At 38.6% G+C, this 121,896-nt stretch overlaps 2 protein-coding genes and 1 non-coding gene across 13 annotated transcripts; all 3 read right to left on the minus strand.

Annotated features, from left to right (window-relative positions):
- Nucleotides 1-4,204: 4,204 nt before the first annotated feature.
- Nucleotides 4,205-79,674, minus strand: LOC133248154 (killer cell lectin-like receptor subfamily F member 1). 5 transcript variants are annotated; one of them, XM_061417943.1, is made up of 10 exons: nt 79,584-79,674; nt 41,093-42,393; nt 35,224-35,431; nt 32,431-32,522; nt 30,158-30,256; nt 24,491-24,619; nt 17,681-17,835; nt 16,828-16,940; nt 13,657-13,806; nt 4,206-11,178 (listed from the first exon to the last, which is right to left on the minus strand). In XM_061417943.1, exons 3-9 carry the CDS (start codon nt 35,238-35,240, stop codon nt 13,668-13,670), a joined length of 744 nt encoding a protein of 247 aa, XP_061273927.1. In that variant the 5' UTR covers nt 35,241-35,431; nt 41,093-42,393; nt 79,584-79,674; the 3' UTR covers nt 4,206-11,178; nt 13,657-13,667. The 5 variants fall into 5 exon arrangements, 4 of the variants coding, with proteins under 4 accessions (XP_061273926.1, XP_061273927.1, XP_061273925.1 ...); XR_009736627.1 differs by lacking the exons at nt 35,224-35,431; nt 41,093-42,393; nt 79,584-79,674 and having other exon boundaries at nt 5,057-5,506; nt 11,114-11,178; nt 32,431-32,972; XM_061417941.1 differs by lacking the exons at nt 35,224-35,431; nt 41,093-42,393; nt 79,584-79,674 and having other exon boundaries at nt 4,207-11,178; nt 32,431-32,971.
- Nucleotides 79,644-120,379, minus strand: LOC133248155 (C-type lectin domain family 2 member D11-like). Of its 7 annotated transcripts, XR_009736628.1 has the most exons (8): nt 119,337-120,358; nt 112,094-112,222; nt 110,624-110,799; nt 109,959-110,065; nt 108,311-108,414; nt 82,069-82,214; nt 81,323-81,379; nt 80,405-80,508 (listed from the first exon to the last, which is right to left on the minus strand). XR_009736628.1 is itself a non-coding variant. In XM_061417946.1 (7 exons), the coding sequence occupies exons 1-6, from the start codon at nt 119,413-119,415 to the stop codon at nt 82,084-82,086; spliced, it is 726 nt and encodes a 241-aa protein (XP_061273930.1). In that variant the 5' UTR covers nt 119,416-120,358; the 3' UTR covers nt 79,644-79,743; nt 82,069-82,083. The 7 variants fall into 7 exon arrangements, 5 of the variants coding, with proteins under 5 accessions (XP_061273930.1, XP_061273931.1, XP_061273929.1 ...); XM_061417946.1 differs by lacking the exons at nt 80,405-80,508; nt 81,323-81,379 and adding an exon at nt 79,644-79,743; XM_061417947.1 differs by lacking the exon at nt 81,323-81,379.
- On the minus strand, nt 97,904-98,010 carry LOC133249033 (U6 spliceosomal RNA). The gene has a single exon (XR_009736841.1). It is a non-coding gene; the product is annotated as a U6 spliceosomal RNA (small nuclear RNA).
- Nucleotides 120,380-121,896: the final 1,517 nt, after the last annotated feature.

Raw genomic sequence — 121,896 nt, forward strand, 5'->3', positions numbered from 1 at the left:
TGTGTGGGTCTATTTCTGCTGCTGCTACTGCTATATTGGCAACTGTATTTTTTATAATAAGTCTTTAAGCCAGGTAATACTTGTGCTCAAATTTAGTTCTCTTTCAAACATGGCTATTCTAGTTCTTTTTACATTTCAATAGGAATTTTAAAAACAGCTTACCTACTTCTACTCAAAAAAAAAAAAATGCTGAGAACTTTGTGTATGATTGTGATAATGTATAGATTAGTTTTAGCATATTGACATCATAACATTACTGTGTGTTCTGAAGCATGAAGACAGTATCCTTCCATTTATTTATGTCTTCAGCTTCTTTCAGTAATGTTTTGTATCTTTATTGTACAAGTTTTATATGTCTTCTGTCACACATAAATCCATAAGCATTCAATATTTTATGCTATTGTAAATGGTAAGCTATATTTTAATTTCCTATTTATAAATCGTAGTATATAGAAATGTGGTTGGTTTGTATATATTAATCTCAAATTCTACAACAGTATAAGGTCACATAAGTACTAAAGAACTGATTAATTTTTCTATAGGAGATGTTATCTGTTCCAACCTTATTATGGAATCACAAGAACCCTCAAAAGAAAATAAAAAGAAATTTTGTATCACTAAAATGATCACAGTCGTCATCTTTCTGGTGATCCTAATACTTACACTGGCCACAATTTTAGCAGGTGGGTGGTCCATTTCCCAAATATGTTTGTATTAACTCTCCTCTAAAATGTTTCATAGTGCTTGTGCCTTTCATACTTCAGCTCAGAATTAAGGGTAATTTCAGACATCTTACATGAAATAACCCTATGGTTCCTCCTATATAACATGAGAATAACTTTGTTGTTGCTATTTTTCAGTCCCTAAGTCATGTCCGGCTCTTTGCAACCCCATGGACTGTAGCACGCCAGGCTCCTCTGTCCTTCACTATATGTCCAAGTTTGCTCAAATTCACATCCATTGAGTTGGTGACGCTATCTGATCATCTCATCCTCTGCCACGCCCTCTCCTTTTGCCTTCAGTCTGTCCCAGCATCAGAGTCTTTTTCAATGAGTCAGCTCTTCACCTCAGGTGGTCAAAGTATTGGAGCTTCAGCAACAGTCCTTCCAATTGATATTCAAGGTTGATGTCCTTTCGGATTGACTGGTTTGACTTCCTTGCAATCCAAGGGACTCTCAGGAGTCTTCTCCAGCACCACAATTTGAAACATCAGTTCTTTGGTGCTCAGTCTTTTTGATGGTCCAACTCTTACATCTGTACATGACTAATGAAAAACCATAGCTTTGACTATACAGACCTTTGTTGGCAAAGTGATGTCTCTGCTTTTTAATATGTTTTTTTATACACTTTCAATATGCATTTAAAAATATGCATCTAATATAATAGCCATACTAAATAATGTGTACTCCTGAACATTTGTTGTTGAGAGGATGAGTATCTATTAGGCTGTTATATGGAGGAGATGTCTGATGAGAGGCCTGGGTTGGACATATCAGTTTACCAATATTAGTACATATATAATAGTTAAGGTCATGAAAATGAGAGTGACTTCCTAGAAAGAAATACCACTTGAGAAGTACATCAAGCCCCAGTTTGAGTAATAACAGCATCTACTTAAGTGGCATTCATCAAGATTTTCTTTCAACCTAGCAAAATAGGAGTATAGAAATTTAGGAATGATGAACTCTAATACCATCAGACAGAAGGGCTAACCTGGTGAATTTTATTCAAATGAACAACTGTTTGAAATTAATGGATTTCCACCCCTTCAGTACTTAATATATTGTTCAATCATTTTTAGTTGAAAAATACAAATCTTCCTCTGAACACATATCATGCCTGGAAGGCTGGATTGGTTTCCTAGGAAAGTGCTTCTATTTTTCTGAAAATACAACCACCTGGGAAGCAAGCCAGAACTTCTGTGCCTCTCATGATGCAACTCTTGCTGTATTCAACACCATGAAAGAACTGGTAAGCCAATGCTTTAGAACCATAATTATATTTTCAGAGGTTATACCTGGTGTGGAGAATAAGAATGGTCCAGAAGAGACCCTCTGATAAGCAGAGAGGGGGCTCCTACTTTCATATTTACTCAAACCATAGAAAGAGCTCATATCAAGTCAGATCTCATTCATATCACAGGTCACCTCAGATGAACCCTCATGATAAGTTATCAGGCAACATTTAGGAGATGACTTTCCCTTCCTATTTAGAAATGTTACACTCTGAGGCATTTTCCCTTGGCCCCATGTAAAGCAATTTAAGTACTACTGCCCATGAGAAAGACCACAACTGTTCTTCAAAGAAGTTCAACCACATAAGTACCTAGGCTGTGTATTTTCAAGGGCTTCCCTAGTGGCTCAGTGGTAAAGAATGTGCCTGTCAATGTGGGAGACATAGGTTCAATGTCTGGTTGGAAAGATCCCCTGGAGAAGGAAATGGCAACTCATTCCACTATTCTTGCCTGGGAAATCCCGTGGATAGAGGAGCCTGGAGGGCTACAGACTATGGGGGTCACAAAGAGTTGGAAACGACTTAGTGACTAATTAACAATAAGAACAACAGCATTTTCAAAAGGAATTATAGCAATGAAACTCAGAAAAACTAAAACCATTTCCAAAATTCAGAATTGAAAAGTTATAATAAAGCTCTCGGTATGAACTGATATTAATCTGTTTTATATCAAATAAAAGTTGCCTTTTGTGGGACTATATGAAAGCAAAGATAAACAGAATCATAACAGTTTGTCAGAGATGCTGGAGAGAATTAGTACATGAGTTGTTATAGCCAAGATGATCTAGGAGCTCTGGGGCACAAAAAAGTCTAAAGTAGAAAAATTCAAAAATGTACAATACGAAATGCCTTGAAACAGAAACAGTAGAGATGTAGAATGCCAGAGGTGATAAGAGACAGAATGGTTAAGACCTTAAGGAGCATAGGGACATATTTAACATTTGCTGACAATTTGCTCTACTAGGAATAGACAGAAGAGGAATTGACCCACATTAACATTAATTTTGTAGAAAATTCTGGTAAAAATATTTAAATGAATACATTAGAATGGTGGAAAAATGCAAAGTTATAAATTCTATTCCATAGAATAATAAATTATGGAATTAAAACAGGGGGAAAATGAGAAATATCAGATGGACATGGAAACAGAACAAGAGCTTTATTATTTATTTGTTAAATTAGTAGAATAAGCATAAGAGAAAAAGAGTAGAACAAAATAATAAGTGAGGATATACAGGAGGAAAACTGGTTCTCTGAATAGACAAGATTGATTACAGAAAAGGAGAAAAGACTACTCAGCCTAAGAAATACAATTACAAACTATGGAGATGTAAAAAAATTATGGCACCCAGTTAGAAGACCTTGAAGAAAAGGATAATTGTCCAAACAGTTATTTAAAGAATTGTTTATACATAGATAATCTAAAAATTAGAATATATATATAGATAGATAGGCATATTTCTTAAGAATTCAGTGGTAATCATGAAAGAATAAAAAAATGTTTAAAAAGGTATTCAAGTTTCATCCACCTCATTAGAACTGATTCAAATGTATTCTTTTTAATGGCTGAGTAATACTCCATTGTGTATATGTACCACAGCTTTCTTATCCATTCATCTGCTGATGGACATCTAGGTTGCTTCCACGTCTTGGCTATTATAAACAGTGCTGCGATGAACATTGGGGTACACGTGTCTCTTTCCCTTCTGGTTTCCTCAGTGTGTATGCCCAGCAGTGGGGTATTATACAGAGTGAAGTAAGCCAGAAGGAAAAACATAAATACAGTATACTAACGCATATATATGGAATTTAGAAAGATGGTAACAATAACCCGGTGTACGAGACAGCAAAAGAGACACTGATGTATAGAACAGTCTTATGGACTCTGTGGGAGATGGAGAGGGTGGGAAGATGTGGGAGAATGGCAATGAAACATGTAAAATATCATGTAGGAAACGAGTTGCCAGTCCAGTTTCGATGCATGATGCTGGATGCTTGGGGCTGGTGCACTGGGACGACCCAGAGGGATGGTATGGGGAGGGAGGAGGGAGGAGGGTTCGGGATGGGGAACACATGTATACCTGTGGCGGATTCATTTTGATATTTGGCAAAACTAATACAATTATGTAAAGTTTAAAAATAAAATAAAATTGAAAAAAAAAAAAAAAAAAAAAAAAAAAAGGTATTCAAATAAAGACATAAAAAATCAATCCAACAGAATTTAGCAAAAATAAAGATGAAAAAATAAATAAAACACATTGATAAATCCAAATATAACAAAAATCATGATAAAATGTAAATATTTTTAATTTATCTCTTAAAAGACAAAAATTTTTAGATTGGCTTTAAAAAACAATGAAGTTTAATTATGTCCTACTTACAGAGACATAACTAATGCACACACACACACACACACAGGAAAGTTAGAGAAGACGTACAAAGAAAAGATATGCAAGGCAATTATTAACCAAAATCAAACCAACCCATAAAGCTAGGTTCAGTTCAGTTCAGTCACTCAGCCGTGTCCGTCTTTTTGCGACCCCATGAATCGCAGCACGCCAGGCCTCCCTGTCCATCACCATCTCCCGAAGTTCACTCAAACTCACGTCCATCAAGTCAGTGATGCCATCCAGCCATCTCATCCTCTGTCGTCCCCTTCTCCTCCTGCCCCCAATCCCTCCCAGTATCAGAGTCTTTTCCAATGAGTCAACTCTTCGCATGAGGTGGCCAAAGTAAGTACTAGAGTTTCAGCTTTAGCATCAGTCCTTCCAAAGAACACCCAGGGCTGATCTCCTTTAGAATGGACTGGTTGGATCTCCTTACAGTCCAAGCTAGGTTAGTGGTAATAAATAACAGAAAATATAATGTATCAGAATAAATACAGAGATATATAAAATCTGAATGAGCCAATAACTATTCAATACAATTTACTGCTGAACAAAATTCTCCCATCCTAAAAGCCACCAAACCTAGAAAGATTTGATCAAGTTAGATCAAGCCTTCACAGAAAAATTAATTTCTGTTTTATAAAAACTCTTATAGAAAGTAAAAAAGAGAGAGAGCTACCCAGTGCAATTTGCTACAAAAGCTCTTACAAGAGTAACATGCCTGTGAATTGAGTCATGAACCAGAGAAGGGCAAAGTCACCCTGAGATCATTTCCAAATCTGAAAGTCTGTGTGTGTGTTTTTTTTTTTTAATGTATAATGACTTAGACCAAAAAATTCAAGAGAAGGAGGCAGTTGCTATTTATTCTATAAATATTCTTTATTAAAGAATTTCCTGAAGCGATATTCTGACCATTCTCAATATTGGATTGGACTGAGGCGAAAACCAGGGCAGACTTGGAAGTGGATCGATGGAACGCTATACAACCAGGACTGGTAAGTCCTGAGTATATAACTGACACCCCTGAAACCGGTGCTTAGAGCCTTTCCCATCATGGAGAGATCTGAGTTATAATCCATACACACTGTTCTCCTGGAAGTTTCCCTCTGGTGGAGAAAAAATGAGCCCAGGAAACAAAATGGTAACACAAGTTATTATACAAATTATTTAAAGCCTATAATATTCCAAACACAATGCTTCATATAATCATTGTACCATACAACCTGTACAGAAACTGTGAGAGGTGTAATATGTATTATTCCATAATAATACAGGTGAAATAAAAATTAGTTTTCAAAGATGTTAAATAATTAGAATATTATACAACATTTAAAATATATTTGGTAATAGAGCCTTCCCTTCTTCATCATATAGATTATTGATATTTTGAGTGTATAAGGGCTTCCTTGGTAGCTCAGCTGGTAAAGAATCTGCCTTCAGTGCAGGAGACCCCAGTTTGATTAGTGGGTTGGGAAGATCCCCTGGAGAAGAGATAGGCTGTCCACTCCAGTATTCTCGGGCTTCCTTTGTGGCTCAGAAGGCAAAGAATCTGCCTACAGTGTGGGAGAGCTGGGTTTGATTCCTGGGTTGGGAAGATCCCCTGGAGAAGGGAATGGCTACCCACTCCAGTATTTTGGCCAGGAGAATTCCAAGGACTATACAGTTTATAAAGCTATGTTTTAGGACAGGCAAAACATATGAATTCACTTTGCTTTATATTCAAATAATATGATGTTGGGTTAGAATAAAATCTGAGAGAAGACAATAATTTTCTTCAGTATCCACTCATTCTGTGGCCCTTTTTTTTCCCCCCTTTTGTGTTTTGTTTCAGGTTTAAAATAATTGGGATTGGTGAATGTGCCTATTTACACAAAACTGGGGTCAGCAGTGCCAGGACCCATTTAGTTAGAAAATGGATTTGCAGCAAACCAGACATATGCACATCAAAAAGTTAAGACACCCTAGATTTAACATACTTTACATAAAATGTAATTTTTATTCCTTCAGAAAGAAATATGTTAATATAAAGGTACATGAAATTCATGCTTAGAAATGTTCATTGATATTTCACTCAAAACCTCTAAGTCAATTTTTATAAATCTGTTACATTCTTGGCATTCAAGATGTACATGCCACAGCATATTTAAAAGTTCCCAAATTGCTTTTAGAATCAAATCTGATAGGTAATACATTAAAATATGTATGAAAATTTTCGATGACATTTCAAGAGATTTAATAATATGAATTGACTAATGTCATTCAAAATTGCTTGTTTTGTTAAGTAAGAATTCTGGTATTTTTACTGTTAATTTCATTATCAGTCCTAGTTGATTTTCTTTTAGTTTTGCAATATTTGCATAACTTCATGAGATTCACTCATGAATAATGTAGTGTAGTTCAACACAAGAATAGTGCATAACATGTTGACTTACTAGTTGAGTGAATCACTTTCACACACCGAACACATAGAAGAAAAAATGAAACAGTAATAAAAAGATTTCACATTCAGACTGTCATGTGACAGAATCAAGGTGATGAGTAAACAATGTGAACTTGCAGAGTGCTATTTGTGAATGCCAAGGACCTATTGTGCGATGGACATCATGAATAGTACAACTTTGGGGGGCAGGTGGGTGAGGAAGTGATTTGAACCTTGCTGCGCTAACTGCTCTCTATTTGAGAAAATGAATTAGGTTGTATGTCAGAATGTGTAACTCTTCAGAAGATATTATCTTCATGTTTACTCAAGGTTAACAATATCTCTTTGTAAAACATTGTTTTCTTGAAATAATTGTGAAATCTGTGTTCTGCATCCTACGGGTGCTTCATGTATACTCACTGATAGAAATTTAAACAGTTGTAAAAAGAGAACACATACTGGACTCATAAGAATTTAGGAAAATAACTTAGCAGAGTCTCGTTGTTACATCTTCTGTTATCGACCATATCAATTCCATTTTTCTAAGCTCTCTTCTCACCCTCATTCTCATTTTGTTTTCCTCTCTGTTCTCTCCTCGTTCCCATTGTTTATAAATGTTTATTTGATTATTTCAATCTCAACATGAATAGGGGAAAGAACCATACAGAGTCACATAAAAGACAAAAAGAGAAAATCTCTTTCCTAATTAAAACCAACCATTGCATGGTTTCTTAGAAAACTCAGGACTTTGTTCTTAAGGTCTTAATTTTAACAGCTTGTGTTATATTATTACTTCATTGTTCTCCTGTATTGGGAGTAAATAAAATTATTTTAATTGAAAACTAGAATAGAATAAATGGGACAAGAAACTTAGCATTGCCTATAATTTGTCTAGAAAAGCAGACACTGAATAGATGAACCTTCAAACATTGAATTATCAAACAGTGTAAAAAGTACAAAATTAAATGGATATGAAGTATGCAAGGTTCACTGGTAGCACAAGATAGAAAGTGTCCGAAATTTGAGAAAGAGGTGCCTAGAGAAGATATTTTTTAATTGACAAGTTAAGAAAGTGGAGATATTCAAGGAAGAACATTTTCAGGAAAAACACTGGCAGCAGAGTGAAAAGCATATATGAGGTTAGCAAATGCTACAAAATTGAGAAGCTATAATTGTCTGGAAGCACCAGAATGAGAGGGGAAAGAATAAAATTCGGAGCTGAAAGTGGGGATCGGGGAGGGAGAAAAAGAGGGAAGGAGACCCAGGGCCAGATTCAGGGGGAATTATTTGCTATACTAACTGAAGTAGTGAAGTTTAGAACTGATGCTCTAAACTTCAAGTACCTTTAGGTTATTTCTTTAAAGATACTAGATACTTGATGGGTCAAGAAATTATTTGAAAGTCTTTCCAATTGATTGAAAGAAGAAACGATAAAAGCAGTGTCAGAAATGGTGGTAGAAGAATAGAGAAGAGTTAAGTGACTCAGAAACTCTTTCAGAGATAAACTCCCAGAAAACATCAGACAATGAGATGAAGAATAGATGTTAAAAAAAATAAATTCCATGTTTCCCTTTAGGAAGTCAATCAGAGGAACAGTGGGATTACTAACTGACACAGCAGGAAAAGGATATTTTGGAATTACTGAATTTTAGGAGTTGGCAGGAATTCCAGGGGGAAACGCTTCACAGGAAGTAGGATGTACAGTTCTAGAATTCAGGAGAGAGTCTGGGCTGGTATGTGACACGGATGCAGACAGAGGTGCACAGATCTCAGCTGTAAGCTCACATGACAAAACGAGGAAAAGTGCATGGTGGCAAAGACGACAGTTATCTGCCTAATGAAAAAATTATTTGCTTCTATATTACTTATTGCTTTTTAGGTGAAGTTTAAGGTCATTTTCGTTTGGTCAGAGAGCTGAATCTGGGCCTCTGAGAGCACCAGTGTAGCAACAGTTTAACTCCAGACACATAAATCCGTTTACATATATTTGCAGAAGCATAAAATGAGAACAATGCATATTTTCTAGGATACAGATGCTGCAATACTCACATATTAGACCTGTAAGCCTTCTAATACTGGAGTGTCCAAAATCAAATAGAAAAATACACTGTTTCAAGTTATAATTTTAAAAATTATATGGTCATTGTATCAGCCTTCTCTAACAATAGAGTAACAATGTCAAAAAATCCCTTTGTATGACTCATGGCTTTTATGGGACCTAATGCTATTTCATTACTTAGTGACATAGATTTTTTAAAAGCCTGCCCTAAGTATATGAATTAGTATTAAAATAAAGTTACTTTGTAAAAGCAAATTGAGAGTTTTGGTGTTTTTTAAATAAAATCACAAATATTCTCTCACATGTCCATTGGGGGGCGATAATAGATAAGTATGGTTAGAATTGGACATTTAATATCTCAAATTATGAGAAGACAACTTCTAAGAGTGAAAACTTTTTTATCCTTGATTATAATTTGTATTATACTTTAAGTATAATGCATATGCACGTAAATATAAAGATACACATGCATATACGTATTTATATACTAATAAGCATAAACAAAACAGGAAAGTAACATGCTAATTTTTACAATGATTGATGGGAAACCCAAAGTGTTCAACACTACTGAATATAAATGGAGAAAAATGAGAAATATAACTTCATCATTGTGTGAGAGTGAACATGTGACACTTCATTTGACTTGAGAGGAATCACTTAGGAGAAGGAAACAGCAATCCCCTCCAGTATTCTTGCCTGGATAACCACATGCAGCTTGGTGTGCTGCAGTCCATGGGGTCACAAAGAGTCAGACAGGATTTAAGTGACTCGACAGCAATAGTGGTTAATAAATCTTCAAACCTTATCATTCAATTTGTTGGAAAAAAAAGAGGGCTCACTTGGAAATGGGGATATGAACTCCATTAATATGTGATATCTATGGATGGATGTCCCAGAATAGTAATTCAATACTTATGGGTAGCTTACTATTCGGATTTTAGTTATTGATTCTCTTATCTTCTTGGAGTTGTATTTTTGGTTTGATCTAAGGCATAGATTGCAATGCAGGAGACCCTGGTTCCATTCCTTGGTCGGGAAGATCTGCTGGAGAACGGATAGGCTACCTACTCCAGGATTCTTAGGTTTCCCTTGTGGCTCAGCTGGTAAAGAATTCGCCCACAATGAGGGAGACCTGGGTTCAGTCCCTGGGTTGGGAAGATCCTCTGGAGAAGGGAAAGACTACCCACTCAAGTATTCTGGCCTGGAGATTTCCATGGACTGTATAATCCATGGGGTCGCAGAATCAGACAGCAAAGAGTTGGACGGAAAGCAAAGAAAGAGTTGGACAGAGAGCAAAGAGTCGGACGGACAGCAAAGAAAGAGTCGGACAGCAAAGAGTTGGACACGACTGAATGACTTTCACTTTCTTTCCAAGGCAATACTCAATGTGCAGACTAATTCTTTCATAATATTTAAATGTTTAAACGTTTGCATCAAAACCAGTGTTTCAAAAATCATTGAAACAAGAGATCCTCAGATCTCTTAATCTTTCTCCCCTTCCCTTCAACTGTAACGTTTATCAATTTTTTTTGACATTTCTCAAATGTTCATATTAATAAAACGGTACATATTTTTGCATTTGTTATATTAAGTAAGCATGGTTTTATGCTCTTTGCATTTAAATTTTTTGAGTTGAACATCTTATATTTCTTTCCCTACAAAGCTGTAATTATTTCTGTTTATACATATGAATTTGAAATACATTTTTAAAATTCTTTTATGATCTTTAAATTTTGCTGTTAATGGATCTAAGACCTTAAAATAGTTTTCTTGGTGAATTTAAAGTCAATCAGCAAACATTAGTAATCTCTCAGCTCCAAGCCTCAATGTAGGTTCTTGGTTAAAAGCACAAACAAGCAAGAAACCTGGAAATTTTTATTTATTAGTCTGTAAATCTAACACTGGTATTTATTTAAAAAAAAAAAAAAACAGCAGTGACTTTATTTCTCTGTATGCAGGTTTTGTTTATCAAAACTAGGGAAAACTCTACCTAACTAGTAAAAATGATGCTGGGGAACATATTGCAAATACATACTTGATAACATTAAAAAGTACTTATCTACCAGTATGAATCACACATCTTGTTCACACAATGATGAGGATTATTCACTTTACAGAGTTTACAGCACATGAAGAAATATGAATAATTAAACAATGGTTAAGAAAAAAAAAGGTTCTAAATGTTAAGATTAAAATCAGCACAGGGAACTATGAAAATATATATTAAATCCTTACAATTTAGCCTGGAGTGGACAATAGTCACAGAAGTATTTTCTTGCAAATGACATTTCACTGGTGACCTGAAAAATAAGGAAGAGTTGAACAGAAGAGTGAGAAAGGGAACAGTGTTTGTTGAGCTGAAGCAAACATATGATTAGATTAGAGGCAAAAGACAGCATGCCACATTTGAGGAACCGAAACAGGGTTAGTGTGCTTGCATCATTACCAGCATGGAGGTGGGGGAGGAATAAAGAGCGGCTGGAGGAGCTGGTAAAGGTTTAAACTGTGAAAAGCCACTGAAGGAAATTAGGTGGTGAGTAATGTAGGGGATGTGAGGTTCAAAGAATCTAAACCATGATGACAACATGGAGAATGGACTGCAGCAGACAGAAAAGCTAGAGCAATAATCTAAGATGATTGGGTGATTAATAAAGTCTGTATAGAGACAGACTCCAGAAATAATCGTGTGATAAAATTGACAGGGTTTAAATGAATTTTTGAATATTGAGAGAGAGAAGAAGGAGGAAGTCATGGTTGACTCCAAAAGTTCTGGCTTGAACTAGAGTGAGCATGTTGCTACCAATCCACTAAGCTAATCTGTTTAAGTTCATTAGTTAATGGGTCTTGAGATGTAGATGTATATAGAGATGTCCAATGGGCAATCCTCTATAATAAGGTCTGGGCTAGAAGTATGGGTTTGGGAGTAGTCAATGAATTGGGGAGATTGGGACTGACATATACACCCTTGTTTAGTAGTTCAGTTGTGTCCGACTCTTTTGTGACCCCAAGGACTGTAGCCTGCCAGGCTGCTCCATCCATGGGGTTTTAAAGGCAAGAATACTGGACTGGGTTTTCTCTAGGGGATCTTCCTGACCCAGGGATCAAACCCGCATGTGTTGAAAGCAAATTCTTTACCACAGAGCTACCAGGGAAGCCCCAACATATACACTCAAGTACATATGAAATTAGTTGTTTTATATGTATAACTGATAAGAACCTGCTGTATAGTATAAGGAACTCTACTTAATACTCTGTAATGACCTATATGTAAAAAAGACTCTTTAAAAAAAGAATGAATATATGTATATGTATAACTGTAAGTGTGGTGTTGGATAAGACTCTTAAGAGTCCCTTGGACTGCAAGATCAAACCAATTAATCCTAAAGGAAATCTGTCCTGAATATTCATTGGAAGGACTGATGCTAAAGCTGAAACTCCAATACTTTAGCCATATGATGCAAAGTACTGACTCATTGGAAAAGACCATGATGCTGGGAAACATTGAAGGCAGGAGGAGAAGGGGATGACAGAAGATGAGACAGTTGTATGGCATCACTGACTCGATGGACATGAGTTTCAGCAAGCTTTGGGAGTTGGTGATGAACAGGGTAGCCTGGCATGCCACAGTCCATGGGGTCGCAAAGAGTCCAACATGACTGAGCAACTGAACTGAACTGAACTGAACTGATAACTGATTCACTTTGCTGTACACTTGAAACTACCACAACATTGTAAATCAACTACACGTCAATAAAAATTATTTAAAAATAAAATAAATTGATAGCAATTGAAGTTATAGAGTGGATGAGTTTAGCCAATAGTTGCGTGTAATAGAGGACCCACAAGAACTCTGAGGAATATCATTATTTAAGAGATCAGACGAGAGAATAGATGTTGCAGAAAATACTGAGGAGGACTAGTTGGACAGGTAGAGAGAATTTCAAGAAAACTTTGCATCATAGGTGCTAAGGTTAAAAAATGTTTCAAAAATGAACGCCAGGTCAACAAGGAGCAACACTGCTGAGAGATAAAGTGAAAGTAAACAGTCCTGACTGTATTTAGTCAAAAGTGTGGAGAGAACATGTCAGTGCAATAGTAGGAAAAGCAGAAACTACATTTTAGAATGTGGACTGAGAAACAGAAAGAGGAAGGCAAGTATAAAAAATTTTAGGAAATTTGACTTAAAACGGATGAGGAAAACTGGGTGGAAACCAAAAGACTCATGTGGTTAATGAACAATTTTCTTGTAAAGGAAGGCATAAGAAGAGAGAGGTTAAAGAAGACATAATCAAGGAAGGGATCTCCTTGAAAAAAATTAAATGGATGCAATCCTGACCGTAGACTTGGAGATCTGATTTAGATAGAAAGAAGTGTGGCTTTTTTTTTTTTTTTTCTTTTTGGAAATGGAGAGAAAAAAGTGACAAGACACAGACGAATGTGTAGATTCAATGGTAGAAAATTCAAAAATGTAACATCCAATGGCTTATCTTTGAAAAAGTAAAAAGTTTTTCCATTAATGGTGAAGGCAAGGTGTAGGGAGAGAATTCTTGAGGACACAAAGCAATAGTTTCTGTCTGAAACAGTCAGTATCATTCATGAGAGATGACTATGAAAATGTCATTTAAGTCCTCTGGTAGAGCCAAGAACTCAAGGCTGATTGCCTAGATGGGTAGTGACCCACGTCCACACTATTGTCAGCACTATCACAATAATATTTGTTGTAGAAACAAAGTGTTTCCACAAAAATGCATACTTTTTTTAAAGAGGAAGATTTATACCTGTGATCAATTCAGAGGTCAGTGTCTGTAGATGAAGGAACAACACCTTGACAAATCCAGTAATTCTGAATGGGGCACTTTTCAGAAAAAACACCCTTTTTTGTTATTAAAGCACAAGCATCATCTTCAACCTCTCCAAGAACTTGAAATCTATGGAGGAAAAGGCAACACGCTAGTGACTCCCATGAAAGCTGGACTCTTTCCCAGACATCTGTTCTCACTCTGCTAAAAGCACAATTCTGTGTATCTTCTGTTTTCTCTCTTCTTAGGAAGAATGTACTCTCCAATCTGGAGTTTTGAGACATTGCAATATTTAGAGAGCAAATGCACATTAAAAGCAATTTATTTAATGAAGGAGTTCCTCTAAATAGTTTTCTAACCCAAACAGTCATTTGTAAATATCATTACTATGTGGAATTAAAATGAAAATTAAAATGTAAGAAACATTGGTTTCCCAATCCATTCCATCATGCAAAAACTAAAGATTTTAGGAGACCACTAGGATCTGCATGTTTGTATCACCCCAAAATTCGTATGTTAAAATCCTAACCTCAAAATGATATATTAGGAATTAGGACCTTTGAGAGATGCTTAAGTCATGAGGGTGGAACCTTCATGAATGGGATTATTTCCTTACAAAGGAGATTCTAGAGAGATCTCCAGCCCCTTCCACTATGTGAGAACATATTGAGAAGGCTCTGGCTGCAAACCAAGAAGAATCCTCTTAACAAAACAAGATCATTCTGGTACTTTTATCTTGGAATCCCACACTCCAGAACTGTGGGAAATACATTTCTGTTGCTTATAAGCTACCCAGCCTGTGGTATTTTGTTATAGGAGCCAGAATAGAATGAGCCCTTTCAAAAATCTTTTTTCACTGTTTGTAATGAGCCTCTTTGCTTCTACAAGACATCAACTCTCTTTTAAAATTTGTAAACTCACATAGACACCTCAACAAGAAAATTTCTGTGCATGTGGGTGTATAAGGATATACCCAGATTCTTTATCCTTAACATAAAAGAAGGAAACTTCCCCTAAATTCTGGTTTTCCATGATGTTCAAACCAACTTTTCCTGTCTTAAACAAATAAGCTGCAAAATATCTTAGAAATCAGAAAATACTCAACTAAGAATCAGATTAGCAAATTAATAATTCTAAGCAGGTTTGCATGTGGGTGGCCAAGCATCACATTCTATACGAAAAATATAATGGTAAAAGGAGTGGATATATGTATAACCGATTCACTTTGCTGTACATCTGAAGCTAATGCTGCTGGTGGTGCTAAGTCGCTTCAGTTGTGTCCGACTCTTTGCGACCCCATAGATGGCAGCCCACCAGGCTCCCCCATCCCTGGGATTCTCCAGGCAAGAACACTGGAGTGGGTTGCCATTTCCTTCTCCAATGCAGGAAAGTGAAAAGTGAAAGGGAAGTCGCTCAGTCGTGTCCGACTCTTTGCGACCCCATGGACTGCAGCCCACCAGGCTTCCCTGTCCCTGGGATTCTCCAGGCAAGAACACTGGAGTGGGTTGCCATTTCCTTCTCCAATGCATGAAAGTGAAAAGTAAAAGTGAAGTCGCTCAGTCGTGTCCGACTCTTTGCGACCCCATGGACTGCAGCCCACCAGGCTCCTCCATCCATGGGATTTTCCAGACAACAGTACGGGAGTGGGGTGCCATCACCTTCTCTGTCTGAAGCTAATTGGACATGTTAAATCAACTATACTCCAACAAAACTTAAAAATAAAATATTTAAAAATAAAAAAGGGTCAATGCTGATTTTCTAGAAAAAAATATGCTGGGTGATATCCATTAAAAATAATCAGAGATAAATTTTTTAAGTTAATTTAGTGTGGAGGGTGTACAGAGATTGTGGCATATGTGAGTACAGAGTATGAATTTTAACAAAAGATATTGTAAATAGTCTCTGGTTAAGAACATTCATTTGCTGAGTTACTTCCTTCTTTTGAGCAATTTTTACTTCCCCTCAGCCAGCCTGATAAGTCTGCTGTATCACTCTCAAACATCTCTATTTTCTTTCTTCATTTCCTCCATATCACATCTCTTTAAGAGATACCACAAATTTCAAATTTTCAAGAAGTTAAATCAACTTTTAATGATCCTCCAAGCCTTGATAATAAGAATAGAAGTTTTTGCCCTGGACACTCCAAACCTTCTGCCTGTGTTTTGAGGATCAGCACAGAATCCCCAAAGATTCAGTACTCTCTACACATAGAATTTAAACAGAAATGAACGAGGTACATAAAATAGATACAGATACTGTTTATTGGGATAATAGAATTTGAAGAGAGTCAAATGGCTGTCTGTTGTGTTACATGTAAATTTTTCCTTAATATTTCCCAGTTATTGGGGTGGGGGAAATTACCTTTGTGAAAGGTCCACCCTCATGATTTAAGCATCTCTCAAAGGTCCTATTTCTTAATACATCATGATGTATTAATACATTGTGGTTAGGATTTTAACACATGAATTTTGGGGTGATACAAACATGCAGATCATAGCAGTCTTCTAAGATCTTTATTTTGCATGTGAGAGAGGGGATATATGTATACATGTGACCATTTCATGCTGTACTACAGCAAAAGCTAATGCAACACTGCAAAGCAGTTATACTCCAATTTAAAAGATAAGAATTATTCTGTAAACCTCTTTTCTTAAGAAATACGTAATAAGAATTTAAATTTAGAGAATTTTGCATTGATATGATTTTCCATTTATACCTCTAGCATTATCTGTAAGCTAAAAGAAAGCCAAATATGAAAATAAATTAGTTTAGGAGTCTGTTTCTCTAAGGCAAATTTCCTGATCATTTATACACTAACAAAGATTAAAGTCTTCAATCTGTAGGAACAAGTTGGCTCCCTGCAGGTTCAGGCAGCCCCTAGTAGGGACTGGCTGTTGAACTATTAAGTTCCCCCTATAGAACTCAAATGCCAGGTGATGCAGTGTTAAATAATCTGCCTGCCAATGAAGGAGATGCAAGAGACTCTGGTTTAATCCCTGGGTTGGGGAGATCCTCTGGAGTGTAACCCACTTCAGTATTCTTGCCTGGAAAATTCCATGGACAGGGCAGCCTGACAGGTGACAGTCCATAGGGTTGCAAAGAGTTGGACATGACTGGGCACACACACGCACTCAAATGCCAAATACTCACAGTTGTAGATTTAATGGGGTGCCATCCAGCCAGGTCCATGTATTTTGTGGATAAGAAATGTTCAATCCAATCCAAAAGTAAATTCCATCTTGTATACTGCTCTGTAAGAAATCCTGTGACAGGGATCCAGAGGAAATGAATTGTTACACTATTAAAACAGCTTCTTCTGACCTTTGTTCAGACTTTAAAAGGTTTTGCTATTTATCCTCCTAATCAGGAAAATCTTAAGAAAGTTGAAGAGGTTTTCTACATACTTAAGGTAGGAAATTAATATGGAAAGGTTTCTGAAGTATTCTTGCATATATTGTGTAAAGGTATTTGCTACTTAATGGAATTCATGAGGATGATATACACAGCAACTGATGAAAGGGTGCAAAGAGAATTTGAAGCAAAAACTAGGAATTAATGTCTTCCCAAAGGAGAGATAGCTATCCTTTTGCCTACCAATGTGCAGTCTTGAAGAAGACTGATGTTTATGGGGAAAATAAATAATAACACTAAGGAGCCTCCATCTGTCCTATCCAAGATACCAGGAATATTGTCAGATATAGGTAGCGCCTTTGATGAGTACCTCTCTGGGCTTCCCTGGTGGTTCAGTCGGTAAAGAATCTGCCTGTAATGCAGGAGACCCAGGTTTGATCCCTGGGTTGGGAAGATTTCCCTGGAGAAGGAAATGGCAACCCATTCCAGTATTCTTGCCTGGGAAATCCATGGACAGATGAACCTGGTGGGCTATAGTCCATGGGGTCACAAAGAGTCAGACACCACTGAGCACACAGAAGCTCTTCTCTTAGTTTTAAAAGGGCTTTTTTGTTTTTTTGTTTTTCCTTTTTCATGGCAAATGAGCTCTTACCAATTCAGCCTTATCTTGGATCACCAAGAGATGTGATTTCATTGTTGAACAGAGTTTTTGGCTATCGATCCATGATTGATAGTTTTTGAAAAAGTTATAGCATTTCCCTTTCTTCTGCACCCAGCCATTAGGGCATAAGTTTTGGCTATGGTTTCCTAAAACATAAAAAAAGAAGAAATAGACTTGAAAACAAGGTTTGGATATCAAAATCAATTATGGCACTAATTTTGTAAACAATTTCTTTTAAAAAAATTTTTGTCTCACTTTTAAGAGATGAACGCCTCCTCCACTGATGGTCTTTAAAGAGATTGTTGTTGTTCAGTTGCTAAGTCACTTCTGACTCTTTGCAGACAAAGAGATAAATGCCAGAAATAGTCATTTTTGTTACTCAGTAGCTAAGTGGTAGCTCAGCTGATAAAGAATCCGCCTGCAATGCAGGAGACCCCAGTATGATTCGTGGGTCAGGAAAATCCCCTGGAGAAGGGATAGGCTACCCACTCCAGTATTCTTGGGCTTTCCTTGTGGCTCAGACAGTAAAGAATCTGCCTGCAATGCAGGAGACCTGGATTTGATCCATGGGTTGGGAAGATCTCCTAGAGGAGGGCACAGCAACCCACTCCAGTATTCTTGCCTGAAGAATCCCTATGGACTGAGGAGCCTGGTGGGCTACAGTCTATGGGGTCACAAAGAGTTAGACATGACTAAGCACACAAGTGGTGTCCAGCCCTTTGTAAACCCATGGACTGCAGCCCGCCAGTCTTCCCTGTCCCTACTATTAAGGGCTACAATTAAGTAATTTCCTGAGTTCTTTATTCATATGAATGTATAAAATGTTTTTCTTTATATGACATTTATGACATAAAATTATTAACTTCATGTTCCACATTTCATAAATAAAGGCGCTAAAGCTAAGGTTAAGCAAAGAATAAAGAGGGCAACTAAAATAACTTACTAAAGGTCGTATAGTTTAGAAATAGATAGGAGATAGAAAAACTTAAACAGAGAGGCTAAATGCCTAGATATCTAAAAGGCATCAGGGGAAAACCACTCTGAAAAATAAAATGTCTATTTAGTTCTTTGGCCCATTTTTTGATTGGGTCATTTATTTTTCTGGAGTTGAGCTGTAGGAGTTGCTTGTGTATTTTTGAGATTAGTTGTTTGTCAGTTGCTTCATTTGCTATTATTTTCTCCCATTCTGAAGGCTGTCTTTTCACCTTGCTGATAGTTTCCTTTGATGTGCAGAAGCTTTTAAGGTTAATTAGGTCCCATTTGTTAATTTTTGCTTTTATTTCCAATATTCTGGGCGGTGGGTCATAGAGGATCCTGCTGTGATATATGTCAGAGGGCTAACAAACACGTGAAAAGATGCTCAACATCACTCATTATCAGAGAAATGCAAATCAAGACCACTATGAGGTACCATTTCACACCAGTCAGAATGGCTGCGATCCAAAAGTCTACAAATAATAAATGTTGGAGAGGGTATGGAGAAAAGGGAACCCTCTTACACTGTTGGTGGGAATGCAAACTAGTACAGCCACTATGGAGAACACTGTGGAGATTCCTTAAAAAACTGGAAATAGAACTGCCTTATGATCCAGCAATCCCACTGCTGGGCATACACACTGAGGAAACCAGAAGGGAAAGAGACACATGTACCCCAATGTTCATCGCAGCACTGTTTATAATAGCCAGGACATGGAAGCAACCTAGATGTCCGTCAGCAGATGAATGGATAAGAAAGCTGTGGTACATATACACAATGGAGTATTACTCAGCCATTAAAAAGAATTCGTTTGAATCAGTTCTAATGAGGTGGATGAAACTGGAGCCTATTATACAGAGTGAAGTAAGCCAGAAGGAAAAACACCAATACAGTATACTAACGCATATATATGGAATTTAGAAAGATGATAACAATAACCCTGTGTACGAGACAGCAAAAGAGACACTGATGTATGGAACAGTCTTATGGACTCTGTGGGAGAGGGAGAGGGTGGGAAGATTTGGGAGAATGGCATTGAAACATGTAAAATATCATGTATGAAACGAGATGCCAGTCCAGGTTCGATGCACGATACTGGATGCTTGGGGCTGGTGCACTGGGATGACCCAGAGGGATGGTATGGGGAGGGAGGAGGGAGGAGGGTTCAGGATGGGGAGCACATGTATACCTGTGATGGATTCATTTTGATATTTGGCAAAACTAATACAATTATGTAAAGTTTAAAAATAAAATAAAATTTTAAAAAAAAGAAAAAAAATAAAATGTCCTTTTCAGAGTCACATTTGATGCAGAATAATAGGTTTCACAGCATACTTTATCAGTAACTTTGTAAAACAAAATGTTTATCATGATCCCAAAATCTCTATGCCCCAAGGACCTCCAGACATATCACCATGAAAAGGAAAAACTTGGAAAAAAAACATTAAAATAAATCTATACTCAGAAATGAATAAAATCTATACTCAGAAAATAAATCTATATTGAGGAATTTATTTATATATTCAGAAAAATTAATAATATTTGTACTTCAAGCTGAGTCCTTGCATCTTAAAAGATACCCTGGAGAAAGAAATAGCTACCCACTCCAGTATTCTTGCCTGGATTCCATGGACAGAGGGGAGCCTGGTGGGCTTCAGTCCATGGGGCTGCAAAGAACGGGACAAGACTGAGTGAATAACACTTTCGTTTCTTCATGGGAGGGGAGACACAGTTTTTGAGGTATGAGCCTACTGTTTTGCCCTCTCCACTGGTTGAGAATTAAAGCCACCTTTCTATCTCCTCCAAACTCTCCATATTTTTTATTAGGCTTTGGTGCGCAGAGAAAGCCAGGATTTTGGCCATCAACAGTTCCATCTCAACATCAAGACTATACATATATTTTAGCATAACTCATGGCATTTAACTATGCAAAAGCTTATAGCTTTAGGTGGGTTTTATACTTAGAAAATGATCATAACTTATGAGAAAGGTTAATTTTCATATTTTAAAATAAACACATAAATAAGAAAAAATAAGCACTCCTTTTTTTTTTTTTTTTTTGCAAAAAGGGCAAAGAGGATGAACAGGCATTTTACAGAATAAAAATAAAAATATCTAATATGTGCAATTTTGCATTTAATTTCTCTGTTATATAAGAAATGCAACTAAAATCAACTATGTGTACTTTTATCATAGTATATTAGCACATATAATCTGAACTCTGTATGTGTGTGTGGGTGTGTGTGAGATAGAGAGTCCAAATCCTGCTCTCTCTTCCTGGTATTGACATTCCTTAGCAAGTCCTTATGGTAACTTGAATGCTGATTCAAGTTCATCTGAGGAGAGGTATGTGAGTGTGAGGGAGTGATGTTACTTCTTCAAATTTAAACTGAATCGGCTATTTAGAAAGGTAACCCCCTGGTGGCTCAGACAGTAAAGAATCTACCTGCAATGCAGAAGATGGGGGCTTGATCCCTGGGTGGGAAATATCCCCTGGAGACAAGAATGGCTATTTAGAAATTGAAGGAAATCTTGCCCCAAAAATGCTCAAGATGAAACTCTTTGAGCATCCTAAAACTGGTTTTTGCATATTCAGTTTCTGTTGTTGTTTAATGGTAAGTCATGAACAACTCTTTTTGATCGCATGGACTGTAGCCCACCAGGCTCCTATGTCCATGGAATTTTCCAGGAAAGAATACTGGAGTGGACTGCCATTTCCTCCTGCAGGGGATCTTCAGACCCACGATCAAATCTGCATCGCCTGCATTGGCAGGTGAATTCTTTACCACTGAGCTGCCTGGCAAGTCCACATATTCAGTTAGTGGAAGCTAATTTTCTAGGAGAAACTTGCATTTCTCTCTGTGTGCCTTGAGATGTAAATGTTCTACCACCTTCCTCAAGAATATTTTATCTAGATCATCTCTAATTCCTGAGACTGAGGGAAGGAAGAAAGGAAGGGGTAAAGAGACTTTTTAAAATTTAACTTTTTCCCACTATATTTTTTACAATTAGTGAGTTTTGTACTCTAATACCTGATTCATGAGTGTTTTTAAATTAATTTTTGTTGGTTTGAAATATATTAGTTTCTGCTGCATAGCAACATGAATCAGCTATACATATACACATGTGTGTGTGCTCAGTCTTGTCTGACTCTTTGTGACCCCACAGACTCTAGCCTGCCAGACTCCTTTGTCCATGGAATTTTCTAGGCAAGAATACTGGAGTGGGTTGCCATTTCCTACTCCAGGAGATCTTCCCAACCAAGGGATTGAATCCATATCTTTTGTGCCTCCTGCACTGGCAGGCGGATTCCTTACCACTGCAGCACCTGGGAAGCCCATATATACATACATCCCTTCTTTTTTTTTTGGATTTACTTCCTATATAGGTCACCACAGAGCACTAAATGTGCTATTCAGAAGGTTCTCTTTAGTTACATATTTTATACAAAGTAGTGTATGATTAAGTTTTTAAATGAAGCTATGAGAAGGGGTTGACAGAGGATGAGATGGTTAGATGGCATCATTGACATGAAGGAGCAAACTCTAGGAGATAGTGAAGGACAGGGAAGCCTAGCTGTGCTGCAGTCCAAGGGCGTCGCAAAGAATCAGAAACGACTGAGTTACTGAACAACACCGACAAATACATAGAAAAGGGCTAAATTCCTTAACTTGTGATTTCTGGATTTCTTTATTTAACAGTAATCTTTTGACTGCCTGATTATCTGCCCTTTGATGCAAAACTCCTATATATCCTAGCTCCCCCATCACCTCCCCAGAGCAGTTCTCTTAGGGTTACTGCCTCTCAGGCTCAGAGTTCCAAAAATCCCCACCAAATAAAACATAACTCTTGACTTTCAGATTGTGAATATTTCTTTAGTCAACACATGCCATATCAGAAATTTCACATATCACCCTCCCCCCCTAATTCATAGAAGCATGATTGAAACTCAGATTAGGAAGACAGATTAACAGACATGTCTGCTATCTCCTTATTGGTTGACCTCACAATAAAGCTTCTCCTTCTCTCAAAAGCTCATGCCAAGTATGGAATTTTACATGTGTTAGGCAGCAAGCCCTTTGCTCCAAAACAATATCTATTATCATATCATCCTTAACCACACTCCACATCCTGGGCTCACCTTACCTTTCAAGTTTCTAATGCCTCACACAGGAAGCTACTCTAGACCTCTGTCAGGAAAAAGTTTCATCAGTTAAATCTCACATGAAAAAGGCATTTGATTATATCTTCACTATTTCTCATACACACATACGCATCTTGTGGGTAGGGACTTTTTCTTAAGTTTCTTGCCATCTCATCATTAAACCAAGTATTTTATATTTGCCTAATAAGTATGTGATATCAAATTAATAAATTAAGAATTTGAAAAATAGGAAGAGATAGTGATATGTTTATTGACTAGTAAGAGAATTGTAACATTCGAAGTAGCAACAAGTTGACTGCTGGAGACAGTGGTATTTAAGAGTTTTAGCAGCTGCAAGGTAAGTGAGCAGTACTTACCTAAGTAGTGAACCTGAACAGATTAACAGGAACCAGAGTGAATAATTACAATAAGAAAACCATCTTCAAAATACTGAAAAGGACCTGAATTCACCAGCCTAAAATATTCCATTTTTATATGAGAATTATTTTAAGCTGAAAAACAACTTGAGATTCAACAGATGCAGGAAGAAGCCTCCTCTGAGCTTTGCTTATCAGACAAAAAGTTAACTTGTTAACTCCAGGTCATGTGTCAAGCAAAGCAAAGCATCAGTCTGGAGCAAGGTTTATTGAAAGGCCATGCAAGGAAGGGTGGCTTCTGCCCTAAAAAAAGGTCACAGCTCCCTGAAGGGTTTTGGCAAAGAACTTTTGAAAGCCAGATGAGGAAGGGAGGTTGCAAGGTCTGTGATCAGCTCATGCACAGTTCTCTGATGGCTGACGGTGAGGGAATAAGGCAGTGTTACAAGGGTGAACATCGTCAGTTCTTAGGCTCCAGCAGGCCTGGGGCTCTGTACTCAAGGTCATCAAGTAGTTAACATCTTCCATTTGTTGGAGAGGGGGAGGTTTTTTTAACATCTACAAAACACCTCTGGAAATATATACCAAATACTATTAGCCAGACCCTTCAGAGAGGAGCTAAAGCAGAGGATTTGGGGGAAGTTCTGTCCCACCCAGAAAGGCCCCATGGGGTCCTGCTCAGTTACTTTCTGAGAAGTGAGGCTGCCATGAATACCCTCTTCAGGGTAAAAACAACTCCCATGAAAGAGACTGATAGGAAACCTACCTTAAGTTCCTTCTCTGGGGAAATTTTATGGCCACGAAGAAAAGGGAAAGACTACTCATGCCTGCTAAAATAGACACTGTCACAAACTTCATTAGTTCCAATGTGTTCTGAAAAACTCACTTGTCTTTCCCAAAAACCCATACTGTTTTTCCCATCAGAGTCAATTCTTCTGTCTTTCTTTCCCCAGGTGGCTCAGTGATAAAGAATCCATTGCCAATACAGAAGATGTGGGTTTGACCCTTGGGTTGGGAAGATCCCCTGGAGAATAAAATGGCAATCTGCTCCAATATTCTTGCCTGAGAAATTCCATGAACAGAGGAGACTGGCAGGTTACAGTCCATGGGGTCACAAAGTGTTGGACACGACTTAGTGACTAAGGAACAATTCTTTTCCTTATTGAAGCATAAATATGTAAACAATTAACTTTGACCATTTAGCCAGCCACTTCTTTTGTTAGCTCTCGTATGCACACAGATGAACCATTTTCTTCTGTTAACTGGTGTTTTCCTCCCCCAAAACACAATGAAATAAAACCACTTACTTATGAAGTTTGTACTGTTCTGCTGCTTCCTGGGAGAAAGATTCCTGCAGTTGCAATCTTTGGTTCCATTCTCACTACTGAACCTCTCGCTGGGGTTGTCACTGCAGGAATATATGCTTAGGTGACTTACTAAGAAATGAAGAAAAGTAGTAACACTAGTTAGATTCCTACAAATATAAGCCTTGGCCTTTTAATTATCTGTCAGTGTTGTTGATCAGTTGCCCACTCTTTGCAACCCCATGGATGCAGCACGCCGGGCTTCCCTGTCCCTCACCATCTCCCAAAGTTTGCCAAAGGTCATGTCCATTGTATAGGATAATATGAAACTGCAAACAAATTTACAAAATACTGATTGAGAGGACATTTGTTTATAGCATTTTAGCCTTATAATTTGACAAAGGATAATAAGCTTTGAGACTCAGAGAATTTCACTTAGGAAAATGTAAGTAGAAACAACAAAAAAAGTTATCTAAATAATAAAAATTTTTAAAAATATATATTTACATTTGCACCTATTTGGTGTCAGTTCAGTTCAGTGAGTTGCTCAGTCGTGTCTGACTCTTTGTGACCACATGAACTGCAGCATAGCAGGCCTCCCTGTTCATCACCAACTCCCGGAGTTCACTCAAACTCACATCCATCGAGTCGATGATGCCATCCAGCCATCTCATCCTCTGTCGTCCCCTTTTCCTCCTGCCCCCAATCCCTCCCAGCATCAGAGTCTTTTCCAATGAGTCAACTCTTCACATGAGGTGGCCAAAGTACTGGAGTTTCAGCTTTAGCATCAGTCCTTCCAAAGAACACCCAGCACCAATCTCCTTTAGAATGGACTGGTTGGATCTCCTTACAATCCAAGGGACTCTTAAGAGTCTTTCCAACACCAGAGCTCAAGAGCATCAGTTCTTCAATGCTCAGCTTTCTTCACAGTCCAACTCTCACATCCACACATGACCACTGGAAAAACTATAGCCTTAACTAGACGGACCTTTCTAGGCAAAGTAATGTCTCTGTTTTTGAATATGCTATCTAGGTTGTTCATAACTTTCCTTCCAAGGAGTAAGCGTCTTTTAATTTCACAGCTGCAATAACCATCTGCAGTGATTTTGGAGCCCCCAAAATAAAGTCTGACACTGTTTCCACTGTTTCCCCATCTATTTCCCATAAAGTGATGGAACCAGATGCCATGATCTTCGTTTTCTGAAAGTTGAGCTTTGAGCCAACTTTTTCAATCTCCTCTTTCACTTTCATCAAGAGGTTTTTTAGTTCCTCTTCACTTCCTGCCATAAGGGTGGTGTCATCTGCATATCTGAGGTTATTGATATTTCTCCCGGCAATCTTGATTTCAGCTTGTGCTTCTTCCAGCCCAACATTTCTCATGATGTACTCTGCATATAAGTTAAATAAGCAGGGTGACAATATACAGCCTTGATGCAGTCCTTTTCCTATTTGGAACCAGTCTGTTGTTCCATAATAACAGACTGCTTGCTTCCTGACCCTCATATAGGTTTCTCAAGAGGCAGGTCAGGTGGTCTGGTATTCCCATCTCTTTCAGCATTTTCCACAGTTTATTGTGATCCACACAGTCAAAGGCTTTGGCATAGTCAACTCTTGCTTCCTGACCCACATGTAGGTTTCTCAAGAGGCAGATCAGGTGGTCTGGTATTCCCATCTCTTTCAGAATTTTCCACAGTTTATTGTGATCCACACAGTCAAAGGCTTTGGCATAGTCAATAAGGCAGAAATAGATGTTTTTCTGGAACTCTCTTGCTTTTTGCATGATCCAGCTGATGTTGGCAATTTGATCTCTGGTTCCTCTGTCTTTTCTAAAATCAGCTTGAACATCTGGAAGTTCATGGTTCACGTATTGCTGAAGCCTGGCTTGGAGAATTTTGAGCATTACTTTACTAGCGTGTGAGATAAGTGCAATTGTGCAGTAGTTTGAGCATTCTTTGGCATTGCCTTTCTTTGGGATTGGAATGAAAACTGGCCTTTTCCAGTCCTGTGGCCACTGCTGAGTTTTCCAAATTTCCTAGCATATTGAGTGAAGCACTTTCACAGCATCTTCTTTCAGGATTTGAAATAGCTCAGCTGGAATTCCATCACCTCCACTAGCTTTGTTCATAGTGATGCTTTCTAAGGCCCACTTAACTTCACATTCCAGGATGTCTGGTTCTAGGTGAGTGATCACACCATCGTGATTATCTGGGTCATGAAGATGTTTTTTGTACAGTTCTTTGGTGTATTCTTGCCACCTCTTCTTAATATCTTCTGCTTCTGTTAGGTCCATACCATTTCTGTCCTTTATCAAGCCCATCTTTGCATGAAATGTTCCCTTGGTATCTCTAATTTTCTTGAAGAGATTTCTAGTCTTTCCCATTCTGTTGTTTTCCTCTATTTCTTTGCATTGATCACTGAGGAAAACTTTATTTTCTCTTCTTGCTATTCTTTGGAACTCTGCATTTATATTGTTATATCTTTCCTTTTCTCCTTTGCTTTTTGCTTCTCTTCTTTTCACAGCTATTTGCAAGGCCTCCCCAGACAGCCATTTTGCTTTTTTGCATTTCTTTTCCATGGGGATGGTCTTGATCCCTGTCTCCTGTACAATGTCATGAACCTCTGTCCATAGTTCATCAGGCATTCTATCAGATCTAGTCCCTTAAATCTATTTCTCACTTCCACTGAATAATCATAAGGGACTTGATTTAGGTCACACCTGAATGGTCTAGTGGTTTTCCCTATTTTCTTCAATTTAAGTCTGAATTTGGCAATAAGGAGTTCATTGTCTGAGCCACAGTCAGCTCCTGGTCTTGTTTTTGCTCACTGTATAGAGCTTCTCAATCTTTGGCTGCAAAGAATACAATCAGTCTGATTTCAATGTTGACCATCTGATGATGTTCATGTGTAGAGTCTTCCCTTGTGTTGTTGGAAGAGGGTGTTTGCTATGACCAATGCATGTTCTTGGCAAAACACTACTAGACTTTGCCCTGCTTCATTCCGTATTCCAAGGCCAAATTTTTCTATTACTCCAGGTGTTTCTTGACTTCCTACTTTTGCATTCCAGTCCTCTATAATGAAAAGGACATCTTTTGGGTGTTAGTTCTAAAAGGTCTTGTATGGACTGTGCGGCAGAAGCCTGCCGGCTGTGACGGACCTCGCAGAAGCAGGGCCAAGAGGAGCTACCCCACATCCGAGGTCAGGGACGGTAGCCGAGAGTGCCAGGCTGCGACGGCGCAGGAGCAGCCAAGAGGAGCTACCCCGCATCCAAGGAGTGGTGGCTGCGTGGGCGCAGGAGACCCCAGAGGAGCTACTCTACCTTCAAGGTCAGGAGGGGCAGCGGTGAGGAGATACCCCTCCTCCAAGGTAAGAGAAACCCAAGCAAGATGGTAGGTGTTGCAAGAGGGCATCAGAGGGCAGACACACTGAAACCATGCTCACAGAAAACTAGCCAATCTAATCACATGGACCATAGCCTTGTCTAACTCAATGAAACTAAGCCATGCCATGTGGGGCCACCCAAGACGGATGGGTCATGGTGGAGAAGACTGACAGAATGTGGTCCACTGGAGAAGGGAATGCAAACCATTTCAATATTCTTGCCTTGAGAACCCCATGAACAGTATGTAAAGGCAAAATGATAGGATACTGAAAGAGAAACTCCCCAGGTCGGTAGGTACCCAATATGCTACTGGAGATCAGTAGAGAAATAACTCCAGAAAGAATGAAGGGATGGAGCCAAAGCAAAAACAATACACAGTTGTGGATGTGACTGGTGATAGAAGCAAGGCCCAATACTGTAAAGAGAAATGTTGCATAGGAACATGGAATGTTAGGTCTATGAATCAAGGCAAATTGGAAGTGGTCAAACAGGAGATGGCAAGAGTGAACATCGACATTCTAGGAATCAGAGAACTAAAATGGACTGGAATGGGTGAATTTAACTCAGATGACCATTATATCTACTACTGAGGGCAAGAATCCCTTAGAAGAAATGGAGTAGCCATCATGGTCAACAAAAGACTCCGAAATGCAGTACTTGGATTCAATCCCAAAAACGACAGAATGATTTGTTTGTTTCCAAGGCAAACCATTCAATATCACAGTAACCCAAGTCTATGCCCCAACCAGTAACGCTGAAGAAGCTGAAGTTGAACGGTTCTGTTTGGTATAATAGGTTAGAATTCTGTGTGATTTTGAACTAGTGATGTAGCTTCTCTTTTCCTCAGGTTCTTCATATATAAAAAGGGGAAATATTTAATTAACTTAGAGTTGATGGAAGGCTGAAAGTTAGTAAATGTAAGATATTTGTCACAACTCCTAACATGTAATAGGATGCAGCAAATGGAAACAATAATAGGTAAGACTGTAGCTCTTGTTGAAGTAGAGCTCATTTTACAATAAATCTTAAATTTAACTCAGCCTTAAATTTTTAAACAGCTGATAAATTTTGTCAAAACTTCAAAATATTGTCATATGTAAACTCCGTAAGTTTTTTTTTTATTATAAATTTATTTATTTTAATTGGAGACTAATTACTTTACAATGTTGTACTGGTTTTGCCATACATCAACATGAATCTGCCACGGATATACACGTGTTTCCCATCCTGAACCCCCCTCTCATCGCCCTCCCCGTAGCATCCCTCTGGGTCATCCCAATGCACCAGGCCCAAGCATCCTGTATGCTGCATCCAACGTGGACTGGCAATTCGTTTCATATATGATATTACACATGTTTCAATGCCATTCTCCCAAATCAGCTTTCATAAAATTAAGTACTTTCACCAAAATATAAAACCTCAGTTCATAGATTGGGACTGTCAAACCTACATTATTTACCAACTGAGAAATGAAGTATTTCCTTATCAGTAAACAAGGATGTCACCATCATCAGCGATTGCAGCCCTCCAAAGTGAGCCTGTGAGCTCTAAGGGAACTCAGCAAGGAGAATGCCTGCTATTTAACCGCCATCAGATGGCAGCCACTCCCTGTGAGAGTGAGCCCCAAAGAAGCTCAGGATATGAAAACACAGGATATAGGCCCCAGATAGCTGAGATGCATATGAAAGGAATGATTTCAGTGAGCCCAGACTCTTGCATCTTCCCATATATAAACAAGTGCCAAATTCCTTAACTTGAGATATCTGATTTTCTTTGATTAACAATAATATTTTGGTGTTCAGATTACCCACCCTTTGTTGCAAAACTTCTGTATAATCTAGCTTCTCCCCTCCCTCCTCCTTGGAGCAGCTTCTCAGAGCTATCTGAATCACGACCTTCCAGGAGTCAGTCTTCCTTCTGCCCCAAATAAAACTTAATTCCCAACTCTCACATTGTGCAAATCTTTTTCAACAAAGTACTTTTGCCAAAACATAAAACTTCAGCAAATTGTGACTGTCAAACCCACAGTTTGCCAATTAATTACAAAATTTCTAGCAGAGTATAAATCACATTTATTACCTGCTCTATATAGGGGGAAATGATTAATAATTAATGAAATTATCAACCTTGTCATTTAATACCAACATAAATAAAACAATATTGAAAGAGAATATTAGGTAAATGTGAACAATGATTCTGAAAAAGTTAGAGAAATGTCTAAAAAGAAAAAAACAACTCCAAAGGAAACATATTAATCTCTATAGTTGAATGTGTAGCTTTAATTTACTCACCCCAAACAGTTAGTCCTATCACTGTGGCAACAAGTGTAACCACGGCAATGCTGGTCAGTCTCAGAGCAGTCTGATGCCATTTGGGACATTTGGGGTTATCTGTAATGATTAATTTTTCTTTCTGAAACATTTAAGCACTTAAAACAAACTTGAAAATAAGTCAAACCGTTGACTTTAAAAAATGCACTACATTAGAGAGTTACAAGTTAAGTTTCCTTTGGGGCAAAATGAGGACTGCAGCCTGGGAGAGAGCATTTCAGATGGCTCTGAAAAGTTGCTCCAAAGAGGCAAGGGGAAGGTCAGTACATAAATGATTTTGGTGAAGGTGGAATGTGTACAATCAAGCATGTATTTTTTCCAAAAGATTTCTGCTATTCTTGTGAAGCTTTGCTAATCACAGAAACAGTCATCTCACCGTGACAGATTTTAGAGTTTTTCTAGCTATGGAGAAATACAAGAATTGGGCTCATAAAATTGGATCGTGAAAGTATTTAACTATCCGAAGACTTGTCACTCAAGCACAGAGGAGATGTGTGCACTCTGCTCTCTACCCCAGACTCTTTTGGGGATGTGTTGAAAAGCAGCAGCTGCAGCAACACATGATTTAATTCTTGTGCAGGTGGATGACAAGTGCCAGCTTGTACTTGACAATACAAATGTCAAACTTTTGAGAGTACACATTGTCTTAATGTGATGGAAAGAAATCTACAATCTCTATACATATTCTGTTACCATGAACACATATTTAGTTATCTTTAAAGAACTGGTTTTATCAATTCAAAATAAGAGATGAATCAATTGCGTGTGTGTGCCCAGTCATGTTTCACTTTTTGCAACACTATGGACTGTAGAACGCCAGACTGCTCTGTCCATAGAATTTTCCAGGCAAGAATACTGGAGTGGGTTGCTATTTCCTTTTCCAGGGGATTTTCCTGACCCAGGAATTGAACTCACATCTCCTGCATCTCCTGCACTGCAGGTAGATTCTTTACTGCTGAGCCATCAGGGAAGTCTAAGACACCAGTATGCTTTATCTAATAATTAAATATTTTTCTGTTTTTTTTGTTTGTTTGTTTGTTTTGGTTTTTAATTATTTACTTCATTGTTTTTTAAATTTTTTCAGCTTGATTAAGATATAATTGACATATCACACTTTGTTTAAAGTTTATAACAGGGCAATTTGACATACACATACATTGGGCTGTGATTAGGGCTTCCCTGGTGGGTCAGCAGTAAAGAATCTGCCTACAATGCAGGAGATGTGTGCAGGACACTTGGGTTCAACCATAGTAATGCAGTCCTCATTTCACATAGTTATCATTTTGTGTGCAGATGTGGTGATAACTTTGATGATGCACATTCACTGCTGCTTTCTAGTATATGGCACAGAATTGATATCTATAGTCATCATGTTGTACATTATACCCCCAGAACTGTTATCACCAGAATTTATTAGTATCACTAGAATTTTGTAATCATTTCAACATTTCCCCCCATTCTCACTACCAACCACCAAAGTACTCTGTAGAATTCACCAGTATTAGTGAAAGAATATTATTCTTATGTTAACACTTCTGTTCCAAAACTATAATTCACATAATAATCAAATGGGTGGTTATTAGACAATCAAGTGGTCAAAATATTTCCACTAAAATTTGTCATTTACCTTTATGTACATCTGGACTGGAAATAGATAATATTCAGTGGGATTGACACCCAGGAAGGAAAAATATATCCCAAAAGGGAAAAATATATCAAAAGTATCAAAAGAATTGAATTATATTAAAAATTACTGTCTAAAGTAGAAACATAAGCAAAATTAAGTATTATAGCCGTCCATCTTTCTAAATTTTGTTTGAAATATTTTTTTAATATTTTAACAGTTATATATTTATATCAGTTCATGAAGCAAAACTCAGATGCCAGTCTTTATAACATTGCTTCAACAAAATAAGCATTATAATACTTTCTTAATTTTCAACATAGGTCAAGTCAGATCTGATTCATTACTTTCAATTAAACAATATTTATAAACATATAATTATATGCCAGAAACTAGACTGAATAGAAGGGTTGCAGAAATAGAAAACTGCACAGTCTAATGGGGAGACATGTATGTAAACTGATTATTTCAGAATAAGATTATGAATTTTCTGAATAATAGACTCCAGTTGTAGTTCTTAAAAGTTCTCATTAAAAATCTAAGACTAAAAAACCAATAGAAAATTCTAGCTGTATAATCTGTGGCCTCGTGGAAGGTTATGGATTCTTACCTTTGCATGTCCACATATGTTGGCAATGATAGGGATGTTTCCTTGGCTTCTGCATCATTGATTCCTCTGTGTTTTGCATCTGTCCAAACATCCTATAAACAGAATAATCCATCTTTGAATGAGATGGAAAGAGAGACATCACTTGATTAAAAGCAGTCAGTGCCTACAAGCTGTGGCACTGAAACAAAGCCTAGAGCTGTGAAACCACAAAGGATATGGTTGAAGAGTGAGAGGAACTTCATTATTTAAATAAATGTTTTCTTTCAAGATGGTTTCATTATTTACAGAAGAGTTGTGATGTCACTACAGAGTTACCATATACCCAACACTCCACCTCCTCTATTATTAACATGTTGCATTAGTACATCTGTCAGAACTAATGGGTCAATATTAATATATTATTTTAATTAAAGTCTATACTTTATTCACTTTTTGTCCAGTACCTCTTCCTTAGTATTTACCTAAGACCTTTTTATATTCAAGGATACATCCCATTCAGGGTACCACAATACATTTAGTTCTGACATCTGCTTAGGATATCTCTACTGTGATAGTTTCTCACTTTTTTCTTTTTTTGAATTTTGACAGTTTTGAGGAATGTTGATTAGATATTTTCCAAAATGCTCCTAAGCTGAGGTAGTCTGATGTTTTTCTCATCATTATACTAGGTCATATATTTTCAGAGGGCTTCCCTGGTAGCTCAGATGGTAAAGAATCTGCCTGCAATGCAGGAAATCTACGTTTTGATCCCTGGGTCAGGAAGATCCCCTGGAGAAGGGAACAGCAACATTCCGGTATTCTTGCCTGGAGAATCTCATGAATAGAGGAGCCTGGTGGGCTACAGTCCGTGAGGTCACACGAGACATGACAGAATGACTGATGCACATAGGTTTTGGAGGAAGACCACAGGGATAAGTAATCATTCTTAGCACATCTGATGAAGGGTACTTTTATCAACATAACTAATGAGGGTGACTTTGGTCATTTGACTACAATGGTGTTCATCAGGTTTAACTACTGCAAAATTACTCACTTTTCCCCATTTCCACACAGTACTCTTCAGAAAGAAGTCAATATGCTCAGCCTACACTTCAGTGGAGATTTATGCTCCAACTTTTTCAAAAGAGACAATCTACATAAATTATTTAGATTTATTCTGCAGAGGATGTTTGACTAGTGTTCCATTTACTTATTCATTCAGTCATTTATATCAATGAAAGTCATTCACATTCATTTTATGTCTTGAGGGACAATCTAATGTTACTTTATTTTCTTGTTCACATGGTTCAATCTTTGACCATCGGGAGCTTTTCAGTTGGCTCACAAGTTTATGCTGATGCTGCCAAATCGAATATGTTACAACATGGATTGTGCTAATCTCTTCCTTTGCATTTCTACAACCTCCCACTTCAATAGTGAGAATCATGGTTATCAGCATCACCAGTAACTTCCTTAATTTTTCAATTCTAGTATACATACTTTATCCCTCACAAGACATTTGGTCCTGTCAAAAACATCCATTGAGACATTTGGTCCATGATTCATTAAATAATACAAACATTAACTTCATTGAAATGTTTTTTGAGTTATTTTTATTGTAATTCATTGCCAGTTATGGATTTCATGTTTATTCTTTCTTACCGTGAAGTTTGGCAGGGTTACTTTTAAGTCAATAAGTGGTTGCTCTCAAGTGTATATGGACCTGGTTTTTGGTTTTATATTTGCAGTATCTGTTAATAATTTTGTATATACAAATTTTGTCACCATCTTTGTGACAATGTTATCTGTTGGTGGCCATATTCAAGTGTGAATACAAAGAATCTGGGTGATCATTTTTCATTGTTTTGCTATTCACCTTTAACACTTCAATAAATTTCCAAATTGAAGAATGATGAACTACCATCAGCTGTTGAAATTTGCAATTCCAACTTTCTGTTGTTCACTTTGTGGTTGCCATTTAGTACTGATATGTAAACATTCCAAGTTTCTGGTGGAACTCTTGGAGCTTTTGATCTTCTTCTGCCTCTGCCTTGCTTCCATAGAGTCATACTTTCTAAACATAATCCACTAAGTCATCTAATTTTTCTTCTGCCTTCTCTGTAATGTATTTAAAATTTCATTTATGTCTTCTAAGGGCAGAAATAGAACTCCAAACTGCATGGATGAACACTTAGTGTGTTGGCTATTAATAACTATAGTGATATGCTCATATGCTCTCCCAAACAATATTTTTTTGCCACAGTGATTGTGACAAATAAAACAAGCATCCTTTTCCTTGTTCATCTGGTATAGTCAAGTTGTATTTGTATTTGCCATCTCAGAACCCATCATGCACAGTGATTTATCCCACAATGTTGAGATTTATTTCCTGTGCAAACACAAGTACTTTCTCATATACATATCTGTGTCTTCTTACTTTTTCATTGTTAGTGCATAATTCAACAACACAGAAAAACCCAGTGCTACTCCATGCACAGTGAATAACTGAGTGAACTGTTGGGGTCATCTTGAAGATGTCATCACTGAATATGTATACTGGCACTGAAATATCAAATATTGTCTTAAGTTGCATTACTATAAATAAGAATTTTTTGGTGATTTTTGAGCACTGGAATCATGCATAAAAATCCCCATATCTTGTCACTTTATACTCCTCTGAGATTTTAATTACATGCAATGAAGTTAGGTTTGGAAGTCTGTGTCTGTTTTGAATTCTATTTACTGTCCCTATTATTGAATTTCTGGTCTGAATAACAGGACCTCTTCATCATGATGGATAATTCTTTGAAGTACCTGTGATGGTGTTGCATTTGGTTCTTCTTCTATATGCCATTTTAACCCATTCAGGGTTTTTCTTACTTCCCCTTTAACACCAGTGTTGTGCTGATGTTTTCCTGTCCCATCTTGAATGACTGTAATGTTAGCCTACTCCTGGCAGCTGTACATCAGGCTTGAAACAGTTTGTTCTCTTCACAGCATCAGTGCATCTTACTCCTATAATCTGTTACAGAAAAGGAAATGATATCAAAAACCATTAAAATATAGCATTGGCTTTTCTCTTTGTCAGTAACTATATCTGCCATATTTCACTAAGAATTTTCAACTAAAGATGTCATATTGCTAAGCAGCAGCAGAAGAAGGGTTACTTTTTTCCTTTTGTAGCCATTCAACGAGTGATCACTCATTCACCATAGGGAAAACCTTACTAATGTCTCATGAACTTGACACCCAGTTTTTCTGGGCTGAGAAGTCAGTAAGTAGGCACCAGATAAGAGCATGGTAGTCTACAATGATTCACAGGTGCTCAGGAAGTTTTCACCAGAAAAATCCCTCTAAACAGTGGTGGATGCTTCTCACAGTTTGCTACAATCATGCCTTTGTAGGACATCCATTCAATGCAAACATCACTATTAATTCTAGGTAATGGGATAGTTGTAGGGGTTTCATTAGATGCCTGGTATCCCCTCGTGGTGACTTTTACTCTACCTCCATGTCATAGGAGACCCACACCCATTCTCACCCATCCTAAACAAGTAAAACACTTGTCCATTTTACAGAGTAGACTTCATGATCTTTTTAATTTGCATACATTAAAATTCACTCTTTCTGCCATAAAATTCTGTGAGTTTCATGGGTTTTGACTAAAGCATAATGTAATGAATACACCATTACAATATCATGCAGAATAAAGCTTCATTGCCCTGAAATATCCCCTGTGTTTCACTTTTCAACCTTACTTTTCATGCAAACCTTGACAATATTTACCTTCTTTACAGTTTTGCTTTATCCATATAACACATCAATGAAATTATGTAAAATAGAGCATTTTCAGACTAATGTCTTTTAATATGAAATATGCATTTCAGATTTATCTATATATTTTTGTGGCTGGATAGCTCATTCTTTTTTATCGCTCTTTCCATCATCTGAGTACCATAGTTTGTACACTCATTCACCTATTGAAAGACATCTTGACTGCTTCCAGTTTGGGGCAATTATAAATCAATCTGCCATAAACATTCATGTGCAGTTTTTTGTGGATACAAGTTTTCAAATCAGTTTGTAAATACCTAGAATGGTAGTTGCTTGATCATATGATAGACTATACTTAGTTTTATTTAAAAAAAAAAAAAGTCAGTTGTCTTTCAATTTGAATGTCTTTGCATTTCCACCAGCAAAGAATGAGTCCCTGTTGCTTCCCATCCTCATCAGCAATTGGTATTGTCAGGACTTTTGATTTTAGCATCCTAGCAGGTGTCTAGTGGAAGTTCATTGTTATTTTAGCTTGCATTTCCCTAGCAACAGGTGTATCTTTTCATGTGCTCTTTTCATTTTCATATCTTCTTGGGTGAAGTGTCTTTTCAAATCTTTTACCAATTTTTCGATTGAGTTGTTTGGCCAGTTTTTGTTGAGCATTGAATTATTTACACTGACTGCAAGTCCTTTTATGAGATTCATATTTTGCAAAAAACTTTTTACTGTTTTGTGACATAAAAGTGTCTTTAACAGAACAGAAGTTTTTATTTTAAATGGAGCCCATTCCTTTTTCAATTCAATTGTATTTGTGTCTTTCTCAAAAATGAGTTGACTGTATTATAAGGCATTTGTTCGGGGGGATTTCATTTTGTTCTGTTGATCTATATGTCCGTATGTTCACCAATACCACGTTGTCTTGGTTACTTTGGCTTTATAGTAAGTCTTGAAATCAAGTACTGTGAGTCCTTCAATTTTGCTCTTCTTCCTCAGCATTGTGTTGACTGGTCTAGAACTTTTTGTCTTCCTACATAATTGGAATTAGTTTGTCGATCTCTATGAAAAAGTTTGAAGAGATTTATTTGTCATTACAGTCTATAGATAAAGTCAGAAGGAATCAACATCTTTACAGTAATGAATCTTCCAATATGTGAACATGAAATATCTCTCCATTGATCTAAATCTCCTTTGATGTCATTCATTTTATCAGTGCTTTATAGTTTTCCACATATAGATTCTGTACGTATTTTGCTTGATTTATATCTAAATATTTCAATTTTTGATGCTATTGTAAATGGGATTTTTAAATGTTAAATTCAAGTTGTTCGTTGCTGGTATATATGTATGAAATTAACTTTTTATTTATTAACCTTAAACCTTGCAAATGTTCTGTGCTCACTTCTTAGTTCCAAGAATTTTTTATCTTGATTCTTTTGGGTTCTCTAACAGGACAGTTACATCATCTGCTAAAAGAAATAGTTTTAGTTTTTGTTCTCTAATCTGTATGCCTTTTATTTCTTGATTTTCTTGCATGAGGTAGGATTTCTAATACAATGCTGAATAAGAGAGGTAAGAGTAGACATCTTGCCTTTTTCTTGAGCTTAAAAGGAAAACTACCTCACCATGAAACATGATGTTAACAGTAGATTTTTAAATAAGTGTTGTTTATCAAGCTTTTTATTTGCTCAGAGTGCTTATGGGTATTGACTTTGTCACTTTTTTTTTCTTCCAGCTGACTTGATTACATGCTTTTTCTCCTCAGCTTATTGATTGGATTATATTTATTGATTTTTGAATGTTGAACCTGCTTTGCAAACCTGAAATAAAACCCAACTGTCCATGATGTATACTTCCTTTGTAGATTTTTGGATTTAATTTGCAAAGCTTTTTTTTTTTTTTTTTTAACTGTTTTGTTGGTGTGTTCATGAGAGATGTAAATCTGCGGTTTTATTTTCTTTTAATGTCTTTATTCTACTTTCAGTAATGTTGGCTTCATAGAATGTCTTCTCAGGAGGTGTTTTCTCTGTTTCTATTTCCTTTATGAGATTGTGGAGAATTGGTACTACATCTTTCTTACAACTTTAGTAGAATTCACCAGTGATATCATTTGGCTTTGTTTTTTTTTTTTTTTTTTTATGGTTTGGAAATATACTAGTAATTGACTCAATTGCTTCAATAGATGTGGACTATTCAATTTATCTATTTCTCCCTGTACGAATTTTTATAATTTGTGTATTTCCAGGAATTGACACATTTTATCTGTTATCAAATTTGTGGGAATAAAATTATCTCTGGTATATCTAGGTTATGTTTTTATTGCCATGAAAGCTCTTATTTCTGATATTGATAATTTCTCTCTTCTCTCTTTTCTTCTTATCCTGATTGGAGTTTGATGAATCTTATTGATACCAAGCTTCTTGATGAATCTTATTGAAACCAGCTTTTGGTTTCCCTGATTTTCTCTATTGTTTTCCTGTTTCATTTATTTCTGCTCAAATATTTACTATTTCTTTTTTTCTGTGTCTTTTAGGTTTAAAATATTCTCCCTTGTCTAGTTTCCTAACGGGAATTTAAAGCTGATTTTAGATCTTACTTACTTCTTTTTGAGTGTATCCATTTCATGACACAGATTTCCCTCTAACTACTCACTGCATCTCACATATAGAAGTATAATAATGGTATTTTTCTATATGATACAGTTATTCTTATCTTTGGAATTTATTTTTGAGAAAAAGCCAAGGAAATTACAGAAGGAGTGAATGTGTCATGTATGTTTCTGTGTGTTAGTCACCCAATCGAGTCCAACTCTTTATGACTCCAGGAACTGTAGCCTGCCAGGCTCCTCTGCCCATGGAATTCTCCAGCAAGAATACTGAAGTGGGTTGCCATTCCTTTCTCCAGGGGATCTTCCCCACCCAGGGATCGAACCCAATTTCTCACATTGCCGGCAGATTCTTTACCCTCTGAGCCACAAGAGAAGACTGAATGTGTAACAAGAGAAATTAAATATAACTTTTGTCTAAAATCAAGAAGACAAGAGGAAAGAAACGAGGAGTTGTATTTGGAAAAAGAGTGATCTGATTTTGGACATAAGTCTGAGATGCCTATTAGACATCCAAATGGAAATGCCTAATGTGCATTTAGATATTTGTACCTGTAACTCAAGAAAAAGAACTATATATGAAGCAGAATGAGCTCACTCAAATAGTGTACTTACAGTGCTAAGTACTGTCCTTGAGAAACTCCAACATTTAGAGCTAAAAGAGAGAGGAAGCCAGTAAGTGAGATTAAGAAAGGGTAGCTGAGGTTGTCAGAGAAAAAAGAAAGAGATGTGTTTGGAAACACAGAGAAGAAAGTTTTTATTAAGCAACAGGTGGCAAACTATGTCAAAGGATGCTGAGAGGTCAAGAAATACAGGGATAGTTAAATGGCCATTAACTTGGCAATGTGGAAGTCCCTAGTGATATTGATCAGAAACGATTTTGTGAAGAGAAGAGAATGGAATGAGTTTAAAAACAACAGAAAATGAGGAATTTGAGAGTGTGTATTTAGCCAAATCTTTTGACAAATATACTAAGAAGAATGAAGGAATAATGGAATAATAGCTAGAGGAAAATATATGATCAAGGGAAATTATTTTATTTTAAATATGGTGGACCTTAGAGCATGGGGGTTTTTGTTCCTTTAGGTTGCTTTTTTTTATGATGGAAATGAATCAGTGAAAAGATAAAAATCAATACTGCAAAAAAGGGTGGAAGATAAATAATTGCAAAAGTAATGTTTTCAGAAAAATCAAGAGGAGATGGATTCTAGAGTACAAGTGGTGGGCTTGGCTTTTTATATGAGCAAAAATATTATTTCCACTGTAACAGAATAGAGATTATTCTATGCTTTGAATTCTAGACACACTTAGGTTAATTTTGGCCAAGAGTTATGTGCAAATTTCTAAGTTATTCTTTTCTACATCAAAGAAAAACAACTATGGAAGGATAACCACAATCTCTTCCTTTCCTGGCAGCTTACTTCCTCTCAAACAATGCTTATGGCATTTCTCTGAAGTATTTTGAAGACTGTGGTTCACCTAAAATTTTTTCAAATATGCTTTCGTGATTTGTTTGAAATTTTGCACAAAAAAATAATAATTTAGATCAGCATGTGTGTTAAGTAGATATGAATCAGCAAACTAAGTGGTTGAGGGCCAAGTGTATTGCCAAAAGAATTGCTAGGGAAAAAAGAGAAGTTTGGAATTAAAGGAAGGATCCTTCAAGACTATTCTTCAAGGGGCTGTAAGAGATTAAGGGGGGAAAGCAATGGCACCCCACTCCAGTATTCTTGCCTGGAAAATCCCATGGACGGAGGAGCCTGATAGGCTGCAGTCCACGGGGTCACTAGCAGTCGGACACGACTGAGTGACTTCACTTTGACTTTTCACTTTCATGCATTGGAGGAGGAAATGGCAACCCACTCCAGTGTTCTTGCCTGGAGAATCCCATGGACAGAGGAGCCTGGTGGGCTGCCGTCTATGGGGTCACACAGAGTCGGACACCACTGAAGTGACTTAGCAGCAGCAGCAGCAGGGGACAGAATATGGAAAAGAAGTGAAGAAAAATGATAGAAGCTTTAAAGGAAAGGAAACCATAATATTACAGCAATAGAATTTATGGTATTAATTTTAAAAAGCAGAGTAAAAGCTAAAGGTTGACCCCAATATCATTCAGATCCCAATATTACTCTTTGCGACACCATGAACTTTACAGCCCATGGAATTCTCCAGGCCAGAATACTGGAGTAGGTAGCTGTTGCCTACTGCAGGGGATCTTCCCAACCCCGGTCACCCACATTGCAGGCAGGTTCTTTACCAGCTGAGCCACCAGGAAGCCCAAGAATACTGGAGTGGGTAGCCTATTACCTCCCCAGCAGATCTTCCTGACCCAGGAATCCACCTGGGGTCTCCTGCATTGCAGGTGGATTCTTTACCAGCTGAGCTACTAGAGAAGCCCTGAAAGAAAGGAAATAATAACATTATAGAATAGATTTTATGGTGTTAACTAAAACAGCAGAGTAAAAAGCTAAAGGTTGACTCCAATATCATTCAGTTACTGTATGAATTTTTATATCCTTTTACTTACTATATGAATACTAAAGTTATCTTTGTAAATATCAAGGATAACTTTGTTTTAATCTTTGGATTTAGATCATCTAGCAGAATACCTAACAAATGTAGCTTTTAAAAATACACTAGTGGAGTTGACAAAGCCCAGGGAATATAAAGAGCAATTTGTTCTTGTAAATACACAAATGATTAGAGCTAAGAATGAAAAAGATGAGAGAGGTATTCACCTACTTGGAAATAGAAAAATAAAGATTTTTATGATTTATTTAAATGATGTTATTAAAATAATATTGCATACTTATAATATTTTGGACATGCACCATCTCCTTCAACCATTTAAACCACTCTCTTGGGCCTATTATTCCCACTTTAAAGATGAGGAAACTGAGTGGCAAGGAGAATGATCAACTTAATGTAGTGTTGGAGCTAGAATTTATGTCCATGTTATCTGATGTAGAGTCTGGACCCTTCAACATGCTCCTTCATAATTTCTATGTATACCTGTGGCTCATTCACGGCAAAAAAACAACAAAATTCTGTAAAGCAATTATCCTTCGATTAAAAAATAAATTAATTAAAACAATGTTACCAAAGATACTTATTCTACACCACCTAAATGTCTTTATTTAAATTTCCTTCATCCTACGAGAAACTTCACCAGTGAATATTTATGTCTGAATAATCATCGTTTTTGATCACATACTGTGAACATCTGGTTCAACCAAGAATGACATTCTCCTGATTACAGATTACTGAGAAAGCAACATTGTGACAGGTAAAATAATCAAAAAGAGCATTAGAAAATTTAGGATGTCTAGGCAAAAGAGAGCAGAACAAAGTGGTCTTTGTACAGCCATAGAACCATCAAGTCATGTGATTGTTGCTCTTCAGTTGCTAAGTCCAGTCCAACTCTTTGTAACCCCAGGGACTGCAGCATGACGGGCTTCTCTGTCCTTCACCATCTCCCAGAGTTTTCTCAGATTCATGTCCATTGAGTTGGTGATGCTATCTAAACACCTCATCCTCTGTCGCCCTCTTCTCCTTTTGCCTTCGGTCTTTCTCAGCATCAGGGTCTTTTGCAATGAGTCAAGTGGAGGCTAGACCAAAAGAGAAATACATTAGGTAGAGAATGATCCTCCATACCTGTCAAAAAAGAAAGGAATAACTAAAAAAAAAAAAGGATATTGTTGCTGTTTCTCAAAAAAAAAAAAAAGAAGGAACAATAAAGAAAAATACCAAAAATCAAGTGTAAATCATGTGTACACTATAACAAAAATTGAAGACAAGTAACACAGAAAGCATTTGAAATGTATATATAAAATAAGGAACTACGAGGAATATACGGGGGGTTCTTTCTAATCAGTTAAAAAATAGTAATATAAAACTAGAAGAAAACATGAGGTAACAATTTATGAAAAAAGAAAATATATTGTCAATAAGCATTTGCAAAAAATTCTTATGTGTATAAATAAACAGTCCATCTGAGAGCATTAGCTGTCTCTCCATTCATTTGTGAGAAAAAGCACAGTTGATACCAAGTCAGAGTAAAAAAACAAAAAGAAAACAAAACCTCACCAAGATATGTATCTAACCACATCGAATTATTTTATCAATTTCTAAATCTAACTTTATTTTTTTCCTAAATAAATCATCTTAAAACGTACTAGAAGTCCTCATTGTATAATTGAATACTAGATAAAGTACACTTGCATAAACTGATCTAAAAGAAAAACTAACATTTCATAATAAATGGTGGGGGAGGAGAGTTCAGTAGGCTTTATCTTGAAAAATAAAGCATGATATTATTGGAAAATAGTTTATCTTATATTTAAGATTTAAGCTACAATTGTATATATTCAACAATCTTTAGAATGGAAAGAATTAAGTGTTGAGATTTTAGGAGGGACATTATTTTTCAACCTGATTTTATAATAGCAGAGTAGCATAACTGTAGCTCTTATTTGAGTTTTATAGCATAATCATATAATGTGTCACTTTTGCAAAAAAGAATACCTCTCTGATTTTATTTTTATTGAGTGTCTCTTTTTTTTAAATTTTATTTTATTTTTAAACTTTACATAATTGTATTAGTTTTGCCAAATATCAAAATGAATCCGCCACAGGTATACATGTGTTCCCCATCCTGAACCCTCCTCCCTCCTCCCTCCCCATACCATCCCTCTGGGTCGTCCCAGTGCACTAGCCCCAAGCATCCAGTATCGCGTATCGAACCTGGTTGAAGCAGCTACTAATCTTCTTAGTGTCCCTGTTGATTTTGTATATTTAAAGTATTAATTTGTACAATTCTGTTGTTCTCCCATTTTTCAGTAAATCTGCCTGTGATTTAAACTAATTTCTAATTTGATTTAAACAAATCTCAAAGCTCTCAGAAAATCTTAAATACTTTGCAAGCAAGGTTATTTTGCATAGCACACTCTGTGTGCATTAACTTTTAGCATCCGAGAGCTGGCGAAATACAGTCAACAACTTCCTTGATGTCATGGCATAGATGGAGGCTAATGCCAGGTGGGAAGAGCAGGTGCGTGGCAGCCAATTTTGCAAGTGTCAGCTCATCAGTGATTAATTTTGCTTCTATTGCTTTTGACATTTATTACTTTCTTATACAGCCTCATAACTGCAGTGATTCTGTGAATGAAAGTTTGGAGACTTTCTATATAGTATGTTAAAATTGAAGATGCTTTGACATAATTCTTAAGTGATTCTCACAGCTTTAATGTAATACAGTCAAGACAGACATAATTATTTCCACTCTATACTTGACTTAGAAAGGTTACAAACTTTGCTTGAATTCATAGAATCATTGAATAAGGTAACTGAGATTTGTACCTAAATCAGTTCTTGTGCTAAAGTCCTGTTTAATCCAATGTATTATACTGCCACCAAGTGGTATGAACTTTTATTCACATGCATCTGTAAATAAACAGGTTATTTCCATTCTTATGGATTTGGGAATATTGACGATTTCTTTACTTGTCTATTAGCAAAGTAATTTTTTCCTGTGTACCAGGGATGCTCTTATTTAACATTCACATATTTCTGAATTTGTATGATTTTATGCTTTAGATACACAAGGAGAACTTAATTATATGAAAAGTTTAACAGGTATAGTATTTATTTTATCCAAGGTATTGTATCCTAAAATTTATTAACCTATTATTATCCTTCTTACTTTAATAGGAATAATAATCAAGATTTCCAGGAGAAATATCAATAACCTCAGATATGCAGATGACACCACTTTTACGGCAGAAAGTGAAGAGGGACTAAAGAGCCTCTTGATGAAGGTGAAAGAGGAGAGTGAGAAAACTGGCTTAAAACTCAACATTCAAAAAATTAAGGTCATGGCATCTGGTCCCATCACTTCCTGGCAAATAGATGGGGAAGCAATGGAAACAGTGACAGACTTTCTTTTCTTGGGCTCCAAAATCACTGCAGATGTTGACGGCAGCCTTGAAATTAAAAGATGCTTGCTCCTTGGAAGGAAAGCTATGACCAATATACAGAGCATATTAAAAAGCAGAGACATTACTTTGTCAACAAAGGTCCATCTAGTCAAGGCTATGGTTTTTCCAGTAGTCATGTATGGATGTGAGCTGCTAAGTCACTTCAGTCGTGTCCGACTCTGTGCGACCCCATAGACAGCAGCCCACCAGGCTCTCCCATCCCTAGGATTCTCCAGGCAAGAACACTGGAGTGGGTTGCCATTTCCTTCTCCAATGCATGAAAATGAAAAGTGAAAGTGAAGTCGCTCAGTCGTGTCCGACCCTCAGCGACCCCAAGGACTGCAGCCTTCCAGGCTCCACCTTCCATGGGGTTTTCCAGGCCGGAGTACTGGAGTGAGGTGCCATTGCCTTCTCCAATGGATGTGAGAGTTGGACTATAAAGAAAGCTGAGTGCCGAAGAATTGATGCTTTTGAACTGTGGTATTGGAGAAGACACTTGAGAGTCCCTTGGACTGCAAGGAGATCCAACCAGTCCATCCTAAAGGAGATCAATCTTGAATATTCATTGGAAGGACTGATGCTGAAGCTGAAACTCCAATACTTTGCCCACCTGCTGTGAAGAACCGACTCATTTGAAAAGACCGTGATGCTGGGAAAGATTGAAGATGGCAGGTGTTGGGGGATGGGGTGGGGGAGAAGGGGACGACAGAGGATGAGATGGTTGGATGGCATCACTGACTCAATGGACATGAGTTTGAGCAAGTTCTGGGAGTTGGTGACGGGCAGGGAGGCCTGGCGGGTTGCAGTCCATGAAAAGAGTCAAACACGACTGAACGATAACAAGCATTCCTACTTTATAGTAAAATGAAAGAAGCTCACAGATTCTATGTAAACTGCCAGTATTACACAGCTATCAGTCACCACACCAAGGCTCCCTTGTTCCTCTTCAAAGCCCATCCTTATAACCATAAATTATATTTCATACCATAGTTTTTCCTTAGTTAGAATTTTATCAAAGTTTATTCTTTCATTCCCTGTTTACTGCTTTTCTAACACAATATCTTCTGAATGACTATAAGCACCAGATCTTTTGAATCAATCCTTGAGTAATACCTTGTTCAGGTACTCATCTATGTAAACATTACAAATAAATATCTAATCAATGCCTAAATATCTGATCTATACCTGTATCACTTTTTCACAAGAAGTAACAAAAAGTTTGTTTGTTTGTTTGTTTGTTTTAATGTATTTTAATTGGAGGCTAATTAGGGCACACCAACCCACCCCAGTTTGCTTGCCTGGAGACTCCAATGGACAGAGGAGCCTGGCAGGCTACAGTCCATGGGCTCTCAAAGAGTCAGACATGACTGAGCGACTTGCACACTACTTTATGATATTTTGGTGGGTTTTGCAAATATGTATTGATTTTGTACTACATTCCTGACATCAGTGGTAAAAAATTGGTTGTGAAAAAATTCTTCTCTAAAATGCTGTAATTTTTAAATCCAAATCATACATTTAGAGCTGCTGTCCAATACAGTAGCCATTAACCACATTTGAGTGTTTAAATTTAAGTCAATTATAATTAAATAAAAATTTAAAATCCACCCACATTTCAAATGCCCACTAGCCCCGAGTGGCTAGTGGCTACAGTTGTGGTTGCAACTGATATGGAATATTTCCACCATTGCAGAATGCTGATTCAACAGTGCAGGTCTAGATTCAAGATAACAGTTTTCTTCCAGATGTTGTACAAAAGGAACTCTGCCAGGGTCCAGCCCCGGCTGATACAGGGTATTCGAAGGAGAGACGGCGTAGGTGAGGATCAGGAAACAATTGCTTAATTAAATGTTAATTAAGGATATAAAGAGTAATAGAATGAGGATAGCTCAGTGAGGAAATTGAGTGGAGAAAAGCGGCTGAAATAAGGATAGCTCAGTAGGAAAATTCAGTGAAGAAAAGAGGCTGAGTAGCTTGGTTTATGCGGGAGACCAATAAAACTTCAAGACAAGAAGTTTGCACCACTTATGTAGGCCGCACGCGTCCTTCTGTTCTCCCAAAGGAGAGGAGACACTGAGGTCCCCCCGGTCGGATCTTAGAAGCCCAGGCATAATTAGCAAGCATGGCGGGTTCCACGCTCCAGATGGAGACTCAGCCAGAATTTGAGAGAGAGAGTGACATGGGGAGACCAAGTTTCAGTGAACAAGGCCCACACTTTATTTTCCAAAGTAGTTTTTATACCTTAAGTTATGCATAGAGGATAATGGGGGAAGGAGTGGAGTCATGCAAAGACAGCAGTTCCTGGTTCTAATCGAAGCCAGGCTTTCAAACTTTTCATATGCAAAAGTTCAGGTGATTTACATCATCTTCTGGCCAGGAGGCCTGTTAACATTTTAAGAAACTTATTTTTCTCTAAAGGTGATTATTCCAAAGTCAAGCACCAGCCTCCAAAAAAGCATTGGACAAAGCTGCATTCCTATAGGGCAAAAGTGAGGTGGGCCAATCAAGAAAAGAATTAACTCAAGGGTCCAAGGTTACAAACATTGAGGCTACTACTTACATTTCTATACACCCATTATATCAATCAATACACTGCCAAGGACACAGTAGGTAAGGGGTATGGAGACTTAGCAGCAAACATTGGCCCAATAAGTGAAAAACCCTTCACCAATACAATTTCTAATCAATCATTTAACTACTCAAAGGACTCTCTGTTTAGACAGTTTAGAACATCTCCCACCTCTCACAGTTGGGAGGCTCTGAACAATCACATGTGGCCGGAAAAACCTATTCAGGCAGGCTAGAGGATTTCCAAAGGAGTTTGTAGGTTGAAATACTGTCACACCCAGGAATTATTAACTGGAGCTGTAAGCTAACTCTTTTTCAGAGAGAGGTAGTAGGGGACAGCCCCCCGTAAAGTCAGAGGTGTAGGTGAGAGCACAAAGCAGAAAGTAGGCAGACTCTGGTTTTGTGGGTAGATGCTCGAGAATTTCCAGGGGGACTCCTGAGGCTTGATCCTGCCTTTGCGTATGCTGAGCCTCCTTCCTCATGACCTTTGTCATGGGTGGAGCTCCTCACGCTGGCTCCCGGCAGTGATAGAATTCCAGTTGAGCTATTCCAGATCCTGAAAGATGATGCTGTGGAAAGTGCTGCACTCAATATGCAATATGCAATATGCACTCAATATGCAATATGCCGGCTCCCTGCAGAACTCCAGCTAGTGTTTTTGAACAATGAATCATAGTTAGCTCAATACATTTTACAGCAATTAAAAGCAATAGCCTTCTTCAGTGTGTGTTCTCATAAGATGTAGATGTTAAGATCCAAGTGAAGAAAGACTGAATATGACGATAGTGTTTAAAGAGAACCTGAAGAGGGGTTTCCCTGCTGGTCCAGTGGTTAAAACTTCACCTCCCAACTTAAGGGGTGTGGTTCGATACCTGGTCAGAGTGCTAAGATCCCACATGCCTCACAGCCAAAAAACCAAAAGAGAAAATAGACTCAATATTGTAATAAATTGAGTAAAGACCTTAAAATCAAAAATATCTTTAGAAAAGAGAGACAGAACTTGAATATAGGAGAGCAATATCATGTGTGTGCTCATTTTTTAATACTTTACTGAGATCAGGTAAATACCTTTAAAGTAAATAACAACACATGTCTCAAAATGATAGAGACTTTTGGTGAAGAATGACTTGTCTACTCTTAGAATTTCTCAGTAAAATACGCCTGAATATATACGACTTATGGAAAGTCCAGTGTGTTAGTCATTCAGTCGTGTCCAATTTTTGCAACCCCATGGACTGTAGCCTGCCAGGCTCCTCTGTCCATGGAATTCTCCAAGCAAGAATAGTGGAGTGGGTTGCCATGCCCTCCTCCAGGGGATCTTTTCAACCCAGAGATTGAACACAGGTCTCCTGCAATACAGGCAGATTCTTTACTGTCTGAGCCAGCTGAAAGTCCTGGAAAGTCCAGCATGGTACCATAAATTAAATTTTAAATTGAATATGTGTCACAATATGTCAGAAATTTCTAGAGCTATGAAGTTGATGGGATCTATTCAGCAAGTTCCTTCATGACTGGCAGTTTTCCCACCTGAACCATGACACACAGTTTAGGGAAGTGACCTAAAAGTAGTTTTTGAGCATTTCTAACCACAGTCTTTACACTAGGCCTGGAGGATTGAAGGAGAAACTGCCCAGATGAAAAAAGCTTCGTTGACTTAGGAAATGGCACCAGGACAGTGCAGAAAGTCAGTGAAGAGCCCCTACTTGAGGATTCCTTAAGTGCAGGTGGCTGCGACGGGCGCGCTCAAGCGCAGGCAGCTGCGACGGGCACGCTCAAGCGCGCTAAGCAAGGCCGAGAGGAGCCACCCCATGTCCGACGTCAGGGACAGAAGCCAGGAGGACCCCATGCCCAAAGGGCGGCGGCCAAGAGGAGTTACCCCACATCCGAGGTCAGGGGCAGTGGCCGAGAGTACCAGACTGCGACGGCGCAGGAACGGCCAAGAGGAGCTACCCCGCATCCGAGGTCAGGGGGTGCGGCGAAGAGGAGATACCCAGCGTCCAAGGTCAGGAGCGGCAACGAGAGGAGTTACCCCGAGTCTGAGGTCAGGGGCGGCGACGAGAGGAGTTACCCCGCGTCCAAGGTCAGGGGCTGTGGCCGGGAGGAGATACCCCTCGCCCCAAGGCCAAGGCCAGGGGCTTGGTGGGGAGGAGCTACCCCACGCCCCTAAGCCTGAGGCCAGGGGTGGTGGGCGGGAGGAGATACCCCTCGTCCCACGCCCGAGGCCAAGGACAGTGGCCAGGAGGACCAACCCCACGTCCAAGGAGCTGTGGCGGCCTGGGCTCAGGAGGACCTAGAGGAGCTATCCCAAGCGGAAGGTCAGTGAGGAGAAACCCCTCGTCCAAGGTAAGGAGCAATGGCTGCGCTTTGCTGGAGCAGCCGTGAGAGATACCCCACGCCCAAGGTAAGAGAAACCCAAGTAAGACAGTAGGTGTTGCAAGAGGGCATCAGAGGGCAAACACACTGAAACCATATTCACAGAAAACTAGTCAATCTAATCACACTAGGACCACAGCCTTGTCTAACTCAATGAAACTAAGCCATGCCCGTGGGCAATCCAAGATGGGCGGGTCATGGTGGAGAGATCTGACAGAATGTGGTCCACTGGAGAAGGGAATGGCAAACCACTTCAGTATTCTTGCCTTGAGAACCCCATGAACAGTATGAAAAGGCAAAATGATAGGATACTGAAAGAAAAACTCCCCAGGTCAGTAGGTGCCCAATATGCTACTGGAGATCAGTGGAGAAATAACTCCAGAAAGAATGAAGGGATGGAGCCAAAGCAAAAACAATACCCATCTGTAGATGTGACTGGTGATAGAAGCAAGGTCTGATGCTGTAAAGAGCAATATTGCATAGGAACCTGGAATGTCAGGTCCATGAATCAAGGCAAATTGGAAGTGGTCAAACAAAAGATGGCAAGAGTGAATGTCGACATTCTAGGAATCAGTGAACTGAAATGGACTGGAATGGGTGAATTTAACTCAGATGACCATTATATCTACTACTGCGGGCAGGAATCCCTCAGAAGAAATGGAGTAGCCATCATGATCAACAGAAGAGTCTGATATACAGTACTTGGATGCAATCTCAAAAATGACAGAATGATCTCTGTTCATTTGCAAGGCAAATCATTCAATATCACGGTAATGCAAGTCTATGCCCCAACCAGTAACGCTGAAGAAGCTGAAGTTGAACAGTTCTATGAAGACCTACAAGACCTTTTAGAACTAACACCCCAAAAAGATGTCCTTTTCATTATAGGGGACTGGAATGCAAAAGTAGGAAGTCAAGAAACACCTGGAGTAACAGGCAAATTTGGCCTTGGAATGCATAATGAAGCAGGGCAAAGACTAATAGAGTTTTGCCAAGAAAATGCACTGGTCATAACAAATACCCTCTTCCAACAACACAAGAGAAGACTCTATACATGGACATCACCAGATGGTCAACATCGAAATCAGTTTTATTATATTCTTGCAGCCAAAGATGGAGAAGCTCTATACAGGCAGAAAAAACAAGACCAGGAGCTGACTGTGGCTCAGACCATGAACTCCTTATTGCCAAATTCAGACTTAAATTGAAGAAAGTAGGGAAAACCACTAGACCATTCAGTTATGACCTAAATCAAATCCCTTATGATTATACAATGGAAGTGAGAAATAGATTTAAGGGCCTAGATCTGATAGATAGAGTGCCTGATGAACTATGGAATGAGGTTCATGACATTGTACAGGAGACAGGGATCAAGACCATCCCCATGGAAAAGAAATGCAAAAAAGCAAAATGGCTGTCTGGGGAGGCCTTACAAATAGCTGTGAAAAGAAGAGAAGCAAAAAACAAAGGAGAAAAGGAAAGATATAAACATCTGAATGCAGAGTTCCAAAGAATACCAAGAAGAGATAAGAAAGCCTTCTTCAGTGACCAATGCAAAGAAATAGAGGAAAACAACAGAATGGAAAAGACTAGAGATCTCTTCAAGAAAATCAGAGATACCAAATGAACATTTCATGCAAAGATGAGCTCGATAAAGGACAGAAATTGTATGGACCTAACAGAAGCAGAAGATATTAAGAAGAGATGGCAAGAATACACAAAAGAACTGTACAAAGAAGATCTTCACGACCCAGATAATCACGATGGTGTGATCACTGACCTAGAGCCAGACATCCGGGAATGTGAAGTCAAGTGGGCCTTAGAAAGCATCACTACGAACAAAGCTAGTGGAGGTGACGGAATTCCAGTTGTGCTATTCCAAATCCTGAAAGATGATGCTGTGAAAGTGCTGCACTCAATATGCCAGCAAATTTGGAAAACTCAGCAGTGGCCACAGGACTGGAAAAGGTCGGTTTTCATTCCAATCCCAAAGAAAGGCAATGCTAAAGAATACTCAAACTACTGCACAATTGCACTCATCTCACACGTTAGTAAAATAATGCTCAAAATTGTCCAAGCCAGGCTTCAGCAATATGTGAACCATGAACTTCCTGATGTTCAAGCTGGTTTTAGAAAAGGCAGAGGAACAAGAGATCAAATTGCCAACATCTGCTGGATCATGCAAAAAGCAAGAGAGTTCAAGAAAAACATGTATTTCTGCTTTATTGACTATGCCAAAGCCTTTAACTGTGTGGATCACAATAAACTGTGGAAAATTCTGAAAGAGATGGGAATACCAGACCACCTGACCTGCCTCTTGAGAAATCTGTATGCAGGTCAGGAAGCAACAGTTAGAACTGGACATGGAACAACAGACTGGTTCCAAATAGGAAAAGGAGTACATCAAGGCTGTATATAGCCACCCTGTTTATTTAACTTATATGCAGAGTACATCATGAGAAATGCTGGGCTGGAAGAAGCACAAGCTGGAATCAAGATTGCTGGGAGAAATATCAATAACCTCAGATATGCAGATGACACCACCCTTATGGCAGAAAGTGAAGAGGAACTAAAAAGCCTCTTGATGAAAGGGAAAGTGGAGAGGGAAAAATTTGTCTTTAAGCTCAACATTCAGAAAACAAAGATCATGGCATCTGGTCCCATCACTTCATGGGAAATAGATGGGGAAACAGTGGAAACAGTGTCAGACTTTATTTTTCTGGGCTCCAAAGTCACTACAGATGGTGACTGCAGCCATGAAATTAAAAGACGCTTACTCCTTGGAAGGAAAATTATGACCAACATAGATAGCATATTCAAAAGCAGAGACATTACTTTGCCAACAAAGGTTTGTCTAGTCAAGGCTATGGTTTTTCCTGTGGTCATGTATGGATGTGAGAGTTGGACTGTGAAGAAGGCTGAGTGCCGAAGAATTGACGCTTTTGACCTGTGGTGTTGGAGAAGACTCTTGAGAGTCCCTTGGACTGCAAGGAGATCCAACCAGTCCATTCTGAAGGAGATCAGCCCTGGGATTTCTTTGGAAGGAATGACGCTAAAGCTGAAACTCCAGTACTTTGGCCACCTCATGCGAAGAGTTGACTCATTGGAAAAGACTCTGATGCTGGGAGGGATTGGGGGCAGGAGCAGAAGGGGATGACAGAGGATGAGATGGCTGAATGGCATCACTGACTCGATGGACGTGAGTCTCAGTGAACTCCGGGAGTTGGAGATGGACAGGGAGGCCTGGCGTCCTGTGATTCATGGGGTCGTGAAGAGTTGGACACAACTAAGCAACTGATCTGATCTAATCTGATCTGATCTTTGCACACTTGCTTCACCACAACTCTGAGATGGAATAAGTAAGTCATAGAATAAGTAAGTCACAACTGAGAGTAGAAGACAGCTCATACCTCCATTTAGGGAGCTGGAATACAGATTTCAGCAAAAAGCCCCTTTGCTTGGGCTTGGGCTTGTCTGTGCTGCCTGCCTCCTTCTCTGAACTGAATCAACAGTGTGTGGTCTTTTACTGGCTTCAATAGGCTGCTTAGGTTTACTCATAGAGAAGAGTAGCAACATTTGGTAATACCATCAGTAAAAATTTTAATATCACTACATGATCAAACTGTTCTCCAGTTTTATATTAGAGAAGGTTGACAGCTCTTTAATGAAAACATCCAAAAACTGAGGGCTCTCCTTTCCAATTTAATAGTATCCCATTTCCTAGCAAGATATAACTCAATGCAATGGTGAGAAAAGGGGAAAAAAACATGTATTTTGTGAACACTTTTCTGTGCAGACGACAAATAACATTATTAAAACAAAAAGAAGAGATATGGTACTCTGAAAAGTATGTATTTCAGCTAACCCCAAGTTTGAAAATTTTGAGTGTTTGGAACACTTGAGATAAAAAGAATAGACATCAAAAATTTCAAAGATAATGCTGAAAGGAATAACAAGTGAGTACTCTCCTCAGATACTAAACATGTTTCAATATTTTAGCAAAGTTTTCTATGTGAATCTGACATGAGACAGATAACTGAAACAAAAGAGATAATCTATAAATGTATTATTTTATATTACTATTGAGTTTCTTTTAAAAATGGTGAAATAAATTGATGGAGAATAGAGACATTCCTCAGTGTCTTGAGTCAAATGGGTGAAAATTTTGTGAAATAAATTATTTTATTTTTTACTAAACACCAAAGTCATTTCTGAATGAATGAAATCTATACATGGGTATACATTTAAAAGGAATATTCTAGGAATACCAGTGCCTTATACCTTTCAAGGGAAAGGCTACCCACTCCACTGTTCTGACCTGGAGAATTCCATGGACTGTATCGTCCATGGGGTGGCAAAGAGTCAGACAGGACTGAGCGACTTTCACTTTCACTGATGCCTTATAAACTAAGAAAACATTAAAAAATGCATAATAGAAAAATGGCTCACTTAACCTCAGTATATTGAACTATATAGATGAAAATACATTTTTATATGGAGCAATAAAAGTACCAAGTATTTTCAGGACTATTGACAAAGAATTAATACTTCAATTTTTTTTAATTTATTTATCTATTTTTGGCTATACTAGGTCTTCATTGCTGCAGGGGCCACTCTCTCATTGCAGTGCACAGGCATCTATCTCACTGCAGTGGCTTCTCTTGTGGAGCATGGGCTCTAGGGCAGGAGGGTTTCAGTAATTGCTGTTCCCAGGCTCTAGAGCACAGGCTCAATAGTTGTGGCACATGGGCTTAGTTGCTCCATGACATGTGGAATCTTCCTGGATCAGGGATTGAACCCTTGTTTCCTGCAGACAGATTCTTGACTGCTGAGCCACCAGGGAAGCCCCAGTACATCAATTATATAAAGAACTCAGGCAGGATATGAAGTGACCAGGGGATTCCCTGATAGCTCAGTTGGTAAAGAATCCACCGGCAATGCAGGAGACCCTGGTTCAATTCCTGGGTCGGGAAGATCCTCCAGAGCAGGGATAGGCTACCCACTCCAGTATTCTTGGGCTTCCTTTGTGGCTCAGCTGGTAAAGAATCTGCCAGCAACGTGCGACACGTGGGTTCAATCCCTGGTTTGGGAAGATCCCCTGGAGAAGGGAAAGGCTACCCATGCTAGTACTCTGACCTGGGGAAGTGCATGGACCGTATAGTCAATGGGGTTGCAAAGTGTCGGGCACAACTGAGCAACTTTCACTTTCACTTCATTTTCTGTGATATCAGTGTTATAAATGTGTTAAGATTCATTTTGGCCAACCTGGATGCTCAGACAATTGCTCTTTTTGTTTATAACTCTTCCATGATCTCCCTCCCAAAGATTTATGTTTAAAGAGAAAGTTTTTCTGAGTTAAAAAAGATTTTTCTTTAATGTTAAATACTCTGTCCTTGCACATTACTCGTCTGCTTCTGGAACCTCAAAACAAAGTTTCTAAATAACACATACAAATTGAAAAGAGAAACATTAACAACCCAACAGATTTATGGGAAAAAAAGTTAAAAAAAAAAAAAAGAATAAAATGGGAAATACAAATAATAATTCAACTGATGAGGTACAACTCAATTTTACTAATCAAAGATGATAAAATCATACTCTCAGTGAAGTTACATCTACAACGTTCTATCAAATTAACATATAAATGATGCTAAATTGCATCCTTTAACTGTTCTGAAATAGTTTGTGGTCATGTAAGTTGTTTTAAAAATAATTTGGCAATAACTAAAATGATAACAAATCATTACTTATTGTTTAAGTAATAACTATTAGTTACTTAGGATTTTAAATGTTTAAATAATTTGGCCAAGAAGTTATACTCTTAGGAATGTGTTTCTTTTTAAAGATTTATTTGTTTATTGGCTGTGGTGGGCCTTTGTTACTGCACTCAGACTTTCTTTAGTTGTGACACGTGGGCTCAGTCATTGCAGCTCAAGGGCTCTACAGTGCTGACTCAGTAGTTGTGGCACATGGGGTTATTTGCCCCACAGCATGTGGGATCACCCTGTACCAGGGATCAAACCAGTGTCCCCTGCATTGCCAGACAGATTCTTAACCACTTGACCGCCAAGGAAGCCCAGGAATCTATGACTTTAAGAAATCATAAATATAAAAACAATTTGCACAGGTATATTTATTGTCTCAATAATTATAAAAATAAACACATGGAAATACTCTGTATTCAACAATAAGAGAATGATGAAGTAAACTATGGGAAATTCAATTGATAGAATATGATCTCCACTATCACTGGAGATAGTGGCTCTGCTCCTACCACTCAGATACGTTTATAAACCTGAGGGGCAGGTCTTCTCATTGGATGGCATATGAGGGAAGGGGAAGTTAGGAGGAAATGAAGGTAGAAAGCTGAAAATAAACTTCAGTGGCCACATCTCTCATTAGCTCTTAAAGAGTTGCTAGCATGAAACCTACATAGACAATGTTTTTTTTCTTTTGTAAAAAGCAATAAGTTATGCCCAATAACTAACTGAATTCAAAAGGGCCAAGTCAAAGAAAACTGAAAAAGATTTTACCTTCCCCCTCCTACCAGCTATAGAGCATGTTGGGAGATGAAAGGCAGAGGACCAAGGTAAGGAATCTGGGAGGGATGATATTAAAGTTTTAAACTAAACTGAAACTAAATTATAAATGAGCTGGATTTAGGTTAGGTCAATAAGACATGATTCAAACTGCACAGAAGTTTGAACAATAAAATTATTGTTTCTGTTCAGACACTCAGTCATGTCCAACTCTTTGAGACCCCATGGACTGCAACATGTCAGGCTTCCCTCTCCTTCATCATCTCCTGGAGTTTGCTCAAACTCATGTCCATTGAGTTGCTGATGCCATCCCACCATCTGATCATCTGTCATCCCCCTTTCCTTCTGCTTTCAATCTTTCCCTAACATCAGGGCCTTTACTGATGAGTTGGCTCTTTGCCCCAGGTGGCCAAAGTATTGGAGCTTCAGTTTCAGCATCAGTCCTTCCAAAGAATATCCAGGATCAATTTCCTTCAGGATTGACTGGTTTGATCTCCTTGCCGTCCAAGAGTCTTCTCCAACACCAAAGTTCAAAAGCATTAATTCTTGAAATAACAATTCCCCCCCCCCCACTGTAGAATGATGAAACTTAGAAATTAAAAATCAGATAATGTTGTGTCCATTTAGAAAATTATAAGATGGCCTTGGCTTTTTTGTCACTGTTTTGGAGATTTTCTTTCACTTTCTTATGGTCACAGAGTGGCTTTGATGAGGTTGGTGTCCTGTGATGTTCCCACCTCTCCAACAGAAAAATATCCAGGCCTGACTGTGACTGCCACGTCATCTCCTAGCAATGTCAAGGTCTAGCTATTCCTGTCAGCTGGGGGCAGCATTTCATACATTTCAAAGGCAGCTTTTGTCCTTCTCACAATAAGAGAAAGCTAGCTCCAGGTGAACTGGATACCCACATCAAGAATCTGACTATCTGATTGGAAGATATAAAAGACTGTGTACAGGACATCTAACTTACTAAAAGTCTCTCAGCCAATGTGTACAGAGACAGTTTCCAATGAGACTGGAATAATGTATGTCTTTTGTCAAAACTCCCTCTTCCCTAGAAAACACTGATAGACTACCAAATAAATTTTCTATCTTTTCTTACTTTCTCACTAGACTATCCTCCTTTCCTGTGCATTTATTTTTTCCCTTAAATATTGAATGTTAGAGTAACATAATTTTTTTCATGAAAAATTCCATATTTGACCTGTGTTTGAGGACTCAGTTTCAAAGGCCGTGAGACTGTACTTTTCTTGCTTCTAATGTTTGACCCCTAGTAGATGAGGCTGGTGTAGAGGCTTATGCAGGATTCCTGGCAGGAATACTACGTATGATTATTCAAAAGAAAATCAAGTATAAATCTAACAATATGTATATAAGATGTGAGTCCTAATAATTACAAAATGATAATAAAAGATGGGGCTTTCCTCGTAGCTCAGTAGTAAAGAATCTGCCTGCCAATTCAGGAGTCGCAGCTTCGATGCTTGGGTCAAGAAGATCCCCTGGAGAAGGAAGTGGAAACCTACTTTGGTATCCTTGCCTGGGAAATCCTATGGAGAGAAGAACCTGGTGGGCTGTAGTCCGTGGGGTCACAAAGAGTCAGACATTACTGAGCAACTTAACAACAACAGCAATAAAAATGTATAAGAAGACTTCAATAAAGAGATAGATCAAGTTCATGGAATTTTGTCAATAGTCTCCAGTAGCATGATGTGGGCTTGTGAAATATTTAACAGTTCTCTTGTACTTCAGAAGGCATGTGTCTTAATCATTGATTTATATATTTTATTTAAAGGAAAGTAACTTTTTTTTTCTTTCTTTTTTTTTCTTTTTTTTTTTTATTTGACAAGATATATTTAATATTCTTACTTGCAATATATGTATATTGCACATGTATAATTTTTTACATGTATATTTTTTTTAAATTAAAATTGAAAAAAAAAAAGAAATACAATTGAGGGAAAGTAACTTTTTTTGATTTGACAGGATGGGTTTCTTTAGAATGAACTGTAATAAGAAAAAAACAAAAAACAAAAATACATTTGAATATGTATTAGGTCAGATTTTTGAAATGTAAAAGAAATTTGTCACAGAAAGACTGTGACCTTTCCACTACAGTAAGGGTAAAAATTGAAAGCAAAGAAACTCAAGAATGGTCATGGAAGAACAGTTTTTAGAGTTATTGGAGGAATATTGATGTCTACAGGTTTCCAACTGATGCCATCACTAATTTTGCTTTTTCCTGTTTTATTTATTTTTAATATGAGAATGGGGAGGAAAATTAGTTGTTCAATGTATTAATGAGAGAGAAAGAGTTTACACTGGGGAAAACAACATATTCCTTCCCACTACTGTATTTTATTCATTTTAAGTAGGGTATTAAGAAGACGTGGCAAGAATACACAGAAGAACTGTACAAAAAACATCTTCACGACCCAGATAATCATGATGGTGTGATCACTGAGCTAGAGCCAGACATCCTGGAATGTGAAGTCAAGTGGGCCTTAGAAACCATCACTACAAACAAAGCTATTGGAGGGGACGGAATTCCAGTTGAGCTATTTCAAATCCTAAAAGATGATGCTGTGAAAGTGCTTCACTCAATATGCCAGGAAATTTGGAAAACTCAGCAGTGGCCACAGGACTGGAAAAGATCAGTTTTCATTCCAATCCCAAAGAAAGGCAATGCCAAAGAATGCTCAAACTACTGCACAATTGCACTTATCTCACATGCTAGTAAAGTAATGCTCAAAATTCTTCAAGCCAGGCTTCAGCAATATGTGAACCATGAACTTCCAGATGTTCAAGCTGGTTTTAGAAAAGGCAGAGGAACAAGAGATCAAATTGCCAACATCTGCTGGATCATGCAAAAAGCAAGAGAGTTCCAGAAAAACATGTATTTCTGCTTTATTGACTATGCCAAAGCCTTTGACTGTGTGGATCACAATAAACTGTGGAAAATTCTGAAAGAGATGGGCATACCAGACCACCTGATATGCCTCTTGAGAAATCTGTATGCAGGTCAGGAAGCAACAGTTAGAACTGGACATTGAACAACAGACTGGTTCCAAATAGGAAAAGGAGTACATCAAGGCTGTATATAGCCCCCCTGCTTATTTAACTTATATGCAGAGTATATCATGAGAAACGCTGGACTGGAAGAAACACAAGCTGGAATCAAGATTGCCGGGAGAAATATCAATAACCTCAGATATGCAGATGACACCACCCTTATGGCAGAAAGTGAAGAGGAACTCAAAAGCCTCTTGATGAAAGTGAAAGTGGAGAGTGCAAAAGTTGGCTTAATGCTTAACATTCAGAAAACGAAGATCATGGCATCCGGTCCCATCACTTCATGGGAAATAGATGGGGAAACAGTGGAAAGTGTCACACTGTATTTTGGGGGGCTCCAAAATCACTGCAGATGGTGACTGCAGCCATGAAACTAAAGACACTTACTCCTTGGAAGGAAAGATATGACCAACCTAGAAAGCATATTCAAAAGCAGAGACATTACTTTGCCAACAAAGGTCCGTCTAGTTAAGGCTATGGTTTTTCCTGTGGTCATGTATGGATGTGAGAGTTGGACTGTGAAGAAGGCTGAGTGTCGAAGAATTGATGCTTTTCAACTGTGGTGTTGGAGAAGACTCTAGAGAGTCCCTTGAACTGCAAGGAGATCCAACCAGTCCATTCTAAAGGAGATCGGCCCTGGGATTTCTTTGGAAGGAATGACGCTAAAGCTGAAACTCCAGTACTTTGGCCACCTCATGCGAAGAGTTGACTCACTGGAAAAGACTCTGATGCTGGGAGAGATTGGGGGCAGGAGGAGAAGGGGACGACAGAGGATGAGATGGCTGAATGGCATCACTGACTCGATGGACGTGAGTCTGAGTGAACTCCGGGAGTTGGTGATGGACAGGGAGTCCTGGTGTGTTGCGATTCATGGGGTCACAAAGAGTCGGACACGACTAAGTGACTGAACTGAACTGAGGAGGAGTATTGGCACCTCAAGCAGCTGTGGATGTCACATTGTCTTTTCTGCTTCCACAAGAAAAAGAAAAAAACAAACTTGATTTGTCCTGGTAATTTGAAAACTTTGATCCAAAGTATTAGTTCCAAAATATTGTTTAAACATTGTTTTTGTGTCTTCCAAATTTGGCACAAATGGACTTTTGAACCAGCATCTCTAAGTGACCTGGAAGTTGATTTCAGAAATTAGCCACTTTGCCATTAGTCATGCTCATAGCATGTGCTCCTGAGACCCCATGACAATGTGAGATTTCTGTTTAAATGAGTAGCCATTCTGAATCTGGATGTATACTCTCTTATAATTTCATTTGAACATCTTACTTGGGTTTGTAGTCTTGTCTATAAAATGAATGCTTTTTCATATAAGAAGGAGCTGATATTTTTATCAATTCAATTTAAAGGAGTCAAAAAATTGTTATTATACAGTGCATCTTGCCTTATGTCCTTTCTACTTGGAGTTGATTCCATTTTTTAATCCAGTACTAATGAAGCTGCTAGAATATTTTCCTTGTAACAATTGAAACATCAGTTTTACATGTCTGATAGCTTGGTAGGCTGTCAACTTCATGACCACATGGTTATTTTTGCCAACATCCCTACACTGGTTTCTGTTCTCCTCACTCCATTTGTCATTTTATCTTCTGTGTTAATTGAAAAGAAACAATTCATTTTATCATTCTCTTGGTTTGGTTTCAATAACTTCTATTTTCTTACACAGCCAATGGCCATCTTGTCATATCATGACATGTGTGCTTTTTCTACCTATATTTCTAGTTTCTTGGGTTTTTTTCCCATGGAGTTTTGTGAGGACTCTCCTGTGTAATTGCCAAGGGCTGAGTCAGATCATTTTGACGTATATGTTACAAAGATACAAGGGGAATACCTTGTGGCTTCAGAGAATGTTTTCAGCCTCATTTAGGCTTTGCACTTAGCTTATTTTTAGCTACCTCTTAAAGCCTGGTTAAGAGCTTATTCCAGATTTCAGCATGCAATGCTAAAAGTGTATCAGTCATTTCTGGGCAATCAGAAACAGAAGTAGCACTTGTCACTGTGGACACTGGGCACCTTTCATGATTTGTTATCCCGTAGCCAAGGTAGACATCTGTGTTGGGTAACCTTTCAGGATAATTTGTTTCCAAGTCATCCACAGCTTCTACAGACTGAAAGAGAATTCATATGGCTCTTCATTCATGAGTAGTATTTCAGAGGATGGAGATGATGCTTTTTGCTTTGTTCTTCTCAAAGATTAATTAAAAAAAAAAAAAAGATGAATTCTCTAAGAATGTGGTATTGCTTCTGGGTTTTCTTTTCTTTGAAACTTTGTGATGACTGTATTTCCATGAGAAGTAAAGACAAAACATTTCTGAGGTTGGGGTGGACAAGGGCAGACAGTAAAAATCGAAAAATCATTTTGAAATGTTTCATTTTCAGTTTACCAAAGAATCTATTAGATTGTTAAGAGTTACAGGGAATGAAAACAGAAAAAGCTTCTTTTTTCATTCCCTGTAACTCTTAACAATTTAATAGATTCATGTTGGTGTATGGCAAAACCAATACAATATTGTAAAGTAATTAGCCTCCAATTAAAATAAATTTAAAAAAAGAAAAAAAAACTGTGACAGAGACCCCCCAAAAAAAAAGAAAAATAAAAAAATAAAGAACTAGGCTTCTTTATAGATACAAAAACAGTAAGCATTAAAAACCATCAACATTATTCCAAACAACCACAGTAAAATATCCCTCATCAGTTAATTTAGCCTTAAATGAAAATGAAAATGAAATGTCAGTCAATCAGTCATGTCTGACTCTGTGATCTGATGGACTGTAGCCTGCCAGGCTCCTCTGTTAATGGGATTTTCCAGACAAGAATACTGAAGTGGGTTGCCATTCCTTTCTCCAGGGAATCTTCCAAGGGATTGAACCAAGGTATTAATTACTCCACTGGACTTTTGGTCAGGAGTTTCATGAAGTTGTTTCTTAACTAAAAAGAGTTCTGGAAATCTTGACCAACACACTGGAAAGATCTGAATATTGTCCAAGTAAGCACATTAGAAGCCTGTCCCCAAAAGTCTATTGTTTGGAGGGGGAGTTTGGGGACTTTGAGGTGTCTGGTTCTGTGTTCTTCCATGGGGCTCAAAGGTGCTACTTCTTCAATTCTGGCCTCTAGCTGGTTTCTTTCATTTGCTATTATGTTTTCCTGTTCTGAGGCTTGTCTTTTCGCCTTGTTTATAGTTTCCAGACAGACAAATGGATAAAGAAGCATATATATAATGGAATATTACTCAGCCATAAAAAGGAATGCATTTGAGTCAGTTCTAATGAGGTGGATGGACCTAGAGCCTATTATACAGAGTGAAGTAAGTCAGAAAGAGAAAAACAAATACCATATATTAATACATATATATGGAATCTAGAAAGATGGTGTTGATGAAATTGTTTGCAGGGCAGCAATAGAGACAGACACAGAGAACAGACTATGGACATGGTGGTTGGGAGAGGAAAGAGAGGGTGGGATGTATGGAGAGAGTAACATGGAAGTGTACATTACCATATGTAAAATAGATAGCCAATGGGAATTTGCTGTATGACTCAGGGAATTCAAACCAAAGCTCTGTAACAACCTAAAGGAGTGGGATGGGGAGGGAGGTGGGAGGGAGATTCAAGAGGGAGGGGACATATGTATACCTAAAGTTGATTCATGTTGATATTTGGCAGAAACCAATACAGTTCTGTAAAGCAATTATTCTTCAATTTAAAGTAAGTAAATGTTTTTAAAAAGAAATTAGCAATTTACTCTGTGTCTTACTTGTGCATGTGAAAATCAGTTAGAGAGCTTTACTTCCTCATCTGGGCATATGCATTTGGTTTTTTAACAAATCTACTTCCTCCTAGTAGTGCCTAGCACTAGTGGCCCCATTGTCATTCAAACAGACACATTTGCCCCTCCTTTTATTGGAAAACTGCAATGGAAGAAGCAGAATCAATTGGTTGGCCACTGGATACTTTCTCGAGACTGGAGAGAATAGAGATGGGAAGATAAGCAAACATTAATCCAGCCTTTAAATATAAGATACATTAGACATGGGACTTCACTGGTGGTCCAACGGTTAAGAGTTCATCTGGCAATGCAAGAGATGCAGGTTCAATCGCTGCCTAGGGAATGAAGATCCCATGTGCCTCAGGCCAATTATGCTCACACTCTGCATCTACTGAATCTGCACACCTCAACTAGAGAGCCTGTGTGCTGCAAACCACAGAGCCCATGTGCTCTGGAGCCCACACACCACAAGCAGGAAGAAGTCTGTGTCCACAGCGAAAATCGCACATGCTGCAATTAAGATCCAATGCAGCCAAAAATAAAAATTTTTAAGTTTATTAAACAAGATACACAAATCATCTCTTTAATATTAGCGACTATCCTGTAAGATATGTATTATTATCTTCTTCATAATCAAAAAGAAACTGAATTCCCCAAAGTGTCATAAAAACTAAAACTAAGATTCCTACCCAACTTGATGAAACTATAGAGACAGGTCTATAACTATCTTCTTTACTCTGGAAAAGAGAAGAGTGAAGAAATCTTGCTATGTTGCAGGTAATTTTTTATGTTCATAGACTTAGATTTTCTCCTGGCTTATACATTTACCACTAACTAGTTGATGGGCTTTAATAAGCTGGGGATATAATAAATCAACCATAGGGACAGTGAATCAAATCTGTCTTACATCTGTAACCATAGTGTTTTTTCAACTACATCCAAAACACTCATGGAAATTATCTTCAGACACTTGTTTTCTGTCCAAAGTTTCAGCAGTATTCTATTTCCTTAAATAACTGAAGACCTCAGCAGCTTTTTCTAAGCTTTTTCCTTTAAAAACTGATGATCTCAATAGCTTCTTCTTTTCTATGTTTCATTATAGTCTTCTTAGTTTCCTATATTTCTAGTCCTGAAAATTCAGTGGTTTCAGCTGAATTTCAACAGCCTGACACAAACATTTGGGTCAGTATTTAGACTCTAAGTTTCGCCTTTTGCTGGTTAAAATAGTGATAGTCTGATATGGTTTGCTAATTATTGAGACATGCTAGTTCTTAAGAAATATAATACTTTTCTTTTCTATACATCAGTGTCTCTTTTGCTGTCTCCTATACAGGGTTATTGTTACCATCTTTCTAAATTCCACATATATGTGTTAGTATACTGTATTGGTGTTTTTCTTTCTGGCTTACTTCACTCTGTATGATAGACTCCACTCTGATCCACCTCATTAGAACTGATTCAAATGTATTCTTTTTAATGGCTGAGTAATACTCTATTGTGTGGACCCTGTGGGAGAGGGAGAGGGTGGGAAGATTTGGGAGAATGGTATTGAAATATGTATAATATCATATATGAAATGAGTCGCCAGTCCAGGTTCGATGCACGAAACTGGATGCTTGGGGCTGGTACACTGGGACGACCCAGAGGGATGGTATGGGGAGGGAGGAGGGAGGAGGGTTCAGGATGGGGAACACATGTATACCTGTGTCAGATTCATTTTTATATATGGCAAAACCAATACAATATTGTAAAGTTAAATAAAATAAAATTTAAAAAAATAAAAATAATAGAGACTTAAAAAAAAAGAAATATAATACTTTTCTATAGTAATGATCCCTTTTCAACAACTGACTTGTTAATAATGTATTTGATTCTTACAACACTTTAAGAATTAGACATACTAAATATTACTATCTCAGTATTGTAAAGGAAGAAATAAAGGTTAATTTCAAGTACTCATCAAGTATCAGGCTTCCCAGGTGGTGCTAGTGATAAAAAACCTGTCTGCCAATGGCAGGTAGAAAAGAGATACAGTTCAATCCCTGGGTCAGGAAGATCCCCTGGAGAAGGGCATAGCAACCCATTCCAGTACTCCTGCCAGGGGAATACCATGGACAAAGAAACCTGGTGGGCTACAGTCCATAGGGTCGCAGACAGTTGTACATGAAAGCGACATAGCATGCACACACACAAGCATCCACCATGTGTTAGGCAGTGCAGATACCATGGTGTGTAAGTTCTAATTATTAAAACTTGCCATCTGTCCAACGTCAAAGAACTAATGATAAGATCTAGTTTTCAAAACCTACCAGTGTCCAGTCCAGGGCCCTTCAGTTCAGTTCAGTTGCTCAGTTGTGTCCAAATCTTTGTGACCCCATGGACTGCAGCACGCTAGGCCTCTCTGTCCATCACCAACTCCCAGAGTTTACTCAAACTCATGTCCATTGAGTCGGTGCTGCCATCCAACCATCTCATCCTCTGTCATCCCCTTCTCCTCCTGCCTTCGATCTTGCCCAGAATCGGGGTCTTTTCAAATGAGTCAGTTCTTCTTTCAGGGGGTCAAAATGTTAGAGTTTCAGCTTCAACATCAGTTCTTCCAATGAATATTCAGGACTGATTTCCTTTAGGATTGACTGGCTTGATTTCCTTGCTGTCCAAGGGACTCTCAAGAGTCTTCTCCAACACCACAGTTCAAAAGCATCAATTCTTCTGGGCTCAGCTTTCCTTATAGTCCAACTCTCACATCCATACATGACTACTGGAAAAACCATAGCCTTAGACGGAACTTTGTTGGCAAAGTAACGTCTCTGCTTTTTAATATGCTGTCTAGGTTGGTCATAACTTTCCTTCTAGGAGCAAGCGTCTTTTAATTTCATGGCTGCAGTCACAATTTGCAGTGATTTTGGAGCCCAGGAAAATAAAGTCAGCCACTTTTTCCACTGTTTCCCCATCTATTTGCCATGAAGTGATGGGACCAGATACCATGATATTAGTTTTCTGAATGTTGAGCTTTAAGCCAACTTTTTCACTCTAATCTTTCACTTTCATCAAGAGGTTCTTTAGTTCTTCTTCCCTTTCTACCATAAGGGTGGTGTCATCTGCATATATGAGGTTATTGATATTTCTCCCAGCAATATTGATTTAGCTTGTGCTTCATCCATCCCAGCGTTTCTCATGATGTACTCTGCATATAAGTTAAATAATCTGGGTGACAACATACAGCGTTGATGTACTCCTTTTCCTATTTGGAACCAGTCTGTTGTTCCATGTCCAGTTCTAACTGTTGCTTCCTGACCTGCATATAGGTTTCTCAAGAGGCAGGTCAGGTGGTCTGGTATTCCCATCTCTTGCAGAATTCTCCACAATTTATTGTGCTCCACACAGTCAAAGGCTTTGGCATAGTCAATAAAGCAGAAATGGATGTTTTTTTTGGAACTCTCTTGCTTTTTCAATGACTCAGGAGATGTTGGCAATTTGATGTCTGGTTCCTCTGCCTTTTCTAAACCAGCTTGAACATCTGGAATTTCACGGTTCACATATTGCTGAAGCCTAGCTTGGAGAATTTTGAGCATCACTTTACTAGCGTGTGAGATGAGTGCAATTGTGCGGTAGTTTGAGTATTCTTTGGCATTGCCTTTCTCTGGGATTAGAATGAAAAAGGACCTTTCCAGTCCTATGGCCACTGCTGAGGTTTCCAAATTTGCTGGCATATTGAGTGAAGCACTTTCACAGCATCGTCTTTTAGGATTTGAAATAGCTCACATCCACTAGCTTTGTTTGCGGTTCCTGAAACAGTATCCAGGTAACTTACTATCAGCCAATGAGAGTACTGTGTACGAGCTGATCATGTACCCTGCACCCTCTTTCTGTGTCTTCTCTGAAAGTGTCTTCTCTGAAAGTATCTTCTCTGAAAGTGTCTTCTCTGAAAGTGTCTTCTCTGTGTCTTCTCTGAAAGGGGTCAGGAAGTTCAAGTTTGAGCATAACCTTCTCATTCTCCTTGCTCGATGTTTTGTAGTCTACACTACTTGCCTTCACTACAAGCTGGTGTCAGTAGGTTGGTTTTGCTGTGTATCACATAAGTAGACCCAAGTTCAGTTCAGTAACACAAGGCCTTTACAGTAGTCTAACAGTCTTGTGAAATATTAAAAGTACCATCTGATCTGATCTTATTCACACTGCATGTATATTGTTGAAGTAAAATAAAGTCTTTAACTCTGTCTCTGACAGAGTAGAGAATACTACAGATAACAAATGACAAACATATTGGCCAAATCCACACACGCCTTTCCCTTTCATATTTGTTTTTGAAAAATTCAAGTTTTGCTAGAGAAAGTAATGAGTAATCACTCTGCTCCAGATTTCTGTCCAGAGGTGACTCTGAGCAAATATCATATTGAGAAATCTTTGATAGCTAACCATGAGGATGACCATGATGAGTTAAATATTACTTCTATTTTTTTAATATGTAACCTTATAATATTTCCACTAAAAATGATAATGGTGGTGGTGATATTGCTTATGGTAATAAAAATAGCATAAAACAGCTTTTGGAGGCTTTATTTTTATTCAGTTCAGTTCAGTCACTCAGTTGTGTCTGACTCTTTGCCACCCCATGAATTGCAGCACGCCAGGCCTCCCTGTCCATCACCAACTCCCAGAGTTCACTCAAACTCATGTCCATAGAGTCAGTGATGCCATCCAGCCATCTCATCCTCTGTCGTCCCCTTCTCCTCCTGCCCCCGATTCCTCCCAACATCAGAATCTTTTCCAATGAGTCAGCTCTTCGCATGAGGTGGCCAAAGTACTGGAGTTTCAGCTTTAGCATCATTCCTTCCAAAGAACACCCAAGACTGATCTCCTTTAGAATGGACTGGTTGGATCTCCTTGCAGTCCAAGGGACTCTCAGGAGTCTTCTCCAACACCACAATTCAAAAGCATCAATTCTTCAGTGCTCAGCTTTCTTCACAGTCCAACTCTCACATCCATACATGACTACTGGAAAAACCATAGCCTTGACTAGATGGACCTTTGTTGGCAAAGTAATGTCTCTGCTTTTTAATATGCTATCTAGATTGGCCATAACTTTCCTTCCAAGGAGTAAGCATCTTTTAATTAAATAGCTGCAATCACCATCTGCAGTGATTTTGGAGCCCAGAAAAATAAAGTCTGACACTGTTTCCACTGTTTCCCCATCTATTTCCCATGAAGTGATAGGACCAGATGCCATGATCTTCGTTTTCTGAATGTTGAGCTTTAAGCCAACTTTTTCACTCTCCTCTTTCACTTTCTTCAAGAGGCTCTTTAGCTCTTATTCACGTTCTGCCATAAGGGTGGTGTCATCTGCATATCTGAGGTTATTGATATTTCTCCCGGCAATCTTGATTTCAGCTTGTGCTTCTTCCAGCCCAGCGTTTCTCATGATGTACTCTGCATATAAGTTAAATAAACAGGGTGACAATATACAGCCTTGATGTACTCCTTTTCCTATTTGGAACCAGTCTGTTGTTCCGTGTCCCATTCTAACTGTTGCTTCCTGACCTGCATATTGGTTTCTCAAGAGGCAGGTCAGGTGGTCTGGTATTCCCATCTCTTTCAGAATTTTCCACAGTTTATTTTGATCCACACAATAGAGATACTACCCTTGTGGCAGAAAGTGAAGAGGAACTAAAAAGCCTCTTGATGAAAGTGAAAGAGGAGAGTGAAAAAGTTGGCTTAAAGCTCAACATTCAGAAAATGATCATGGAATCCAGTCCCATCAGTTCATGGCAAATAGATGGGAAAACAATGGAAACAGTGACAGACTTTCTTTTCTTGGGCTCTAAAATCACTGTGGACGGTGGCTGCAACCATGAAATTAAAAAACACTTCCTTCTTAGAAGAAAAGCTATGGCAAACCTAGACAGCATGTTAAAAAAGTGAGACATTACTTAGCCTACAAAAGTCCTTATAGTCAAAGCTATGGGTTTTTTCCAGTAGTCACTTATGGATGTAACAACTGGACAATAAAAAAAGGCCTAGTACCAAAGAATCGATGCTTTTGAACTGTGGTGCTGGAGAATACTCTTGAGAGTCCCTTGGAGAGCAAGGAGATCAAACCAGTCAATCCTAAAAGAAATCAACATTGAATATTCTGATGGACTGATGCTGAAACTAAAGCTCCAATACTTTGCCATCTGATGCAATGAGTCAATTCATCGGAAAAGACCCTTAAATGAAAAGTCAGTTCATTGAAGGAGGAGAAGGGGACGATGGAGGATGAGCTGGTTGGATGGCATCACCGTCTCAATGGACATGAGTTTAAGCAAATGCCAGGAGATGGTGAAGGACAGGGAAGCCTGACATGCTGCAGTCCATGGGGTTGCAAAGAGTCAGAAATAACTGAGTGACCGAACAACAGAATGTTTCCACTGCTCCCAAAATCTATGTGCTCAGGACTTATGCATTCTTCTCTCTCTCTTCCCAACCCAAAACCTTGGTAACCACTAATCTTTTTAAAAAATATTTATTTATCCATTTTTGCTGCCTGGGTCTTTGCTGTTATGTGCAGGCTTTCTCTAGTTTCAGGAGAACAAGAGTGACTCTATAGCTGTGGTGTTCAGGCTTCTCATTGCAATGACTTCTCTTGTAGACCATGGGCTCTAGGTGTGCAGGCTTCAGTAGTTGCTGCATGTGGGCTCAGTAGTTCTGATGCATAGACTTAATTGCCTTGTAGCATATGGAACCTTCCCAGACCAGGAATCAAACCAATGCCCCTACTTTGTGAGGCAGATTCTTAAACCATTGGCCTATGAGGGAATAATCTTTTTACCATCACCTTTGCCTTTACCAGACTATCATATAGCTGGAGTTATACTATACGACTTTTCAAATGGCCATCTTTCCCTTAGCAACAAATATTAATATTTAAAGTTCCTTCATATCTTTTTTTAGCTTGATAGTTTATTCTTCAGAGAAGGCAATGGCAACCCACTCCAGTACTCTTGCCTGGAAAATACCATGGGTTGAGGAGCCTGGTAGGCTGCAGTCCATGGGGTCGCTAAGAGTTGGACACGACTGCATGACTTCACTTTCACTTTTCACTTTCATGCATTGGAGAAGGAAATGGCAACCCACTCCAGTGTTCTTGCCTGGAGAATCCCAGGGACGAGGGAGCCTGGCGGACTGCCGTCTATGGGGTCGCACAGAGTAGGACACGACTCAAGCGACTTAGCAGCAGCAGCAGCAGCAGCAGCAGCAGTTTATTTCTTATTGTCATTTAACATACTTTATAATATGGATGCACTAGCTTATGAATTCATTTATTGAAGGACATGTTGATTGCTTCTAGGTTTGGCAATCATGAATAGTGACTATATACATTCATGTTCAGATTTTTGTGTGGATGTAGGTTTTCAATTCATTTGGATAAATACTGAGGAACGTGATTTTCCAGTTATATGATTAATATGTTTAGTTTTGTAAAACATTACCAAACTATCTTCCAAGGTAACTGTGCACTTCACCAGCCGTGAATGAGACTTTCGTTGCTCTACATCAACATTTGGTAATTTGGATTTCAGCTGTTCTGATAGACATGGAGTGGTTGCTTTGTTGTTTCAGTTGCAATCCCTTAATGTAGGTGTCCTCAACCCCCAGGCCACAGACAGATACTAGACTGAGAGCATACACTGTATGATTTGAAGCTCAGAATACGGTCTAACTTGGCAGATGCTCAACGTGAAGTTCAGACAGAGGTATATTCTGTTGTTGTTAAATAAAGTAGCCTATGAATGTCAATTATTTTATATATAGTTTGTTGTTGGTGCTGTTAATACAACTACCTCCTTGTGATTTTGTCTGCTGAATCTGTCCATTTCTAACAGAGGGTTATAGAAGTCTTCAGTGATTACTATAACAGCAAATTCACCTGTTTCTCCTAGCAGTTCTGTCAGTTTTTGCTGTACATCTTGACACTGTTCTTAGATGCACATATGTAAAGAATTCTTAGGTCTTTTGGGGGAATTAACTGTTTTATAATTATATAATGTCCCTCTTTATCCCTGATAATTTTTCTTGTTTAGAAGTTGCTCTGCATGAAATTAATATAGCATAGCTACTCCAGCTTTCTTTTAATTAGTATTCATATGGAATATCTTTCTCCATCCCTTTCTTATTTTTTTTTTGGTTATATATATGTTTTTTTTATTTTATTTTTAAACTTTACATAATTGTATTAGTTTTGCCAAATATCAAAATGAATCCATCACAGGTATACATGTGTTCTCCATCCTGAACCCTCCTCCCTCCTCCCTCCCCATACCATCCCTCTGGGTCATCCCAGTGCACTAGCCCCAAGCATCCAGTATTGTGCATCGAACCTGGACTGGCATCTCGTTTCATACATGATATTTTACATGTTTCAATGCCATTCTCCCAAATTTTCCCACCCTCTCCCTCTCCCATAGAGTCCATAAGACTGTTCTATACATCCGTGTCTCTTTTGCTGTCTCGTACACAGGGTTATTGTTACCATCTTTCTAAATTCCATATATATGCGTTATTATACTGTATTGGTGTTTTTCCTTCTGGCTTACTTCACTCTGTATAATAGGCTCCAGTTTCATCCACCTCATTAGAACTGATTCAAATGTTTTCTTTTTAATGGCCGAGTAATACTCCATTGTGTATATGTACCAGAGCTTTCTTATCCATTCATCTTATTTTTAAATCTACATGTGTCTTTATATATTTAAAATGGATTTCTTATAGACAACACATAATTGGATCTTATTTTTATTCCACTCTGACAATTTTTGTCTTTTAGCTGGTGTATTTAACCATTGACATGAAGGTGATTATTTATACAGATGAATTAATATTGACTATGTCTGTAAGAATTTTCTATTTGTTGCTGTTGTTCTTTGTTTTCATTTTTTGTCTTCATTTTTCTGCCTTACATGGTTTTAGTTGGGAAGTTTAGATTATTTCATTTTCTCTCCTATCTTATATTCACTGGACTTCTTTCTCTTTCAAAAAATATTTTTATTGATTGTCCTAGAACTTGTGACACAAAATTACAGCTAATTCAAGTCTGCTTTCAAGTAACATTATAAAACCTCAAGAGTGGTATAATATCTTATAATAACAAAATAATCCTAATTATATTCTTGTCCCTTATAGAATAACTGTCATTCATTCCACTGATGCATAAACTACAAGAAATACAGTTACTATTATTTTGAACAAGCTTTTATCAGTTTGATCAATTAAGAACAAAAGATACATTTTTAATTTTCTCTTCATTATTCTTTCTTTAATATTCTGTAAGTATATCTGAGTTTCTGACCTGTATCATTTTTGTTCTCTCTTTCCTTCTTCCTTCTTTTAGTATTTCTTTCAAGACAGGTCTCCTGACTACTAATTCCCTTAATGTTTGTTTGTCTGGGAAAGTCTTTATTTCTTCTTAATTTTGAAGGGTGATTTCACAGGATATAGAATTCTGGGTTGGTGGATTCTTTTTCTTTCAAAGTTTCAACATTTCTCTTCACTCTCTTCTTATTTACATTGTTTCTTAGGTAAACAAAAATGGTAATGCATCTTTTTCCTTTAGTATTCTTTCAAAAATTTTTCTTAATCTTTGATTTTCTGCAGTTTTACTATAATATACCTAGGTGTATTTGGTTTGTGTTTTCTTCTTTTTGTTTTTGTTTTGTTTTGTAACAATTTTCCTGCTTGGTGTTCTCAGAGCTTCCAGAATGTATGGTTCAAATTAATTTGGAGAAATTCTCAGTCATTATTGATTTCAAATATTGCTTCTATTTCTTTCCTCTCCTTTTGATGGCTCCATTATAGATGGTACACTTTTTGTAGCTGTCCCACAGCTCTTGGATTTTGGGGCTTTTTTTTCAATCTCTTTCTTTTAACTTTTCAGTTTTGGAAGTTTCTCTTACTATAGTCTAAACTCAGAGATTCTCTCCTTAACCATGTCTCATCTATTAATGAGTTCATGAAAGGTACTCTTCATTTTTGTTAGTATTTTTGATTTTCTGGCCTTTCTCTTTTTTTCTTTCTTATAATTTTTATTTCTTTCCTTACATTACCTATTTATCCTTGCATGGTGCCTATTCTTTTGCATTGGAGTCATTAGCATATTGGTCACAGTTTTTAAAATATTTCAGGTCTGATAATTCCAATATTGCTGCCATATCTAAGTTCTGATACTTTTCAAACTGTGCTTCATTTTTTGTTTTGTTTTGTGGTTTAGTATGGCTATAATTTGTGGTTGAAAACCTGTGTTGCAGTAAATATACTTGGTCTTTACCCCTTATTCCTGGCAAAGAACTTCAAACAGCATTATAATTTCTTGAGTGATAGAGAAATATCTTTGTTATGCTAATATGATTACTCATTGTGGAGGTTTTAAATAGCTTTTGCATGGGGACTGGTCACCAGGAAAACCAACTACCATGTGATTAGAGGGTAGAGTCTTTCAGCCTCCTGATCTGTGACCTTCAAAGACAGAGGGAGACTGAACATTACATTTAATCATGTGACCAATGACTTCCTCAGTTATGCCTATATAGTAACACTTGGGTAAAACTCCATGCTGGCATGCACCTGGATTCTGCCAAGAAAGGGCATTTTATCCAAGAATTACTGTATAGGCATAAGTGATTAAATCATTACCCCCATCTCAAACCTTGCTCCTTGTGCCTCTTTCATTTGGCTATTCCTGAGTTGCAGTCTTTATAATAAAACTATTATCACATGTCTAGTACATTCAGTAAGTTCTGAGAGTTGTATCCATGAATGATCAAACCTAAGGGGGTTGTGGGAAGCCTTAAATTTGTAGTCATCCAGGCAGAAGTGTGAGTAGCCTGTGGACCTGACTTGTGGCTGGCAGTCTTGTTAGGGACATTGGTCTTTAATTTGTGGGATTTGGTACAGACTACAGTTAGTGTCAGAACTGAATTGGATTGAGTTATAGAACACCCAGTTGTGTAAGAACACACAGCTAGAGAAGATATGCTGTAAAAGGAAGCTGATACTTTCCAGTTCCCAGGCTTCTGCTCCAGTGAGTTGTGGTCTCTGTACCCACCAGTGTCTCTCTTCAATTTGTCAGCAATGGTTTTCCATGTAACCTTAGTTCTCTGTTCAATCTAAGAAGAGATACTGATTTTTGGGTTTTCAGATTTTTTCTTATTGTATAGATGAGCTGTAGTTCCAGCAAGGTTGGATCAAATCCTCTGCTTTTTTCCCCTCCTTTCTTTCTTCCTTCCTGCGATATGGTCCTACAGATGCAGCCACAATTGAAAAGTGCATGGTAGACACTTTTCCATGCAATCACAAACTTCTAGCAGGAGGATGGAAAAAAAGAAGTTTCTGGGAACAACTGAGTATTGGGCAGATGATGAAAAGCGAGGAACTTTGTAAAGAGACCTTTGAATCTTATTAACAAGCTCCTGTGCTCCCCCTGCTAACACATGCAGAAGTTGCACATTTTACTCTAATGTGCCAAGACATTGAGACCTGAACTCTTCATATTAGAACATTGCTTAAATTCCATTTTGGTCATTGGTTGATGCACTTGCAAGAAATATCCCCAAACACTATAAAGGCTCTGAAAACTGAACTGGAACCAGAGTCCCCAGAAGGCCTGAACCTAGCCAGAGTGACTGCCTGCTTAAGCAGAATATTTGAGTATGCTGCATACATTTAAACAAAATCAAGAGTCTCACAGCAAAATGTCCAAAAGACAATCCAAAGTTGTTCAGCATATGAATAGCCATGAAAATTTGGACTTGCATGGGGAAAGAAAATCAACAGAAGCTGTGATGAGGTGACACAAATGTTGGAATTATCTAGCAAATATAAGCAGCTTTTATAGTTACTCAAAATACCAAAAGAATGAAGAAATAAATCATTTAACATGAAATGAGGGGAAATAATTTTTCCCCTCATCTGAATTGCATTCTATATACTTTTATCAAGGAAAAATAAATTTTTCCATCCTAAATTATGACACCTCAAATTTTCCCAAAAGGCAAAAATCACTTTTTCCATTCATTAAATCATCATAGAAAATCTCAAATACAAGTTTCTTTTTTTAATTTCAAGCTCATTTAAATATATCTGACATTATACATACATATATATATATATGTGTGTGTGTGTATATATATATATATATACATATACACACACACACACAAATAATTTTTTTTCTTTTTATAGTACCTGGAATATATTTCATTCTCCTAAGTTTTTACTTGGACTTGCTCACTTTTCTTTTTCTGTAACTGTTCTTTACTTACCTTGTGATGTTTTCTCTCCTATAATCTTCCATGATAGATTTTCTACCTTATTTCATAATAATAACATGTTGCATCTGTGTAACACTTTACAGTATGTATTGTTCTCAGTGAAATTAATCATTAAATTCTCAGTTATAAATTTAACCTGATTATATCCTCTTTCTCTTCATAGTCCCCTTTCCTTCCTTGTTAGAGAAAAATTTCAGTATCTGCCTGTTTTTACACAAATTATAAGCATATATATGACTTCCAGCACTCCATCTCTCACCTTTGAATGCTCTGTACCTATCAACCACTTTCCCTGTGTAGAAACTAGAGTCCATCAGCATCATTACCTTATCACCTCAAATCCCACCTTTATTCCATACAGCCCAACTTAGCTCAATCTGCAATCCATACAGTTGGAAGAAAGTCTTCCTCTACAATATTCGTGTCATTCATTTTGCCTCGGGTTTTCATGAGAGAACTAAGACCACAGTTAACCATTTGATTCAGAACTTCCTGAGTAACTAAAAATGTCAAGCGAAGTTAAATTGATCAAAGACTCACGTTTTTATAAGGTCACTTGCCACACAAAAAAAGTATATATATATATATATATATATATATATATATATATATATATATATATACATACATATACGTAGTAAGTCCCCTATAAGATCTACTTGAGAGCACGTTCATCCAATTTGTTCATAAGTCAAATAGCTTAGGTACTCAACCAGCACAATTGGCTTTATAGTACTATATTGTACTGTAATAGATTTAGAATAATTTTCAGACAAATAGTACACACACACACACACACAAAAATAAATAAAGAAAAAATACAGAAAACAATTTTAACCTTACAGTACAGTACCTTGTGGGCTTCCCAGGCATGCAGTGGTAAAGAATCTGCCAGCTAATGCAGGAGACTCAAGAGATGCGGGTTTGATCCCTACGTCAGGAAGATGCCCTGGAGTAGGAAATAACAGCCCATTCCACTATTCTTGCCTGGAAAATTTCATGGATACAGAAGCCTTGCTGGATACTGTCCATTGGGTCACAAGAGTCAGATATGACCAAGAGTGACAATATATGATAAACATGTGAACTAATTTACATGATTAGACATGTCAACACATGTTTGCATCTTTGAAAGTTTGCAACTTGAAGTTTTGTATGTAGCGGACTTACTGTAACTCATGTATTTTGTAACTAGAGGTTTTATCTCTCAATCTCTCTCCCCTATGTCTTCCCTTCTGCGCACCCCACCCCCCATTCCTTTTTGGCAAACACCTGTGTTTTTTTTTCTCAATATCAGTAACACTATACATAATTTATAGCTGTTTATGTTTTGTTATGCTTGTTTTAGATTCTATATAAAAGGGAAGCCATCCAGTATTTGTCTGTCTCTGTCTAATTTCATTTATCATCATACCCTCTAGGTTCATCTATTTTATTATAATTGACAAGATTTCATTCCTTTCTATGACTGAGTAATACTCCATTGTATTATATATACCACATCTTTTTTACCCATTTATCTATCCATACTCTTAGCTTGCTTCCATATCTTGGCTATTGTAAATAATCCTTCAATTAACATAGGGGTGCATGTATCTTTTCTAATTAGTATTTTTTTTTCCTTCAGATAAGTACACAGGAATAGTAATGATGGATCACATGACAGCTCTATTTTAAATTTTTTGAGGAATCTCCATACTGTTTTTCATGGTGGCTGCACCAATTTACATTCCCATAAATAGTGCATGAAGTTTCCCTTTTCTCAGTCTCCTTGATAGCACTTGTTATTTGCTATCTTTCTGAGAGGTGTGAAGTGATATCTAATCTTTGCTTGACTTGCTTATATCTTTTAGTGTACCTGTTGATGATTTGTATGGTTTTTTTTATGTTGCATTTTTCTGTATATTTTGGATATTAATCCCTTCTTATTTATATTTTTCAAATATCTTTTCCCAATCAATAGGTGCCTTTTTCATTTTGTTGATAGTTTCCTTTGCTTGCAAAAACTCTTTAGTTTGATGTTGTCCTGTTTGTTTACTTTTGCTTTGGCTTCCCTTGCTGAGGATACATATGAAAAAATATTATAAAGATCAGTGTCGAAATGTATACTGCCTATGCTTTCTTCTAGATTTATCACTTCAGGTCTTACACTTAAGTTTTTAATCCATTTCAAACTTGTTCTTGTGTGTGGTGTGAGAGAGTAGTCTAGTTTGATGTTCTCACATATAAATGTCCAGTTTTCCCAACACCATTTGTTGAAGATAATCATGGTATATACTAGCCTCATTTGTTATATATTAATTGTCCATATAAGTATGGGTTAATTACTGAGATCTTACTCTATTCCACTGGTCTATGTGTCTGTTTTTGTGGCATTGTCATACTGTTTTGATTACTGTAGTTTTGCAGTACAGTTTGAAAACAGAGAGTGTGATACTCTTGTTCTTGCTCAAGATTGTTTTTACTATTTAGCAGGTGGCTCTGTGTTTCTGAACAAAGTTTAGAATTATCTACTCTAGTTCTGTGTGAAAAAAATGCCATTCATATTTTGATAGATATTGCATTGAATGTGTAGATCGTCTTGGGTAGTATGGTCATTTTAACAATACTAATTCTTTTCATTCATACACATAGTATATCTTTCCATTTGTTTGTGTCATCTTCAGTTTCTTTCATCAGTGTCTTATAGTTTGCCAAGTACCATGTTTTATAATCTTACTTTGTTGTTGTTTGTTGTTTTTGTTTAGTCACTAAGTAGTGTCTGACTCTCTTTGTGACCCCATGGACAATAGCCCACAAGTTTCCTCTGTCCATGGGATTTCCCAGGCAAGAATACTGGAATGGGTTGCCATTTTCTTCTCCAAGGTAACTTCCTGACCCAGGGATAGAACCCTGTTGTTCTTTCACTACTTTAAAAAAAAAAAAAAAAGTCATTTCCTCATTGTTTCCATTATGAAGGCACTGGTCATTCTTACTATACCTACTTTTTTTCTTTTAATTTTGCAGTAATTTTACTATAGTTTTCCTAGGTATGATTTTCAAAAGTCTATCTTGTTTTTAATTTGCCAAGCTTCTTAAATTTATAGCTTGATATCTTTCTTCTCTTTTGAAAAATTATTGATTGCTATCTCTTAAATTACTGCTTTTGCCTTCCTCCAATTTTTTTGCTTCTGAGTATACAATTGCATCTATATTAAGATTTTTTATTATTGCCCTTATATCTGAATAATATTTTCTTTATTGCTTCTCTGTGCTTCAGTGTGGAATTTTTGCTGACCTACCTTACATTTTTGTAATTGTGTCTTCTGCTGAGATCAATCTGCTCTTAAACCTATCTATTAAACCATCAATTTTTATTGCAATTTTTGTTTATAAAATTTCCATTTGATTTATATTTAGGGATTCCACTTCTCTAGTAAAATGCATCATTTTTGTTAACTATTTTCTAGAATGTGTTAATCATAGTTATTTTAAAGTTTGAGTTTGGTGATTCTAATATCTGAGTCATCTATGTGTCTATTATTTATTTATTCATTTGTCTGTTTGTTTTACCTGTTGGTACAATAAGAAAAATTTTGCTTGAATGTTGTCAGTGTACCTACACATGTATGAAATATGAAACCTGCTTCCAGGAAGTATTCACATTATCCTCTGCTAAGTATTACATTCATTGATATTGTCTTAATCCAATAAAGACTGAGTTGACTTCAGTCTATTGCAATTTCTGCAAGATTTTATCTACCATTTTTCAACCATTCCATTATTTCTTATTTATCTTAGCACCTCTGGCTAAACCCTCTAGAAATTCCATCTCAGAGCATGGAATATTACTAAAGTTCCTTTTCTTGTTGGAGAGTGAATCTAATTTTTTTTTTTTCTTCTCAAAACTACATGACTGTCAAAATGCCACTCTGCTTGTCACATTTTTCTTTTTAGCCTCTTTCCTTGTGAAGTTTAATAATTTGGCAAATGGCTTAAAGGAAAAACATCAAGCTTCCTTTGACCCACTTTTCACTTCAGGATTTTGGTCCTTCAAGTGCATTGGTAAAAATTTTTATCTCACCTAGCAGAGTGCCTGCTGGCCATGGCCCTGTTCAGATTCTGAGCAGGTGATCCTTCACCAAGATACTGCTAGGAGAAGAGTGAACCTCAAAATGTTTATTCACTTCTCTGAATCTTTACTGTTCCTCCAATTACCTTGAAAAGTTTCCAATGCCTTTTTAAAAACTTGTTTGTTTGAATCTGGCTCTTCTAATTCTTCTCAGCATCAGCTTGGCCTCTCTCAACTTGCTTTATTATAAACAGAAGTACATACGAACTTTCAAGTTTATCCTTTTTACATCATTTTATCATTTTGCTGTCAAAGAGAAATAGAACAAACCTTAGTAAATTTCATATTCTTGGAATTCCCAAATAATTTACAGAACTAATAACATTACTTTTACCATTATTATCATGACATGGTAACATAAAGCTACAGTTTATCATCATTTACCATAAGCCAGAAACATCGATAAAAGATTTAAATGTATCTCATGTAGTTGGTTCAACTACATTGAAAATGAGCTCCTTGAGTGAGAAACCATGTAAATTTGTTGTAAGTTGCCAGCAACAGAGTAAATGGTCTGATTTGGAAATTCCATTAAGGCAGTAGAAGGTCAGTGACTAAACCAGGTCATGGGATTTCTGCATTAGACGCATTTATCATGAAAGCTCTGTTTCACATTGCTTAACTTCTCTCCATTCTGGGAACAAGAAACTGAAAACTAAGTACTTGAATATTTGTACGGTTACTCACTTGCCATTTAGAACATATTTTTGAAGATAATACCTTTGAGTCACCAGGCCTCACTGAGCAGTTTAATAGGAAACTGCAAAGTTAACAGGGTATAAATGATTCATTGTGACAAATTGCAAAAAACAGTGGAATAAGTATATTATGAGAGCACTTAATGAGATATATCTACTCAGTGGAAAGTCTTCCAAGGAAGTGTTGAATAAATTTCCAAACCAATAACTTGAGTAGACATTTGCTATATGAAAGGGCGAGAAAAAAAAGAAAAAAAAAAAGAAAGGGCGAGGCAATTGAGTTTGAAGGAGGAAATAGTCCATCTGAAGGGAACTGCAAAAGAGAAGAGAATGCATCTGACTGTTAGGAAACCCCCTAAAATTTAAAATAACTCAACCACATATTAGAAAAGAAGAAGTATGAGTAAATAACTTTCCAAATAACCCAAAGCCTCTTTGTTAAATATGTGAATTTTATAATTCCTAAATCTTATTGTCTTGTTTACTTTCTTATGAAACTCTATACCTGATACCCGACATGACACATAAGATGAAGTGACATTGTTTTACATGGTTCCTAGGGAGCTGCAGTGTGAGAGGAGAAAGTCACAGTTATTTTAATTTTATTGAGGATAAAAACTTTTTATTTTCCAAAAGAATTTAATTGGGCCTATATTTAGGAGATGGAAGTGAGTGACTAATTGACTGAGTGTGAAAAGGTAAGAAAAAGTTCTTCAAGTTACAATTACCACCTGAGAAATGGAAGATTTCCTGCCAGATCAGTAAAAAAGGATGTCACGGTTGTCAGTGATTGTAGCCCTCCAGTGTGAGCCTGTGAGCACTAAGGGAACTCAGGAAGGAGAAGAATACCTGCCCTCTAACAGCCGTCAGACTGCTGCCACTTCCTAAGATGAACTCCAAGGAACCTCAAGATGTTAAAACCCAAAATACTGGTCCCAGAGAACTGAGACACATTTGAAAGGAAGGATTTCAGTGAGCTCAGATTCTTGCATCCTCCCATACATAGGAAAGCATCCAATTCCTTAACTTGGAGTATCTTGTTTTCTTTAAGTAACAATAATCTTTGGATGTTCTGACTACCTGCCCTTTGTTGTAAAACTTCTATATAACCTGGCCCTTCTCCTCACCTCCTCAGAGCAGTTCTCTCAGGGTTACTTGAAATGCTGTCTCCCGGGCTTGAAGTCCTAAAAATTCCCACCAAATAAAACATAACTCTCAACTTTTAGACTGTGACTATTTTTTAAGTCAACAAACCCAACAGAAGTGACTGTCTAAATGAGTAATATAAAAATAAAACAATCACTGAGATGTGATTACATAGAGCAGTGGACTTCCCTGGTGGCTCAGATGGTAAAGCGTCTGCCTACAATGCGGGAGACCTGGGTTCAATCCCTGGGTCAGGAAGATCTCCTGGAGAAGGAAATGGCAACCCACTCCAGTATTCCCGCCTGGAAAATCCCATGGACAGAGGAGCCTGTAGGCAACAGTCCAGAGGTCACAATGAGTAGGACATGACTGAGCACAAAGGGCATGAAAATTTACTCCCAGTTTACCTCTGCCCTGCTTCCCTTGGGCCTTTCTAACTTTGACAACAGAATGGATGGTTAATGTAGCTGATGAAAGAGGAATATACTCAGTGAAAGACACAGGAAAAAAAATAAACTCAATGTAAGTAACAAATCTTTAGCTTGTTAATTGTTTGACTTTACACATATGTGGTAGACAAAGCAATGGATGCCCGTCATCAAAAGATGCCATGTCCCAAGCCCCTAAACATGTGTATTTGTTACCTTACATGAAAAAAAAATAAAAAAGAATCTTTGAAGATGTAATTAATTAAGGATCTTAAGATGGGGAGATTATTCTGGATTACCTGGGTTGGTCACATTTAGTCACACAGCTCCTTATTAGAGGAAGATAGAAGTGTCATAGTCATGGAGAGATTTGATGATGCTCTGCTGATGGCATTAAAGATGAAGCAAGAGGTCAGAGCTGAGGAATGCAGGTGATCTCTAGAAGCTATAAGAGACAAGGAGACACATTCTGTCCTCAAGCCTGCAAACGAACTCAGCCCTACCAATATACCTTAATCTTTTTTCAGTAAGATTCATTTAGAACTGCTGACCTCCAGAACTGTAAAATAATAATTAGTGTAGGTTTGAAATCCCTAAATTGTTGCAACTCATTAACTTTCTAAGGTTAATTAATTTATTTTTGGCAGTGCTGTGTGGCTTGAAGGATCTTAGTTCCTCCTTCAAAGATTGAACTCAGGCCATCTGTAAAGGCAGTACAGAGTCCCAACCATTGGACCATCAGGGACTTCCAGGTAATATATTATTACTTAAATTGTTACAGGATTCCCAGGTGGCTCGGTGATAAAGAATCTGCCTGGCAAAACAGGAGACACAGGAGATGTGTGATCCATCTCTGGGATGGGAAGATCACTTGGAGTAGGAAATGGCAACCCATTCCAGTACTCTCACCTGGAAAACTCTCTGGACAGGGCACCCTGGTGGGATACAGTCCATGAGGTCGCAAAGAGTCTGACATGACTGAGCCCCAGAGCATTCATGCAAATTATTACAGCACATTAAGTTCTTTCACTCTCATGATCTATATGGTGACAGAAGTATTCTGAAAAAGAAAATTATGATTTTGTTAAAGGTGTCCAAAAAACTTCAGCTGTTAATATATTTATTATTCAATTACTAATACTGTTACCAAACCATACTTGGGTCTGCTCACCCATATGCAGTAAACCCAATTTACTGACATCAGGTTGTGATGAACGTAAGTACCGCATTTATTGCAGTCACCAAATAGTCCAGGGCAGTTAGTGCTCGGAAAACCCAAATTCTCTGATACATTTCAGAAAAGTATTTTTAAAGGCCAGGCAAGGGAGGGGAGTAAGGGTGTATGATCCTCTCAATTCTCTTATTGGCTGATGGTGAGGTACCAGGGTGGCATCACAGGGGTTAACATTATCAATCCTAGAGCTCCAGTAGCTCTGGGGGCTACTACTCATGGGCATCAAGCAGTTAACTTCTATTTGGTAGAGAGTTAAGCATCTGTGAAACCAATCAGGATATTGGGTCAGATGTTACTACCTAAGAAATTCAGAGAGGAGGTAAAGATTCTGTGACCACCATATGGCTGATTACTGTTTTAAATTGTTATCAGTTCCTTTCACCCAACAGCTGTTTTATCACTAAATGTTTACATCTATTCAATCATTTATTCTTGAGCCAGGCTTTTGTGACTCAGGGAGGCTTGGAGAATACGCCTTTTCTGCAAAGGAGAGGTGGGCAGAGGACATGAGGGGAGGGTCTGTCCCAGGAAGACCCCATAGGGTGCTGTGTGTGTGTGTGTGTGTGTGTGTGTGTGTGTGTGTGTGTGCACGCACGCATGCTCAGTCATGTCCAACTCTTTGCGACCCCATGGACTGTAGCCTGCCAGGCTCCTTTGTCCAAGGAATTTTCCAGGTAAGAATACCGGAGGGGGTTGCCATTTCCTGTTCCAGAGGATCATCCAAACCCAGGGATCGAACCCAGGTCTCTTGTGTCTCCTGCTTTGGCAAGTGGATTCTTTACCACTGTGCCACCATAGGGTTCTGCTCAGTTACAATTATTCATGCCTGCCTAAGGAAATATTATGAACTTTAGTATCTAAAATCTTCCCAGTGAAGTTTGGTCTGGGGAATACCTACAACCTTTTTTCTTCAGGGCTCAGATAAAGCTATAACCCTCAAGTTAGAACACAGACTAGAGACTCTTCTGATTGACCAGTGTCTGGGTTTAAATATTCTGAACACTAGAGTTTCTTAAAGAGTAGGATAAATGGTATATTTCACCCTAGTGCATCATGAAAAGAATTTAGAGAAATGAGCAAAGCCCACTTGATCTCAGAGAGACAGCAGTAACTGATGGCTTGAAACAAGCGAGATCTTACTTCCCTGCTCAGTAATTGAACCTAGGTAGCCCTGCCTGCCTGGAGAAGGCAATGGCACCCCACTCCAGTACTCTTGCCTGGAAAATCCCATGGACGGAAGAGCCTGGTAGGCTGCAGTCCATGGGGTTACGAAGAGTCAGACATGACTGAGCGACTTCACTTTCACTTTTCACTTTGATGCATTGGAGAAGGAAATGGCAACCCACTTCAGTGTTCTTGCCTGGAGAATCCCAGGGACAGGGGAGCCTGGTGAGCTGCCGTCTCTGGGGTCACACAGAGTCGGACACGACTGAAGCGACTTAGCAGCAGCAGCAGCAGCCCTGCCTGGCAATGCAGAAGACATAAGAAACACAGATTCGATCCTTGAGGTCAGGAAGATTCCTTGGAAGAGGGAAAGGCAACCCACTCCAGTATTCTTGCCTGGAGAATCCCATAGACAGAGGAGCTTGGCAGGCTACAGTACATAGGGTTGCAAGAATAGCAAACACCTGAAGCGACTTAGCACACAGCACAGCCTAGATGAAAACCTAGAATCCTGGCTGATAGTCAACCAGGGGTTAGAAGACAGAAGCAAAACTCCCCTTACCCTCATTGAAAAATGCATTTCTCAAGGAGGCAAAAACTGTAAAACCAGGTACAAAATTTAATTAGAGACACAGCACAAGTGGAAAACCCTCAGAAAAACAGTTTAAGACAGAAACAAGGCAGAGATATGCACCCAGAGAGAGAGGGTGTGGGCATCCCCCTTCATGAGGAGGAGTTTGGTAAAGAGGTGGTTAAATGATTTATACAGGACAGTTCTACCGGGTCTGTGTTTATATTTGGTTAATTATCTTGCTTGTTTTTGCACAGCTGACATACCCAAGGCCCCTCCCCAATGCGCATGCACAACTTTTTTCCAAGATGGATTCCCACCCAGAAGCCTGGGGAGGAGAGGGGCTTGGCATCACATATTTTCTGGATGATGCTTCCTCCTTTTTGAACCTCAAGGAGCCTTTCTGCACAGGGAGTTTCTTCTTTCTTCAAGGATGGGAAATATGTGATCTCTTGATCTTTTACTCAATCAAGGTTTAGCCCTTCTTTATCTCTGCCATAATTGTTATCTTAAAGTGAACATGAGAAACAAAGCCTAGCTATTCAGCCTCTTCCTGTGGCTATTATTATCTCCAAATGCAGACAGAAAGTTCATCATAAATATCTAGTCTGGAGACAACTTGTCTCCTGTCTCAGCAAGTTGGAACACAAGGCTAGTTATACACCATACACAAAAATAAACTCAAAATGGATTAAAGATCTAAACGTAAGGCCAAAAACTATAAAACTCCTAGAGGAAAACATAGGCAAAACACTCTCTGACATAAATCACAGCAGGATCCTCTATGACCCACCTCCCAAAGTAATGGAAATAAAAGCAAAAATAAACAAATGAGACAAAACAATGAAAAAAAAACAAAAGCTTTTGCACAATGAAGGAAACTATAAGGAAGGTGAAAAGGCAGCCTTCAGAATGGGAGAAAATAATAGCAAACGAAGGAACTGACGAAGAATTAATCTCAAAAATATACAAGCAGCTCCTGCAGCTCAATTCCAGAAAAATAAATGACCCAATTAAAAAATGGGCCAAAGAACTAAACAGACTTTTCTCTGAAGACATACAGATGGCTAACAAACACATGAAAAGATGCTCAACATCACTCATTATCAGAGAAATGCAAATCAAAACCACAATGAGGTACCATTTCATGCCGATCAGAATGGCTGCTATCCAAAAGTCTACAAAAAATAAATGCTGACGAGGGTGTGGAGAAAAGTGAACCCTCTTACACTGTTGGTGGGCATGCAAACTAGTACAGCCACTATGGAGAACAGTGTGGAGATTCCTTTAAAAAAACTGGAAATAGAACTGCCATACAACCCAGCAATCCCACTGCTGGGCATACACACTGAGGAAACCAGAATTGAAAGAGACACATGTACCCCATTGTTCATCGCAGCACTGTTTACCATAGCCAGGACATGGAAGCAACCTAGATGGCCATCGGCAGACGAATGGATAAGAAAGCTGTGGTACATATGCACAATGGGATATTACTCAGCCATTAAAAAGAATGCATTTGAATCAGTTCTAATGAGATGGATGAAACTGGAACCTATTATACAGACTGAAGTAAGTCAGAAATAAAAATACTGATACAGTATACTAATGCATATATATGGAATTTAGAAAGATGGTAATGATGACCCTATATGCAAAGCAGCAAAAGAGACACAGATGTATAGAACAGTCTTTTGGACTCTGTCAGAGAAGGCGAGGGTGAGATGATTTGAGAGAACAGCATTGAAACATGTATGTTATCATATGTAAAACAGATCGCCAGTCCAGGTTTGATGCATGAGACAGGGTGCTCAGGGCTGGTACACTGGGATGACCCTGAGAGATGGGATGAGGAGGGAGGTGGGAGGGGGGGTTCAGAATGTGGAACACTGTACACCCATGGCTGATTCATGTCAATGTATGGAAAAAACCACTGCAATATTGTAAAGTAATTAGTAATTGTAAGTTAATCGTAATTAATTTAATTTTTTTTAAAAAGAAGGCTAGTTATAAATGACAAGCCTAAAGTCCATTTATTTCCTGCCTCATGCTAAGCCAAACAACTCTTGTTAGGTAGCTCAGCAGAGAAAAGTACCCTCTTCAAGAAGCAAGAATACTAAAATTTCACAGACAATGATGAACTGCAGCTGGACATAAAAATGATTCTGTGTGCGCCATCAGCTATGTGGACATACAGACCATTCAGGACCACAGTTCTCTGTGCTGAAAAGGGTTTCATACTTGGCTTAATGCCCAACCATCAGTATCTTGAAATTATTAATGATTTTTTAAAACAAAGAACTCCATTCTTTTTATTTTGCACTTGCAAATTAGATAGCAGGTTCTGACTATATGATCATATGTGCTAAGTGGCTTCAGCCATGTCTGACTCTTTGCGACCCAATGGACTGTAGCCCGCCAGGATCTTCTGTCCATGGGATTTTCCAGGCCAGAATTCTGGAGTGGGTTTCCATGTCCTCCTCCAGGGGATCTTCCTGACCCAGGGATTGAACCCATGTCTCTTATGTATCCTGCATTGGTAGGCAGGTTCTTTACCATTAGCACTACCTATGAGCTTGAAAGTTTGAAATGAGTATTTTTTTTTTTTTTTGCTTTATCTAATCTAGTTTTTTTGTTTTTTGGGGGTTTTTTTGTAATCATCTTTTGACAGGAAAGAGTTCTTTGCAGAAAAGAGCTCTCAGCAAGTTACCAACTGAAGTGAGGGGGACTGCTCATTGCTTACAAAATCAAACTCATGGACATTGGTACAGGGACAAGCTGTCTTTAATCGGAATGCCAACAATCTGGGAAGATTGTGGGCTCAGTCCCCTTAGAACCACCTCCAAAGATGCTGCTAGCCCTGAAAGTCTTAAAGAAAAAGGGGGAAGTAACCTCAGTTAATCATTAAGAAAGTGGATCAAAGTCATCACCATCCTCCACTGAGTACAGGCCTGTCTCCTCCTGATCTTCCTCTAGACTTGCTCCTTTATCCTGATCACAGGTTAGCCACATGGTTTGTTTGGGAGGTCACTTAAGGGGAAGCTACAGAAGAGACCTGGTCATCTTATTCTCCATTTCTACTTCTTTGATCTATGGGAAGAACCGACAAGCTAGGCAGGCTGCTGTGTGATTACACAAGATTAGAAAGTTGGGCTCAGGTCAGAAATGAGTAGAGCAGTGAAAGTGAAAGTGAAGTCACTCAGTCGTGTCTGACTCTTTGCAACCCCATGGACTGTAGCCTACCGGGCTCCTCCGTCCATGGGATTCTCCAGGCAAGAATACTGGAGTGGGTTGCCATTTCCTTCTCCAGGAGATCTTCCCAATCCAGGGATTGAACCCAGGTCTCCCACATTGTAGGCAGACACTTTACTGTCTAAGCCACCAGGGAAGTAAGGGGTACCCAATTAAATTTAGTTATAATAAGGCTTGCTAAAAAGACAAGGAAAGGAGCCTTCTGCTGTCACCTTAGAGAAATATTCACAACCTAAAAGTTGAGAGTTACGTTTTATTTGGTGGGAATTTTTAGGACTTCAAGTTTTGGAGGCAACATCTTAAGTGGCCCTGAGAGAACTGCTCTGAGGAGAGGGAAGGAGCCTGGTTAAATGGAAATTTTACAACAATCTGCGGAGAAGGCAATTGCACCCCACTCCAGTACTCTTGCCTGGAAAATCCCACGGACGGAAGAGCCTGGTAGGTTGCAGTCCATGGGATCGCTAGGAGTCGGACACGACTGAGCGACTTCACTTTCACTTTTCACTTTCATGCATTGGAGAAGGAAATGGCAACCCCCTCCAGTGTTCTTGCCTGGAGAATCCCAGGGACGGGGGAGCCTGGTGGGCTGCCGTCTCTGGGGTCACACAGAGTCGGACATGACTGAAGCGACTTAGCAGCAGCAGCAGCAGCAGCCAGTACTCCTGCCTGGAAAATCCCATGGATGGAGGAGCCTGGTAGGTTGCAACCCATGGGGTCGCTGAGGGTCGGACCCGACTGAACGACTTCACTTTCACTTTTCACTTTCATGCACTGGAGAAGGAAATGGCAACTCACTCCAGTGTTCTTGCCTGGAGAATCCCAGGGATGGGGGAGCCTGGTTGGCTGCCATCTATGGGGTCACACAGAATTGGACACAACTGAAGTGACTTAGCAGCAGCAGCAGCAGGTAGTCTGAACATCAAACAAGTGTTGTTAATTAAAGAGAACCAGATATCCCAGATTATTGTTAATTAAAGGAAGCCAGATGACTTCCCAGGAGGTGTAGTGGTAAAGAATCTGCCTACCACTTCCAGAGACCCGAGAGACATGAGTTTGATCCCTGGATCAAAAAGAACCCCTGGAGTAAGAAATGGCAACCCACTCCAGTAGTCTTGCCTAGAGAATCCCCAGGAGTTCTATAGCCAATCACAGAAGGACAAACTCTACATGATTCCAGTTACCTGAGGTATCTACAATAATCAGACTCATAGATGCCAAGGACAGAATGGTGGCTGCCAGAAACTGGAGGGAAGGAAAAATTGGAGTTGCTAATAAACATACATAAAATTTCATTTATGTAAGATGAGTAAGTTTTAGATATCTAAAGCTGACTGCAGAAGAATTGATGCTTTTGAACTGTGATGTTGGAGAAGACTCTTGAGAGTTCCTTGGACTGCAAGGAGATCCAACCAGTCCATGCTGAAGGAAATCAGTCCTGGGTGTTCATTGGAAGGACTGATGTTGAAGCTGAAACTCCAATATTTTGGCCACCTGATATGAAGAGCTGACTCATTGGAAAAGACCCTGATGTTGGGAAGGATTGAGGGCAGGAGGAGAAGGGGACGACAGAGGATGAGGTGGTTGGATGGCATCACTGACTCACTGGACATGAGTTTGGGTAGACTCTGGGAGTTAGTGATGGACAGGGAGGCCTGGCGTGCTGTGGTTCATAGGGTCGCAAAGAGTTGGACATGACTGAGTGACTGAACTGTACATTGTACCTATAGATAAAAATGCTATGTTATGTATTTAAAAAATTGTTAAGAGAAGAGGTCTCCTATTAACTATTCGTATCACAATTTTAAAAAATTGTTAAACCATTTCCCTGAGTATCTGTAATATTTTATACTCCATGAGCAATACAGTTTCTCTGCATCCTCATCAGAATTTTGCATTGTCATTCCTTTTTTTTTTTAATTTTGGCAAATTTTAGCTACTTATCATGTCATTTTAATTTTTACTTCTATAGTGATTAACGGCCATAAGCATCTATTCTTGGTCTTTGCTCTCTGGATATTCTCCTCTGGGAAATGTCTGTTCATGTCTTTTCTGGGAAATGTTTACTATGACTCTTCTGGGAAATGTCTGCTCATGTCTCTTGCCCATGGTCTGGCCTTGTCCCAGTTCCTGGAGGCAACCTTGAAACCTTTGGATTTTCCCAAGTAACAGGAACATCCTGGTTAGAGTAGACAAAGAATGACACCTGCCATTTCAGTAAACAAAGGAAGCTGTGGCCATAACTCTATCAGTCACAACAGCTGCCCAAAACAGTGCCTCCTGATAGGAATTCAAGAAGGAGAAAAACAGGACACTGGTCCTAGACAGTTAAAATGCCTATCAAAGGACTAATTCCAGTGAGTCCAGATTCTTTCATCTTCCCATTCATAGAAAAGCACTAAAATTATTATTAATTTGAGATGCCTCTTTTATGGTTAGTGGTAATCTTTTGATGTTCAAATTCTTTTTTTTTTCCCAGCAAAAACTCTTGTATATTCTTGGCTTCCCTGGTGACTTAGATGGTAAAGAATCTGCCTGCAATTCAGGAGACCAGGTTCGATCCCTGGATCCATAAGATCCCCTGGAAAAGGGAATGGCTAACCCACTCCAGTATTCTTGCCAGGAAAATTTCATGGAATGAGGGGCCTAGTGGGCAACAGTTCATGGGGTCACAAAGAGTCAGACAACTGAACATCTAACACATATATTCTGGGATCCTCCCTTACCCTTTTGAAACAGTCCCTCAGAGGCTGCCAACCATGGGCTATAGTCCTCAATAATTCTGTCAAAACATAATTCTCAACTCTTCACTTGTGTATATTTTTCAGTCAACAATAGCTTATGCTACTGTGAGGATAGTCATACCGGAAAGAACAACCAGTGGGGCCAAGTGACTAGAGGGCTGGGGCTTTGAGTCGCATGATATTAGCGTTCTGTCCAGGGTGGGAGGAGAATAAACCAAAGTCAGTTGCTTTTCATTACATTAACAATTAACAACAACAACAAAAAAATGTGGAATTGAAAACAAAATGCCCTTTATATCAGCACCCTAAAAATGAAATGCTTAGGTAAAAATCTAAAAATACATGTACAAGTTCTATATGAGGAAAAGCACAACATTTGGATGAACAGAATCGAAGAACTAAACAAATCCAGAGATACACCATGTTTACAGATAGGAAAACTCAACAACTTGACATTGTCAAGATGTCAGCTCTTCCCAATATGATCTATAGATTCAATATAACCACAATAAAAAGTATAGAAAGTCATTTTATGTATTTTGACAAAATAATTCTAAAGTTTATATGGCAAAAGACCTATAATAGCCAACCCAATATTGAAGGAGAAGAAAATTGAGAACAGACTATTCAATGTCAAGACTAGTTATCTAACTACAGTAATCAAGATAGTGTGACAAAATAAGACAAAAAGATTAATGGGACAGAAAAGAGAGACCAGAAATAGACCCTCATAAATGTAGTCAACTGAACTTGGACAAAAGAGCAAAGGCAATAGAAAGGAGAAAAAGTAGCCTTTTCAACAAATGGTATTTGAACAATTGAACATATACATACACAGAAATTATCTAGACACTGATCAAATACACTTTATGAAAAATAACTCAAAATTGATCATGAACCTAAAAGAAAAAATGCAAAATTATAAAACAGGAAGATAACATAAGAGAAAACCTACATGCCCTTGGGTATGATGATATATTTTTAGCTACAACATCAAAGATGCAATCCATTAAAGAAATAATTAATAAGCTTGACTTCATGAAAATTAAAAAACTTTTACTCTAGGAAAAACACTAGTAAGAGAATTAAAAGCAAACCAGACTGGGAGAAAATATTTGCAAAAGACATACCCACTAAATAACTGCTATCCAAAATTTATATATACAAAAGGCTCTTAAAACGCAAACTTAATAGATACATCATCAAAAAAGATATATAGATGGCAAATAAGCACATTAAAAAAAAATGTTCCATACCATATACCATCAGTTCAGTTCAGTCGCTCAGCCGTGTCCGACTCTTTGTGACTCCATGAATCACAGCACGCCATGTCTCCCTGTCCATCACCAACTCCCGGAGTTCACTCAAACTCATGTCCATCAAGTCGTTGATGCTATCCAGCCATCTCATCCTCTGTCGTCCCCTTCTCCTCCTGCCCCCAATCTCTCCCAGGATCAGGGTCTTTTCCAATGAGTCAACTCTTCGCATGAGGTGGCCAAAGTATTGGAGTTTCAGCTTCAGCATCACTCCTTCCAATGAACACCAAGGACTGATATCCTTTAGGATAGAATGGTTGGACCTCCTTGCAATCCAAAGGACTCTTAAGAGTCTTCTCCAACACCACAGTTCAAAAGCATCAATTCTTCCATGCTCAGCTTTCTTCACAGTCCAACTCTCACATCCATACATGACCACTGGAAAAACCATAGCCTTGACTAGACGGACTTTTGTTGGCAGGGTAATATCTCTGCTTTTCAATATGCTATCTAGGTTGGTCATAACTTTCCTTCCAAGAAGTAAGTGTCTTTTCATTTCATGGCTGCAATCACCATCTGCAGTGATTTTGGAGCCCCCAAAAATAAAGTCTGACAGTGTTTTCAATGTTTCCCCATCTATATGCCATGAAGTGATGGGACCAGATGCCATGATCTTAGTTTTCTGAATGTTGAGCTTTAAGCCAACTTTTTCACTCTCCTCTTTCACTTTCATCAAGAGGCTTTTTAGTTCCTCTTCACTTTCTGGCATAAGGGTGGTGTCATCTGCATATCTGAGGTTATTGCTATTTCTCAGGGCAATCTTGATTCCAGCTTGTGCTTCTTCCAGCCAAGCGTTTCTCATGATGTACTCTGCATATAAGTTAAATAGGAAGGGTGACAATATACAGGCTTGACATACTCTTTTTCCTATTTGGAACCAGTCTGTTGTTCCATGTCCAGTTCTAACTGTATACCATCAGGGAGATGCAATTAGAGTAATGAATAATGATGAGGTATGACTGCGTACCCATTATGATCAGAATCTGGAACACTGACAAAACCAAATGCTTAGAGGATATGAGGCAACAAGCAACTCTCCTACACTGGGAAAGGCAAAATGATACCATACCTTTGGAAAGAATTTGGTGGTTCCTTGTAAATATACTGGCACCTTATGATTTAGCAACTGCACTCCTTGGTATTTCCAAAGAATCTGGAAAATTCAGTCCACGTAAAAACCTGCATAAGTATGTTTTTAGCAACTTTATTCATAATTACCCAAATTTGGAAGCAGACAAGACATCTTTCAGTGGATGAATGGATAAATGGTGGAACATTCAGACAAAAAATTATTATTCAGAGGTATTTAAAAATGAGCTATCAATCCATGAAAAGACATGGAGAAACTTAAATGCATATTCAGTTCAGTTCAGTTGCTCAGTCATATCTGACTTTTTGCAATTCCATGAACCTCAGCATGCCAGGCCTTCCTGTCCATCACCAACTCCCAGAGTTCACCCAAACTCATGTCCACTGAGTTTGCAATGCAATCCAACCTCCTCCTCCTCCACCACTCAAACTTTCCCAGCATCAGGATCTTTTCAAATGAGTCCGATCTTTGGATCAGGTGGCCAAAGTAGTGGAGTCTCAGCTTCAACATCAGTCCTTCCAAAGAACACCCAGGACTGATCTCCTTTAGGATGCACTGGTTGGATCTCCTTGCAGTCCAAGGAGACTCTCAGGAGAAGACTCTCAAGAGTCTTCTCCAACACCACAGTTCAAAAGCAGCGATTCTTTGCTGCTCATTCCAGTACAGTTCAGTCGCTCAGTCGTGTCCAACTCTTTGCAACCCCATGAAATGCAACAAACCAGGCCTCCCTGTCCATCACCAACTCTCAGAGTTTACTCAGACTCATGTCCATTGAGTCGGTGATGCCATCTAACCATCTTGTCCTCTGTCGTCCCCTTCTCCTCCTGCCTTCAATCTTTCCCAACATCAGGGGATTTAAAACGAGTCAGCTCTTTGCATCAGGTGGCCAAGATATTGGAATTTCAGCTTCAACATCAGTCCTTCCAGTGAACACCCAGGACTGATTTCCTTTAGGATGGATTGGTTGGATCTCCTTGCAGTCCAAGGGACTCTCAGGAGTCTTCTCCAAAACCACAGTTGAAAAGCATCAATTCTTCAGCACTCAGCTTTCTTTATAGTCGACCTCTCACATCCATACAAGATTACTGGGAAAACCATAGCCTTGATTAGATGGACCTTTGTTGACAAAGTAATGTCTCTGCTTTTAATGTGCTGTCTAGGTTGGTCATAACTTTGCTTTCAAGGAATAAACATCTTTTAATTTCATGGCCACAATCACCATCTGCAGTGATTTTGGAGCCCAAGAAAATAAAGTCAGCCACTGTTTCCCCATCTATTTGCCATGAAGTGATGGGACTGGATGCCATGATCTGTTTTCTGAATGTTGAGCTTTAAGCCAACTTTTTCATTCTCCTCTTTCACTTTCATCAAGAGGCGCTTTAGTGCTTCTTCATTTTCTGCCATAAGGATGGTGTCATCTGCATATCTGAGGTTATTGATATTTCTCTCGAAAATCTTGATTCCAGCTTGTGCTTCTTCCAGCCCAGTGTTTCTCATGATGTACTCTGCATATAAGGCAAATAAGTAGGGTGACAATATATAGCCTTGACGTACTCCTTTTCCTATTTGGAACCAGTCTGTTGTTCCATGTCCAGTTCTAACTGTTGCTTCCTGACCTGCATACAGGTTTCTCAAGAGGCAGGTCAGGTGCTTTTGTATTCCCATCTCTTTCAGAATTTTCCACAGTTTATTGTGATCCACACAGTCAAAGGCTTTGGCATAGTCAATAAAGCAGAAATAGATGTTTTTCTGGAACTCTCTTGCTTTTTCGATGATCCAGAGGATGTTGGCAGTTTGATCTCTGCTTCCTCTGCCTTTTCTAAACCAGCTTGAACATCGGTAAGTTCACAGTTCACATATTGCTGAAGCCTGGCTTGACGCATTTTGGGCATTACTTTACTAGTGTGTGAGATGAGTGCGGTAGTTTGAGCATTCTTTGGCATTGCCTTTCTTTGGGATTGGAATGAAAACTGACCTTTTCCAATCCTGTGGCCACTGCTGAGTTTTCCAAATTTGCTGGCATATTGAGTGAAGCACTTTCACAGCATCATCTTTTAGGATTTGAAAGAGCTCAACTGGAATTCCCTTGTAGTTCAGTCGGTAAAGAATTTGCCTGCAGTTCAGGAGACCCGGGTTCAATTCCTGGATTGGGAAGATCCCCTGGAGAAGGAAATGGCAACCCACTCCAGTATCCTTGCCTGGAAAATCTCATGGACAGAGGATCCTGGTCAGCTGCAGTCAATGGGGTCACCAAGAGTCGGGCGCAACTGAGCGACTAACACTTACTTACACTTAACTGGAATTCCATCACATCCACTAGCTTTGTTCATAGTGATGCTTCCTAAGGCCAACTTGACTTCCATTCCAGGATACATGGCTCTAGGTGAGTGGTCCCACCATCATGATTATCTGGGTTGTGAAGATCTTTTTTGTACAGTTCTTCTTTGTATTGTTGCCACCTCTTCTTAATATCTTCTGCTTCTGTTAGGTCCATACCACTTCTGTCCTTTATTGAGCCCATCTTTGCATGAAGTGTTCCCTTGGTATCTCTAATTTTCTTGTAGAGATTTCTAGTCTTTCCCATTCTATGGTTTTTCTCTATTTCTTTGGCATTGATCACTGAGGAAGATTTTCTTATCTCTCCTTGGTATTCTTTGGAACTCTGCATCCAGATGCTTATATCTTTCCTTTTCTCCTTTTTTCTGCTTCTCTTCTTTCCACAGCTATTTGTAAGGCCTCCTCAGCCAGCCATTTTGCCTTTTTGCATTTCTTTTTCTTGGGAATGGTCTTGATCTCTGTCTCCTGTACAATGTCACAAACCTCTGTCCATAGTTCATCAGGCACTCTGTCTATCAGATCTAGTCCCTTAAATCTATTTCTCACTTCCACTGTATAATCATAAGGGATTTGATTTAGGTCATACCTGAATGGTCTAATGAATTTCCCCACTTTCTCCAATTTCAGTCTGAATTTGGCAATAAGGAGCTTATGATCTGAGCCACAGTCAGCTCCCGGTCTTGTTTTCGCTGACTGTATAGAGCTTCTCCATCTTTGGCTGCAAAGAATATAATCAATCTGATTTCGGTGTTGACCATCTGATGATGTCCATGTGTAGAGTCTTCTCTTGTGTTGTTGGAAGAGGGTGTTTGCTATGACCAGTGTGTTCTTTTGACAAAACTCTATCAGCCTTTGCTTTGCTTCATTCTATACTCCAAGGCCAAATTTGCATGTTACTCCAGGTGTTTCTTGACTTCTTGCTTTTGTATTCCAGTCCCCTATAATGAAAACGACATATTTTTTTGGGTGTTAGTTCTAAAAGGTCTTGTAAGTCTTCATAGAACCATTCAACTTCAGCTTCTTCAGCCTTACTGGTCGGGGCATAGACTTGGATTACTGTGATATTGAATGGCTTGCCTTGGAAACGAACAGAGATCATTCTGTCATTTTTGAAATTGCATCCAAGTACTGCATTTTGAACTCTTTTTTTTTTTTTAGTTTTTAAACTTTACATAATTGTATTAGTTTTGCCAAATATCAAAATGAATCCATCACAGGTATACATGTGCTCCCCATCCTGAACCCTCCTCCCTCCTCCCTCCCCATACCACCCCTCTGGGTCGTCCCAGTGCACTAGCCCCAAGCATCCAGTATCGTGCATTGAACCTGGACTGGCATCTCGTTTCATACATGATATTTTACATGTTTCAATGCCATTCTCCCAAATCTTCCCACCCTCTCCCTCTCCCACAGAGTCCATAAGACTGTTCCATACATCAGTGTCTCTTTCGCTGTCTCATACACAGGGTCATTGTTATCATCTTTCTAAATTCCATATATATGCATTAGTATACTGTATTGGTGTTTTTCTTTCTGGCTTACTTCACTCTGTATAATAGGCTCCAGTTTCATCCACCTCATTAGAACTGATTCAAATGAATTCTTTTTAATGGCTGAGTAATATCCCATTGTGTATATGTACCACTGCTTTCTTTATCCATTCATCTCCTGATGGACATCTAGGTTGCTTCCATGTCCTGGCTATTATAAACAGTGCTGCGATGAACATTGGGGTACACGTGTCTCTTTCCCTTCTGGTTTCCTCAGTGTGTATGCCCAGCAGTGGGATTGCTGGATCATAAGGCAGTTCTATTTCCAGTTTTTTAAGGAATCTCCACAGTGTTCTCCATAGTGGCTGTACTAGTTTGCATTCCCACCAACAGTGTAAGAGGGTTCCCTTTTCTCCACACCCTCTCCAACATTTATTATTTGTAGACTTTTGGATCGCAGCCATTCTGACTGGTGTGAAATGGTACCTCATAGTGGTCTTGATTTGCATTTCTCTGATAATGAGTGATGTTGAGCATCTTTTCATGTGTTTGTTAGCCATCTGTATGTCTTCTTTGGAGAAATGTCTATTTAGTTCTTCGGCCCATTTTTTGATTGGGTCATTTATTTTTCTAGAGTTGAGCTGTAGGAGTTGCTTGTATATTTTTGAGATTAGTTGTTTGTCAGTTGCTTCATTTGCTATTATTTTCTCCCATTCTGAAGGCTGTCTTTTCACCTTGCTTATAGTTTCCTTTGATGTGCAGAAGCTTTTAAGGTTAATTAGGTCCCATTTGTTTATTTTTGCTTTTATTTCCGATATCCTAGGAGGTGGGTCATAGAGGATCCTGCTGTGATGTATGTCAGAGAGTGTTTTGCCTATGTTCTCCTCTAGGAGTTTTATAGTTTCTGGTCTTATGTTTAGATCTTTAATCCATTTTGAGAAAAATATGGAACGCTTCACGAATTTGCGTGTCATCCTTGCACAGGGGCCATGCTAATCTTCTCTGTATCGTTCCAATTTTAGTATATGTGCTGCCAAAGCGAGCACCATTTTGAACTCTTTTGTTGACTATGTTGGCTACTCTGTTTCTTCTAAGGAATTCCTGCCCACAGTAGTAGATATAATGGTCATCTGAGTTAAGTTCACCCATTCCAGTCCATTTTAGTTCACTGATTCCTAGAATGTTGACATTCACTCTTGTCATCTCTTGTTTGACCACTTACAATTTGCCTTGATTCGTGGACCTAACATTCCAGGTTCCTATGCAATATTGCTCTTTACATCATCGGACCTTGCTTCTTTCACCAGTCACATCCACAACTGGGTGTTGTTTTTGCTTTGGCTCCATCCCTTCATTCTTTTTGGTGTTACTTCTCCACTGATCTCCAGTAGCATATTGGGCACCTACTGACTTAGGGAGTTCATTTTTCAGTGTCCTATCTTTTTGCCTTTTCATACTGTTCATGGGGTTCTGGAAGTATACTGAAGAATACTGAAATGCATATTACTAAATGAAAGAAATCATCTGAAAATGCTGTTTGACTCCAGAAGACAATAAAAAAAACTGATGATTATGGGGTTGTGGAATGGAAGGAGATCAAACTGACAAAAGCCAAAAGGATTTTTACCACAGTGGAAATGTTATTGTGCCTATATTGGTACATTGTTATATTTTGCCCAAACCCATAGAATGCACAACACCAAGAATGAACCCTAAACTGTGGAGTTCGTGTGATTGTAATGTGTCAGTGTAGGTTCATCGTTCATGAAAAATGTGCCATTCTGGTGGGTATTATTCTTAATGAGGGAGGCTATGTATGGTTTTTTGTTGTTGTTGTTTGTTTGTTTGTTTGTTTGGTGTTCTAAAAGGTCTTGTAGGTCTTCATAGAACCGTTCAACTTCAGCTTCTTCAACGTTACTGGTTGGGGCATAGACTTGGATTACTGTGATATTGAATGGTTTGCTTGGAAACGAACAGAGATCATTCTGTCATTTTTGAGATTGCATCCAAGTACTGCATTTTGGACTCTTTTGTTGACCATGATGGCCACTCCATTTCTTCTGAGGGATTCCTGCCCGCAGTAGTAGATATAATGGTCATCTGAGTTAAATTCACCCATTCCAATCCATTTCAGTTCGCTGATTCCTAGAATGTTGACATTCACTCTTGCCATCTCTTGTTTGACCACTTCCAATTTGCCTTGATTCATGGACCTGACATTCCAGGTTCCTATGCAATATTGCTCTTTACAGCATCCGACCTTGCTTCTATCACCAGTCACATCCACAGCTGGGTATTCTTTTTGCTTTGGCTCCATCCCTTCATTCTTTCTCGAGTTATTTCTCCACTGATCTCCAGTAGCATATTGGGCACCTACTGACCTGGGGAGTTTCTCTTTCAGTGTCCTATCATTTTGCCTTTTCATACTGTTCATGGGGTTCTCAAGGCAAGAATACTGAAGTGGTTTGCCATTCCCTTCTCCAGCGGACCACATTCTGTCAGATCTCTCCACCATGACCCTCCCATTTTGGGTTGCCCCACAGGCATGGCTTAGTTTCATTGAGTTAGACAAGGCTGTGGTCCTAGTGTGATTAGATTGACTAGTTTTCTGTGAGTATGGTTTCAGTGTGTTTGCCTTCTGATGCCCTCTTGCAACACCTACTGTCTTACTTGGGTTTCTCTTACCTTGGTGTGGGGTATCTCTTCACGGCTGCTCCAGCAAAGCTCAGCCATTGCTCCTTACCTTGGATGAGGGGTATCTCCGCACTGCCGCCCTTCCTGACTTTCAATGTGGGATAGCTCCTCTAGGCCCTCTTGCGCACACGCAGCCACGGCTCCTTAGATGTGGAGTTGCTCCTCCCAGCCGCCACCCTTGGTCTCGGGCATGGGGGCGTGGGGTAGTTCCTCCAGGCCGCTGCCCCTGGCCTCGGGCTTAGGGGCATGGGGTAGCTCCTCCCGCCCACCGCCCCTGGCCTCAGGCTTGGGGCATGGGGTATCTCCTCCTGGCCGCCACCCCTGACCTCAGACACGGGGTAACTCCTCTGATCGCCACCCCTGACCTTGGACGCAGGAATACGGAATGAAGCAGGGCAAAGACTAATAGAGTTTTGCCAAGAAAATGCACTGGTCATAACAAACACCCTCTTCCAACAACACAAGAGAAGACTCTATACATGGACATCACCAGACGGTCAACACCGAAATCAGATTGATTATATTCTTTGCAGCCAAAGATGGAGAAGCTCTGTACAGTAAGCAAAAACAAGACCAGGAGCTGACTGTGGCTCAGATCATGAACTCCTTATTGCCAAATTCAGACTGAAATTGAAGAAAGTAGGGAAAACCACTAGGCCTTTCAGGTATGACCTAAATCAAACCCCTTACGATTATACAGTGGAAGTGAGAAACAGATTTAAGGGCCTAGATCTGATAGATAGAGTGCCTGATGAACTATGGAATGAGGTTCATGACATTTTACAGGAGACAGGGATCAAGACCATCCCCATGGAAAAGAAATTCAAAAAAGCATAATGGCTGTCTGGGGAGGCCTTACAAATAGCTGTGAAAAGAAGAGAAGCGAAAAGCAAAGGAAAAAAGGAAAGATATAAACATCTGAATGCAGAGTTCCAAAGAATAGCAAGAAGAAATAAGAAAGCCTTCTTCAGTGATCAATGCAAAGAAATAGAGAAAAACAACAGAATGGGAAAGACTAGAGATCTCTTCAAGAAAATCAGAGATACCAAAGGAGCATTTCATGCAAAGATGGGCTCGATAAAGGACAGAAATGGTATGGACCTATCAGAAGCAGAAGATATTAAGAAGAGGGGGCAAGACTACACAGAAGAACTGTACAAAAAAGATCTTCACGACCTAGATAATCACGATGGTGTGATCACTGACCTAGAGCCAGATATCCTGGAATGTGAAGTTAAGTGGGCCTTAGAAAGCATAGCTATGAACAAAGCTAGTGGAGGTGAGTGGAGGTGATGGAATTCCAGTTGAACTATTCCAAATCCTGAAAGATGATGCTGTGAAAGTGCTGCACTCAATATGCCAGCAAATTTGGAAAACTCAGCAGTGGCCACAGGACTGGAAAAGGTCAGTTTTCATTCCAATCCCAAAGAAAGGCAATGCCAAAGAATGCTCAAACTACCGCACAATTGCACTCATCTTGCACGCTAATAAAATAATGCTCAAAATTCTCCAAGCCAGGCTTCAGCAATATGTGAACCGTGAACCTTCCTGATGTTCAAGCTAGTTTTAGAAAAGGCAGAGGACCCAGAGATCAAATTGCCAACATCCACTGGATCATGCAAAAAGCAAAAGAGTTCCAGAAAAACATCTATTTCTGCTTTATTGACTATGCCAAAGCCTTTGACTGTGTGGATCACAATAAACTGTGGAAAATTCTGAAAGAGATGGGAATACCAGACCACCTGATACCTCTTGAGAAATCTGTATGCAGGTCAGGAAGCAACAGTTAGAACTGGACATGGAACAACAGACTGGTTCCAAATAGGAAAAGGAGTTGTCAAGGCTGTATATTGTCACCCTGTTTATTTAACTTATATGCAGAGTACATCATTAGAAACGCTGGGCTGGAAGAAACACAAGCTGGCATCAAGATTGCCAAGAGAAATATCAATAACCTTAGATATGCAGATGATACCACCCTTATGGCAGAAAGTGAAGAGGAACTCAAAAGCCCCTTGATGAAAGTGAAAGTGGAGAGTGCAAAAGTTGGCTTAAAGCTCAACATTCAGAAAACGAAGATCATGGCATCCAGTCCCATCACTTCATGGGAAATAGATGGGGAAAGAGTGGAAACAGTGTCAGACTTTATTTTTCTGGGCTTCAAAATCACTGCAGATGGTGACTGCAGCCATGAAATTAAAAGATGCTTACTCCTTGGAAGGAAAGTTATGACCAACCTAGATAGCATATTCAAAAGCAGAGACATTGCTTTGCCAACAAAGGTTCACCTAGTCAAGGCTATGGTTTTTCCTGTGGTCATATATGGATGTGAGAGTTGGACTGTGAAGAAGGCTGAGCGCCGAAGAATTGATGCTTTTCAACTGTGGTGTTGGAGAAGACTCTTGAGAGTCCCTTGGACTGCAAGGAGATCCAACCAGTCCATTCTGAAGAAGATCAGCCCTGGGATTTCTTTGGAAGGAATGATGCTAAAGCTGAAACTCCAGTACTTTGGCCACCTCATGCGAAGGGTTGACTCATTGGCAAAGACTCTGATGCTGGGAGGGATTGGGGGCAAGAGGAGAAGGGGACGACAGAGGATGAGATGGCTGGATGGCATCACTGACTCAATGGACGTGAGTCTGAGTGAACTCCGGGAGTTGGTGATGGACAGGGAGGACTGGCATGCTGCGATTCATGGGTTCGCAAAGAGTCAGACAAGACTGATCTGATCTGATGTCTGTTTTTTTAGGGCGTATATGGAATAACTATTCCTTCCTCTCAATTTCATTGTAAACCTAACACTTCTGTAAAAAATTCTTTTTTAAATAGTTATCTACTTTCTATTTGGATTCTTTATTACTGAGTTTTGAGAGTTCTTTATACATTCTAGTCACTAGTTCTTTGTCTATGTGCAAATTTTTCTCCCAGTTTCTAACTTGTCTTTTCATTCTCTCCTCAGGGTATTAGGCAAAAAAAAAAAAAAATAGTTTTGATGAGATCTAGTTTATTAATGTTTTCTTTTATGAATCATGTTTTTGGTGTCAGGTTTAAGAATTTAGTGAAGTGAGAGTGTTAGTCACTCCATCATGTCTGACTGTTGTGACCCCCATGGACTGTAGCCAGCCAGGCTCCTCTGTCCATGGAATTCTCCAGGCAAGAATACTGGAGTGGGTAGTCATTCCCTTCTCCAGGGGATCTTCCTGACCCAGGGATCTAGCCCAGGTCTCCTGCATTGCAGGCAGAATCTTTACCATCTAAGCCACCAAGGAAGCCCAAGAATGTATTGCCTAGCTGTGTATCCAAAAGATTTTATCCTATATTTTTTTCTAAAAGTTTTCTAATTTTATATTTTAGATTTAAGCCTAGAGTCCTTTTGGGGGCTAATACTGGTTTCAGATGTAAGGTTTAGGTCAAAGTTCATTTTTTAAATTTTTGGCTAGTGGATGCCCAAGTCCTCCAAATCATTTAGTTACTGAATTGCTTTGATACGCTTGTGAAAATTTAATTGGTCATATTTGCAATGGTCTATTTATTGGTTCTCTATTCTGTTGTATTAATCTATATGATCAGCACTTTGCCAACATTGTATAATGTCCTTAAAAATATAGTAAGACTTAACATCATATAAAATGATTCCTCCCAGTTTTCTCTTCTTTTTCAAGGTTGTTTTGTTATCCTAGGCCCTATATCTTTCCATCTGAATTCAGAAATAAGTTTGTCTATAGTCTATGTCTATGAAAATCCTGCTGGATTTTGAAAAAAAGTTGCATAAAACCTATAGATCACTTTGAGAAAAACTGATATTTTACTACCAGTTAAGTCTTCAATGGACTGGTTCAAAATTGGGAAAGGAGTACACCAAGGCTGTATATTGTCACCTTAGCTTATTTAACTTGAGTACATCAGGCAAAATGCCAGAGTGGATGAACCACAAGCTGGAGTCAAGATTGCCAGGAGACATATCAACAATCTCAGATATGTAGATAATACCACCTTAATGGCAGAAAGCAAAGAGGAACTAAAGAGCTATTTGATGAAGGTGAAAGAGGAAAGTGAAAAAGCTGGCATAAAACTCAAAATTCACAAAACTGAGATCCTGGCAACTGATCTCATCACTTCATGGCAAATAGATGGGGAGAAAATGGAAACAGTGGCAAATTTTATTTCTTGGGCTCCAAAATCACTGCAGACAGTGACTGTAGCCATGAAATTAAAAGACACTTGCTTCTTGGAAGAAAAGCTGAGAAACCTAGACAGCATATTAAAAAGCAGAGACACCACTTTGCTGACAAAGGTCTACATAGTCAAAGTTATGTTTTTTCCAGTAGTCATGTATGGATTATGTGAGTTGGATCATAATGAAGGATGAGCACCAAAGAATTGATGCTTTTGAATTGTGGTGCTAGAGAAGACTCTTGAGAGTCCCTTGGACATCAAAGAGATCAAACCAGTCAATCCTAAAGGAGATCAACCCTGAGTATTCATTCGAAAGACTGATGCTGAAGCTGATGCTCCAAACTTTGGCCACCTGATGCAATGAGCCAACTCAATGAAAAAGACTCTGATATTCTGCAACATTGAGGGCAGGAGGAGAAGGGAGTGACTGAGGATGAGATGGCCTGGATGGCAACACCAACTCAGTGGACATGAGTTTGAGCAAACTCAGAAAGACAGTGAAGGACAGGCAAGCCTGGCATGCTGCAGCCCATGGGATCACAGAGTTGGACACAACTTAGTGACTGAACAACAGCAACAACAAAGCCTTCAAATCCACAAGTACAGTCTTCAGCTCCATTTATCTAGTTTTGTTTCATTTTTTCATTGACATTTAAAAATTTCAGCATTCATATCCTGAAAATGTTTAAATTTTGTACATAAGTATTTCATTTCTTAGGAATGATTATAGATACTACTGTGTTTTTCATTTGTTTCCAGGTTAACTATTAGTATATAAAATCTGATTAATTTTTTGTGTCTTGGACTTGTATCCTGTAATCTTGCTGGGCTCACTCATTAATTCTAGGAGGCTTTTCTTTTTTATATTTGGGGGAGGCAGTGACATATTATATGACCATGATTACCCTTAGGAGTTTGGGTGGTATACTGAGAATAAAGGAGAAGTCATTAAAATATTTTATGCAAAGGAGTGACCAGATCACACTTTGGATTGGAATAATCCCTCTGGTTATAAGATAAAGAATGAAGCAAAATAAATTTAAAGAGGAAGAATGGGTAAGTCTCAAATCATGTAGATGTGTTTCTGTGTAATTTTACAAGCTTGTTCCTACATGATGTTTGAATGATTAATTCAGTCAGTAGTGATTTCCACTGATGTGTTAGAAACTGATTCATTCCATTCCTTGACTTTCTGCTAGCACCAGCAGGAAAGTGTCAATGGACTTGTCATCACTTAGACGTTCCAGAATAATTGCTGTTATTTTCAATTTTATTTCCATAGAGCAATGATGGAAGAAAGCTATTTATTGGCCCTCCCTTGTGGCCCAGTGGTTAAGAATCTGCCTGCCAAGACAGGGGACACAGGTTTGATCCCTGGTCTGGGAGGATTCCATCTGCCTTGGGGCAACAAATCCTGTGCACCATAATTATTGAGCCCTGGTGCCCTAGAGCCCACTTTCTGCAACAAGAGAAGCCACTGCAGTGAGAAGCCCCCATACCACAACTAGAGAGTAGCCCCATACTGCAACTAGAGAGTAGCCCCATACTGCAACTAGAGAGGAGCCTATCCAGTGAAACTAGTAATTGTATTTATTTTTCATGTGAAGAAACTCTGCTTTCAGTGGCTATTTAATTTATAAAGTTCATAGCTAAAAGATGGAATGTATGCTTTAGATACATGGCTTGAAAACTAGTTTGTGAAAGAATACTAAGTCGGTTAGGGTCACAATTTGACTCAAACATCATTTGTAAGCTAATCACATCAAGTTTATCAACACAAAATCTATTAATTGATTTACTTTATCTTCCAGATTTCTGTGGAAATGTAGCTTTCTTTATTAAAAAAAGTAGAAGAAACCAAGAAAATAGGAAAGAATCTTATAGTGTGGACAGCATTTTATATTCACAGGTATGTTTATATCATATTCAGTATTTGAGGCACTATACTAGTCTCTGAGAATATAGAACTGAGTTAGATATAGTCTAGGCATCTTAGAAAACCTGAGGCAAAATGATTGTAAGACAATAAAAAAATAAAACTAAGATACAATCTCAAGTATGTATAAAAATATAAGTATACAATATATAAAAATAAATACAAAACTAAATATTGTCAAAGTTGCATAGAATCACAAAGCCTCGGGTTCTGCAGTGTCTGCCATGCCAAGCCAAGTGATTACAGTTGTGCCCGACTCTTTGCAACCCCCTCAGGCAACTCTGTCCATGGGATTCTCCAGGCAAGAATAATGGCATGCATTGCCATTTTCTTCTCCAGTTCTGCAGTCCATGGGGTTGTTAAAAATTCAGTCATGACTAGGGGACTGCACAACAAGAAGAAACTGATAAGACAAACATCCTAAGATATCACCTATACATGGAATCTAAAAAACGGTACAAATGAACTGATCTACAAAACAGAAATAGAGAAATCAAACTTCTGGTTACCTGGTGGTAAAAGAGTGGAGAGGGATAAATTGGGAGATTGAGATTGACGTATAAACACAACTCTCTACAAAAGAGATAACTGGCAAGGACATACTATATTGCACAGGGAACATTACCCTATACTGTGTGAATTCCTATAGGGGAAATAGTCTATAAACAGTGCACACATGTACGTGCATAGCTAATTCATTCTGCTGTATACTTGAAATTAACACAATTTTAGGAAAAGGCAATGGCACCCCACTCCAGTACTCTTGCCTGGAAAATCCCTTGGACGGAGGAGACTGGTAGGCTGCAGTCCTTGGGGTCGCTAAGGGTCGGACACAACTGAGCGACTTCACTTTCACTTTTCACTTTCATGCATTGGAGAAGGAAATGGCAACCCACTCTGGTGTTCTTGCCTGGAGAATCCCAGGGATGGGGGAGCCGGGTGGGTTGCCATCTATTGGGTCGCACAGAGTCAGACACGACTGAAGCGACTTAGCAGCAGCAGCAGCAACACAATTTTTACTGGAGTATAGTTGTAAATCAAAATTTTTTACAAAAGAAGAAACTGAGAAATATACAAGTGAGATGGGAGAAATGGAAGTATTGGATTGGCCAAAAAGTTCATTCATGTTTTTCCATTCCATAAGATCTTATGGAAAAACTGGAAGAAACTTTTTGGCCAACCAATAACACAGAAAGAGAGAATGCATTATAAATTGCTATTTCATCCTTTTGGGGACTCATCAGTACAGTGTAGCTAATGCTGTAAAAATTTAAAACATTTTGTTTCTTAAAACTCAATAATATGTAACAGTTCTGAGATGTGGGTATCACAGCCTTCATTAGTATAAGTATTTAACTATTTGTGATTTAAGTGGGATAAAAGCAGGGTGTTTTAAATCTAGTAAAGTTAAATAAAAAATTGATATTTATATACATTTATTTACACACTGTAATTAAAAACATGAACACTGAGAATAAGTGTAAAAAGCTTTTTTTCAGTGTTTCAAATTCTGTTTTAAAATACGAAATCTAAAAGAAATGTTAGCCCTGGTAATTTTTTAAAACTTCATTTGGCTGCACCACATGTTAGTCATGGCACATGGGATGTTCAATTTTCCTTGCAGCATGTGGAATCTTTTCTTTTTTGCCACTTTCTGTGATTTTTTTTTTCTTTTTTCTGCTTTTTGCGTTAAAGAGTTGTTGTTTTTTTTCCCCATTGGAGTATAATTCCATATGGTGCAACTAAAGATTCCATGTGCTGTACAGCTGATTCACTTTGTTGTACAGCATGTGGGAATCATTAGCACATGAGACCTTCTAGTTGTGGCATGTGAGATCTAGTTCCCTGACCAGGGGTCAAACCCAGACCCCTTGCATTGGGAGCATGGAGTCTTAGCCACTGGACCACCAGGGAGTCCTTAGTCTTAGTGCTTTTGAAAATTTCCCTATATATCTGTAACTGATAGTAAGAGAATTTTGAATATGTTAACCAGTTATAAAGTTCTCATTAACATTTTGTATGGTTTCAGCTATCATAGTCATTTTTATGGTCCCATGTTTGCAAAGAAAAGTGCTGTCTATGTAACAAAAGAGGAATTCATTCATATTTTTTGTTTGGTCGCTAAGTCATGTCCAAATCTTTGTGACCCCATGGACGGCAGAATGTCAGGCTTCTCTATCCATTCACAGTTATCGGGTTCAAATAAAAGTATCAACTCATATTATTCAACCCCTGGAGGAGGACATGGAAACCTACTCTAGAATTCTTGCCTGGAGAATCCCAAGGACAGAAGAGCCTGGTGGGCTACTGTCCATAGGGTCACAAAGAGTCAGACACAACTGAAGCAACTTAGCACATACAATATTTAACACTTAGAATTATGCTCTTCCAAATCCCTGTATCATTCAAGAATAGCTTATTTCTTCGCTGTTAGCAAATATTATAGATCAATTTTGATGATAAATTTTCAGCAGATCAGGCAGTACAGCAGCAACTATATATAGTAATTTATAATGCATCTAAGGATATGGAGACATTACTATTTGTCTTGCTGCAAATCCTTTTTCTAATTACGTATCTCTTGCCACTACTAACTCCAGAGTCAGTCAGGTAGGCACATTCTCCAGTTCCTTGGATGACAAATCTAAAACCAAACACAAAAATATTAAAAAGCACAGTTTGGACATCTGCATTCTTTCCTCCTCATATTCTTCCACACCCCCACTCCAGGTATTTTTAATGTGAACCAGAGAAAAGTGAAAATCTGTCTTCATATGGCTTCTTAGTATAATATATATGCATCATTTTTGTATTTAGTTCCTTATATACTCTCATACTCCCTACCTGAATATCAGATTATCATCACCCATCCCAAATCCAGTTATGTTGTTGACTAGTTATTTAGCGCTTGCTGTTGCAGCCAAGTGAACTGCTGCCATGGGTGGAGATAAAAGACATTTGCATATATTGAAATATAGGGAAGTCATTCTGGCTTACACAAGAGTAAACTTGAATTTTAGGCCATCTATAACAGCCTGTTTGTGGCCTATCAAACATATATTCTACTTTTGCTTTAATGACGAAAGAAAAGGGTACACTGACCAGAAATAAAAAATGTCCATGTTAAAAATAAAAATTAAATGTCTCTCTTCTGGGGACACTAGTGCTGGTCCTCCTTCAATGATAAGACTCCCTTCCCAGGTGCCAAGGCCATACTGATCCGCTCTGTATCTGCTGGTCTATTTTTTTCATTTGGATTCATGTTGATGTATGGCAAAACCAATACAATACTGTAAAGTAATTAACCTCCAATTAAAATAAATTTATACTTTTTAAAAAAATAAATATCCTTGAAATCTTGAAGGAATGTGACCCTGACTTGTTTAATGTTCTCTCTTCTGACAAAATATAAAACTGGGTTAGAAACCCTGTTTCTCTGAAGCAGTTTCTCAGAGTGATCTGGGAGGTGGGCTTCCAGGCTAGTCCTCAGCTTGGCTCAAATAAAACTCTTCTCTATTCTTTTATTTTTGATCATTTATTAATTATTTTCATTGGCCTTCAATGAAGATGATTTTCAGTGTTCTCTTGACCTGCTTCATAAACATATGAAAATAAAATTATGTACTTACTAGTAAATTCTTAAATGGGCTTGGCTTTGATTGAGGGAAGCTATTGCCCCTTTTTATTCTGTCTGCTCCATTGTAATGGTTACGGTTAAGACCTCTCCACTGAAGTGTTCAGATACTAAGTTTCTTCCAGGGATAAATTATCACAGGAGGGATTCCCTCTGGGTCCCTGACAACATTCCTTTTAGGAATAACACAGCAGCTGGCAGAGTGGACTGAGGGTCTGTGGATACCAATTCTTCAGTGGCTTTCCAAGACTATAGGACCCCGGAGTACCTCAGCTGCTCTCTCTACATTCTAAATATGGATTTCAGCACAGTTTAAGTCAGTGCGTGAAAGCAGAAGAACTATGTCTAATGTCATCATCATGCTAAAGATTTCAATTGAAAACATGATATGTAAACTTTTCCCAAAGGCACTGCTAATAAACAGAAGAGCATACAAAGGACTACTATTTCTTACATCATAGTGTAGGAAACTTCCCATGATATTAAATTTACATTCCCATAAATACAACTCACACCCATAACTACATAGAATAGAAGGCAGCCTAAAAACTTACGGGACATTAAGTTTAGAGTTGTCTGTCCACTTCCAAGCATGATGTGATGATTCTCTGCTAAGGCCAATCCAATAGTCAAAAATGTCTTTGTATCTTGTCAGAAAGTTCTATTATAAAACACAGAAAGCAAAAATACATGTCTCCTTCATTTTACCCTTGAGTCCTCTTCCCCTCAGCCTTCTCTCTTTGGATGACAGCCTGGTAAGATTGAGAAGCTTAGACATTGAAGGGAGAAGACTAGTCCCCAGTTCTCAGCTTAAGTCACGCTAATGTGTCTGATCCTAAATTACCTTAAAGTGATCACACATCTCAACTTGACTGGGAAAGTCCCAGGTTCCAACGTAATATTGTCCCTTTCACTCCCCAAAATGTCCCAGTTTGGATGGTAAATTACATGATTACCATACTTTTTTTACAATGGGAACAATATATCTAATTTGAAGGCTAACTATGAGGATTACATGAGAGAATGTGTCTAATTTGTCTCACAGGTTTCCAGGCAGAGAACATGCCCAAGAAATATCAGGCACTAATATGCACTCCAAGGCCCCAAGTCTGCCTGGAATGGGATCCTTCCTCTTCTTTCAGCTGTCACCCTGTGCGGCCTATATCCTTCTCAGGGGCTAAGTATTTAACAAAGAATATGATCGAAAAATATTCCTTACCAGCTCCTCCTCAGTTTCAAACTGAGCAAGAACAGCTCCCACTGAAGTACAGGATATCTGACTCAATGTCCAATTCTCTGAGTCTTCAGAAAAATAAAAACACTTATTCCCAAATCCAATCCATCCTTTTGGGCAGGTGACATACACAACTTGTAAGTCTGTCTCTCTGCTTCTCACTAAAAGTTGGACAGACACAGTGAAGCATAACAAATAAATTTTCTCATCCCTTTTATCTATTTTTACACTTACCACCCTGAGAGGTCAGTCTTTTTTTACATATGTATATATACATATATACACGGGTGTACATGTATATGTAGGTACAGTATAACAAAATTCCAAAATGAGGGGTTTGAAGAAAAGCATGGCCAAAGAACAGCTAGACTCTTGTGCTTTCATGGCCTTGGCTAATAATCTTTTGCTTTTCTCAAAATCTGAACAGGGGCTACTTTCTATAGGTAGACTCTTAGAAATGTTTTCCAAGCCCAAATTTGTCTGTTTTTCTGAATGAATAGTTTTCCTTTATATGTATTTTGGCACCACCCACTACATAATTTTCTCTCATTTTACTTCCAGGAACATATTCTCAAGTGTATTTCTAATGCCTCTTAGAATGCTATCAGCCTTAGTCATTTATAAAATGTCAACTGTTACTCAATATTTGGAAATTTGATTGCACTTCACTGCTTGCCAAAAGAAGTCTTTTGAGGTCATTTTTCCTTTTTGGTTTCTGGGAAAATGGAATATTGAGATCCGTGATCACTTGCTGCGTACAAACTAGTGAAAGAGGCTTTTCCCAAGTGATTTTATTATATTGAGGATTTGCCTTAGAATAGAATGTTCTATGAAAACTATTATGTTAATAAATATACACATTACATGATTCTCAATGTAGCAGTCAAAATATTATTCTACAATGAAATTCAGATCATGGCATTCCTCTCCTACAATTTCCCTCTTCTTGATACCCGCTACTGCACTCAGATTAAAAGCCAGAGTTTTTACCTGACTCATTAGGCTGTAACCTCCCTGACCCCCAGCCCGTTACTCTTCCTCATTCCCACCTTGCTTCAGCCTGTTACTTCCACCTCATTCCCTTCCTCCTTCAGCATGGAGGAAAGCCTCCATGCTGTTCCTCAAACCTGCCAGGAGATTCTTCCTTTCATTCTACTTATTCCTGCCATCTGGAATGCTTTCCCCACATACCCAATGGCTTCTTCATCTCCTTCAAGTTTGCTGAAAAGTCGTTTTCTCAAGGAGGCTTGCCCTGGACACTTAACATTCAACTCAATCTGTTACCCTATATTATAATATCTGCATCTTCCTGCTGTTTATAGAATAGGAGTGTTTTGTTCACTGATACACCTCAAGCATTTCACACACCCTGGCACATAATGGAGCTCAATAAATATTTACTGACAATGTGAATGTGCAAAGAACATGGTACGGTTTGGAGAACAGGTAACTCACCTGCCAGAAGAACGGAAAGTGTCACCACATTTAGAGCTACAAGTATAAGAATAATCAGGATGCAGCAGCAAAGCGTGGCAGGTGTAACAGAAGAGGTAATTGCTAGGCATTTCTTTTGGAGACCTTTGCCTGTAAATACAAATGTCATAATCTCAATCTCATGGAGGTATTAGAAAGAAAAACAAATTTATCACAGAATCAACACGTAAAGTCTGCTGTACCTCACCTCCCCTATTGCCAAACTCTCTCACAAAAGGTCCATGTCCAGGACAGACAGCCATGGACATGGCCCCAAAGCGACTGGAGAGAAGAGAAACTGAAGCTTTTTCCCCTGGAGAGTCTTCCAGTTATTGGAAGAAGAGCTAATAAGAGAGTAAGAAACGAAAAGAGTAGAAATCAGAATGAAAACAAAACATACAAACAATCCAGATTTACCTCCATAAATAACAAATTTGGTTAGAAGTTCTGAGAAGAGCATTAGAAAATTAATCACTATAATTCATCATATTAACAGAATAAGAGAAGAGAAATGGATATGACCATGTCAATAAGTATGACATAAAATATGGAAAAACGTATGTCATCCAAAATAAAAAAGCCCAACAAATTATGAACTGAACTTTCACTTTTCATAGAAATAGGGCAGCTAACATGATACTTAATGGTGAAAAAGTGAAGGCCTTCCTCCAAAGGTCAGGAACAAGGCAGGGATGTCTGCTCTCACCAATCTAATTTAACATTTTACTGGAGTTTCTATGAGTGCCAATAAGGTAAGAAAAGTAAATAAGGCAAAAGTTTTTAACTTTTTTTTTTTGCCTTTTTAAGGCAAAGAGATGAGAAAGAAGTGAAAATGTTTCTCGAAGTCACATCCACTCTCCTCCCAGTAGAAATATCAATTTGAAAAGTATCTGCACATTAAAAATACCTTCCCCAGAGCAAGGATCACCAGGTACACCCACCCCCTGCCTCATCCCAGCTCTGTGTACTCTAGCAATTCCAGGCAGATAATGCAGCCTTAGACAGCTTCCACCCAGGGCTTCCTGTGGGCATCTAGGAGCCTAGGCTCCTGTCTCCCCCCTGCACCTGCCAACTCCAGCAGCTCCAGGTGGGGCTCCTGTGACACTTGGCTCCTGGTGAACTCTTGGGGACCAGGCCCCCAAAACCCTTCCCTCAGGACTGGGCAGTCCAGCAGAGAGAGAGAGAGACCCATTCCCCATGGGAAAAGGGGAGTAAAACAGCACCTGACTTCACTACACATCCCAGATCTGCCTTCCCCATCCTTCTGACTCCTGCAGCCCTGTGTGACTCCCTGCAGACTCACAAACCAAGGCCCCCCTCTCCCAGGTGCCTGCCAGCTCCAGTGACCCAAGTGACTCCTGTGACACCAGGTTCCCAGCAGGCTTCTGGGAACTAAGGCCTCCTTTCACCCTAGTGACTGCTGAATCTAGCAGCCCTAGGCAGCTCCTGTGACTTCCCTGTTGGCTGCCACCAATCAAGAAACCAACATAACTAGTCATTAGGGAAACAGTAAAATACAGTGAGCTGCCACAATATGTGCATCAGAGTGGCAAGTAAAACAAAATAACAAAACTAAGTGATAGGGAAGAAAAGATGCAAATGGAATTCTCATGAACTGTTGGAAATATAACTGTATAGCCACTTTGGAAAACAGCTTGGCAATTAGGTGTGGTGAACATACCCTTACCATATGCCCTAGCAATCTAAGAATCCCTTGGTGTCTATGCAAGAGGAATGAAAACTTCCATTTACACAAAAACCTAGACTTGAATATTTATATTAACTTTATTCATTATCGGGCTTCCCTTGTGGTTCAGCTGGTAAAGAATCCACATGTAAATGCGGGAGACCTGGGTTCGACCCCTGGCTTGGAAAGATCCCCTGGAGAATGGAAAGACTACCCACTCCAGTATTCTGGCCTGCAGAATTCAATGGACTGTATAGTCCATGGGCTCACAAAGAGTCAGACACAACTGAGTGGCTTTCGCTTTACCTTTTTATTCATCATCACCAAAACTGACAACAATTCAAATATCCTTCAGCTGATAGAAAGATAAATAAATACCACTTGGTACTAGGAGAAAAGAAAAACTTGACTTTATATTCACAATTGCTCATTTCTTATTTTTCTTTGGCTTGTTAAATTTTAGTGAGGCTCACTCTCCCATCCAAATCCCCAAACTCTGGCTTGCCTGAAAATGTAAACAAGCTCTAAAAAGAGAAGTGAGATGCATCATAGCTCATGTGTGACCATGAGTTCGTGTCCCTGGCACAAAGTGGGAAGTGCTAACTTCAGGATATCACCTACTCTTTACAGTTCATGCTCTCTTCCCCCACAAGTGTCCAACCCACTTCTTGACCTATTTATAAAATGAGGACCTTTTTTAGAGCATTTTTCCTATTGCAGGAGTCCTTGTAAATAATATCTCTCCTTCTTAAAACTACACTATTGATAACACAGTACAATATGGATGAATTTCAAATGCACGATGCTTAGTGAAAAAAGTCAGACTCCATCAACATTCTTCTAAAGCAAGAGTATAAGAAAAGATAACAGATCAGTTTTTATCAAAGGGTGGACAGAGAGGAAAGCAATGTTTACAAAGGTGTGGGTGCGGGCGGAACTGTTCTTTATAATGATCGTGATGTGACTACACAACTATATGTATTTGTCAAAACTAAAAGTGTATACCAAAAGGATGACTATTATTTTTTTATTTTTAATTGAAGGATAGTTGTTTTACAGTGTTGTGCTGGTTTCTGCTATACAACAGCATGAATCAGCTATAAGTATACATATATCCCCTCCCTCTTGAGCCTCCTCCCACCCTCCCATCCCACCCCTCTAGATCATCACAGAGCCCTGACCAAAGTAAGACCCTGATGCTGGGAAAGACTGAAGGAAGGAGGTAGAAGGGGATGACGGAGGTTGAGATGGTTGGATGGCATCACTGACTCGATGGACATGAGTTTGAGCAAGCTCTGGGAGTTGGTGATGGACAAGGAAGCCCCATGCTGCAATCCATGGGTTCACAGAATCGGACAAGACTGAGTAACTGAGTTGAACTGAACTGAATAGGCAAATATATAATTTAGCATTAGAGTGTTTTTATAATTTTTCTCCATGGTATTTGCCATTAACTTATGAATTATTATTTGCTTTCAAGTATTATTGTTTCAAGTGTATTTTTTAGATGATTTTGATATTGTTGTCCATGGAGTAGAAAGAGCACTGGTGAGGAATTTAAGGAATCCTAGAAAGAGTTTGTCTCTATCACCATCTGCGTGTGTGGACTTGAACAAGTTATTCTGTCTGTTAGTGTTTTAACTGGTCACCATTTTTCAAATCTTAGTAGCAGAATGAACAATGGTCTCAAAAGTGTCATAGTTATATTAAATTCTAAATACATAATTGTCCTCACAGCGATGATCAAAGTCTTTCCTGAATTTTTGACAACTAGTGCATGCGTGGTTAGTGTTAGTGGGGTGGGGACAGGTTAGAAACATAACATTTATTTCTTCTTCCTCTTTCTTACTTTATTGTTCCCCTTCTTTCTTACTTTAGAGAGACCAGTTCTGTTAACGTGCCCAATGCACTGGCAACAAATCCAAGATAAATGCTTGTATTTTCATGAATCTTCCAAATCTTGGAATGACAGTCCAGCTGACTGTTCCACAAGAGAATCCAGTCTACTGCTTATTCAAGATGGGGAAGAACTGGTAAATAATTAAGTAAAATACTTTAATACAACTTAGCACTGACTTCTAGCCACACCAAGATCTTTGTGCTTTAGCCTTAAGGGTTCTATGCAGATGAAAATATCAACCTTGACTTCAAGAAGCTCACAATCTGAGAGACTAAATAGACATGTAAACAAGATAAATATAATTTAATGAATACAACAATATAAATATAAACATTTGTATATAGTAATATATAAATGAACAAATAGAAATATCACAAATAAGGATTGATTAACTCCAACAGGGAGTCAGGAAAAGCCTCTTAGAAGAGGTGATACTTGAACTGGGTTTCAGAGGATGAACATAAGAATGCAAACCAGCAACAGATAAACAGATTCAATATTCAGTCATTTCTTCTATTTCATTTACAGAGACTCATACAAAACCTGATAAACAAAGAAGGAATTCTGTTTTGGATTGGATTAAATTTTACATTATCAGAGAAGAGCTGGAAGTGGGTAAATGGATCCTTTTTAAACTCTAATATGTGAGTTTTAGATAAGCTAATTTGAATATTCAATTTGCTTCCCACTAGCTATCCATTTTGCAGATGGTAGTGTATATATGTCCATGCTACTCTCTGTTTGTCCTACTCGCCTTCCCTTGTGTCTCCATTCCTGCCCTGCAAATACGTTCATCAGTACCATTTTTCTAGATTCCATATAGATGCATTAATATATGAGATCCAACCAGTCCATCCTAAAGGAGACCAGTCCTTGGTGTTCATTGGAAGGACTGATGCTACAGCTTAAACTCCAATACATTGGCCACCTCACACGAAGAGCTGACTCATTGGAAAACACCCTGATGCTGGGAGGGACTGGGGGCAGGAGGAGAAGGGGATGACAGGATGAGATGGCTGGATGCCATCACCGACTCGATGCACATGAGTTTGAGTGAACTCCAGGAGTAGGTGATGGACAAGGAGGCCTGACATGCTACGATTCATGGGGTCACAAAGAGTCGGACATGACTGAGTGACTGAACTGAACTGAATGATGCTTGCTTTTTAAATTTATTTATTTATATTAATTGGAGCATAATTACTGGTCTACTGGTTTTAACTTTTACTTTCATGTCCTAGAAAACTTATTTAACTTACAAGGACAGTTTAAATTTAAAAGAAAATAGATTTCACCTTTGTGCTACTCAAGTAGTTTCGCCTACGTGGCTTAGGTAGTAAAACATCAACATTTGGCAAGAACTTTTGCTTTCATTAAGCATTAAGCATTAAGCACGAGCCCTGTGTTTCAGGAACCTCAATATCCGATTGTCCCAGATAAAAAGTAAAGTTCAGGGAGAAGGGAGAATGGGAGAAGAAAGAAGGAAATGCAAATTTTTAGCAGAAAATAGAAGTTCAGTAAAAGCTATAAAAAGTGTTCTTTCTACTGGACTGAAGAACAAACATGCATAAGCTATGTTCTTTCTCTTTATCATCAAATTTAATATAAACTAAAAATGCTAAAGAATTTGCTGGTGGATAGATTTAGGTCCAATTCCTACTTTCAAACTCTACATCTGCTTTTAAATTATCAAAGATTAAAATTTTTAAAAATAGAAATAAATAAATTACAAAGGATCTATACACCAATAGTCTCAGTTTTTGCAGGTGACTTTTTAAAAATCAATAATTATTCATGATTTTATCAAAGTCTCTTTAGAGAACAATAAATTAATTCTCAGCTCCCAATTTGCACTAGTAGTAAAGAACCCACCTGCCAATGCAGGAGACATTAGAGACACGGGTTTGATCCCTGGGTCCAGAAGATCCCCTGGAGGAGGACATGGCAACCCACTCTAGTATTCTTGCCTTTAGACTCCAATAAACAGAAAAGACTGGTGTCCTCTTCCAGGGGATTTTCCAGACAAGAATACTGGAGTGGGTTGCCATTTCCTTCTCCAGGGAATCTTCCTGACCCAGGGATCAAACTTAGGTTTCCCGCATGCAGGCAGACTCTATACTATCTGAGCCACCAGGAAATCCCTTAATTTAACTAAAATGGTTATGTTTAAAAGATGCTCATTTCATTTTTATGATCACTTCTGAAAATTTCTGGTAAGACACATTATATAAACTACTTTGGTAATGTATTCTAAGTAGGATGATATAAAGCTTAGCTGAAGATGTGCTATAATCAAAAGTCCAGAGAATGAAAAAAAAAAAAAGAGAGAGAGAGAACACAGAAGTACATCAGATCCCATGAGACAGAGAGAGACATAAAGCAAGAGAGAAACAGTGTATGAATGCTCAGTCACTTCAGTCAGGTCTGACTCTTTGTGACCCCATGGTCTATAGACCGCCAGGCTCCACTGTCCATGGGATTCTCCAGGCGAGAATACTGGGGTGGGTTGCCATGCCCTCCTCCAGAGGATCTTCCCCACCCAGTGATCAAACTTGCATCTCCTGAATTGCAGGCAGATTCTTTACCCACTGAACCACTTGGAAAAGCTGGAGAAAGCCAGAGGGAAAGACAAAGGGAAAGTCATTTGAACATATAAATGAGCCTCAATAGATTTCATCTGAAACACTTAACGATATCACTGAAAATCACATTTACCCTTAATTTCAAAAGAAAATTTTTCAGGACAGTTTTATCCCCAAGGGTAAGAAAATATACTTTTATATTTATTTAGATTGTTTTGGAACACAAAATTTTGACTTGTACTCATATTTCTTCCAGAAAATGTGACTACTCATTCAAAGCCCAGATCAAAAGTCACTTCACAAGTAAAGCCATCACCAATTCCCTAGGTTTTATTAAATACCTTGTAGTACAAATCGCATCAAATTGTAGTAACTCATTTGTCTGTCCCTGAGATGATGAAGCCCTGCAGGCAGGGTCTAAATACAATTTGTCTTTGTAGCTCTGTGTCTAACAAATAACAGATTCCAAATATATTATTATTAGTTTCAAACAGACTACAGCATAGGTGTCATGGTTAATTTTTTTTTAACATATACATGTGTTTATTCTTTTTCAAATTCTTTTCCCACTTAGGTTGTTACATAATATTGAGCAGAGTTCCCTGTGCTATATAGGAGGTATGGGTAACTTTTATTAGTTTATGTATTACAAAATTGTTGGTGTCTGTTTGCCATCCCTCTGGGATATAATCATCTGTTATTTAACATCATAATGTGAGTTGCCAGAATGCAAGTAGCCAGCAACCTGGAGAAAATACGAAGACTAATTAAAAACAAAACCCACAGACCATTTTTCTCTTAACCTCCTATAACATAATTCACTGTGCAGTAATATTTAAGTAACATATCCAGTAGCAGAATAACTAACATAACAATTACACACCTGCCCTCTCACCCACTTCTAGTCCCTCAAAACATCTCTCCTTCACAGGTTAACTGTGAAGTACTGATACCTCTAAAGCACAATTTCTACTATGCTGTCAGTAATCAGTAGTATAAGAACTCTCCTCCCCAACTCCCGTTTTGTTTTGTCAAAGTTCATCAATTTAACCTTACCAGATCTCCACGCCTCTGTGTTCTCTCTATAGGTAGGGTCTGTCTCTAAGATTTTCAAAAACACCTCTGTTGATGTCATGTTTCTGTTTGAAAAAAAGGATTTGGTGGTACCTTTTCTCAGTCGTTGCAAAGCAGGAAATGTGAATTGAAAGGAACTTACTTTAACATTTGGCTGAAAAGAAACTAGCAACCTCTCAGTTTAGACTCCACCTCTTATTGCAAAAGAGCCTCTTGATGAAAATGAGTGAAAACGCTGGCTTAAAATTCAACATTCAAAACTCTAAGATTATGGCATCCAGTCCCATTATTTCATGGCAAATAGATGGGGAAACAATGGAAACAGTGACAGACTTTATTTTCTTGGGCTCCAAAATCATTGCAGATGGTGACTGCAGCCATGATATTCAAAGATGCTTGCTCCTTGGAAGAAAAGCTATGACCAAACTAGACAGCATATTAAAAAGCAGAGACATTACTTTGCCAACAAAGATCCATCTAGTCAAAGCTATGTTTTTTCCAGTAGTCATGTATGGATGTGAGAGTTGGACTATAAAGAAAGCTGAGCGCCAAAGAATTGATGCATTTGAACTGTGGTGTTGGATAAGACTCTTGAGAGTCCCTTGGATGGCAAGGAGATCAAACCAGTCAATCCTAAAGGAAATCAGTCCTGAACATTCGTTGGAAGGACTGTTGCTGAAGCTACAATACTGTGGCCACCTGATGTGAAGAACTTACTCATTGGAAAAGACCCTGATGATGGGTCTTTTCAGAAGGCAAAAGGGGAAAGGGGTGCCAGAGGATAAGATGGTCAGATAGTATCACTGACTCAATGAACATGAATCTGAGCAAACTCTGGAAGATAATGGAGAACAGAGGATCCTGGTATGCTACAGTCCTTGAGGTTACAAAGAGTTGGACGTGACTTAGCAACTGAACAGCATCATGTCACTATGTCACTGGGTGCAGACCTTCCAAAAATGTACATGTTTTTGTTGTTCAGTCACTCAGTCATGTCCAACTCTTTGTGACCCCATGGACTGCAACACGCCAAATTTCCCTGTCCTTCACCATCTCCTGGAGCTTGCTCCAACTCATGTCTACTGAGTCAGTGATGCCATCCAACCATCTCATCCTCTGTCATCCCCTTCTCCTCCTGCCTTCAGTCTTTCCCAGCATCAAGGTCTTTTCCAATGACTCGACTCTTCACATCAGGTGGCCATGTTTAGAGTCATCTCTTGTACTGTTGGAAATGTACATGAGGCAGGAGCTAAATGGACTCGGGGCTGTACAGCTGGACTTTGTCCCCTGTGGATAGATACCCCAAGATAAAGAGGAGGAGGAGCTAAGCCCTGCCCAGAAATGAGATAGTACTTTTCTCATTCTCAAGGTCCAGAGGACCTTTCCAAGAATACACCTGCAGCAAGGCTCTTTGTGGATCAAAAAAGGAGTAATGTCAACCTGTCCACAGGCCTCTTCACTAGAAGCCATCTTGGCTAGGAAATGTGGGCACACACGTGGGAGGACACTGATAGACACCAAATATGGACTCAGAATCAGCCAAAGCAAGACGTTTGGCCAAAGGAAACCCGGAAGAAAATCGCATAAAAGTGATTCGAACTACCACAAGGACCCGCCGCTCTGGGCTTGCCAGTGTGTGCCTACGCCATGTACTCTTTTCCCTCCTAATAAATGTCTCACTTGTTTCACTAGTTTTGGTTTCTCTGTGGAAATTCACTTTCTGGAAATGAATCCTAATGGCCAGGACTCAGCACTTGGCCTGACTTCAATCTCTGGCCAGAAACCAAAGTCCTGTTTCAAGTCCCTGCAGGTTGAGGCCACCTAAGCTCAGACATATCTTCACAAAAACCTTTGCCTTTGTCCGTTCATGAAAAAAACAATAACAACAAGGAGACCTGAGAGGTAGCACAGCCTCAAGATAAAAGAAACTTATGTCCCTGAATTTCCACTTGGAAGAAAACTGCATTCTAACTAGAACCTCCTATATTTCACAGCTACATGAGTGATAAGTAAATATACACTGTGCTATCAATGAAATTCAGGAGGTTATCTATTGTAGCAGCTGTGTAATGTATCTAGTCAGAGTGGCAGCCTCATTTTTTCCATATTTTTTGCATTACTAATCACTTCTTATCCAGTCACCAAATATCTGCAGATTGTTTACTACTATGGTAGGTGCTAAGAAACAAAAGCTCTGCGAATTCTGATGAAGAGGATGAAGCAGGGACCTGGGTCTTGTGTGGGAGAGGTCTGGATGGATTTTCCAGAATGGCTGAGGCAAGATTAGTGTCTTCTCTGGTGTCTAGTCAAGACAGGGACATTTTAAAAGATTACGGTTTATAGTACCACTGAAAACTTGACAGAGCTAAGAGCAACAACAAATTGAAATTATAATAGAGTGATCATTATAATTATAATGAAGTGTTCAGCATACAAAAATAGAGTTGGAAGGAGAGGGTCTGATTTCAGAATTCAAGAACTAGAACTTCTTTGTATCTTGGTATTGTACCACACAAAAGGACAGAGCAACACCTGGCCATTC

This window comes from Bos javanicus, chromosome 5 (genome assembly GCF_032452875.1).
Source record: "Bos javanicus breed banteng chromosome 5, ARS-OSU_banteng_1.0, whole genome shotgun sequence".
Classification (NCBI taxonomy): Eukaryota; Metazoa; Chordata; class Mammalia; order Artiodactyla; family Bovidae; genus Bos; species Bos javanicus.

Bases quoted from the DNA above. Each gene is read 5' to 3' on its own strand.
- LOC133248154 (XM_061417941.1), bottom strand. From the start codon at position 32,569: ATGTCTCTCTTTCCATCTCATTCAAAGATGGATTATTCTGTTTATAGG. The intron at 30,257-32,430 runs GTAAGAATCCAT...TAATCATTACAG, and splicing joins ACATATGTGGACATGCAAAG to ATAACCCCAAATGTCCCAAA. The intron at 17,836-24,490 runs GTAAGTGGTTTT...TTTATGTTTTAG, and splicing joins GAACAGTACAAACTTCATAA to GAAACCATAGCCAAAACTTA.
- LOC133248155 (XM_061417945.1), bottom strand. From the start codon at position 119,415: ATGACATCAACAGAGGTGTTTTTGAAAATCTTAGAGACAGACCCTACC. The intron at 108,415-109,958 runs GTAAGTTTTTAG...GTTTGGTTTTAG, and splicing joins AACTCTAAACTTAATGTCCC to ATTTGTCATCCAAGGAACTG. The intron at 84,468-108,310 runs GTAATGTCTCCA...CTGCATTGCCAG, and splicing joins GATTTGCAGCAAGACAAATA to GCAGGGCTGCTGCTGCTGCT.